Below are 144,179 nucleotides of genomic sequence, written 5' to 3' on the forward strand. Positions count from 1 at the left end.
GGAATTATAAGAATCTGACAACTTTGAGTTTAAGATTTCGAGCTAGTAAAAAATCTATACAATATTTTAACTTTACTCATTCAATCATTTACATTAAATAACTAAGATCTTGAAAGTCTACAAAAAATGAAACTTTCCACAAGACTGTTGATTCATTCTTCGGTGCTTTACTTTGCCAATCATGGCCAAAAGTTATCCTGGGTCTTTGTAAATGTCCTGATCAGTTTATGCCTTAGGCCTGACCTCATGATTGCTAGATCCAGAACTGTGTGAAAACAGAGACACTGTGGCGGCTCTGTAAGCTTTAAATCAAAAAACCTCCATGAAATTCCACTCAAATAAGATCTGAATTTCTAATTAATATTTATAATACATGAATGAAAATAAAGCCATGTTTGTTTTCAGAGATTGTAATTATGAGGAAATGTACACACTGAGCACTGTACGTTACATGATAAATTTATTAGGAGAAGGTAATAAGATGATGATTATGAGTAGGAGGATGACAAGGATGATGATGATGGATTTAATGGTGATGGAGAGTGGGGACTGTTTTGTTTCTAGTGTTGCACAAACAGTGTCTTAGGAAACAACTGAAAGACAATATACAGGCTTCTGGATTTTGTCCATTTATCTTCTCACTACCTTATGCATTTTTGCAATACCTGCCAGTAAAATGCAAGAAGGAGTGGAGATAGAGGTCTCCTATAAGATCCTAGGTGTGCAGCTTAACAACTGGACGGGTCAGACAATACTGAAGCCCTTTATAGGAAAGGACAGAGTGGGATGTTTTATTTAATGTGTGTACTTGGCTCTTACAGATGTTTTACCAGTCTGTACCAACCAGCGTTATCCTCTTTGCTATGCTGTTCCTGGGAGGTGGCTGGATGGCTGGATGTCCCTGTGGGTGAAGGTCCTCATTAAGCCACCTCATAATATCTGTGCTAAAATGAGGTGGCTTAATGAGGACCTTCACCCACAGGGACATCCAGCCATGTGCCTCAAGACATCTGATCCAGCCATCAGCTTCCACAGTACCCAGTAGCTCCTACTCTACTGACTAATTAACACAAACACACACTTAACAGTTACTTATCATTCCACAGACATATGCACATGTATATCAATACTATCTCCAAAGTATACATTATAGGTACTTCCACACAGATTTATTTATTGATTGCTCTATTGGTAAGGAAATACTTCTTGTACAAGCAAAGGTGCATCTCATCTCATTGTCTAATCTAAATATGATGGTAGGTTGTTGTTTTTACATAAAACATTGTTTAGCTGAAACACCTTAAAAGATTGCCGCTTAAAACATATTTGCTCTTTATACTGTAAATAATAAAGTTACTGCATCATATACGGTAAAAATGTTCTTCTATAATGATGCAACTTCTGCGTGTCATCTCTGATTTTTGATCCTTTACAATTAGAATTTCAGACTATAACTGTCATGAGGACTTGGACAATTCAGAGGGTGTTCCATTCATGAAATTATTATAGAGAGTTGCTCCTAGTGATGAATTTCTAAGCAAATTTATAGAAATGTGGGTGTTTCCCCCTTAAAATTTAAGAGAAAGTCCTAATAAATATAAAAATTCTTCACAAAGCATCATAACCCTTAAAAGAGCTCATAAGGTCAAAAAATCTCAGGATTAGAAAGGAGGACCTTTAAGAGGCTTAAGAGTTTCTTTAGCAGAGGAGAAAATGGCCGAAAGGTGAAGGAGAAGAAATCTATTGCATACTATATTTAATAATGATAGCGAGTTAATAAAATGCTCCAGATTAGATCATGGAGGGATTTTCTTTGTGACCAATCATATTAGACATAACATCTCATTGGCTGTGTCAGAGATGTTTACATTTACATTTATTACATTTGTCACATACAGATGTTAGCGCATCTCTAATATGATCGGTGCCAAACGTAATCCCTACACGATATAGCCTCAAATATCTTAGAGACAAAGTACATAGAGACAAAGGGAAGGCTTATAATACAGTAGACCCTATTTTAAAATCTCTCTCTTTTTTTTTACACAACCAATTAAAGACTTTAAAAAGAATGTGTCATACCTAGTAATGGGTTAAGCCCCGCCTCCTCTCTAAGATAAGTTATTGTATTTCCTTGCTCAGAGTTGATCTGAGATTGTTCCTGAATCACTCTTAAGCTAAGATTCATTGTTAAAAATGTTTAAGCTAAATTATGAGCTTTCTGAGATCATTCTTAGAATCCTATGAATATGGGAACTGATCCTTATGTTTAACTAATTACCTCCCCTAATTTGTCTTGCGTGTGTTTTTATGTTTTTGATTTTTTTTGAATTATTTTTTTGATTTTAGTTGTTCAGTGTTTCCTAGTATTTTCCTGTGTCCTTTGATGTTGTTGCTTTAATAAATATTAATAAAAATCCCCGTCTGTCTTTAGCTATCCCTGCATTTGGGCCTGGATTTTGCGCCTGTTGGAGGCAACCTGTTCCTAATAATAATCCTGTGTGCAGGGGTAAGGAAAGGACATTGTTAGAGGCTACAGTGATACAATGCTGAGAATTTGTGTATCGTGGCATCAGAAGATATTGGACACATACAATAAGCACTACAAAGTAGGTCCCTGCCGCAGGCTCCCACTCATCCACATCCAACATGTTAATGAACGCAAGCTGGCGCTCCAAGAATCCTCCCTCAAACTTTGGGAAAAAAAGACGACAAGCTCCGTTAATGCCATGTCTTATCAGGGTTAACAAAATGTTATGGGAAAACAAATTGAGATAAAATAGGCCATCTTCTGAAACACGATCAAGCATCACGGCTAATTCTTTTGTCTCAGGTGTTGAGCCGTTCATGAAATATCTACAGAGAAGCAGTTTATAAAGCACATCCATGAAGTAAGAAAAAGTTATAAAAAGTAATTAGCTTTACATATTGGAGTCCTGTTTACTATTTTATACAAATCCTTTATATTTAAGCATCTGTCATGTTACACAGACATTTATAACCTTACACAGGCCCTAAGGAGATCTGCTACAATTGATTCCTGATTAGAATGCATACTCAGGAACTGAATCAGAGCCTCGTAGGCCAGCTGCATCCAAACTGCATCCTGTTAACACAAAACAAACAAAAAAAATCTCACATAACTCACGTTGGCTATGGTTTTCAAGGTGTCTACTTAATTTATTCCCTAACCTGAAGCAGCAGTTCCAGTTCTCCAGTTCCAGGTCCAAACTTTGCTGTAATTGTTAGGAAATGATTCAAATTATACCCATAGTTCTCATTTCAACAATGCCTGATGCAGATACTACACTACAGATACTCAGAATTATTTTATGAGTAGTTTGACTGTTAAAGCAAGCGTTTTTTTGTGTTTTTTAGCTCCTTTATCATCGCCATAATCATCAACATAATTGTACATAATTTCGGTAAATACGATACTTTAATGATATGCAGCTTTAGCGATTTCATTTTAGTGTACCTAGCATTGTTAAAGTTTTTATAGCAGATAGGCTAATTTACTGAACAAACTTTCTATAAGAATGCTTTAGCTAAATATACTGTAATTTGTGAAATTATTAACAAATTACAGTATACTACCCCAATTATTATAGTATACAACCAGAATTATTACCCCATACTGATCACCGTTCTTTAACCCTCCTGGGTAGGCTAGGTCATGATGGGGTTACGATGGGATTATCAGAACGCATCTCCTTCGCAACTCAGAGACTAGCTGTATAACATTTTAAAAAACAGTAACTGAAAGTATTTTGCACAAAGATGAAATAGTCTTTCATCATTCTAAAGTCACCTGGTTGTTAAGTGCTGCCAGATGCACGACAATCTTCTTTCCCACAACGAACAAGAAGTTCTGGTTGTGGACGCTGGCAAGCAGAGTCTGAATATAAGACAGCACACAATATAAGTTAAAGCAGACTGGACTAAAGTAGACTTCCCCTGAGTGATAACAGCAGATGAACAAAGGTTTTACTCACGCTGAACACCACACGGAGAGCACGCAGCTTCATGCCGATGTCAGTCACCCCTCTGTCTCTAAGATGTTCACTAAGAAAAAAAGAGATGCAAATGTGTATAGGTTATTAAACATACACTACATTCTTACACCATTAAACCGTAAAGAGGATCGTACCTAATAAAGGGCACCTCCATCTCCTCTGGGGTGAAGCTCTCCTCACTCTCCTGCAAGACAAATTATCAATGAATCATTAAAACCCACACAGTAAATGTTTACAGCCTCCCATTGAGAGGAAAATCAGCATATGTAGATACACATCAGGTCTGAAACATAGAATTACCTCATAGTCCTGATGTCCCTCTGAGTCACTGTGGGGAGAGTGAACATGCTCCTGCTCCCAGGTGGAGGTGTTCACCTGACCATCTTCAGCCATATGCAGGTACGTGCAGACCACCTTTTTAAAGGTGTGATGTTAAATTTCAAAAATAAAAACAAACACAAATTAAAACTACAGACATAAATGTATAACGGACAACATTCCAAGAGTTACTATCTACAATATTGGCTTCATGACACTGCAATAAATTTACCATGTAATCCTTAAGTGGCTCGTTGGCTGACGTCTCCACATGGTTACAGGACATGAACTCTGTAACTGTCATGGTTGAAGCACCTGCCCCGTCCCCCGATCGCCACCTGAGTTTTAGCTTTTCCGGACTCCATTTCCCATAAGCCATGTACAGGGACTGATTACACTGCCACCTGCGGCCAATTACCCAGCGCCTATTTAAAGCGAACTTGACAGCAGGGCAAAGTCTTGATTTGCTATGGCTGTCACACTGAGCTGTTTGTTTGTGAGCTGTTTGTTTGTTTGTTTGTGAGCTGTTTGTTTGTTTGTTTGTTTGTTGTTTACAAGAGTGCTAAATAAAAGCAGCAAATGGATCCTCAGCCTTACAACTCGACTCCAAGCGATCCAGCAGCTATCACTCAGCTCGCATCGGAGCTGTCCGCCCAAGCCCAACAACTCTCTGGCCATCATCAACAGCTGACGCGGCTCACCTCGCTCACGGGAGAGCTCGTCACGGCGCTGCACAACATACGGGGGGGTCCCCGCTACACCTAACCCGACGCCGCCAGTGCTCCCGTCTGCAACCTTGTATGCAGCCACTGCGGTCACAAATCCTCGGCTCGCCTTCCCTGACAAGTTCAACGGCGAACCAGGGAAGTGTAAGGGCTTCCTCATGCAGTGCTCGCTTTTCATGACGCAACAGCCCTCTCTCTAGCCCACCGAGGCGAGCCGACTTGCATTCTTGCCGAATTGCAAGGCTGCTGCAGAGAAAGCTACTGTACCAATAAATGAAAGGTAAGAAGTTCGTTTTTGTATTTGTGTGTCTTTTTAATATTAACCAATTTGGACTTGCTGTATTGTACTTTCGGTTTGTGTTGTACATGTGTCTTAACCATACCGTACATTTCTCTACAAAATTCTGGAAAGGAGAACGAACCTTGCCAATCCTCAACAAAAAAAACTAGATTTTTTTTTTTTTTTGTTACTGTAACGAGTAATGGTATAGCCATCTCCATTTGATTAAGTTATTCATTTTTTGCTGGTTTACAGGCTGCACTGATCCATCGCCGAAGCCCTGCTGTCAGCATCTCAAAACAGCTTTCAGCCTTGACACGAAGGCTTGTGGATTTGGAGGCATATCCATCCGTCTGGTCATGGGGAATTTAGTTTAACCAATGGACATTTGGTCATTGACAGTTTCGGTTTCCCATCGGCCGTTTCTACACCGTGTATTGACCGCACTCGTCCTGCAGATATAACGGAGGACTCCGCTTACTTATACCACCAACTGTCAATGCTTGATTACAACTATTCACCTGTTCAAGAATCAGCTTCTATGTCCAACACAACTCAGCAATGTCGTCATTTTGTTTGAGGCTGCCTGAAACGTCAAGAAACGCTTCAAATTTTCAGTCGCATAATTCTGTTTGACGGTCTCTCATGGGAGTAATTCTACAAGATGTGACTTTAAATCACGTGTCCATGGAGGTCGAAACAACTTTGTGAATGCAGCAGGATCAGACGGTACACCTAGAGCAGATCGTTTTGCTGCTGGTTTGTTTAAAAGGTTAATTCCCCTTACCGTTTATCATGACTGGGTAGGTTCTGTGAACTATCCCAGTCAGCAAATTTCCTTTGGCCCAGATTTGGGCCAGATAAACAGCTGAGCTGTGGCCCAGATTAGTTTTTGTTGGCCCAGATATGGCCCACATCTCCTTTGCCAAAACTGAACCAAAGCAGTGGCATAAGTCCACCAAGCACAACACAACAAATGTAATTTATATGGCCCAAATATGGCACACCTATTCTTTGCCAAAACTGAACCAAAGCAGTGCCATAAGTCCACCAAGCATGAGCCAAATGTAATTTTATGTGGCCCAAATATGGCACACCTATTCTTTGAAAGAACTGAACCAAAGCAGTGCCATAACTCCACCAAACATGAGACAAATAATACAATTTAATGTGGCCCATATGTGAGCCTTATACAGTATGTAATTTTAGTATGGTTGAGTTCTGTTAAAATCTAACGGTGCATATGTGCCCCACATGCAGCTGACAGTATGCAAAAGTCTTATTAACTCAAACGTAAATGAAACACTCAACAACAAATGTACTCAAAACAATTTACTTCAAAATAAGTGTTTAAATAATTACAGCTTTAAGAGTAAACATAAGAATACATTTAAGAATGTATTCAACTCAGAGTAATAAAAATGACAGGAAAAAAAAACAAAAAAATCAGAGTAACTTGTACAGAGAACCTGAATTGAGAAATTGAGTTTTGATGTGCAGGGACGTTTTGATGTGGTTTTGATGTGCCCAATGAGGGTCGGCAGTGTTTTGTTGGGCCTCGTGTTTCTTCATTCGCTCCCTCCTACCCCCCTCTCGGTCTCCAGCGAGGTGCAACCATTTAATTACATTGATTTCAATGTCTTTGAGTCTTTTGCAGTAACGGGATTCTGCCTGACTGCACCTGCAATAAAGATGAATTTAAATAATGCTAGCAGCAATACAACCTGGAAGTTAGAGCTGGAGGATAATGGGGAAAGAAATCATTTAATATAAATTATTTCCTTTAATATTTTAATTGCAATAATTAACCACTTCTGATTGACCAAAAAAAAAAAAAAAAAAATTTCCAGTATATTTTCGAAAGGAATTGCAAATTGTATTTTTGCCATAATAATACCATAATTTCTTATGACAAATTATTTAGATTTTGTTTTTAGAATATATTTTATTTCTCCCAAGTTGACTGTTTTTGGTATTCGCTTTTCGGGTTTTGCACTTTGCAGACGGTCCCTTGGTTCGCACATAGAGACTTGTGTATTTTGTCCACCACGGAGGAAAGCTGATTTTGAGGAAAATTGGTTTGTAGCTGCCTCTCTACATTACTATGATAGAAAAGAGGTGTTATTTGTGTAGTAACAGCGTTTATCTCAGGAGTTATTGACTCGAGAAACTCGAACCTGTGAATATGCGGCCAACTTTACTTAAGTACTGTTGATTTATAGCCAAAAACATCGGAATTTAAAACGGCAAACAAGCAGACCCCTAGCGTACATTAAACTGTATTGTTAAACTGAGGAAAACATTAGCTAATTTGACCCCTTCCTCAATTAAACTAATAACTAAACGCTTAATAGCATGCAATATTAACACATAATGCTGCATATTTCAATTATATGACTGTAAAGTGCCAATCACTTACCTGAACATAGCCTACACAGTCATGAGGAAGCAGAAATGCCGCCCGCTGCCCGAGTCTCAGTCAAATTCGCGCCGTAATTTCACTCCACCAATAGGGAAGATGCATAGCAACCTGAGGTGTGGAACGGCGATGCAGCGATCCACAAGTCGGCGATCCACAAGTCGGTGTTTCTCACTGTGTGCCATAGCTCAACCACATATGGTTCTCATGTGTTCGTTGTTATCTGCACTCTAAAAAATGATGTGTTGGATTTACTTAAAATATGTATGCACCATTTTTGCATCACACTTTTTAAGTAAACCCAACTTGGAAAAAAATTACTTAAAATTAACAAGAAAACTGTTGTTATATGTACTTAAATTTTTGGGTACACTCAACATTGTTTACTTAAAAATATAAGTAACATGGTAGAATCTGCTAAGTAACTGCAAGTTAAGTTAACTTAAAATTTAAGCTCATTTATGTTAAAAAAAGATAATTAATTGAGTTGAACCAATGTAAAATTTTAAGTTATTTTAGATCATCAGCTATTGGTCTGCATACTGCACTGCTGCTTGAATGGGTTAAACGCAGAGCACAAATTCCTAGTATGGGTCACCATGTCACTTCACTAAAATAAATTACACATGCAAATCACACAAAATAAAGCATTTCACTTTATTTTTTGAAACAGGCTGCAATACAATGGTGAAGCCTAAAACCACACATCATGAATGTACAACAAATGTGTCAAATTAACAAATTTTGAACAAAAAAACAAACAGGACACTTCCTTGATGCTGCCCCCTTTGCAACACTCTCTTGCTCTGAGCTAGAAAGAGAAAAAAGTTTTATATTTAGTATGAATAGGCAAGACATTGCAGAGTCTTACTAGCATAGACCTTTTCAGTAAAAGATTGTATATACTAATGACGCATCACCTTTTTTTGGCAAAATACTCATATACTGGTAATTTATCAATACTGTTATTTAAAGATATTAATAGATCACGTTTTTGCATAATGTGCTATGCTGAGACCAGCGGATGTCGGAAGCGTGTCACGCCCTTCTGCTCAGCATTTACGCATACGTAGAAGTTTCTCATTATTATAAGAAAAGTTAAGTCTCAAGCCAAGGTGGTAATTGAACAAAGAACTGCAAAGCGTTACACGGAGCAGGGCGGGAACAGATTCGTCAGAATTCGCCCTTATCTTAATGCAAACATGCCAACGCGATGCATGGTCATATACCTCTGAAATAAACAAATTAACCACTAGAACATTCATTCGATGGAGGCACACTGCTTTTAGGCGGACAATCGCGTGCACACTCGTTCCTCCTTTCATACAATAACTTACTTGTACAAACTGGACTTTCATAAGTATTCAAGTAACACGTTTCTCAAGTAACACGTTGAAGCTAAATTCGTAGCAATTCAGAAATTCAATTTAAAAAAGTTTCTTTCTTGACCACAAACACAAACACAAATAAACGAATGTACGTTAAAACGACAAATCTTACCTCTTTTCAGCGTCTTCGTCTCTTTGCGTTTCAGAAAATATCTTCATCTAACACTACAAACAAGTGTTTATTAATTTCAAAACCTCAAAATCGAATATTTTGCTTAGTTTATTGAAAGTCACAAAATGGCTCCAGTTTTTTCCAGATTTGCATATCACGTGGCTCACAGTCAAACTTAAAATATTATGTTATAATTACTTAGTTTTGATGCAATTTTAATACTAGTTGACGTGACTTATGTTTTTTCATTATATTTATGCATACATTTAGGTTCACCTTGTAACTTATATATTTATGTTACAGACACTATATATGCTAAGTAGAGGTTGGAAAGTTAAAATTACTTTGTTATTTGTGTTTAGTTTATTTATTTTTAAAAGTAATGGTTGTTCAGCCAACGAATCGTTTTTTAGAGTGTGGGCCATATACCTTAAAATGAGTTGTGAACCAAGAGAGCATTTCCCGCCGATTTTAAAGTTATGGCAAAACAAATACGGCCACAATTTGGCCCATATCTGTATAGCCACGCCACATCTAGGCCATATGTGACAAATAATACCCACATGCGGCCCAAACGTAATTGCTATCTGGGATGATGGTTCAAAGGGAAAAAACGCTCTGCCATTGAATCTATGTCAAGCCATTTCCGATGCTGTTGCTAGGAAATTCCACCCAGCCTTGCGTGACTGGAAGCTTGTAAGAGACAGAATTAACGAGCTTCTCAGAAAGAAGCGATTAAGTTTTCCTCTTTTAAAATGCTGTAAATATCTTTTTTAACTTGTATGATACAACATTGAAACAAATGGTGAATGGTAAACAGTTGGAAAGGGTCAATAAAATAAATGTTTTGACATTGTAATTTGTGAATCATTCAGAAAAATGTAAACTAATTTTATGAAAATACTTATATTTAAAATTTTAAATGTAATTGATCGAGTTAAATAGACACATGCAAATAAATCATCTTTGTACCTTTTTTCCTTTTTTGGTAAATATTTTAAACAGTCAGTGATATAATCAGAACAGAGAAACAAAAATGAAAATAAGACAAATTAATACAACAGATACAAATATACTGTTTGTTTTTTGATCATAAACAGCTGTCATACTGTACAGTGGTTTTAAAATTTGGGTCGCAGGTGGAAAGCAGATACGTGTCTTTTCCCTTATGAGAAAAAATGAACACAAACTATATTACAGCTAAATATATATTTTTTGAATAATAATAACAAATTGAATAACATGGTTTAGGCTTGTTAAGTACAAATTTACAGAACATCGATCAATACAGAACACAGCAGTGTCTTAATGAAATTAAAATTAGCCAGTATTTGTGCACCTGTAAATGTACAAAACGAATGTAATACAGAAGGCAATGCATATTAATATAGGGCATTTTCAATAATATAAGTAGATAAATTAACGTAAGTATGAAAACAAATGAATCATGATCTAGTCTAAATTAAGCTGGAGAGATCATTCTTAGTCATTTAGATTTTTTTTCATTGCTACCCATAACAACTTACATTATATCGTGTGTGTTTTTTGGTCGAAAATATGTAGAAATATATGCGGGTAAAAAGTACAGAACAAAAACATTTAGCTCACGTGGAGTGAATGAAAAGCCGTTAATAAAGCAGACTCTGTAGAGGCCGTGATCATCACGTTTATAATGTTTCACGTGGATAATATTGATTTGCAGTTGTGTTAATTTCGTCAGACGAGACGAAATATGTTCAACAACCATTTTTTTTCATGACTAAGACGAGACGATGACAAGACTGCACCACTGTCCAAAAACGCTGACTAAGACTAAATTAACATGCATTATTGTTGACGAAAAAAGACGAGACGAAAAAATGTTTTGTATAAAATAAAAACTAAGATAAAATGTCTCTTCATTTTCATCTACAATTGTCTCTGCTCTTTCATCAGCTGTTACGCCTTTAAAATATTCAGCACGAGTTCGCGGCTTCGCGCTGTTGCTCAAGTTACAGGTCCGCGAAGCGGATCCCGCTTATTATATTGCTACCTACCAAATAAATCAATAATTTGACTCAAAATGATGATTTAAAAAGGAGTTTATTGATTTAAAAACAATTGTATTGTTTCCGCTAAAGAAAATAGTGCGCTCCGTCTCTACGGTTAGAATCCTGTGTGTCCATGGCAACGTTCTGTTTTTCATGGCAACGGTGTGTTATACTGTAGTTCGCAGCGGTCTGTTATCACGAAATAAAATAGTGTGTGTAGAAAGAATTCGTCAACACGCCGCTCAAATAAATAAATAAATAAATAAATAATCCTGAGCACAAGTCCACCCCTGGTCTAGGCAGCTTTTTGTGTTAAATTATATTTCCTGTCGCTGCGCATGCTCTTTTATTGTACATGACAGCTTATGTCCCGATGACCGGTCTTTGCATTACGATTAAAAGCAGTATTAATAAAGTAAAAAATGTGATGTGCGGTCAAGTTCGAGTGTATGCACCTTTAAACGAGTGTTCTCAACTTCTCACTGATACTTTTGTGATTCGCGGAGTTTTGACAAGTTTTATAGCCTTGATATTGTTTCTTATTCAAAAGTGGTGACAGAAAAAACTCAGCAACCCCAACCTGAAACCTCTTCCCACGCCTCTGTCACAATCACATCATAATCAAAATTAATAATTAGGCTTAAAAGCAAATGTATATGTAAGGGAATCAAGTTTAACAATTACATGTAATATTGCTCCAAATATCATCAATAATGGTGTGTGCAATACCATGTATAACTTGCATTAAGTCAGTATATATATATATATATATATATATATATATATATATATATACATATATATATATATATATATATGTGTATATATATATATATATATACACATATATATATATATATATGTGTATATATATATATATATATATATACATATATATATATATATATATATATATATATATATATATATATATATATATATATATATATGTGTGTGTGTGTGTATATATATATATATATATATATATATATATATATATATATATATATATATATATATATATATATATATACATATATATATATATATATATATATATATATATATATATATATATACATACACACACACACACACACACACCTACAGTTTTGATCTTAGACTTTTCATTAAGTTATTTATTTCCACTATAACACTTGTGTTCCCGATATTATTGCATTTAATGAGGCCTCGTTGTATTTATTCTTACAATAGATTCCAGATGTGGTCAAGCTACAATTTTTTGACTAAAACTAGACTAAAATTAAAAGACTTTTAGTCGACTAAAACTTGACTAAGATACCTTGAGTTTTCTTTTGACTAAAACTAGACTAAAATGACGAGACTTTTAGTCGACTAAAACTAGGACTAACAAAAAAGATATGTGAATGACTAAATATGACTAAAACTAACAAGGACATTTGGCACAAGACTAAGACTAAGACTAAATTAAAAATAGGTGACGAAATTAACACTAATTTGCAGCCGTAATTAAAAAAGTAAGATCATTATGTACCACTGTAAAAATGATATAAAATAAATATCTCTAAAATAAATGATTTTAGAGGTATTTTTATAAATATCTCTAAAATAAATGATTAAAGTAACTTAATAAAATCTCTTAATGTCACTTATGTTATGCCTAACTTGAACTGTGATTTCCTTTATATTTTACATTGCTATTATTTGAGTAAATGTTGGCAACATATAATAATAATAATAAGAACAAATGTTAATTTAAAAAATCCCATAGCCAACGGTGTTTCATATGTCTTTATAATTATATTTTATTGTGGATGTTTTCTCATAATTCTGATGTAATGTGAAGTAAAATAAAAAATCAAAAATTTTTAAATGTAAATTAATAATATAAACATATTATACAATCTTAAAAAACCTTTGAGTGTTTAAGAGAAACAGTGTCCTTATGCGCCACCTGGTGGATATTCTGTGAAGCGAAACACATTAAGGTGATTGCTAAGATCAGCCGCCCAGGCAGGTTGGGAGGAGAGACCCCTCAAGCTCCTGTACCGTAAGGGCTTGGACCCCGAGCCAAAGGCTGAGCTCGTATGCCGAGACGACGGGAGAAACTTATCAGAATTCATCGAATTATCCATTCAGATAGATAACCTGATGAGAACCCATCGAGCACCCGCACGCGATTTCCCGTCCAGGGCTTCTGCTCTGCCGCAGTGGTCCTCCTACTCGGCGCGGTTCGGCTCGGAGGAGAGCGAACCCATGCAGCTCGGCTACACTCATTTCACCCCCGAGGAGAGAGCGCGACGCATCCGCCGTCACCTGTGCCTGTACTGTGGGGAACCCGGACACATGCTGCCTACCTGCCCAACCAGACCACCCAATAGGCGCAGCTCTCTGGTGAGTCTGAACATTTTCACCTCTCGATCGCAAAACTGTGCCCAGTTTGAGGTACAGTTAGAAGTGCGGGGAAGATTTATTCACCTTATTGCGCTCATTGATTCTGGCGCGGCAGGAAATTTTATGTCAAAGGAGTTTGCTAGACTCAATAACGTTCCGTTAACAGAATGCCTTTCTCCCTTGGCAGTGGAGGCGATAGACGGTTGACCTCTCGGAGAGGGACAAATTAAGTTCGTCACTCGGGACATCAAGCGTGGGCACCCATCACCGTGAGATAATCCGCTTCCACATCATCCACTCTCCTCACCACGTGCTCATCTTGGGGCTACCATGGATGAAACTGCACAACCCTGTCATCCCATGGCCTGAACCACGGATTACTAGCTGGACTAGTACCTGCACCCAACACTCCCAGCCCACTAAGGTGTCAATCCAACTCAACTCCACGACTACCACACCTACCGCCACCAACATTCCTGGCCGCCAGGTGGACTATCTCGACCTAGCAGAAGCTTTCATCAAGGTCAAAGTCACCAAACTGCCACCGCATCGACCTCACGACTGCATTGAGCTCATGCCCAACACCACTCCACCTAAGGGGAGAATCTTCCCCCTCTCACAACTGGAGTCTGAAACCATGAATAAATATATTGAGGAGGAATTAAAAAAAGGGTTCATCCGACACTCTGTATCTCCTGCATCATTGGGGTTCTTCTTCGTGAAGAAAAAGGACGGAGGGCTCCGACCATGCATCGACTACCGAGCCCAGAATGAAATCACGGTGAAATTCCGTTATCCTCTTCCTCTTGTACTGTTGGCCTTGGAACAGCTACGTAACGCCAAATACTTTACCAAACTGGATCTACGCAACACCTATAATCTCATCCGCATCAGAGAGGGAGATGAATGGAAAACCGCCTTCTCGACCCAATCCGGTCACTATGAGTATTTGGTCATGCCGTTCGGCCTTTCTACTGTAACAGTCCGGCAGGGTTCCAGTCCTTCATAAACGACGTATTCCTTGACATGCTGGACCGTTGGGTGATTGTCTATATCGATGACATCTTGATCCACTCTGAGACACTAGAGGAGCACGTACAACATGTAAGGGCGGTACTGAAACGTCTGATCCAGCACCAACTTTATGCCAAGGCTGAAAAATACGAGTTCCACCAAACATCTACGTCCTTCTTAGGCTACGTCATCTCTGCCGTGGGGGTCGCCATGGATGAGTCGAAGGTACAGGCCGTATTAAATTGGCCGCGACCACAAACCATCAAGGAGCTGCAACGCTTCTTCGGGTTCGCTAATTTCTACTGCCGTTTCATCCGTGGGTTTAGTACTATCGCGGGGCCACTCAATGACAAGGAAGGCACAGTCCCGCCTCTCATGGTCATCTGAAGCTATCACAGCCTTTCGACGTCTGAAGGAGAGTTTCACCTCGGCCCCATCCTTCACCACCCTGACCCGACCCGACCATTCATCGTCGAGGTAGATGCATCCAACACAGGTATTGGAGCCGTTCTATACGAAAGCGGACACGCTGTCTCGGTTACACCGCAAGCCCTACCAGACCGCACCTGCTGAACCCATCCTTTCCAAAACCCAGATTCTTGCTCCCATCCAATGGGACATCATGACTGAAATTTCCCAGGCCAATGCACATACTCCGCCCCCTGGAAATTGTCCTCCCACGAAATCCTATGTGCCCAAGGACCTACGCACGACTCTCCTTGAACTACTACACCCAGCTCTGGTCATCCCGGCATCTCAGGGACCGTTCATCTTGCGCAGAACAAATTTTGGTGGCCGTCGCTGTCCGAAGACACACTAGACTTCGTCAAGAACTGTACCGTATGTAATACGTCAAAAGCCTCCCACCAACTCCCTGCCGACCTGTTACAGCCTCTACCTGTCCCACAACGACCCTGGTCCCATATAGCCATCAACTTTGTCACTGATCTACCCAAGTCCGACAACTACACAGTAATTCTCACCGTCATCGACCGCTTTTCGAAAGCATGCCACCTACCCCTACCGAAACTCCCCACTGCATTTGAAACCGCTGAAACTCTCTGCAACTTCGTGTTCTGGTTTTTCAGTCTACCTGAAGACATTGTCTCCGACCGAGGGTCCCAATTCACATCACGAGTCTGGTCTGTCTTTTTTAAACAACTGAACATTAATATCATTCTCACCTCGGGGTATCACCCACAAGCCAACGGGCAAACAGAGCACATGAATCAAGAACTCACTCTTTTCCTCCGCTCATACTGTCAAACCAACCAAACCGATTGGAGCAGGTACCTCATGTGGGCGGAGTATGCTCAGAACTCCCTCACCAAACCAGCCACCGGCATCACCCCATTCCAGTGCATACTCAGGTATCAACCGCCTCTATTCCCATGGTCTGGCGAACCCTCAGATCTGCCAGCTGTGGATAATTGATAATATATAATGATGATAATTCCGGAGGAGCGAGGAAACCTGGAACGAGGCACGTCACCAGCTACAAAGAGCCGTCAGGAGAAAGAAATTCCAGGCCGACATACACCGCAGACCGCACTCGGATTATCGTCAGTGGGACTGGCTCTCCACCTGAGACATCCGTCTCCGCCTTGCCTGCAAGAAACTCAGTCCTAGGTACGTGGGGACTTTCAAGATCATCAAACAGATAAATCCTGTGTCATATCGGTTGGCATTACCCCCTACTTATCGCAACTCTTCCACTTTTCACATCTCACTGCTAAAACTTGCGGATGGTCTGAGAGGGGAACAAGAGGAGGCTGCTGATCCAGCAGGTCCACCATCTCTGCTGGTCAGCGGCGAGGAGGCGTACCAGGTCCACAACCTATTGGATTCCAGACGCCGTGGTGGCAATCTCGAATATCTGTTCGAATGGGAGTGGTACGGCCCGGAGGAACGTTCTTGGGTAAGGGTGGGGGACATCCTCGACCCTTTTCTCACCGCCGAGTTCCATCAAAATCACCCAGACAAACCGGCCCCTCGACCTTGTGGAAGACCCAGGCATCGCATGCATCCTCGCTTGGGGAGCCGCTCACAGGGGGGGCTTTGTCATGGTTGAAGCACCTGCCCCGTCCCACGATCGCCACCAGAGGGAACCTTCCCCAGAGTTTTAGCTTTTCCGGACACCATTTCCCATAAGCCATGTACCGGGACTGATTACACTGCCACCTGCGGCCAATTACCCAGCGCCTATTTAAAGCGAACTTGAACTTGACACCAGTGCAAAGTCTTGATTTGCTACGGCTGTCACACTGAGCGTTTCTGATCTGTTTCTGTTTCCGGTTCTGTGTTTTGTTCCTGTATTTTGCCTTACGACTGTTTGCCGCTTGCCCTGACCTTCTGCCTGTTATTCTTACCACATCTTTGCCTTGCCTACTCTGTTGTGTTTGCCGTTATTGAAACCTGCCTGTTGTTTACGAGAGTGCTAAATAAAAGCTGCAAATGGATCCTCAGCCTTACGACTCGTCGTCACAGTAACCTTCTCAGATTCTCCCTTGAGAGGACAATTTATTGTGAACACAATTAGACACTGCACTGAGTGCATTCTATCATAACAGTCTCATAATAATACATGGAACATTCTCATTACTGTAAAAACAACCCTGTAAAATCCAGTGATCAGCTTTAGGAAATAAATTAAAGTTTGGTTACCAGAAGGACAGGTGAAGATTCCTGGTGATGTTCAGCAGGCAGCAGTTGAAATTTTGGCTCAACGTCCTTAAAACACACAAACACAATTATTCACTGCAATTAACACAATGTTGTGATGCCACAACACATAATCCATTACCTGAATGCCAGTGAAATTGTCCTCAGAGATGGTATAATATGGGAATCCCTGCAAATGACAATTATATAAAACTCTAAATCTACAACTGCATTTTATCAAAGTGCTCTTCTAAAAATGTCAAATGTTAATGTCAAATCTCTACATCAGACTAATAAATACTGTGATAACATTGAGAGTCGAGCTGGGAGTCTCTGCGGTTTCAAACCACTCTTCAGACCCCTTATCATAATGAGAATGTCTGATGTCCACTGGCTAGATATAAAGAAACAAAACTAAACATTACAACTTGAAAAAAAGGGTGTTTGTGTGTTTGTATCTCAGCTGCAGCACTGTAGAATACCTCAGACTGGGAGAGGGAAGAGTCTGCAGTTTGGAGCTGATTATTACGGCAGGCCCTATTCAGCTCACCAGCATTAACTGCTTCTTATCTTAGCAGTTTCATACTATCACATTGAACATTCATGATGGGTTTTTATTAAATAAATGAAAGTTTTGGTTACCTGACCAACAGCTGAAGGTACTTGGTGATGTTTGGTGGGTAGCAGCAGCAGGATTGGCTCAACCTACACACACACACAGAGTAATATTCTATCAAATATTACTGTTTTGCTAACACATACCTGAAGGACAGAGGGAGCCTTTGGTGACTCTCTCAGCACATCCACAGGCTCTAATTATTAATATTTTCTATCAAATATATAAACCAATTGTCAAGTTTATAAGTTAGGTTGCTAGGTAACATCTACAAGCAGTATAGTGCAATAACAAAGTACTTTCTATTATGTGAGATATGAGAGACACGAGAGAATGTCTTGGCAAATCTGAAGTATTTCCCTGATGTTTTATGGGCACCATACAGTGTGCACCATCAGGCTGAACAAGAGGCACTTTCACGTACATGTGTCAGTGTTAGTCATTCATAACCAAAAGTTCCTGCTTTTACAAAAACTATATTGAGCTTAATTGACCAATACTGAGAAAAACTTTCTACAAAAGTTTGAATTTTCATTACAAACTAAGGAACCTACGCATTCTCTGACTCAGGTGTGACAAAGAAGGGCAAACAAAGAGCAAGAAACTATGGCAGGCAACAATAGGATCTGGACTGTCTGATCAGGATAAAGTTAAGGTGAATTCATTTTTGAAGCTACACTAAACCCTTTCATCTAGAAGTGGACCTGAAGGGGAAACACCTGCCACTATCTGTGGAGTGAATGAACATTGTTGGCTGTGAAAGTTGAGCTGCAGTGGCGCTCAATAATTCAGCGTGTATAACAGACGGTGCATCAGCGGGGTGAAACAGCCGACTGATATTCCCTGCCAAAACAAAAAGAAAATATCGCAGGCATTGTTGTTGTTGTTGTAGTAATTAGACCTGCGGACCATCCGTAGTGGCAATCTGACTCTTGTTGAGCTCTGTGTTTTTTATTGTAACCTACTGGCATGTTAACACAACACAGGTTTCAGCTCTGTTGTCACTCTGTACACTATAACTACTATATAAAATAAGGTATGTGGACAAATACTGTATGTTGTCCACACTGCAATTATTTATAGCTGTGTTTACAAAGTAATGTGCATATTTTCTTATCTCATTACATTGGTTGTAAATAAATTACAGCCATAAACGAACATTAATTTGAAGGGACATTAAGGTTACGTGTAAAACAGCCATGGGTGGGCCACATAATTTTTTCAGGGACATGACTATCACACATGATATCACCCTTGTATTATGTAACCTTACAGCTGATACAGGAACAGTAATGACAAGTTACAGACATCATTAAAATGCTGCTTAATCATTTAATTCCTGCTTTTTCTTATGGCACTCTAATTTGGTTGTCAGCAGGTCATCATCAGACAAACAAAATCTTGTAAGATGGAAACAAAACAGAAAAACTAAGCTTTATATTTGCCTATTATTGTATATCTGTGTTGCTTATAGCATGTAGAATCTCATTTTTTTAATGAACATAAAATAAATTTATACCACAGTGCTGTTGATTTCTTGATTCTAATTGGAAGTTGATAAGAAGTTGAACAGAAGTTGTTGATAAATTTTGTATGACAGCAGCTCTGGCTGTAGCACCGGCTCTAACTCAAATCAAAGTATTCAATGAATATGCTCATTCTAATACGTTGTTGTTTCTATAGTAACACCTCAAATACATGGATGAATGTAACCTAAGCCTAATAATAAATGTTTCAAATGTGTTATTTAGCAAAGAAAAACTTGCTTTGCAACAGCGAGCATGTTTTCTGCCAAAGGAAAGACTTTTGGTTTCTTGGCAATATGAAAAGCTGGGTAATTATGTCTTATTCACTTCGAGAGAGTGAGAGAGAGAGTGTGTGTGTGTTAGAAGTTAGAAAAGCTGATAGGGGAGTGACAGTTTATAGCTGTTACAGCATAAGTGATAACAGGAACTAATTTGATGAGGAGGTCGTTCCTCCCGTATACCAATGCGGCACTTTAATTCCACTTGTGGGGGGAAAAATATCTATCTATCTATCTATCTATCTATCTATCTATCTATCTATCTATCTATCTATCTATCTATCTATCTATCTATCTAATTTGTCCCACAATATTATGTCCCACAATATTAAATATTATTATTATTATTATATTTAACTATAAACAGATAAAAAGTGTGAGGTGTCATCCGTCCATTTATTTTCTGTACCACTTATGCTATACAGGGACATAGGGAGCCTGGAGCCTATGCCAGGGGATAGGAGCACTCTCCAAAACCCATTCACACACAGAGTACGCTGAGGCATAGAGAGAACATGCAAACTCCATGCACACAGATTGTTGGTGAGAATCAAATCTCCAGATATGTTGTATCAGAATTATCCACTTTGGAGTGGCAATATACCAACCTGATTGCCACTGATCATTTTCCAATCATAACACGCCCTGTATTGTTTATTTCATTCCATGCTACACCATTTTATTGTTGTTTCTGGGCAGTTTACACAAATTGCAACTGACACATGAGCTAATCACTTCTTTTAAGTGGGACAGGATTTAATGCACAATAAGCATATGACCATGCCTCTCTTCTGTGTTTAATGAAAACACGAAAAAGCCAAATCCATTACTTCCTCCAGTTTCCAGGCACAGGATATTAAAACCTGCATGAAACACTGTTAGCTCTGAAAATTGGATTCTAATCTGCCAAGCTTATATTAAATTCCCAGAAATCTGTGGGTATACAGAGTGAGCAGATATATTGCAGCAACATGTAATATTTTCCCCTCCATTAAGCTATTTACAGCGTACGGTGTTTGAATATAGCTGTGTGGAGGTGACATAACATTGGGCGTTTTTAAGTACACTGCCCTCTGTCAATCATCTTACACTCTTCAGCTTATCAGTCCTTTATGACCTGTGCCCGTGGACTCTCATAAAACACTCAAGGAAATAGCACACACACTCTCTCTTTCTCACTCTGTCTGTCTCTCTCTCTGTCTCAGACACAAAAAAAGGCGTCTTCCATTACAAGCCTCCGAGGAACAGGCGGCGAGCGTGTAAGTAACTGAAACACAGTGAGAGGAATACAGAGAGAAGAAGAGCTGTAATAGAAAGCCAGCAAGAGAGGCTGTTGTTCAATGTGTAAGGAGCGATTCTGAGAGGTCCAAGCAAAGAGAGCAGGAGGAGACAGTGTGAGAGAGAGGGGGTGAGAGAAAGGGGGCGAGAGAGAGAGAGAGAGAGAAAGAGAGCGCGAGAGAGACAGAGAGAGAGAGACGGCTTGCTGATTGCTGTCCCTGGTTTGTGTGCAGCCGTGGCAGCCATGGCGTCGGAACCAGGCACCCAGTCAAGGGTGATGTTTCAGACCAAAGATGAGGAGCCCCCCCATCGCAAGCTGGGCAAACTAACAGTGAAATACAACCGTAAAGACCTCCAGAGGAGATTGGACATTGAGGAGTGGATCGACGGGCAGCTGCACCTGCTTTACGACTGTGAGGTAAGAGACAAGAGCGGTCAGAGGTAGTTCATGTTAGACTGCTCACTGTAGGTCTTACGATTGTTGTGTGTTTGTTTGGGTATAAAGTAGTTCTCTAAAGACATGGCTGCACAGCTTCAGTCTTTATGAATGATCAATTAACCAGTTTAGCTGCCACACCAAATTCTAAAATTACTACAGGAATAATTTTGCACTGTGGTACTGATCTGGATGTTGCAATGAAGAAGTGATAGGTGAGATCTGTTCTGCTGTCTCACACCACTACTTCAGATGGCTCGTTATGTATATCACTTCAGTGATGCTATCTGACTTTAGGTATTCTCATATGCCTCCCTGCTGAGGCAGAGTTCTGGCAAGAAATAATAACTCAACTTACAATTGCTTGTCTTTAAACTAAGCCATTTTATGGCCCAATTAACACAAGGCCTTTCCCTGCTAAATATCTACAAAGTTTTCCCTAGATTTGAAATGGGCTTAGACATACATTTAAAGTATGATCTCTTTAAAACATTACTGCTGGGTGATATTCTCATTTGCTCATCTGTCTAATGTTTTTTTTTTTAATCCAATGAGCACTTAACTAATATGAAAACATGTGAAGGTAATTGTGAGGGTTATAGGAAATGAACTCAGCTGTCTCTGGAGATACCATGGTGAGAAGGCTCTTGCTCTCATGTGCGATCGTCAAAACAGATGCTCAATGAGACACAATGAAACAAAGATGCAAAATAATTCAAATAATGCAAATATTGCAAATGCAAATATAATGAGTGCTAATACAAATGCTGATTATGATGAAGACAACAAGAGGACACAAACACAGTAAGACAGGAAACTGCAATTATGGCACTCAGTTCTAAACGGTATATGATGTTTGCTTTCCTTAATGGAAGCATTTGAATAGTTTTATAGTTTGAAATGATTTGGGTAACTCTAGGACCAAGACTGAAAAGTAAAAAGCTGACTCGTTTTTGAGTTGTAAATCTCAATTCCTGTCTCAGTTTCAGACTTCTGTTGATTGTCAGAATTCTCTTGACAGTGTGACAGTGTCAGGTGGTGTATGGCAGAAAAACCACACAACTCCTACCTATTGTAGACTGCCAGGATCCGTATGAGGTTCAGCTCACAGATGAACAGGAAAGACGAACACTTTTTGTGTTGATTAAGTTTAGTGTAGATTCACTTTGTAAAAGCTAGCTTGTATTTGTTGATCATTTGTGACTTGTAAGCATTTAATGAAATTAAAAGAAACTATAATATATTGAAATCTCTGGGCACCCTTTATTTGAATAGCCTGCGTTAGAAATTCCACACACAGTCAACAAGCCAACTACAGAATGTCATTAACTGATTCTCAACATTACTGTATGTTGCCAAGTCATACTATGGACTAGAGACAATCATGGACTAGAGACAATCTCATAAATTTTAATAACCATAAACAGACATATTTGTAGGAATCACTTGATAAGCTGGTAGAGAACCAGTACATGACAGGTTCAAAACAGTCTGCAGAAGGTCTGTTTACTGTACAGTGTCTAAATAGGACTAAACCAAACACATTCATTTAAAATCTAAATAATAATAAATGAACAAACAACCTTTTCATTACTTTTCATTACCGATAAACGTTTCATCAATTTTATATCTAACTAAATAATGTCAAATAGTTTTTAAACAAAAGACCTTCTACAGTAGCTGACCTGAAGTTACCTTTTTACAACGGAGGAAGTCTAGTGCTGTTACCATTCTGTTCAGTCTCCATCAAATTGATTCATGTTACTGTTTTATAAATCTTTATGGATAGCTGAAAGCTAATGAAAATCCTAACACGGTCTCACACATGCAAATATGAAACAATTGACATTCATTCATTTATCTTTGTTAACTGGTTTATCCTAGTCAGGCTTGTGGTGTATCTTAAACCTAGCCCAGAACAGTGGGGGTAAAGTGGGGACACGTCCATCATATGACACCAGTTCATTGCAGGGCCACATACTGTACACAAACATGTTAACTTGCTAATTCACACCTAGCTGCAATTTAGTGTAGCCAATCTATCTTGCTGGATGACAGGAGGACACTGAACAACCCAAAGGAAACCCTAATGGATATTGGAGGACAATAACAATAACAAAGACAATAACCTAAGCTTAAGACTGAAGTGGGAACCTGTGAGATGGCAATGCCTCTGAAGTTTGGGAATGTTTAAATACAAAGACACCCATTCAGACACATTTTATGGTGTTGTAGCCTGCATATAATATCTTACGGCATTATTATCAAAATGAATGCCAATTAAAATGCACTAATATGCAAATATTTATTAGGGTGTCTGTGGTATGCACCATGCTATTGCTCTGTGGGCTGTTCAATGACACACTTATCTTTGTAATGGTCTGTTTTTTTTAGACAGAATAGAAGAAGAAGCATTCATTTGTCACATATACATTACAGCACTGAGAAATTCTTTTTTCTCAGATATCAGCAATTGAAAAGGACAGACAGACAGCATGCCCCCCAGCACTGTCTGATTTTTTGTTCCTCTGCTTCACATGATTGGGACATATTTTTTCATCGGTCGTACTGTTGAATTGAGGCTGTTTAATTGTATCCATTCATATTATGTATATTCAAAAGCAGGCAGTATAAGTGCAGAACATGAAAGGTTTCCTGAGGCTTTCAGTCTCTATGGTGTTTTTAGGTGATGTATGCCGAGTGCTTTCCAAAAGATATTAAGCAGATTGTTGAGGCTGATGTCCTCCTGTGGTGCAGCTGATGTATACAATATTTCTTCTCCTTCCTTTAAGGCTTTTTAGAGGCCATGACCACTAAAGTGCTGATTCAGATGGTTGTAATGTTACTGAAGAGTTCATTGCTTTCTTTCTTTCAGTACATTAATAAAGAATCTCTCTGGAATGGCTAAATGTCCATACTATAATCTCACTAATATAGTAGCATGTATTTTTCTTTTCTTTTTTTAGAAGATGCCACACAAACAGCAAGTACTGTAATTGCCAGTTTCCTTTGTAATAGCAATTAGCTATTAAGCTGAAGAAAGCACTCAACAAGGTGCTAAGTCACAGTACATGAGTGGCAATGCATTTGTCCACACGGTCAATAAAGAGGCTGAATTTTGCATGGCTTGGCTGAAAGGTTACGCTCCGGGTATGCCGAGTCTTCATGTGGAAGCGTTTACCGTCGGTCCCCTGTGTCACCAAATTAATTATTCATGCTCATCTCTAATGCATTCAGCCACTGGTTGGATGCCACAGAAGCTCTGTGCATCTTTGACTGCATTTGATGACTACAGGATGACTTCCTCCTTCAAAGTTGTTTGAATAGAAGTTTAGGTGCATGCATGGAAGCGCAGCTAAAAAGCACTTCGGCTATAAGAAAGCTATCATAGGGCCATCAATTAAAAATGTGATAGCCCTGTGCTGAACAGAGAAATAGGAAAGGTTCAGTATTAGAAACAGGATTACTGTTTGTGTAATGAAGCCTCACTACAAAGATATTCTTTACAAAGATGCATTTATTGAACAGCCTCTGTTGTATGCTCCAAAGTTATCCATGATAATGATATCTGTATCTGGTATCTGGTCTGAAGGAACAATAAAGAGATATAATCACACACAATATTCTGTGAAGATGTGTGTTACGATTACATGACTTACATAGTTACATCAACAACATGTGCATAATACAATCAAAATATATTATCATGTCTATATTCTCAACATAAATATCAATATAGTCAACGCAAAGTGAAATCATGTAATAAACTAAGGAAACAAACATAAAATAAACACACTTGTAGTGTTTTGTAATAATACTCAATGACTTGAGCTTGAACTTTAATAACAAGCACAGGCTAATATTGGCAGTGCTGTCTTCCTGTCCACTAGACTAATATTGGGACGTACGGAAAACATCCTGAGTTTCTATGACAGGCTTCCTGACAGAGTGTTTAACTGTGCAACTGTGCACAAAATATTGTATCACAAAAAACCTCATATCAAAGATTTTTACATAGGATGTATCCTTTATATCTTCTGTTTCGTGACATGTTTTAAGTAGAAATGTCCTCTGAGTCTCGCAGGAAGTGGTGTAAGGATGAATACGTAATAGACATTAGCCTTGCAAGCACTGACTTTCAAACAAGAGTGATGTTAGGATTTGACACTAGAGCAGACTCTGCCCAAAATGGTAAGGCTTACCTTGAAATAAATTATTCAGCTGCTGGAGCTTCAACCACACAATAATTTTTGGCTCTAGTGTAGATAAATGATGATAGATGGAGAGAAGACTTCAAATCTTTAAATGCCCCCAGAGCCTTAAAAGGTCTATATCCACTACAATTGAGTATTATATTGCTTAAGAGTTAATAAGCAAAGGTCAATATAATACTTTCTTTTTATATGTTAAAAAAAGTGAGTTAGCATAGTTTTCATTGCAATTATTATGCTAATATTGTTGTCTCCCATAGCAGTGGTCATGGATTTGTATTTCCTTTTGAGCATTTTACTAAAGACAGTGTATTGTTTTTAGATTACAGTTTGGGGCCCACTGGGGAATTCATGGTCATAATCTTGCAATATATTTAAGTGTAAATATTAGTTACCGACCATTAGTTACTGACATTACAGGACTCAATGAAGCTGCTCAGTCTGTCTTCATTGGAGTAGAGAAGCTGCAGTGTCACAGTTAGACTGAGAGCTCATGACAAATACTGGGTGCAAATTACATTCATTAATTATATTGTATTATTCAAATAAATTTTTGTAAATAGTAACCTTTTTACTGTTATTTCAGAATCCATTTTGTGGAACTATTAGAAAATCTCATGAAACTGTCCATGAGACAAAATAAATAAAAAAACAAAAAAAACAAATAAACATAAAAGATGGAATAGCTACTTCTTTTGCATGTGGTATCCAATCATTACCTTTATAAAATCCCAGTTTAAAGGCTTGGCCATTTTTGTGGTAGAAAGTAAAATGAGATGTGGTATTGTATACTTTTAGTCTCTTCCTGCTTATCAGTGGAGGTGGTAAAGTGGTGCAGAGTGAAAAGCGTGATAAATATATTATCAATAGGTAATTAAAGGCAAGCCTTCCATTCATCCATTTTCTATGTAGGGCTGTGGAGAATCTGGAGCACAAGGTACTGATGAAAACAAGGCAGGGGACAACGTCCATTGGTGGCCCCAACTGATCACAGGGCACAATCGCACACATTCAAACATTGACAATTTAGAGATGGCAGTCAGCCTACAGCACATGTCTTTGGATGTTGGGGGAAAACTGGAGTACCCAGAGGAATCGCTATTCAATTTCCAATTTCACGAATCAACCCCTAATGTCAGCGAACGCGGGATAAAAATGGACCCAAATGCAGGACAGCTTAACAAAAACAGGGTTTAATAACTTAAAAAACAAACACGAAACAGGACACAGACAAAACCAGACATGAAGACAATAACAGGAGACAATAGGATTCCGCGCTGCACGAGGCAACGCGGCTCAATTAAATAATACAAATAATCATTAAACATATGGGACAGGTGTGCAGAGGCGGGGCGGAAAAGACAAGGGCGGGGCAGACACGTGAACATGAAACAAACAAAAGGCACATGGCCAAAGTCGAGGCAGAGACCTGACACCTAATCCCAGATGTGTGAGGCTAGCACAGTAAACATTAAGCCTTCGTGCTCCCCTAATTAAAGGCATACTCACTTCAATATCCAGTTAGATCAGTTCCTTTTAATGTGAAGTAAGTGTGAGCAGTACAACATAATAACAGACATTAGGTTATGTTTCACATCAAGTTTTAGAAGTAGAAATAACCAACTTACTGTTGGAACTTTCAGAAATATGTATTTTGTTTCCCTGATCACTATATTTACACAATTTCTTTTTCTTTTAAGACTCTTGCATCCCTTTTCTGTTAAGCCATTTTAGGCTCTCTATAATTGTATCTCTCTTCAAGATCAAACTTAGTTCAGAGTGAGTCATATATTTAACATTAACATCATATATTTAACATATTTCTACCTAAATTTGTCCTTTCTCTCTGTGTATAGTTAAACCCAATAATGGCAGTTGAAAAACATCTTTTTTTATGGAAAGCTGGTAGCAGGGTTACATATTAACAATAGCACCTATAATACCTATAATACCTATAATCACTGTACTTTTAAATCTTTTTATCAATTGTTTCAGCAATTTGGGATTTCGGTCTTGTTTTTGGAGATTTCTTCAATTGCAATTGATAAATGGGGATTTCTAGACCATGCCATGCTGATCCACAGACTTCACAATGTTGGATTTTAGATGTCTAAGAATTGTTCGAAACCTGGTGCTGATTGGATTCACACATATACTGTACTTTGATTGGGAGACAGGTAGTATGTCATTCTTTCATTCATTCATTCGTTTTCAGTAACCACTTTACCATGGTTGGTGTCACGGATCTGAAACCTATCCCAGTAGCACTGGTTCAAAGTATGAGAATTCACCCCAGATCGATGTGTATCAATCAGAGTTCTGTTCACACACACCCATAAACATACCTATTCACACCTATGGGCAATTTAGTGCAGCCTCTCTATCCATCAGCTTATATTTTAAAAGTAGGAGAAAACCAGGAGGTTCGGTCCAAGTGTTCCAGCTACCCAAGAGTGGCAGCTTGAGTATCTTACCGTATCTCTCCAGATAATTGGTAATGTCCTTCTTTTCAAACCAATCACATCCCACTACCTTTAAGACCATTGTGTCTCTGTATTATCTGAATTAAAATGAATCTGTCATTACAATTTAATTACAACTTAATTACAATTCAATCTGCAAAGAATTGCATTTAAAATGTTTCTGATGTGCTTGCAATCATAATAATAAGGGTACTGTTTATTTTCCAATGAATTCTAAAGTTATCATTTGCAGAAATTAAATATGGTTCCTGTATCAAAGCTTATCACTTCACATCTCACATCTCTCCCCAGGAGGAAGAAATTCCTGAGTTAGAGATTGACATTGATGAACTTCTGGAGCTCTCAGATGAAGAACAGAGAACCAGACTACATGTAAGTTCTACATTGTTCTTTATCATTTCATAATGCACCTCCATGCATAATTCTACTTACAACAGTATAACAGGGGACCATACTATAAGTCATATATTTTTGTACTGGCTAAGGAATTGTTTGATATGATGATGATGATGATGAGGAATTCTAACTGTGTTCTTAACATTGTTGAATAATTGCTCTATACTCAATTGTGCTCCTCTATTCGAACATACAGTATTATATCCAAACTCATATCAGTCCTGATTTACTATGTTTAATATTTAATCTTGTTTATTTTTATTCTATATTGTGATGTTGTTGAGAAAGAATCTCAGACAGGAAGCATTACACTTGCTTTTATTGGCACCAGCACAATTACAACCCACAACAGTAGGCTCGGTTAGCCACAGAACTAAATATGCCAAGAAAAAACACCACATAGGAAACCAAATCCACCAGACTTCCACTGGAAGTCATTACATTTTATGACATAATCTTTTAAACAGATTAATGTTTGTTCTCTTGAGACAACTATTACGGTGTGTGCTTCCTCACTATTTGTATTTTATCAACATCTATGATCTGTGATTGGTGAGTTTCAACATGAAGAATCCTAATACAAGATTAGATTAGATTAGATTAGACTCTACTTTATTGTCATTACACATGTACAAGTACAAGACACCGAAATGCAGTTTGGCATTTAACCAGAAGTGCAATAAGCAGCAAGTGCAAGATGTACATTATTTAAACTATGAGTACAGAATTTAAAGTATGAACAGGATAATATACAGATGAATATGCTATGGATAAGATATACTGGTTGGGTGCTATAGACATGATATACAGGGTGTTATATATTATATAGACAAATATACAGGTGCTATTGACATAATATACAGGGGTTGGTAGGCAGTGGTGTCGGGTGGGAGAGGCAGAGTTAAATAAGGAGACAGCCCTAGGGGAAAAAGCTGTTCCTCAGTCTACTGTTTTTTGGCGGAGGCGCCTATGGTAGGGGGACAAAAGTTCACCAGGATGGCTGAAGACAGGTGATGTGTCTTTAGTGTCCTCAAAAAAAACAGGCACTGGTGTACTTTCTTGACCAGGCTAGAGGTGTTAGTGGTCCAGGACAGGTCCTCTGAGATGTGGATCCCAGGAACTTGAAGCTGGAGACAAGTTCAACCGGCAACTCTTTGTTGAGCTCTTTTGTTTAGCTGGTATTAGGGAGCAGTTTGTTGTCGGCGCACCATGCGGCCATAAGTTGTACCTCTTCCCTGTTGGCTGCCTCATCCTTGTTGGTGATGAGGCCAATCACAGTGGTGTCATCAGCAAACTTGATCATAAAATTAGATCCATGCACAGTCCTGCAGTCTTGAGTGAAGAGGGAATAGAGGAACAGGCTCAGCACACAGCCCTGTGGTACTGTACACTTGTGTTAAAGGTGATGTTGGCATAGTGGATGTGGCCTGATCTGACATGCTGGGGTCTGTTGGTCAGAAAGTCCATATGACAATCCAGTGACAGAGGGAAGTGTCGATGCCTAGATCCCCAAATTTGGTGAACAGCTTAAAAGGGATGACAGTATTAAATGCTGAGCCAAATTCCACTAACAGCATTCTTGCATATGTTTTATTATTGGATGCCATCTGGTCCGATAGCCTTGCATGAGTTGATCCTGCCCAGTGCAGCATAGACATCGGAATAGGTCATTCAGCTCGTTCAGGAATGAGACATCTGTAGTGGATGCCCTGCCACATGCGTCTGTGGTCAGAGTTGGAGAAGTGTTCCTCTAACTTTAGCTTATAGCAGTGCTTGGCCTTTATTGGTTACAGTGTTACAGGCCTGCAGCGGGAGCCAAAACTCCTTGTTCATCCATGGCTTCTGAAGACAAGACAAGAGTCTTAGATATAAGTTGACTTTAGTAATCAACCAAGCATTCATTAGTCCTTTTTTATATGTATGCAAATGTTTTTAAGTTGGCTACAGACATTAAATAAACCACTAAGATGTCATCAGAAAAATAGAAATAGGAAGCCCTGCTTACAGTGTATTTGAAAAAAAAATCACCCTCACAGTGAATTTACTGCAACGACTGCTTTCAGTTGTCACATATATGCCTCTATGAAATTTTGATTTTGGCATTTTCTTGCAATGCTCAACAAACATCAACCAACTCTGCTGAAACTGATGAAGAACATACTGTAAGTTGACAGTAATTTTCAGGTCATGCCACAGATGTTCGATTGGATTTAAGTCTAGAATTGATGTCTTTGTTGTTTTTGCTCTGTGCTTTGGGTCATTGTCCTGTTGGGATGTATATTTCCTCACTAGACACAGACAGAGTTTTCCTGAAGAAATTGCTTGTATTTCCAATTCATCCAGCACATGATGCTATCATCATTGCCCTTGATGCTGATAATGGTGTTACCTTGGTAGTGGGCTATATTTTGGGCTGTGCCAACCATATTAGCATTTTAGACCATCCGTTTTCTGTACTGCTCGGGAGGAAGTCATAGTATCTGGAGGAGTTCCATGAACCACATAGAGAACATGCACAAGCCACACACAGACAATGGAGCCATGAATCACAACTCCACCCCAGAGGTGTGAAGCAAACCTGCTAACCACTAATGCAACTGTGCTACCAGCATTTAGACCAAATGGCTGAAAATACTTTTTCAAAATTTCTCAGAGCTTCTCACAGCAAACTCCAGGCATGACTTTATGTTAACCTTTCTTAGATGTGACTTCCTTCTGTCCACACTTCCATACTGTAGGTGCCATAGGTATCTATGAGGCTTGCACAACTTCACTTATTTCAGCTAGTGAGCTCTATTACTCCTATTCTCCTGCTTTCAATTCAGTTCAAAATTTTTTTTTATCTGTACAGTATTTTAACAATGGACAATTTTTACAAAGAAAAAAAAACAGGAATATAAAAAAATGTAATATAAATGATAACTTTTTTATTTAAATGTATCCCTAAAGAGCAATCCAGGGGCAACACAAAACTGTCATGACATGAGGAAGAAACCTTGAGAGGAACCATATTCAAAAGGGAACCCATCCTCATCTGGGTGACATCAATTTGCAATTATAAAATAATTCCCTTCTACACTAAATAATCAAGTGCAAAAGGCCTAACTAATCACAAAAGGCTTGACTAAACAAATATGTTTTCGGTCCTGAACACCAAATGCACAGCTGTTCCATAACTCCAGGGCTTTGTAAGAAAAAACCTTGTAAGCGTAAAGGTAAAGGTGCTTCTTGCTCAGTTTTTTTTTCAGAAAGGATGGACTGATTGTCAGTGTCTGGATTGTGCTATATTTCTTCCAATTTGTAATAATGGATTTCACAGTGCTCCTAGGAAGGTTCAATGCTTCACCTTCTCCATTTTTTTCCTCCTTCATTTTGAAGCTTTAAGGACAGTTAATTGAACCTCATGATGGCAGGACTGAATGTATCTTTTGAAACCTCCCGAAGTAAAAGATATTTATTGTTTAACCATAAAATTGGTCATATGTTGATTTAAAAACACTAGTCACAATTTAATTTGTTAAAAGAAAGGGGGTGAATACTTTCATGACTTTATCAATCATCCAGTGTTTGCTTGATTTTTTTGTAGGTAAATGAGTAAAAAGAGAAATAATCACTAGTGGGTGTACAGCTTCTGGAGACACTGTATGCATGTATAGCAGGGAGAAAATATGATGTCATCATATGAACTGTAGGGTCTCAAAAGAGAATAAGAGGAAAAACCTACTAAAAATGTGACTGTAATCTACAGTAGCAGAATAAATACTTTGGGCAGTGGTGGCTCAACTGGTTATGGCTCTGGGTTGTTGATCGGAGGATCGGGGTTCAAGGCCCAGCACAGCCAAGCTGCCACTGCTGGGCCCTTGAGCAAGGCCCTTAACCCTCCTTGCTCCAGGGGTGCTGTATCATACAGTTGCTGCCCCTGCACTCTGACCCCAACCTCCTCAGTTGGGGTATGTGAAGAAAAGAATTCCACTATGCTGTAATGTATATGTGGTGATAATAAAGGCTTCTATGCCCCGGCTTCTGTTCTGTTCTTCTGTCATATAGCATGTTCAAACGCTCATACCATATCAATAGATAATCTTTTACTTCCAGTCTGAAAAACCCCCAAACATACTGATGAACTGATTGGGACCAAACGTACAATCAGACCAAATCAGTACCCTGGCCAGGATCCCACCATGATTTATTTTACCCTGATAATTTTACTACAAAACATTAGTGGAAATATGTATTTATTCATACAAATATGTATAATATATATCTGTGTGACAAATCTCTTATATTTATTGAGTCATTGGTTTTTAATCCAAGTTAAAGCAGATGATTTAATAATAATAATAAGAATACCGTATTTTCCGCACTATAAAGCGTACCGAATTATAAGGCGCAGTCTCAATTACGGGGTCTATTTCTGTACTTAACCCATACATAAGGCGCACCGTATTATAAGGCGCATGCTAAAACATACGGTCTACAAAAAAAGGTAACAGAAGCAAAACAGTGAGTTTAGTTCAACTTTATTCTACTATTTAACAATCCACACTCATTATTTTTTAATCAATCTTCTCCCACAAATCCATCAAAGTCCTCATCTACTGTGTCTTCTTAACTTGGCGCAGTTCATTTTCTTGCTTCCTCCACTTCCGAACCATAGATTCATTGATGCTGAATTCTTTCGCAGCTGCTCTATTCCCATTTACAACCGCGTAACTGATAGCCTGTAGTTTGAATTGTGCCTCGTAAGCATGTCTCTTCACTGGTGCCATTTTCGGGGGTCCTTAGACAAACAGATGTTGTCTTCTTCTTCTTCTTCTTCTTCTGATTTTTATTGGTGGATGGCAAACTAACTTAAGGTGCATTTACCGCCACCTACTAGACTGGAGTGTGGAGCGCATAATGGTTAGGAAGAAACAAATGTTCTTTTGCATCATACCGGTAGTATACCTACCGGAGGCGTGGCGGAGGTAAGCGTACGTACTGTACATATTACGTAAAGTTCTCTGATTGGTTTATCGCTGCCAGCGTATGTAGTGTATGTATTACGTCCCTGTGTCAGTGGGAAATGATCCGACAGTCAATCAAGCGGAGTGCTTACCAAAGTCGCACAACAACATTTTTACAGATTTTTGGAACTCAGTGCACACATAAGGCGCACCGGATTATTAGGCGCACGGCCGATTTTTCTGTTTCATATATTTATTGGTTTGCACACAAAAAAACCGTGAAGACACTTGGATAACAATAACCAACATATTTGTATACAACATTTTCCTTTTTAAAAATAAATAAATAAATAAATAAATATATGTATATATTATATATACATGTATATTATATATACATGTATATATATATAAAAAAAACAAAAAAAACAAAGAATGTATGTTGGAGTCAGGCCTAGCTAGCTTGGAAAAATTGCATAAATGGTTGCCACTTGTTGTAAAATTTGGCGAGATTACCTTTTTTAGAATATCTTATTTTTTCCAGTTTTAAAAAAAAACATGACCTCAGTGATCCAAAGTGTACTGGATGGGGCATTTGTTGCTTTCCAATTAAGGAGGAGATGGCGTCTCACTACCAAGGAAGTGAAAGCCAGGGCCTCTAACTGCACCGATGAAAAGAGGTGGTATTCTTGAGGAGTACCGAAAATGGCTACATGCGGAGAAATATTAATGGTTTTGAGGAGCACTTTAGACATGGTGTCAAAATAAGTTTAAAGTTAAAAGAAATATTAAGATTAATGTTAAAAGAATAAGTTAAAAGAAAAATATTAATATTAAAAGAATAAGTTAAAAGAAAAATAATTTTCTTAAAAGAAAAAAATATGTGCAAGAGTACAGGGCGAACCAGAGCATCTGTCACAGACATCAACTGTATTAGGGAAAATTTGAGATAGTTTGCTTTTAGAATAGTGACATCTGAACACTACTTTAAAGCACGGCCGATTTTTGAGAAAATTTAAGGCTCTTAGGTGTGCCTTATAGTGCAGAAAATACGGTAATAATAATAATAATAATAATAATAATAATAATAATAATAATAATAATAATCCCAATTTCTCTCTTGTTCTGTGTATGTAGCTATGTAAATACGTTTTTCAGCAATGAATTCATAGTCGTTATTTTAAAACACCAAAACTAACACTAGACTAAACTGACACTGTGGGCACACTGTTTCAGTATTGAAATGAAAATGAATATGGTGTTGTTTGCAAGCATTCAAGAGTTATGCAGGGCATCCACTAAGAGCCAGTGAAGGTGCAGGTTTCATTCCAATCAAGCAGAAGCCACACCTGATTCCACCTGATTAATAAGATGATCTTGGCTTTCAGTAGACTCAGGTGTGGCTTCTGCTGGGTTGGGATGAAAACTTGTACCCACACCGAAAGATAAGAATTGACACCCTTATCTAAGTACATATTGAAAAAACTTAAAGATCTGTTTAATCCCTCCTAGCTACCAAGGACAAGGTGAATCACCTGGATATCCTCTCATTCAACTTTGTTCTTTGTGTAATGTATGTTCTGCCGTCACATACTTATAGCCAAACAAAACAACCTACATTTTATCTCTATTTTTTGAACATAACTGAGCAATTATATTAGAGTTAAGGGCCTGCTCAAGGACCCAGTAGTGGCAGCTTAGTGATACTGGGATTTGAACTTACAACCTTCCAGTAGTAGTATAATATCTTACCCACTGAGCTTCTATTTCTGTCTTTTCCATCATAATCAGTTGGCATATTTAAATTCAGAATTGAATCTGATTTAAGCCCTGTTGCTCAGCAGCTCAATTTTTGCAAATATCTATGACTAATGTTATCTGCTAAACATAAAAAGAACCCAAGAAAACAGTTAATGACTTGGCAGCAGACATGGTTCAGAACTCTTTGATTCAGGAGCCAAGACAGTCATGCAACACAGAGACACTTCTCTGTTGTGTCACCTTGGTGGTAAAATGATCTTCCCCTAGATATCGAAACAATTGAGTCACTGGCTGAATTTAAACAATGTCTAAATACCAGTCTGTGAAGCTCAAATAAAAATTGTGTTGTCTGTGTGCCTCACTCTCACTCACTCACGTTCTACTGCTTATCCAAACTACCTCGGGTCACGGGGAGCCTGTGCCCATCTCAGGCATCATCGGACATCAAGGCAGGATACACCCTGGACGGAGTGCCAACCCATCGCAGGGCACACACACACATTCACTCACGCAATCACACACTACAGACAATTTTCCAGAGATGCCAATCAACCTACCATGCATGTCTTTGGACCAGAGGAGGAAACCGGAGTACCCGGAGGAAACCCCCGAGGCACGGGGAGAACATGTAAACTCCACACACACAAGGCGGAGGCGGGAATCGAACCCCCAACCCTGGAGGTGTGAAGCGAACGTGCTAACCACTAAGCCAACGTGCCCCCCGTCTGTGTGCCTTTCTTGCTATATTACCTTTCAACAAAGTTTTAGACTGATGGTATTCTCAGTCCATTAACTAGTGAACCAGCAACAGAATGTATTCGTTGATTAAGATTGAAAGGACTTTGCTCTGTACGTTGCTCTGAAGGGCATCTACTGAATTTCATAAATGGAAATGGAAATTTAGGGTGACTTTCCACAACCAGGTTTATGCCTGGCATCAGATGTGGTTAGCACTAATTGCTCTGCCATACATATGCAAATAAACTTTAGGTAATCTACCTTGTGTACTTGGGTTACACTTTGGTCCTGTTGCCAAAGAATCCCTGGACAGAAGAGCGACAGTTTCTGAATCATTTCCATTTGGCAGACGCCTTTATACGGAGTGACATCCAGAAGTCTCTATTAATAAATAAATCCTGATTCTGGTTCACCAGGTAATGGAGTAAGAGTACTGTCAGTCTTATAAACCTTGTTTGCGAGGTATTATAGTATGAATATAGAATAGTATGACATCCTGGTATACTGTAGTAAGATACAGTATAGTATTGTAGTGTAGTGTAATATAACACACATAGTATAAAAAACATACAAGACTGTCAGGGTCATGCTTGGACATTCCCTGCCAGAACATTAGGAGGTGTTCCTGCTCGTTCTCACATGACCCTAATTACCCTGCCTATTTATTCCCTCCACGTTGCATGTGGTTTGCGTTGTCCTCATCGCTGGTCCGTCTATGTTTCGTCTTTTTAGTGTCTTCAGTGTTTGTGTTCTATTTTTTGCAATGTTGTGTACCAGGTTTCCCAAGTTTTTTCCTGTAGATGTTTTATGTAATTTTGCACTTTGGTCTGGTTTTTTATCCACTCCGTGGCAACTGCCATCACACATGACAATGCGAGATAAAAAAAAAAACAATCATAGTTTTACTGTAGGAAGGAAAACCCACAAAGTTGTTCTTGCTCTTTTTGGTATACCAGACAACAGCCATCCAAGACCAATGATCAACTGTTCATCTGTCTTGGAGGAAATTTTGAGGTTGTCTAAACACCATAACATTCTACTATAAGGAATAGCTCCTCCAATTAAAGGTGTGTTACTCCCGACAGAGAAGTCAATACTTCTTCCAGCTGGGTGTCACCATGTTTATGAGTAATGTAGTCATCTCTGATCACCTTTCTAGATAGTCCTAAGGTGATTTCCATATAGTCAGACATTTCTGGACTAGGTTATCCATGTGAGGACGTGAACTAGAACACTAGTTAGGTATATAAACGATGGCTTCATGAACCCTGGATAACTGCCATGTTTCCTTGTAATTCAGAACCGCTTTTGACCTGCAGAGAACTAGACGAGAATACACCAGGGAAAGATGGCTGTGTGACAACTGTGTTTATTGCAAATACTGCATCATATGTCACTCTGTGACTGTTGAAATGTTTCTGCATAACCAAAAGTTATTCAGATGATTTTCATTGTACATAGTGGATAACCGTCTTTTTATGGAAATTAAATTTGCATTAAAGGGGCTAATGTATTCAGAAACATTAGTTTTTATAATAGGACTAAAATCATTGTTATTTTAAATCAACAGCAGAAATCACACCCAAAAATGCAGCAAAGTTGTGTTATATAGCTATATACAGGAATATGTATATAGCTATACAGTATGTAGGAAGGAAATCATAAAATCTTCTTGTGTAAACTGAGCTAATGGCTCATTAACTGGGCTAAACTGGTTGTACAACTTAATGATGTTTGAATAATTTTCTATTTTCTTCCTCACCAGGAGCTTTTGCAAGAATGTGGAAAGCCAAAGGAGGTACAGTGCATATCTTCATCCTCTTACTGTTTTGAAGGGAAGTTATGAAGGGAACATGAGAAATCATTACTGTATGTTTCTACGTCCTCACAGGAGTTTATCAACGGGTTACTTTATCGGATGAAGGGGCTGCGCAAGATGTCAGGGCCTCTCAAGAAATAGTCCAAGGTCAAAATCCACAAGCAAGATAATGTGGAAAAAAAAAAATCCATATTCACTTGTATAGAGTTCGATATCTGACAATGGAATTATGTAAAAACACCACATTTTCTTTGACAAGTTGGTCAACATGGGAACTGTCCATAAATATCATTTTTAAAATATATACTGTATTATCTTGTATGTACATTTCTGACATTTCTTCTAGCAGACATAGGATTGCATTACATCATACTGTAGATCTAAGTGTACTCTCTATTACTCCATTTTTTTGTGACTTGTAAATTTTTGGTTGCCTATTTATATGTTTATTGTTCTGGAAAGCAATGTATGTGATCATAAAGAAGACCCCTTTTCAAATGTAGACTGTTGGTACTCTTTGACTACCTTGTGAAATGTTTTCCTCTTGGTTTACTAATTAACTGTTAAATGCCACAGTTGAAGGAAATGAATCATTCATGCAACACTAAACCAAGGCAGCAAGGATGCAGTTTTATTTACGTAAAGTAAGCTAGTTGTTCATTTAAAACATCCAACCAAACATTTTGCATCAACGTGGATAGAAAGTGAGTCAAAGGTTCAATTGCACAAAACTTGTACAAGAAAATCCCTGGATGATGCAGCAATGAAAAACAAAGTACACCCTACTTCAATTTCAGCTTCTCACCAACTTCAACAACCAAGAAACCAAGAGTGAAAAAACCTTCACGCTATAATTAGGTAAAATTTAGAGAATAGCATTTTTTAGAGCAGTTTTACAAACCCAAGTCATACTGCTATATTATATTTGGAAAAAAGGAGCTTCAACCCAGCCAGACTTCCATAAAAGCCGTACTTTTTCAGTGTATATCTGCTTCTGCTGTCGTGACCATAAACATTTAATGTGCTTACACAGTGCTGTAGGTCACATGATGGATCTCTTGTTTTTTCTTTTTTATATATTATAAACAGTCTGACCTTGGACTGTATTTGCTGGGCCACACTCTTAGAAAGATTAGCAACTGTCTTGAAAGCTACCCATTAATAAACTATACTGTAGAAAGGTGAATTTTATATAGTTTGGAAAAGGCCTTATAACCCTTCCCAAATTTCTAAGCAGCAACAGTTGCTTCTCTGAGTTGGTGACTGATGTCTTTTATTCTTGTCATGATGTAGACACACAACTGTGTGATCCAGAACACCAAACAGCCATACATTTGATTTTTATAGCGGTAGTCACACTTCTTCATGACTTACTTGTTAATCATGTGTATTTCATTTGTAACACATGGCTTATAATTATATAAATATATTAATGATTGTGGAAGTAGGATCGGTGTACTTTTTCCCCCATCTGGTTTATGAATGTTTCCTGATTTGGGGTAGATTAAGTACATATTGAAATCTGTTGTGGTTGTTGTTGTGACATGAGGTTAACGCCTTGACAATGGTATATCAATTCACTTAGAAAATTGGTTTGGAAAACTGAAATTTGCTCCAGAATGCATGTTTGTGTTGTGCTTCCTGTCAGTCATTTTACGGTCCAGCGTAGATCCTGAGTGCAGAGCTTCAAGAAGATGGGTGGAAAACATTCAAATGTTAACCACCTTATCTTGAAAAATCACTAATCTTACATAACAAAATTTACATTTTTGTAAGTGTAATATTCTTCACAAGATATTTGTTGCTTTTAAAGATAAACAGAACACATTCCTTCATATATACAGTATTCCTTTTGTAACTTCACATCCAGTTTCCCATGAACACGTGAGAAGCTCACAAAGTAAACTAAAAACCATTGCCATTTCATATATGACGCTGTGCCACAGCAGTCATTATGCCATGAATGAAACATACTATTGTAAGCTCATGAATAGATAATTGTGTTTAGAATGTCACAGAATGACAGCATCAACACAGACGTCAAGCCGATTCACTGTGGTCAGTGTGTGGCTGTCTGAAGACATTTGTCTGCGTGTGTATGTGTCTTGTTCCTGTCTGACACACTGGTTGCTTTTGTATGAGCAATTTCAGGGCATAACAGGTAAAGCCTCTGTTTACAAACTAGATTTCTAGAAATATCTTTTTCCTGTCCCCTTGTGTTTAAATACAGCTCAATATTGTCAGTACATTCATAAGTTCTCTGAGTGAAATAAGACATAGCATTTTCAGATAAGACATTACTAATGCTTCAGTTATATATGGGGTGGCTGGTATTAAAGGGCTAGCAAGGCTAAGCTAACCTTTCTTTCAAAGAAAAACTAATGCATCAATATGAGGTTTCATTATTGGCATCCATATAAGACTACTTAGTGTTACCCAAATGTTAGGGCAAATGCAAATGCACCGTAAGTGGACGTTAAAAAAAAAAATCCCTGACAGATATGAAGAAGCAGGGCTGTAGATACATTCAGTATTTAAGGTGTTCCACTGTCAGATGATCACAATGCAAAAAAATTGCCAAAGGAAACACAGCACAAACCAAGTAGGGTACCACAGACACAAAATGCTTACAAGAAATGAAAATGACTATTTGCCTTTAAGTGTGGTTGTGTACTACTGTAGTTTGTTCCACATCATGTTTATTGTGCCATTGCCAAGGCCTGATGATATAATGCACTGATTAATTGTAATGGCTTCATTGCCAAGCTATTAGAATTAGATTTTATCCCTCTCATTTAATAATCGCATCTAGCCATCTACCACAGAATTTATTGTACATTTTGATTGGCCTTTGTTGTCTCTCAGCTACGAACAATTAAGCGAGGATGAACTGGTAGTCAACAGAATGACTATATGATCATATACAGTGCCTTGCAAAAGTATTCACACCCACTGAACTTTTTCACATTTTGACATGTTATAAGTACAAAGAAAAATGTATATTATTGGGATTTTATGAAATAGATAGAAAGAAAGTGGCACATAATTGTGAAGTGGAATGAAAATTATAAATGGTGTCCAAATTTCTATTAACAAATAAATATCTGAAAAGTGTGGTGTGCATTTGTATTCAGCCCCCTTTACTCTGATACCCCTAACTAAAGTCCAGTGAAACCAACTGCCTTCAGAAGTCACCTAATTAGTAAACAGACTGCACCTGTGTGTCATTTAATCTCAGTATAAATACAGCTGTTCTGTGAAGCCCTCAGAAGTGTGTTAGAGAACATTAGTGAACAAACAGCATCATGAAGACCAAAGAATACACCAGACAGGTCAGGGATAAAGTTGTGGAGAAGTTTAAAGCAGGGTTAGGTTTTAAATTAATATCCCAAGTCTTGAACATCTCACGGAGCGCTGTACAATCCATCATCCAGAAATGGAAAGAGAATGGCACAACTGCAAGCCTACCAAGACATGGCCGTCCACCTAAACTGACAAGCCGTGCAAAGAGAGCATTAATCAGAGAAGCAGCCAAGAGGCCCATGGTAACTCTGGAGGAGCTGCAGAGATCCACAGCTCAGGTGGGAGAATCTGTATACAGGACATCTATTAATCGTGCACTCCACAAATCTGGTCTTTATGGAAGAGTGGAAGAAGAAGAAAGCCATTGTTGAAAGAAAGCCATAGGAAATCCTGTTTGCAGTTTGCGACAAGCCATGTGGGGGACACAGCAAGCATGTGGAAGAAGGTGCTTGGGTCAGATGAGACCAAAATGTAACTTTTTGTCCAAAATTCAAAACGGTATGTGTGGCGGAAACCTAACACTGCGCATCACCCTGAACACACCATCCCCACCGTGAAACATGGTGGTGGCAGCGTCATGTTGCGGGGATGCTTTTCTTCAGCAGGGACAGGCAAGCTGGTCAGAGTTGATGGGAAGATGGATGGAGCCAAATACAGGGCAATCTTAGATGAAAACCTGTTAGAGTCTGCAAAAGACTTGAGACTGGGGTGGAGGTTCACCTTCCAGCAAGACAATGACCATAAACATACAGCCAGAGCTACAATGGAGTGGTTTAGATCAAAGCATATCCATGTGTTAGAATGGCCCAGTCAAAGTCCAGACCTAAATCCAACTGAGAATCTGTGGTGAGACTTTAAAATTGCTGTTCACAGACGCTCGCCATCCAATCTGACTGAGCTAGAGCTATTTTGCAAAGGAGAATGGCCAAAATTTTCACTCTCTAGATGTGCAAAGCTGGTAGAGACATACCCCAAAAGACTTGCAGCTGTAATTGCAGCGAAAGGTGGTTCTACAAAGTATTGACTCAGTGGGGCTGAATACAAATGCATGCCACACTTTTCAGATATTTATTTGTAAAAAAAATTGGACACCATTTATCATTTTCCTTCCACTTCACAATTATGTGCCACTTTGTTTGGTCTATCACATAAAATCCTAATAAAATACATTTTTGTTTGTGGTTGTAACGTGTCAAAATGTGAAAAAGTTCAGTGGGTATGAATACTTTTGCAAGGCACTGTATAATCATATATAATGGCAGTCATAAAAATGCAGTAGTCGCTACACACTCTGTGCTCCATTTCTCAATATATTCAATGATTTTCTTGCAAATGTATATAACAACAAAACAAAATACTTCTTTCTTCAGCTCAGTTAAAAAAAAAAGGTTAAACTTGTGATGAAACGCAACATTTCAATTCCAACTTGTGTTTAAGGACAGAAAGGCAGACAAAGGAAGTACTCATCATTTTGTAAAAGTACTATATGGACAAGATATGTTTTGTGGAATTATTGCATGTCTGATTGGAAATGTTGAAGAAGAACTGATGTTTTAATAATCACCAATTTGCACAGAAGAAATTTCCAGATATATTATGAGAATTTTCTTTCATGAGGCACACATTTTCATCACACCAAGTGCTCCATTCTTACTATGTGCACTATGCACAAAACATTTCTCTTGAAGTCAATGCTTTTACCTTTATTATAATCAGCCTGTTGTAGAATTGGGGGTCATGGTGGCTGAGTTGCGGCTTTTGATTTCTCTGTCTTTTGTGCATATCGTTTGCATGTTCTCTGGGTAGTACAGTATGCTCTCCCAGGCCAAAGAGATGCACTGTAGGCCAATTGGCATCTGTAATTTGGTCTCTAATTTGTGCGTGGTAGCTCAGAGGTTAAGGCACTGCTAACCTCAGGCTACACAGGTTAAGACTGCTAATCAGAAGGTCGTGAGTTCAAATCCCACGTCCACCAAGCTGCTGCTCCTGGGCCCTTGAGCAAGGCCCTTAACCCTCAGTTTCTCTGCAGTATATATGAGATAAATGTAAGTTGGTCTTCATAACGGTGCTTAACGAAATGACAAAAAATATAAATTTTGTCCTTATAACTCTGTGGCAACAATTTGGAGAATAATCAAATGTTGGTGCAATGATCAGGAGTCAATTCATTTGTCATCTAGCATACAATCATTTGGTGGATGAAAGAAAATACCTTTGAGATTCGTAACAAACATTCTCACTCACTCACTCACTCACTCATCTTCTACCGCTTATCCGAACTACCTCGGGTCACGGGGAGCCTGTGCCTTTCTCAGGCGTCATCGGGCATCAAGGCAGGATACACCCTGGACGGAGTGCCAACCCATCACAGGGCACACACACACACACTCTCATTCACTCACGCAATCACACACTATGGACAAATTTCCAGAGATGCCAATCAACCTACCATGCATGTCTTTGGACCGGGGGAGGAAACCGGAGTACCCGGAGGAAACCCCGAGGCACGGGGAGAACATGCAAACTCCACACACACAAGGCGGAGGCAGGAATCGAACCCCGACCCTGGAGGTGTGAGGCGAACGTGCTAACCACTAAGCCACCGTGCCCCCTGTAACAAACACTCTGAAGATATTAATGAAATGTAAAGAGTAAAAGATGTAATCAAGTAAAATTACAATGATAGAAATACAATCTGAAATATAGCTGCAAGCAGCAATGAAGTGGCCAAGCTCCTCAGGGCCATGAGGTAGACAACCACAGGCCTCAAGGTGAGCATGTGCACTGACAAATATGCCAGTGAACAAAAGCATTACAAAGAGGTAAAACACAAAATCTCATTGTGACATAACTCATTCATTCGTTCACTCATTTTCTACCGCTTATCCGAACTACCTCGGGTCACGGGGAGCCTGTGCCTATCTCAGGCGTCATCGGGCATCAAGGCATGATACACCCTGGACGGAGTGCCAACCCATCGCAGGGCACACACACACACTCATTCACTCACGCAATCACACACTACGGACAATTTTCCAAAGATGCCAATCAACCTACCATGCATGTCTTTGGACCGGGGAGGAAACCGGAGTACCCGGAGGAAACCCCCGAGGCACAGGGAGAACATGCAAACTCCACACACACAAGGCGGAGGCGGGAATCAAACCCCCAACCCTGGAGGTGTGAGGTGAACGTGCTAACCACTAAGCCACCGTGCCCCCGTGACATAACTTCAGGAGGAAATTTATAAATAGATTTTGGCAAAATAAAAAGGTGAATGAAACAAAAAATTATGTACAAAATGGCTGATCTGTGGATTTTGTAAGTTTCAAGAGAGGATCCTTAACTCTGATGAAGCATAGAAATGTAGCTTTGCTGCTAGAATAATGAGAATTTTTAAGGTATAGTGCCACCCTGTGGCCAAATCTTATGAAACTTGGTGAATACCCAATATTAGTAATAGCAACAAAGTGTGCCAAATCTGGCAACATTCCAACAAAGCAATCCAGAGATACGACTCACTTCATGATCAATTTAATAGTATTAGGATTAACGGTATAGGATTAATTTGCAAAAGTATATTTTTCAAAAAATATTCTCCCTCTTAATAAAGTATACCAAATTAGGCATCACTCCTACCTAGGCCTAGCTCACACAGTTTATTATTATTATTATTATTTTTTATTTATTAAAAATGACAAAAATCCAACATGGCAGAAATTAAGCCAACGGGTACATTTGAATTATCATGAGTCAAGGACTCAGAAGAGAAAAGCTCCTTGAAGTCTGGTGCTACATTGATAGATGGATTGTACTCTTTGTACTCTGGATTACCTCTATCTGCCATCTCTCGTCTTCAAATGGTCCAAAATGCGGCAGCCCGTCTACTCACAGGTAGCCGCAAACGAGACCATATTACACCAATCTTACGTTCTTTGCACTGGCTGCCAGTCCGATACTGTATCGACTACAAGATTCTGTTATTGGTCTCAATACAAAGCTCTCAATAATCTAGCTCCCAAATATTTATCTGATTTGATTGTTATGTACAATCCTTCGAGATCACTTGGATCCCAAAATGGTCATCTTTTGCTGGGACCACGATCTCATCAGCAACGCAGGGGAGACCGAGCTTTCCCAGTAGCGGGCTCTAAGCTGTGGAATAGCTTGCCACCACCAGTCAGAACTGCTTCTACGTTTGCTGGATTTAAATCCGTGTTAAAAACACACCTCTTTTCCTGTGCTTTTAATCGTTGGTAAACTGTACGTGTTCTTTTATATTTATGCTCTTTTTCCCCCTTTTCTTTTATCTCTATGTACAGCACTTTGGCCAGCTCAGACTGATTTTAAATGTGCTTTATAAATAAATTTGAATTTAATTGAATTGGACTGAGACCAAATTGCAGACATTGATGATTTGGATTATCCTCTATCAATATGCCAAATTTCATAAAAATCCACCAAAGGGTTCTATGGGCTGCCATTACTCCTTGAGGGAGAAAGTATAATAATAATAATAATAATAATAATAATAGGGACAAATTCTAACAATTACAATAGATGCATTACACATTTGGCACTTGGCCCTAAAAATCTTAAGAAAAAAATATATATACATATACATTATACATATACATTATATATATATATATATATATATATATATATATATATATATATATATATATATATATATATATATATATATACACACACACACACACACAGTGTATACACACTAAAACAATACTTAAATACAGTAAGTACTGATTAAAGTACAATCACTCAAGAATTTTCCAGCAAATCTAAGAAAAAAACCCTGATCTCAACATAGCATTCCCTAAATATTGAGAAACAGCAACTTTGTTCCATAAAAGAGAGCTGTATGAGACATGTACGTAACAGGCACTCTTACATGAATGGAGCTTTTTAAACAAGCAATTTTAGGCTTGAAATGATTTCTCAGACAGTGTGACAATAAGCTCTATTCTCCTCTTTTAGCAAAAATAGATAAATAAATAAATAAAATTTAAAAAGTGGATGATTTGTGTCCTAATGGATCACTCTCTATAGTTAAGCCCCATAATGCTGGAGCGCTTGCTAATGCTAAGGCACTTCCTCACCACTCATCTCCCCCTTTCACATTCATTCTTCCTCTCAATGATGGACCAGCCAACGATTAGAAGTCCCAAGAGCTGGTCTGTAATGCCTGCACTCATCTCCCCCTCTTGCATTTATTCTGCATCTGTAATGGCCATTCTACTCATAACAGCTCACTATAAATTCACTTAAATTCCTGCCAGTACAATCACAGTACAATATAATTAAGCACCCAAAAAAGTATAAGAACAATATGACACGATGTTGGATAACAATTCAGAATTAGATTGTAGAAGTATTGAGAGAGAGAGAGAGAGAGAGAGAGAGAGAGAGAGAGAGAGAAGGGGGATAAGTGGGTTGAATGGTGTACTGTAGTGACTCATGTCTCTGTTAAATGTAACCGCAAGCATCACACAGGCCAGCAGCCAGACACGGCTAAAACTCAGTAACTTTGGCATTGCTAACATGAAAGACTAACATCTGAGCCTGAATTTAATCCTTCAAACAAGTGCCATAGTCCTTTATTGACTGACACAGGGCAGAACATGAGACAAGACCTTCTACACCTACATCTACAATGTCCAGCTGCCATTATTTACTGTTGAACTTCTATATTTTACTTCAATGGAAATCCTTCCCTTAATTTAAACACGTTGATCCATGATTTATTTAGACTACGGATATATATTGCTTCCAGCATTTAAATGTACTGTTTATTTTATATACACCACAATACATTATTGAGCGGTGTAACACCTTTTTTGTGAAAGAGGATTTTTTTTTGTTTGTTTTCCATTAAATTCATTTGATTAAAATAAAATTCTTTGGAGTTATCTGGTATGAAAAAGTCTTTAAACCCTAAACCTACATGTAGTTGTATATTTAAACATTACTATGGCAGCATGGTGGTGCAGAGTGGACTGTTGTTGCCTCATAGCTCCAGGGTCCCTGGTTCGATCCTGAGCTTATGATACATGTGAAAGATTCTAGTAGGTGGATTGTCTATGTTAATGTGCGACGGACGGCCTTGTGCTTGAATCAGTGCTTCCTGGACAGGCGATCACATTGTGTCACTGAGCAGGAGAACGCGGTTGCTGAATATCAATGAATGAAGGAATAACAACATTACAACGAGCCACTTTCTTTTAATTAAAACCATAACAGAGATTAAAGCTTGATGAAAACTACATTAAATATCAGAAAAAAAAATAATGTTTTGATGTTAAAGTGCATTTCAAAATACCTAGGCTGCTATCAACAACCATGTGTGGATTTGTTAATGATGAACAATATTTACTTGATCTGTTCGGACACATTCAGGTTGCTAGGGACAAACTTTAACTGCATTTTGAAGATTTGGTCTTCTTGTTTTTCTTAGGGGCTGTGTAACTGGATGTGTGGTGTTCTTTTCGATCATATTCATCATGGCCTTCTCTGTAGGGGGAAAAGTAGAAATAGAATTAGACTATAATCAAGAGAAGAGGCTTATCAGTTATTATTTAGGAGTAGATGCAAATAATAATGAATAAAAATTATATTTCATATGTTAGTTCTTCCCAAAAAGAACATGTCTAAGGAGTTGTAGTCCATAGTCTTAATTTATTCAGGGTTCAATTGCACATAAATGGTGATGCCCAAAGTGCAATCTTACAAGTAATGTCTATTTGCATGCAGTGAAATGACTCTGCAGATTGCCAGAACATCCATAGGATCCACAAAGCTTATATCAAGTAAAGCAGTGATACCAAGAACGAGGATTTCAGCGAGGATTTCATATAAATGCTACAATCACAAACCATTTGTTCTTGAGATGTTGTGCCAACACGAATCTTAGAAAGACAGAAAACATACTGGCAGAGGCATGAATGACTACAGAAAAATTACAGGTAAAAATTCCACTTAAAGGAATATTTGATCAGAAGATGCTCTCTATAGTAACAAATGCAGCTATTCTAACTTTCTACAAACAACCTTGAGTTGCTAAATGGTCCATTTCTGCTTTTCTTAAGGCCAGATAGATAAATATTGCCACGTCCATTATATTTAACTTTTTTCTCACAGCATGCACAGGATAAAATAAATGCTGAGTATGAATGCCTCACATTCATAACTATAGGAAATGAGGTATTCTAATTCACAGTTATAGGAAACGAGGTAAAGCATTCACATTCATAACTATGGGAAATGAGGTACTATTATTCACAACTACAGCAAATGATGTAAAGTATTCACATTCATAACTATGGGAAATTATGTACTATTATTTACAAATGATAGTAAATGAGGTATTTACATTCACAATTATAGAAAAGTAGGCATTCACATTCATAAATGTAGGAAATTAGATTCTTATTCACAGCTATAGAAAATGAGGTAAAGTATTCTCATTTACAAATGTAGGACATGAGGTAAAGTCTTCACATTCACAACAAGCAAATGAGGTACTGGCATTCATACCTATAGGAAATGAGGTAAAGTCTCCTTGTTCGCAAATACAGGAAATGAGGCAAGTATTCACTAAACGAAACCAGATAATGGAAATTGTTTATTTTGTTAAGTTGTTTAGTTTACCTAAAACAGCGGTTGCAATACAAGTCCTGGTCACATGTGTGGCAACGAATGGTGGCATCCTGATTACAGATACAGCACCAGGGCAGCTCAGCTTCATCATCATCATCCTCATCACATGTGGTACCCGAGTTCACAGAAACAGCAGCAGGCTTTGTTTTCGATGCCTGAAATTGAATATAATACATAGTAAGAATGTAGAAAATACATTTCAGGCAAGTGTTAATGAAGCGTGCTAGTTGAAGTTGAAGTGCCCCCCTATGTCTAAAAGGTGAATTACACCCAATCTAAAGCTGAAAACTACTTATGTTTGCTTGTGTGTGTGGAATTCTACAACCCCCCAACACACACAAAAAAAGTCATTTTTAGGTAAGTGGAAGCAGGGATACTGAAAATCAGATAGAAAAGTGGTAAGCAATATACAGCTTTGCAATCATCTGCTACCCCGATGGGACGTACTTAGCAGGAAACGTATGCTGTATGAAGAAAAATGTGCACATGCCCTGATTTGCTGTGAGATAGAAACTAGAAAGGGTGTAAGGATTTTGTTACCTGCTTCTTACTGGAATTAGGTTTTTCTTTATTTCCTGGGCCACTGTGTTCTAGAGGGATATTATAACCACTGGCCTCATCTAAAGCAGTCTCCTCTGACAGCTAGAAGCCAAAAACATTCACAGTAGTTGTGTTTTATTAACAGTAATAGACAATAATGGAAATATTATAAACATTTTCTGGCAAGAACAAGTCTACTTTAGGACCTGGCAATATGACCATGGTTGCAACATGATGGCCATTATCTGTATGTGGACAACCTTTAAAAACTTCTGCTGGTTAAAATACATATTATGACCTGGAGAAATGTCTCCAAGTATCATGATATAATTTAGTTATATTGTGCATCCCTAGTCATCATCAGTTTAGGCAGTTAATAATGACAATACACAATAAACAGCAACAATAACATTTAACACAGACTTGAACAATATTTTTTGGATAGTTATATATTAGGGCTGCACGATTTAGGGAAAATGTCATATTGCGATTATTGAGGTCAATATTGCGATTGCGATATAATAAACAAATGGTATCATGAGTCAACTTGCTTGGTTCTCAAGGAAAATGCACACACAGATTACTGATAATGCTGAAATTTGTATTTCTCAACTCAAATTAGCAACAACAACAAACAAATGCAAAACGTTTTCAAATTAAAATATTTTTACAAAATAACATCTTTGCATTACTGCAAACAAACTTGTTATTGTCTCAATAGTACAGCTAAATATATTAAATAGAACAAAGTAATTTCTATGTTCATGAAAATAAGATATTTTGAACATTCTGTCCAAACAGGGATATTTTACCTGGACGTAACCTTTTTGTATTAACGTTCAAAAAGGAATTTGGATATAAATGTGTGGTTCAAACTACTAAAACTGTTGTTGGTCATTTACAAAAAAAACAAAGCAACAAACTGGTATTTCCAAATCCTCTTTCTAAAAAGCTCTACTTATCACTTGAGAGGTTCTTTGTCAAAAAAAACAAGCATATCCACCTTGTCTGGTTTCAGACAGGAGCGATGATTCAATACAACATTACCACTAGTGCTAAAAGCTCTCTCTGATGCAGAGCTTGTTGCTTGTATGCACAGATACTGCATTTCTGTGAAGACCTTTCATTTGGCGCAACACTCTCAAACACATCTGTAATTGTGTTTGTTTTTTTTTTTGTCTTACAGATTGTTCTTTTTGTTCAGTTGTTTCTTTACTAATCTGGGCTTTTACCTTCATGCATTCATCATAATTTTCTCTGTGCTGTTTCAGGTGCTGATATAAGTTTGTCGTGTTGCCACGTGATGTGCAACTTTATTTATACAAATTCTGCACAGTACCTCTCTGTCTGCTCAGTGTCGGATATCTTATAGCCAAAATATCGCCATATAACAGCGGTAGCATATTTTCTGGCCACCAGTTCAGTGTCCGTCTGCTCGGCATCCATCTTCACCCGTTCCGCGCTGCACACCGGAAAAAGTCACGACATGACCATACGCGCTTCACGTGCCACTGCCTAAACTGAATCTCACTGGTCTAACAGTAAAAATAAATAAATAAATAAATAAATAAATAAATAAATGGGTCGGTAGGTAGGTCTATATTTTTTTTTCAAGTTTCAATGTAAAAAAAAAAAAAAAGTACAATTTTGGTGATGTGATTACGTAGGTATGACTTTAAACAAATTAGCATATCGTGACGTCAATGACTGGGTCTTCAACACGTGCCTTCGGGCGCATCATTGCAAACCTTATTTTGATGCTTATTTTAGATGTGTTATGGTGCCCAAACCCGTTAATATTTTTAATTGCTTTTGTATTAGTTGTTTGAAGAGTAAAAAAAGAAAAAAGATCGGTCTTAACGCAAATTCACAACCGGCAAGTCGGTCGGACTTAAAGCAAAAAAAATAATAAAAATTGAGTCGGTCCTAAATTGACAGGGTCGGTCGGGTTACGGCAAACAAAAATATTTTTAAGGATGGCCTTAGTGGATAGCGGTGTAGTGTATGAAATAGGCAAACAGCTTTCAGAGAGAATGGGTTGTCATGGCCACACATGCATTTATTTATTATTTATTTATTTCATAAAATCGCAGCATTTTTTGCGTCATATAATCGCACAGGCTTGATATCGCGATTGCGATATGATTAATCGTGCAGCACTAATTTATATTGTTATTACATTTACAGCATTTAGCAGACACCGTTATCCAGAGCGACTTACATTTTATCTCATTTTTATACAACTGAGCAATTGAGGGTTAAGGGCTTTGCTCAGGGGCCCAGCAGTGGCAGCTTGGTGGACGTAGGAATCGAACTCACAACCTTCTGATTGGTAGCCCAACACCTTAACCATTAGGCTACCACATCACATTACTACTCTACATGTTATATACGCACCCTTTTTAGGATCCTGGCAATTGCTTCCTCCTCAGTCTCGTCATCACTGTCCGGCATCTGGAAGTCTGCCATAGTGACTGAACCACACAAACACAGTCATACAACTTTAAAAACACTCAAACTCCAGAACCAGTGAATGAAATGTACATTTGTAATTGAATTGTAATTGAAACTATAGCTACAATAAGAATTATACTATCCTGAACAGGGTCATGGTGGATTTGGTGCCTTTTTCCAAAACACACACAGAAAGGCTTTCCAGAGAACTTGGATGAAATCCACTTGAACATAAGTAATATGCACAGAAACTCCTCATGGTCTTGACTGAGGTTCTGAGCTGTGATGTTAACGACCTGCTGCACTACTGCTCCAGCTACATCGGTTTTGAGCTACATCATTATGCCATAATCCTACAACATAATCTGCTTTCTAGGAGATATTCTGTCTGTTAAACTTGTTTCTGCATTTAGAATTTGCCTTTTTTATAAACACAGTTAAATTAACACATTTACACGATTTACTGATGTGATATCGATCTAAACTGATATTTTTGTTCTGATCCACTTAACATTGGACTAAATGTAATGCGGCCTTTTATACGATGTACCAAAAAAATGAAAGAAAAGTCTATAGAAAATATATCATTACAGTACTGGTAATGAATTTCCATTGGCTTGTGCTTTTAATGTATTTGTGGATCTGAGATCTGTTGAAGGAATGCGTTCGCACTACACCTTATGCAACATAAAGCCTTTGTCAACATGAAGGAAAAACAGAACTACCTTTGTCTGGATCTCGCCCCTGCAGCACAGCCAGTCTCTTGGCTACATAGACAAGCTGGCTCTGACAGATTTCTTCTCGTTTCAGCTCCTCCATGGCCTCGGCAAGCAAGCGGCTCTTTTCCTCCTCTATCTGCTTGAATGACAGCTGCTTGTCATCCAAATTCTCATCACTTGCTTGCTTGTTGAGATCGTTTAAGGGTATGACTGGATGCTCTGATTGATCAGCTATTATATATATATATAACAGAATGGGCAAGATATTTGTACGTTTAAAACTATATGCAAAAAAATAAATAAATAAACAGACAGGAAATTAAACTGCAATAAACAGGACAGATGTTTTACATGCTGATCAAAACAAGACTGTAATAAATACCATCTGGGCACTGTTGGCTGTCAATGGCAACTTCCTCTGTCATCTGCGTGATCAAATCATTTGCCTGTTCAGTTTGAGTCCTGCTATCAGGCGGCTGATGAACCTGAATACAGTAAAGCAATGTTGATTGTACTGAAAAACTGAGACTACATTCATGGAGGTGGTTTGAGTTTGGGTTGCACTGGAACTGTGCTGCGATTCCTATTAATATGAACTTGTACTGGAATCTGCGCTTGAACAGGAAGTGAAACAACCTGTGACATCATTAGTTTTTTCAACTAACACCTACAGTAGCATATTACAGTACATATGGGGCCTGTTATGCCGTTTGTCATGATCTAAAAACACAAATGCCCCTGGGATTTGTTTAATAATAGAAAAAATACAAACAAACAAACAAACAAACAAACAAAAAAAACAGAATCAATGCTACGAAGGACCCAGAAACAATCGTGCTCGGATTCGGATCATAGCAAACACGTCCTGTGTGAAAACCACTTACAGCAGTATCAGAAAATTTTAAATAGCTATGCTAATAAACTTACACTGTGATGAATGTCCACCTGCATCACGAGCTTGAAATATTCTACAAGAAATGTACAGCAATGCAACCATCTTTTAATACAATCTACCAAAAGATTATTTTGTTCCTTTTGTTTCTTTTCCTTCAATAAACTTCCTTATTATAAATGAAGGTGACTTCACGCCAGGTTTAAATCCTGTGGTTGTGTAGTCCAGAACCTGAACACTTATTCTCTCCTCAGGAAAGGACCTGAACACTTATTCTCTCCTCAGGAAAGGACCTAAACACGGATTCTCTCCTCAGGAAAGGACCTGAACACGGATTCTCTCCTCAGGATAGGACCTGAACACTTATTCTCTCCTCAGGAAAGGACCTAAACACGGATTCTCTCCTCAGGAAAGGACCTGAACACGGATACTCTCCTCAGGAAAGGACATGAACATAGATATTTGCCTCTGGATAGGACCTGAACATGGATAATTCCTGCAGGAAAGGACGAGAACACAGATTCTCTCCTCAGGAAAGGACCTGAACACGGATTCTCTCCTCAGGAAAGGACCTGAACACTTATTCTCTCCTCAGGAAAGGACCTGAACACGGATTCTCTCCTCAGGAAAGGACCTGAACACTTATTCTCTCCTCAGGAAAGGACCTGAACACGGATTCTCTCCTCAGGAAAGGACCTGAACACGGATTCTCTCCTCAGGAAAGGACCTGAACACTTATTCTCTCCTCAGGAAAGGACCTGAACACGGATTCTCTCCTCAGGAAAGGACCTGAACACGGATACTCTCCTCAGGAAAGGACATGAACATAGATATTTGCCTCTGGATAGGACCTGAACATGGATAATTCCTGCAGGAAAGGACGAGAACACAGATTCTCTCCTCAGGAAAGGACCTGAACACGGATTCTCTCCTCAGGAAAGGACCTGAACACTTATTCTCTCCTCAGGAAAGGACCTGAACACGGATTCTCTCCTCAGGAAAGGACCTGAACATAGATACTCTCCTCAGGAAAGGACCTGAACATGGACAATTCCTGCAGGAAAGGACGAGAACACAGATTCTCTCCTCAGGAAAGGACCTGAACAAAGATCCTCTTCTCAGGAAAGGACATGAACATAGATATTTCCCTCAGGAAAGGACATGAACACGGATCCTCTTCTCAGGAAAGGACATGAACATAGATATTTCCCTCAGGAAAGGACCTGAACATAGATATTTCCCTCAGGAAAGGACCTGAACATGGATACTCTCCTCAGGAAAGGACGAGAACACAGATATACATGGATGATCTATCTATCAGATAGTATGATGACAAATCATTTCTTTAACTGTGTACTAAAATGGGCAAAAAGTGCAATTGTGTAATAAGGAAATTTATTCTGGGTTTTTTTTTTTTTTTTTGCTGATAGAGACTTGATTGTAAACCTGTTTGTATCGATTGAAGTCCAAAATCCATATTTATAGTTTCTAAGTGAAACCTTTCAACAATGTAAATAACCCATAAAAAACATTTTGTATATCATCTGATTTTGTGAATTATACTTACTGATGGAGGACCTTGAGAAGGAGGTGGTCTTCCTTTTAAAGCCGCCAAACGGTCTTCCATCTCTCGAGCTGAAGGAACCGGCTGATCTGGAGCTTTTAGGGCAGCAAGACGAGCCTCTATCTCCTTCTCAGATGGTAAGGACTCTGTATATGAAGAAGTTGAAGATGTTTGTCTGATGAATTGTACAATATTGTGTTAACGAATGTGGACGACTCTTACTTGGTTTTGTTTCCTCTTTCAGCTTCTGAAGTCTTTGTGCAATCGCTTGGTCCTCCTTAGAAAGACCCTTGGTTGAATGAAGAGCTGGTGCATTGCTTGTTCTACTAGCATGTCTTAGAGGCTGATGAGATTGAGACTGTTTGGCTTCGAGGGCAGCTATCCGCCTACAACCCAAGACATCCTTAACATTATCAAATAACCTGGAAAGACACATAGATGATTTTGACACACAAAAAGCTTCTCAGCTCTTACTTTTTGTAGTTTTCAGGTGGTGACCATCTTGCAGCATCGTTCTGTTTTCCACTACTGCATGTACAAAAGAGCATTTAGACATTGTTTATTCAGTTCCTCCACAGAGCACATTATAATACACTGTGTGTTCAAAAGCAAACCTTGTGAGATCACCATGGCACTGCTTGCAGACTTTTTGCTGAGTGTTACCGTAGCGTGGCACCAACGCACTAAATGTCAGACATCCAGAACAAAATGAGCGTCCACAGTTTTTGCAGCCCAACTGTAATGAAATTGAATGTTCATTGGTTTATGGCAAACCTGGATAAGATCGTTAAAAATCTACACATCATCTACTTTATTAGTAACACCTCTATATTCATGCAGATTCAGTTACTGTTCACATAATCTTTGTGATTTTAACTGTGGCCTGGTTATTGGTACCACATAGGCTATTTTGAGTATTTCACAAACTAGTGATCTGGGATTTTCTACACACAACAACCTTTAGAGTTCACACAGAATGGTGCACAAAACTGCTTAATTTGGATAAGTCAGAGGGAAATGGTCAAAAATAATCACTCTACAACTGTAATCAGCAGAAAGTCATCTCAGCGTTCGCAACCCAACAAGTATTGAGAAGGACGAGCTAAAACAGCAGAAGACTAAATCAGGGTCCACTCCTGTCAGCCAAGAACAAGAATCTATAAACTCAGAAATAAAACATTTCCCCAGATGTTTGACATGACTATAGTGAAATTAATTGAAGCTTTTGACCTGGATCTGATTTACTGCACCGTGCTGCTGCCACATGTGATTGGCTGATTAGATATCTGCATAAAGGGCACCTCTGTAAAATCTGTAATTATCCAAAAATATTTTCATGAAATGTAGTCCACTGAATATGCTCTATATAGAGAAACAATGCACATACAGAATAAAATGTAACAACACTCTCGATTCATGTCATTGCGAATATAATACATAGTATTAGTTAAAATTATTTAGGAGTAGATGCAAATAATTATTAATAAAAAATTATATTTCATATGTTAGTTCTGCCCAAAAAGAACATGTCTAAGGAGTTGTAGTCCATAATGGTCCCTAAATCAACCATTTATTCAGGGTTCAATTGCACATAAATGGTGATGCCCAAAGTGCAATCTTACAAGTAATGTCTATTTGCATGCAGTGAAATGACTCTGCAGATTGCCAGAACATCCATAGGATCCACAAAGCTTATATCAAGTAAAAGCAGTGATACCAAGAACGAGGATTTCAGCGAGGATTTCATATAAATGCTACAATCACAAAGCATTTGTTCTTGAGATGTTGTGCCAACACGAATCTTGGACAGACACGCAGATGGATGAACAGACAGAAAACCTACTGGCAGAGTCATGAATGACTACAGAAAAATTACAGGTAAAAAAATTCCACTTGAAGGAATATTTGATCAGAAGATGCTCTCTATAGTAACAAATGCAGCTATTCTAACGTTCTACAAACAACCTTGAGTTGCTAAATGGTCCATTTCTGCTTTTGCTTAAGGCTTAACATAACATCCATTAGGATCCACAAAGCTTATATCAAGTAAAGCAGTGATACCAAGAACAAGGATTTCAAATACTAATAGAATAGAGTATAATACCATGATATAGAATATATAATAGTATTATACAATAGAATACTATTATAGAATAGTTGAATTTTCTAGTGTAAGTAATATTACATCAATGTGTCCCTTACAGAAGACACTATAATTTATATAAATTAGTTATGTTAACATTTTTATTACTCTTCCTACAAACAAACAAACAAACAAACAAACCTCCTTTTTGAAGAGACTGAACTTTGAAGCACAACCATAACATCTCTTATCCATAGTTGGCCTTTTCCACTGGGAATCTTCAGTTATAGTCAATACACAAGACAATATCCAAGACAACACGACTGAATCACCTTCTATAGCATTATATATTCCACTTTATATTGGAAACGTCATTTATATTGGAAACCGTCAATGGTGATGCACATACACCTAATTCAACCTCACTCCCATTTGGCAAAGAGGATAAACACAGGAAACGAAAACGGAATTGTCAGCTCACGGGAAATGTAGTTCAATAAACATGTTAACAGACAAAATGTCTGAAACTATCGTTTTAATTTCCTTTGTAGAAAATAGGATTTTTTTTTTTGTATTTACGCAAATATAGACGAGTCTGTTATTTCTCAATAACGCAAAACGTAACAGGAAAATGATCAATCAAACAAATTTATAAACTACATTACCCAGAATGCTTCACATCAACCTACGTTCGTTGTTAAGTCGCAGGTGCACAACGATATATAAATCACTGGGAAAAATCTAATAATTTCCAAAAAAAAATATCGGCATTTAACAATATATAATATTAATCTGTAAAAAAATCTGTAATTAAGAGTATTTTTTTTAAGCCCACGCCGGAAGCTTGGGGTTGAATCACGTGAATAGAGTTTATCCAATCAGCGAGCTGTCAGTCGTTCAAATCTACACAGACAGATAAAGACGTTGAGACGAGCTACAACGGTAAATACATACAGATATAAATACATATGTATGTTTGTTATGTGCTTATTTATTAATAAGGGAACGTTATGCACTGGGGCAAGAAAATGAACTACTCTGACTTATTCTTTGCAGTAAGACGAGTCTTCTTTTAGCATCAAGCTAACACAGGAGCATCTGTTGCCTTCTGGGTCATTACACTTTAACCTGCTTATGTGGTTTCAGCTTGATTAGTATGTGGATATCAGGCAGAGTATTTGTATTACTGTCTAAATCCTATTTACATAGTAGAACCATTTACTTGTACTTTTCAACAATGCCCACACATCTATCTATCTATGCACTGCTATAGCTTTTATATTTATTCACTATTTACATGTAAACATATACACACACACACACACACATACATATATAATGTATGTATGTATGTATGTATGTATGTATGTATGTGTGTGTGTGTGTGTGTGTGTGTGTGTGTGTGTGTGTGTGTGTATGTGTGTATGTATATATATGTATGTATATGTGTATATATATAACATGCTGTACATATGCTACATATTTATCTGCACTTGTCTATTTGCAAACTTGCTTCTCTTTGCACTTTGGGTAGGTGCCAAACTGCATTTTGTTGCTGTTTCAGGTCCATGCGATGACAATATGAATGAAACCTTGTGTCCTGGCATTTATGTGGATGTCACTTTGACATCCACCTGCATCAACATTGTTGTAGACCAAGTACATCCCTTCAGTGTAACAGTATTCCCTTACAGCAATCTAATACTCTGTCATGTTACAAAAAACGTTCAGGAATGAGTTGAGGAACATGAGTTCAAGGTGTCCTCCAAATTTACCAGATCTCAATCTGATCAATCAAGCATCTGTGGTACTGTATGTGATGGACACACAAGTCAGATCCAGCTCCACCTTACAACTTACAGGACATTTTGGTGCAAGATACCACATTTAATGGTGTCCAGGCCTTGAGAATTTCAGAACATTAGGGAGTCAGATTATCTGAAGTAGTGAATGTGTGTTGATTGCAAAAGGGCTAAAATATGAAGCCATGTTCCACATGTCTTCAAGTCACAAGTGTGTGTGTGTGACTTGAATGTTTTAACAATTTAAAATGAAGGATGCATATCATATTATTTACATTTTTAGTTTTGCTTTAAAAAAAATATGCGTATCTTGTCAGAAAAACTTGTTTTCTTTGTTATACTTTAGATTAATATTGTGCTTTTTAATGTGCTCTGAAAATGAGTCTTTCAGAAGTTGGTGTTCTTGTACGTGTCTCGTAGTGTTCTGGACATCATTATGATGATGTTTTTGTCAAGAAGTGCAAAAAAAAGTTTTGGAGATATTATCCATTACTATTGGATGCTTTTCGATTCACAGTGTCATGTATGTCCCGTATGTGAATTTTGATCTGCAGGATTAGCTCTTTAGCAGGAAACATGGTTCATTGGTGTGTTTTTGGCTGTGTGTCTGATCATTCACTGATCTCTTCCAACTACTCCTTGGTTAGAGGGGAAAAATAATTAGAATTTATTGATTCAGAAGACGGAGGAATGAGTATGATGTAACAGCCACTTCTTAGGGGACTGTTTTACTAACTTGGGGTTGCTCATTGCTGAAATCTTTTGCTTCCTGTGACCGATGGAGATTTCTTTTAGCTTTCCCATCAGTAAGAGTAAGTAAAAGGCTTGTGTAAAGCTACTATGGTTTCCAATCAGTTTCCCAAACTCTACTGGCTATAGTCACTCATTGACTGTCACTTCCTGTTTTAGAAGGACCTATGGAATCCGACTAGAGCACTGAAGCCATTTTCTGGGGAATTGAATGATTGCACAAATGAAAACAGTTTTTCACAGATACCCTGTTAATGAACTCTATCACGGAAACTCAAATACATGCCAAATATCAAATGTATGAAATAGTGCATGTTTAACAGACTTGACTTTGAAGCACATGCCTGGGATGTGTTTTTGTCTGCGTTCCGACCATCTTTCTCGCAACTGAGAATGAAACCGCATGCGTTTATCGCATGTTCTATGTAGTCACTATGTAGTTTCATGCTATTGTCCCAGTGCTGATTGAGTTGAATGACTGACTGGCTTTGGATTCTGCAGTCCCTCCAAGATTTCATGATTTTGCCATCACAGAAATGAATACAAACTCAAGCAAACTCCACAATCTTCTGAGAAGCTTGCAGCATTTCTATTCAGAGAATAGCTATCGTAGAAGGACATTACATATGTGTCTTCACTGGAAAAGAAGAGTTTAAAAGAAGTATCCTGTCCTTGCCATTCAGGTAGTTTTCCCCAAAAAGAAAATGCATGAAAAGCTCATCAAAGTTGGATATTTGGGAAACAAATGAGAGAAGAATTTTTGGCCATAACAATCACAAAAAACTACACAAAGACTTAAAGAGACTGATTCCTGCCATTTTATTAGTTCTCTCACTGATTTGAGATAAGCAGTGTAATATGTCTTTTCTAGTCTGTCGGCTATCAGCTAACGATGGCAGAAGGAGAGGTGGAGTGGGAGTTATGCAAAGAGAACATCCAACCGCTGAGACGTGGCCGAGCCATCTCCGCCCTGCACCAAGCACTCAGCCAGCAACAAGAGGGCACCTCTAGTGCCATCAACCAACAAAAACAGTAAGCACTTCTTTTCTAGTCTGTTCTAGATGTCATGATTTTACTCCACGAAGCCTCGTGTTGTTGTAACAACTTTAACAGTAAGGGTTTATTTTTACCTTTGGAAATTTCTAGAGCATACGAGTTAGAGCTCCGGATGTACGATGGAGATGACCCTCTGGATGTCTGGGATCGGTAAGATTGTCTTCACCCTTATTCTTGGGTGGTGTTTACACTGGGGAGGTTGGTTTGGTTTCAGATTCACTTGATTCTAACGAACTCCTTCTACATAGTTTCCCTGCCATTCACGGTATACATGACGTCGTAGAAACTAATGATGGTGCCACATGCGCTGGTTAATTTATTCCTGAACAAGTGCACATCCGATTTCAAGTCGCTGGAATCACAGAACACTTCCAGTGCAATCGAACTCACACCACCTTCTACAGCTGTTTCCGTCTTGCGTTTCGGTACCGCAGCGCACTTCCTGCTCCACGTGATGGCTTTCACATTACCAATGTTTCATATGAACCGTGCTCTGTTTCAGACTACACTGCCCGTGTGAAAGCCCCTTTTAATACCCATTTGCAACATGACCAAGGAAAGCTAACAGCCTTTGCTTTTTCAGGTACATAAAGTGGACAGAGCAGACGTACCCACAAGGTGGTAAAGAGAGCGGGTTGTCTATTCTTCTAGAAAGAGCAGTTATGAAGTTTACAGAAGAAAAAAAGTATCACAACGATCCTCGTTATGTGGACCTTTGGATCAAATTTGTAAGTACTCTACAAGACAAGCACTGTGTACAGGACAAGTACAAAACACTACACCTCAACTTTTTAAATATATACACACACACAATATGCTCTGTTGTTCTGACCTGTAGACGGAAAGCTGTACTGATCCACTGGATATCTACCGGTACATGCAAGCTCAGGGAATAGGGACAATGCAGGCATCTTTTTACATCGCATGGTCTGAAGAGTATGAGAAAAGAGGAAATCCACGGATGGCTGACAGCATATTCCAGGAAGGTTTAAAGTGTAGGGCTGAACCTCTAGACCGACTACAGCAATTTCACAAGTATGGAGTCTTGTATATTTTCATTTGTTATATGAATTGATCTACATTATTAAACGTGATTCACAGGTCATGAGCAAATCCTGATCATTCTCCCCTCAGGGCTTTACAGGCCCGTGTGTGTAGGCAGATGATGACATCAACGGTCGATGAAGAATCCGACGATGAGCTTCTCGAGCCTCAGAGGGCTTCACTCGCAGAGTTGAAAGCCAAAGGAAAGAAAAAAGCTGTTGCTCCTGTCAATAGGGTTGCTGGAACTATTGGCTGTGAGGAACTGATTTACTAACATAAAAACAAACATAAAAAAGATGGATGAGACGCAAAATTCTATGCAACATTGATGGCTTATTGATTTTTTTTTTCTTTGCCCAGTTTCCCGGGGGCTGCAGTTTAAACAACCACTCGGACCAGGTCAGAACAGTCGACTCATGATATTTGATGAGAATAAGGAGCACCCTGAGCCCCAGGAACTCAAAGAAAGTTGGGCAGCTCCTCCAACTGCTAAGGCCAAGGAGAATGAACAGAAACCTGATAAATGGAGTAATGCTAAGGTACATTTTATTTTATTTATTTATTAAATTTTTAATTCTGGAAAAAAAAGTAGATTCATTTAAAGACACACCCCCACCCCCCCAACCAAAGTTAATGACCAGTCCTCAAAATACGTGTGAGAGCCTGTATGTGTGTAAGACTGTGCGCACTGTGAGTGTCTCTCTCACTCTCTGTGCATGTGCGGGTGTCTGTTTGTCTGTGTGTGTCAGTCCTAATATTATTTTCATCTACATCTTAACATTTAAAACTGATATTTTCTCTCTTGTTGCCAGTTGCCACCGAAGTCCCGATTCGGCCATAGTGTCGTTGCTCCGCCGCCCAAGCCAAATTTCCAGCCCTTTGTGGAAGAGAGTAATCAGCCTCCTGTTGTGTGAGTGCTCTATAAGTTACTGCTATCTGCTTGCCTTATCATACTACTGCATGCCAATTAGGCCTTGAGCCATTGTTTTTTTTAGCGTACATGCTAATGATCTCCTCCATTGCTTTATTAAACACTGAGGATCTTTGGATTTAGAGCCATGTTCAAATAGGCTTTGAGTCTCTAATAGCTCCCTCGGATAGATAATGCACTACATATGATGAGGTTCAACAGCCTTTTGGATTGAGAATGTTAATGTGACCTGATTCTGGTGTTGCAGACAATATCATCAAAATATCAATTCAATTCAAATTTATTTGTATAGCGCTTTTTACTACTGACGTTGTCTCAAAGCAGCTTTACAGAACATAAACATAAAACAAAGGGTTTGTGTTTATCCCCAATGAGCAAGTCTGAGGTGACTCACGTGGCTGTGAAAGAAAAACTCCCTTGAATGGTAAAGGATAAAACCTTGAGAGGAACCAGACTCAAAGAGGAACCCATTCTCATACGGGTGACACATATCTAAGATTATAAAAGAATTCTTAGGTTGTGAGTTGAGAGCTCTTAGTCGGTCCCGAGTGGTACAGCCGCTACACCTTGTTGTTGGGAGGCGTTATTTATAATCCTCAAGTCAACAGGGTTTGCACAAGATGCAAAAGTACTTCAAAATAGCCAGTTTTTTTTTTTTTTTTTTTCTTCAAAAATCGTTTAATAACTTCTTTTCCGTTAGAATACAAATACAATCCTTTCACTCAGAAAATTATGCACTGCTCCGGCTCTTCTCAATTCATCTGTTTATATACATAGCTCAAGTAGCACACAAATGAAAGCAATGCCTATTTAAAATTACCATCTTGACAGTGCATCTTTGTTTAATGCATTTTTTATATATATATATATATATATATATATATATATATATATATATTATTTATTTTTTTTTTTTTTAATTAATTAATTCTTTTCTATAGACCTTGGGGAAAAAATAGTGCTTGAAAAGATTTTGAAAACCTGCCTAAGGTGGGGTGTGTGTATGTGTGACATGAAATGCAACCAATCGGTTTTTATTCAGGGTCATGTTAAGGGGCTTGAAAATGTAAAGACGTAGTTCATCCATTTAAGAAAGTTGTGCAAATTAATGAGTCTGTATCGTGAGCTTCACATCATTTGAAAAGTCCAGCTTTTAGCTGATCCTCATAAGCAAAAAGCCTGCGTCCTTCTTCCATGAGGAAAGTAGAGCATCATCACGGAAGTACAGTATGTTAAAAATGCAAAATGCGTTTCCCAGAAATCTTCTAGAATCCAGTCAATGAGATGACGACTTCAAAATTCCTAAGGTGTTTCCAATTTTGTGTGCCATATGCGTAGCACTGCACAATCAGCTATATAGAGACTACACAGAACTACACCAGACCACACAGGACTACATAAAGGGAAAGTCTGCTGTACAATACTTACCAGAACAGGACAATAATCACAGTAAGAGAGTTGGCTGTAGTGTGCATAAAGTATCACATATAGCTGGTAGTGCAAATAAATCAAACAATATAATAACAGGTGGCTGTAATTGTAACATACTATGACATAGTGTTCAGCAGATAAGCTTGTAACATAAACAGATGAGGCATAACATTAAAACATGCCTAATATCGTGTAGCTCCCTCTTCTGCCCTGATCCCTGAAGGCCTGGCGTGCTGTGGTATCTGGCACCAAGACTTGAACAGCAGATCCTTTAAGTCCTGTAAGTTGTAAGGGGAAGCCTCTATGGACCTGACTTGCTTTTCCTGTGCAGCCCACAGATGCTCGATCAAATTGATAACTGGGGAATTTGGAAGCCAAATTAACACCTTTTAACTATGTGTCCTGTCCGTCAAACCATTTCTAAACCATTCTTGCAGTGAGGCCAGTTTCAGCTTCTGTTATAGAGTTCCTCTGACCCAGGAGTCTAACCATCACAATCTTGAGCCCTTGAGAATCACAATCTTGACCTTGAGAACGGTGTCCTCTGTCTCCCCACTCAATCATAGCACCATTATACAATCAACTGTTTGCTACAAAAATCATTCATCACCAATAGGAGGATGGCAAAGGATTTAGGGACTGTGACATGATGATTTAGGGTAGTCTACTTTTAAGAATATTTTCTTTATGAACCTAGCTAATTTTCTATAAGTACATTAGATGATATTTAATATAATCTCAACATGTGTATATAACAGCCAAGCTTTTATTAGAGTCAGTGTGACAAGTAAAAAAAAAAAAAAAAAAGGCTGCTGAAGTTGTACAGTAATATCTCTGCTTTTACATGTGCCAGGGTGTTATATTCCCTAAATTCATTTTGGAATGTATTTTATAAGCAATTTATAATAGATTCGAATGGATTTGCAACTGTAAAAGGAACACAACCTCTTTACTGTATGACCTTGTGTAGAACATAATGGGATCATTCATGATTTAAAAAAAAAGTCCTGGTTTTAAATACGGAAAATGGCAAGAATCCTGTATAAGCAAGAAAGAAAATGTGTTTATTAAAGGTTTATTTATTTATTTATTTATTTTTTGATTTTTTGCCCACTTGGGTTTTAAATTGATTATACTCTCCTTCCTCCAGAACTCCATGTAAGATCAACCCAGCAGTGAACACTGTACTATCCGCCAGGAAGCCGCGTTGTGACGAGCAAACACCACTGAAGAGGCTACAAGAGCGGCAGCAGCACATGCAGCTACATCAGGAAGACGAGGACAAAAGTGGAGAGAAGAGCATGTACTGCAAGGAGCTGCTGTTCAGCGGGGTCACCGAGTTTTCCTTCGAAGAACTGCGCGCTGAGCGATTCCGCCAGAAATGCAGCCAGAAAACGGACGCTGAAAGAAGCAACCAAGAAGAGCCTCATACTAGTCAAAAGGACTGAACAGAGCAAATAGTCATATTAGTGATCGTAGAGACTCCGAGTCTAAGTCAGTGTTGTTTTTTTATGTTAGTCCTGTTGTTGTACAGTAGTTAAAGAAGTAGAATCTGAAGTCTTGCAAAAAGTCATGAGTTGCTGTGCTGCGATTGTTGGTATTGTTTAAGTACCCGAGACCTTCTCGTTCAAATATACTGATGCTCGACTGATGACTATTCCAGGTTTTTATTTCTATAGTTATACTTATTAAAGTGCTTTTGTACATATTCTTTTATATATAAAACCACTCTCTCTAACTTGCCTTTTTTATGTTGTATTAGCAATTATGCTGCTGTCCAGTGTAAACCTTTTGGTACAACATTCTATTGCAGCTTGATACTGTATGGCCTACATCTTGGAAACGCTTCACAAGAACCACGTTTTAATAAACACAAGCAGATTTTTCAACAGATTTTTAAACAGTGATTTTTTTTTTTCTCAAAAGTGGATATGAAGCTTGTGACAGAAATCTGAGGAAGATGTAGCACTGAAAAATATCGTTCTATTAAACATTTATACTCTCAGAGTAATTGCTTAGTCATTAGGAAAGAAAAAGAGGACAGAAAATATAGTGACAGACCGAGAAGTGCACAGCAGGAAACTGTGTAACCTTAAATTGACTGGTAAAGGGGAAAGACACTTTTCTGTGTCTCTATGATGGGAAAAGATATCTTTTTGTATTACTTTGCACGTTATGAAGAGTGATTAGATGAATTGCAAAGTCCGTTTTTGTAATGAAATTGAACTTAATCCCAAAAAAAAAACCTTTCCACTGCATTTCAGCCTTAACATATTAGGACCAGCTGACATCATATCAGTAATTCTCTCATTAACACAGGTGAGCGGGTTGATGAAGACAAGGCTGGAGATCACTCTGTCATGCTGATTAAGTTAGAATAACCGACTGAAAGGTTTAAAGGTTGGGTGGTGCTTAAAATCATTGTTTTTCCTCTGTTAATCATGGTTACCTGCAAGGAAACACCTGCAATCATCATTGTTTTACAAAAAAATTCACATGCAAGGATATTGCTGCTAGTAAGATTGCACCTAAATCAACCGTTTATCGGATCATCAAGAACTTCAAGGAGAGAGGTTCAATTGTTCAAGGCTCCAGGACCAGGACCGTCTCCTAAAGTCTATTCAGCTGCGGGATCAGGGCATGAATATCCCAGAGCTTGCCCAAGAATGGCAGCAGGCAGGTGATGAACAATGCCTTTTCCAGCATGATGGAGCACCTTGCCCTAAGGCAAAAGTGATAACTAAGTGGCTCGGGGAACAAAACTTTAGAATTTTGTGTCCATAACCAGGAAACTCGGCATAACTTACTCCCCTTGAGAACTTGTGGTCAATCCCACAAATTCTGACAAACTCCAAGCACTGATTATGCAAGAATGGACAGCCATTAATCTGGATGTGGCCCAGACGTTGATTGACAGCATGCCATGGTGAATTGTATAGGTCTTGAAAAAGAAGGGTGAACACTGCAAATACTGACTCTTTGCATAAACTTATTGTAATTGTCAATAAAAGCCACTTATAAATTCTTGTAATTATACTTCAGTATACCATAGGAACATGTGACACAAAGACAGTTGTTCCATCTAAAAACACTGAAGCGGCAGACTTTGTGAAAATTGATATTTGTGTCATTCGCAAAACCATTGGCCACGGCTATACACTATATGATGACACCTGACCTTCACATCCATATGTGGTTCTTTTCAAAGAGGTTGAAGACACGTTAGCCATTAACTGAAACGCCGACTCTGAAATATGGGGGTGATTATATATGTGTGTGCACAGGGGAACAAACAGGTGTCTTAACAGTGCTGATGTAATGGACAGAAACTCACTGGCCAAGTGTTTTGTACAGTCCAGAGACTGTAATGTGTGAAAATCCCATGAAATCAGCCTGTTTCTGAAATACTCAAACCTACCCATCTGGTACCAACAAAGACACCATGAGTCATTAGGATCACATTTTCCACATTCTGATGTTTGATTAAATGAATGTTATGAATGAACATTAACTGAAGCTTATAATCTATTTTCCAGATGTTACACATTGGGCTACTGTGATTGTTGGATAAAATAATGACATGAATTAACAGGTTTACCTAATAAAGTGGCCAGTGTGTTTATATGTGTATATATACTTTTTTATTTTGTGCTCCTTCATTTGCAATATGTTCGAAAGTTGTTTCCTATTTTTGTCCACATGGGTCACCTAGAACTAACATTTGCTGCTGATGAACAATGATGAATAAATATATAGAATTGTGCTTATATACTGTACATACTGTATGTCCCTGCAGACTGTATATACTGTACATACTATACATACTGTACGTACTCGCACACTGCATATACTGTACATACTATACATACTGTAAATACTGTATGTCCCTGCAGACTGTACATACTGTATATACTATACATACTATACATACTGTACGTACTCACACACTGCATATACTGTACTGTACATACTATACATACTGTACGTACTTGCACACTGTATATACTGTACATACTATACATACTGTAAATACTGTATGTTCCTGCAGACTGTACATACTGTATATACTATACATACTATACATACTGTACGTACTCGCACACTGCATATACTGTATATACTATACATACTGTACGTACTTGCACACTGTATAAACTGTACATACTATACATACTGTACATACTGTATGTCCCTGCAGACTGTACATACTGTATATACTATACATACTGTACGTACTCGCACACTGCATATACTGTACATACTATACATACTGTATGTACTTGCACACTGTATATACTGTACATACTATACATACTGTATGTCCCTGCAGACTGTACATACTGTATATACTGTACATACTATACATACTGTACTTACTCACACACTGCATATACTGTACTGTACATACTATACATACTGTATGTACTCACACACTGCATATACTGTACATACTATACATACTGTAAATACTGTATGTCCCTGCAGACTGTACATACTGTATATACTGTACATACTATACATACTGTATGTACTCGCACACTGTATATACTGTACATACTATACATACTGTACGTACTCGTACACTGTATATACTGTACATACCTGCACACTGCACACACTGTATATACTGTACATACTATACATACTGTACATACTGTATATACTGTACATACTATACATACTGTACGTACTCGCACACTGTATATACTGTACATACTATACATACTGTACATACCCGTACACTGTATACACTGTATATACTGTACATACTATACATACTGTACGTACTCACACACTGTATATACTGTACATACTATACATACTGTACATACCCGTACACTGTATACACTGTATATACTGTACATACTATACATACTGTACGTACTCACACACTGTATATACTGTACATACTATACATACTGTACGTACTCACACACTGTATATACTGTACATACTATACATACTGTACGTACTCACACACTGTATATACTGTACATACTATACATACTGTACGTACTCACACACTGTATATACTGTACATACCCGCACACTGTACACACTGTATATATTGTACATACTATACATACTGTACATACTGTACGTACTCGCACACTGTATATACTGTACATATTATACATACTGTACATACCCACACACTTGCATACATACTGGAGGGTCCAAGTGTTTGAGCCCACTAGTGAAAATAGTTGTATTTTGCATTCATTTTATTTTATTTTATTTTTTTATTTTTATTTTCATTCAATCCAACAAACTTCATTACAAAATATATGTTCCTGACAACAAAATGAGTGATAAGTTTCAGGGTTGCTTAGTGTGTACGTTTTGCTTACATTTAAAGAGGGTGTGTGTTGTGTAATTTTGAATGCTCTGGTGTTGCTGATCTTTTGTAGCGTTTAATTTATAATCCATCATTATATTATTCCGGTATCGATTTATTGTTTTATTATATGCCTAGTCTTCAGTAAATGTGCCTAGTCTTCAGACAAATAAACATTTGATCATTCACTTAGGCTTATACGTAACCGTTGGCTAATAAAAATGGTGTGAAAAAAGCTATCTAATATTTAACCTTTGATATGGTCAAATCTTATCCTCTCTCGTAAGATGTATATTTTATATCAAGCTGCATTTTTAGGCAATTTTAACAACGCTATTTACAGTGAATTAAAATGTATGAGATGTAGAAATTTTGAAGCACTTGTGTAAAATTGTTGTGGGGCTTGTGCCAAAAAGTTACATTTTCAAGGCTGATACAAACTACATGTAATGTTACTATCCTGAAAATACTTGATACAGAAGAGCTAAATCTTGAGGATTGGCCCACCAGATGTCTTACAGATCTGTTTTTTTACAATGTTCATAAATCACTCAAGGGCACCACTGGGAATTTAGGTCCCCTGACTCAGGCAATATCCTTGTCTACCCTTGGAATTGTCCCTGGTGGCCCAATTTATGGCACTTCATTGACACTTTGGTCAAAATCCTAAAATTTCCTTATGCTACCCCTCTCTTGGGTCTAACTAGTGTCAGCAACATGGCAAAGTGCAAACATAAAAAATGGTCAAACCACCTCGCAAATTACAAGCTATCACCAAATCTGTTGATGATCTAGATGTCAAAAATTATTAGCCTTTCTAATTCTAAACATTTAACCAGTTATGCTGTGTTTCCAGAAAGCCATTTATCTTTTCAACTGAAATCAGGTACTTTTGTTTTTAAACAGTCTGCTGAATTTAGGATTAGATACAGTATGGTCTAATATATCTTTAAAACAGAAATGTGTCCTGTGATGTACTGCCGTCACATCCAGGGTGGATTCCTGCTTCAGTTGTAGTGTTCCCTAAAAAAGGTTTCATATACACAGCAACTCTGACATGGAAAAAGCAATTAATATGCAATATTTATGGTCCACGTCAAGTGCCTCTCCATACAGTAAAGTACAAAGACCAAAAAGGTGTCACTAATTAAATCATTTTGCTGTTTTAGAAGAAAAGAAAGATGGCCATACTTATTAAAATCCCCAAAGGTTGTAAAAGGTTTTGTGTTACTCCATGCTTTCAGCCACTAATTGCCCAGAGTCTATTTTAATGCTCTTTTCCTCACCTCTGTCTCCTACTTTTGTGGCCTAATCCTGAATCACAATAGGCTTAACAAGCAGAGGGGAAATGCACAGAGCTTGAGCAGCAAGTCACTTGTTACCAGGTCAAAGGTAACCGTGCAAAAGTACTTGAAAGTCTCGAAAAAAAAAAGATCAAAACAGAATGCATCATATGCCAAATGTAGGCTGTTCTTGTCGACTAAAGGTTAGATGCGTGCAACATCCTCTGGAGGTTTAGCAATAAGAGCTGTAATTACAATAAGATAAGGGTGTTATTGTGGAAGTGGTCCTCAATGGAAAGAAAGGAGTCATTAGGATGCTAATGTAAAGCGGTCTTTCCCCACTGTGAATAAATCACTGATTTAATGGCCTTTTTTATGCTTAATTTGTCTAAAGTGTCAAGAGGGTCAACACTGCATATGTTGTAGTTGGTTAAGGAAGACAAAATATCCCAGTCCTGTATTATAGTATGTCTAATATGCCTTATTTGTTTCATGATATGATTTCAGGGGTGCACGGTGGCTTAGTGGTTAGCACGTTCGCCTCACACCTCCAGGGTTGGGGGTTTGATTCCCACCTCCACCTTGTGTGTGTGGAGTTTGCATGTTATCCCCGTGCCTCGGGGGTTTCCTCCGGGTGCTCCGGTTTCCTCCCCCGGTCCAAAGACATGCATGTTAGGTTGATTGGCATCTCTGGAAAATTGTCCGTAGTGTGTGAGTGAATGAGAGTGTGTGTGTGCCCTGCGATGTTTTGGCACTCCGTCCAGGGTGTATCCTGCCTTGATGCCCGATGATGCCTGAGATAGGCACAGGCTCCCCGTGACCCGAGGTAGTTTGGATAAGCGTTAGAAAATGAGTGAGTGAGAGATATGATTTCAGAACAAATAGATTAGCAATACTAATATTATTAATCATTATAAAAATTGTAATACTAATTTTAATAATAATGTATACTAATATTACGAATAATAGTAATACAGTATACACTAATACTAATCCAAAGAAAACCCTTTTGGGAACTAACCTCCTGCGCTCAGGATTGAACCCTGAGACTGGGCCTGTGAGGTGGCAGTGCTTTCAGCTGCTCTGCTGTGTCATCCTTTTTAATGTATCACACCTTTATATTAGGTCATTATTAATTATGATTTATTTGTAATTGTGCCTATTACATTTATGACTGCATATAGTGCCCTTATACAGCCTCTTTTATTTTATGCTGCATGCATCAACAGCCTCCTGTGACCCCTAATCATCGCATAGATTAAGACCTAACTAGATCAATGGCATGCGTAGTCCGAAGGGCATGAACCTGAAGTCTCAGCTTGCTTGCTCATGGGGAGAAGTACAGTAGTGTCTTGTGGCTGAGCCATCTCACAGACAACAGATCTGTTCACCTCTATTTCTGTGAACTAGTTAAAGCAGATGCACATGCTACAAATGTTGAAAAGAGAGAGCAGGAGGAGGGAGGGAAGGAGGAGAGAGAGAGAGAGAGAGCGAGAGAGAGAGAACAAGGGAGGGGGTGAGCACACAAGTGAAGAGGAAAGAGAAAGGAAGGAAAGCGCGGAGCCATCTCTATAAGGTGGATGAGTCCTCCAGTCGTGGACGGTGATTCTTTTCCTCACCGTGGCCGTGGCTTCAGTACTGCACTCCCAATGCTGTGCTTGGAGCAGGAGCTGATGGAGGAGGGAGTATATCATCTCCAACAAAGAGGCTCTGAGATGGCCGTTTGCGCCTGGAGGGAGAAACGCATCAGGCTTTCGCTGGCAAGCAGCAGCCTGCAGTACGAGGCTGCTTAAGAGCTGGCCCTCCTTGGTGTGTGTGTGTGTGTGTGTGTGTGTGTGTGTGTGTGTACACAGTTGTGCGCTCACAAATCCTCCTCCTGGTGGAGAGGCTCCTCACCTCTCATCACAACAAGGTAAGCAGACCTGCTTTTTTACTCAGTCTTTTATTCACTCCAGACGGTCCCCTTTTTTTTTTTACCGTTTGCTCCACTGCTTTCATGGAGATGAAAGCAAAACTCACAGAGGTTTATTGACAAGAAATGGAGTAGTGTGCCATGTCTATACGCAACACATAGATGAGAGAGGTGCAGGATTTTATAGTCAGAATATTACCAACAAACCCAATTAGGGATAGGAGGAATAAAAACAACAAAATAAGCCCTGAAGGACTGCAACGCTGTGGAAGCGCTTTCACCTTCCCCTCACCCAATCCCACCTCCCCCTCTCTCTCCGTTCTCTTTCTTCATCTCTCTCACATCCTTTCTCTCCATTCTGTAGTGCTTCATAGCAGCCACCCCATGGTGAGGCTCCTGCATTTGTACTCTGAGACGAATTGTCCTCGTATCTTCCCTGTGCAGTGTGGAAAACAGCAAATGGAGGTCTGCAGGGGAAAAGCTGAGAGAACTGGGCCAGTTGTTGCTGTCGTACCGCGTTTGTCATTGGCCGCAGGCAGCGAGTTTAGGTGAACGGATCTCATCAGACTGCACACAAACCCTAAAAATGTTCCAGATGCTTCATGCAGTCTTAAATCTGCAGGCTGCTCTGAAATGAGGTTGATCAGGTTTGTATTCCTGAATGAACATAAAACTGCAACTTCGCTTGTGTTGTGAGTAAAAAAAAAGTGTAATGCAGGCCACCTTGCGTCCTCTTCCATCTTCCCTGCTCTTGTGTTTGCTCAAGTTTGGTCTGATCAAACAGACGTGGAGGTGTGGAGAGTTGTTTGCTTAGTAGAGGTGCCGAACGGTTATTTGTGAAAGTAGCATTTATTTGAGTTTCCTGCTGTGAAATCAGCTGTCTGTCACATGCTTGAATAAACCTGAGCAAAACAGCAAGGCAAGATTTAAAGGCATACATAAAGCAAGAGATGATTTTTTTCAATTATAATATTTAGCAGGGGAAATGCCACAGTAGTGTGTGGTCTGTTTCATGTGACAGGCCTGATAATCAGTCTCTAGAGAGAATTGTGTAAATCCAAATGAACTGTGAAGGACAATGGAGAGTTGGTACTTCTTTATCAGCTTTGTAATTGTTTTTTCTTCACTTTTCTAATGTATTTCTAGGTCACATAAGAGCTCTTTTTAAACATGTGAATACATTTCCATGCTGATGTGGCGTTACCTTTGCATCTAGCGTTACTCGACTTTGATTTCTGCCCAAAAATTGTTCAAACCAGAGATCATAGCAATGCAGTCTTTTTTTTTTAAAGAATGTGAGAATTATAAGTGTCCTGTATTGTGTGTTTTTACATTTATATTCATCTTATATGGCTGATGATTTTACACTGCAAACACACACACACACACACACACATATATATAGCAAGTAGATAATCTGGAATACAAGTAATTTCAACTGCTTCACTTTATTAAATTTCATTTAAATAAATGTGACACAACTAGGGGGGGCACGGTGGCTTAGTGGTTAGCACGTTCGCCTCACACCTCCAGTGTTGGGGGTTCGATTCCCGCCTCCGCCTTGTGCGTGTGGAGTTTGCATGTTCTCCCCGTGCCTCGGGGGTTTCCTCCGGGTACTCCGGTTTCCTCCCCCGGTCCAAAGATATGCATGGTAGGTTGATTGGCATCTCTGGAAAATTGTCCGTAGTGTGTGATTGCGTGAGTGAATGAGGGTGTGTGTGTGTGTGTGCCCTGCGATGGGTTGGCACTCTGTCCAGGGTGTATCCTGCCTTGATGCCCAATGACGCCTGAGATAGGCACAGGCTTCCGTGACATGAGGTAGTTCAGATAAGCGGTAGAAGATGAATGAATGAATGAATGACACAACTAGAAGAAGCCTAGTTTATTTTTATTTTTAGAAAGATTTACTAATAAACGTAGTAAAAATTATGGTCATGGTTGTAGATTTATTATTTATAGCTATTATAAATAAATCTAAAAACATACTGTATTTGTTGGAATAATCTTATAATAAAAAATGTCTTATTTATGGATTCTTTAGTTGCTATGATATAGTGTTTTGCATTATATCTAAAGCAACTTATAACTACAGTAACGTGGAGGTGCTGAGATTTGAACTGCGAGCCATTAAGCTTAATGTTTTCACCACTGCACCATCACTTACCTGCATGCTTATGAATTTTTTTTCATTATTACTCTGGCATTAGTTGTTGCTAAGGATCTCCTGAGTTGTAGCATTGGTAGAATATGATGCGAGTTTTGCCTAGAGCTGTTCTGCTCCTGCGTGGCTGCATGACACTGTCAGACTTCAGTCTGCTGGAGATTCACGACTGTTCCAGAGAGTTTTTACTACAAAGAAGCTGGTCCTTGTGTGAACACTGCTAAAGCCCTTTAATTCTTTGTCACAGCCTTCACATTGTGACAAGGCTTAACTAATTGTCAATAATTCCCGGGCTTAGGTCAATCACTGTCTAACCTGTCTTTCATGAAGGAGAAAAGCCAGGAGAAATAGGAGGAGAGAAAAAAATAAGAGTGACAGTGAAGGATGAGTAGGAGAGCTAAGGACTACAGATGTGGCTTAGCCATGAATGCCCTTAAAATGAACTTTCAATACACATTAAGGGTTTTTTGTCAGAACTGATCTCTTCTTGGCCCCCAGAGTGTCTGCAGTCATGCTTCATGGTAACGTGGCATCAGTGGACCGTGACTGTCCGCACTTTAGAGTACGACCTGATCCAGTTTCTGCAAAGTCTAGCAGGAACAGCTGACTGTCAAAGGGACTATTCTCTATGCTTTTCTGCAGAAAAGAGCCCTTCTTCTTGCAGTCCCTGTACACCCACTTAAGCCCGGCTTTGGAAAATATTGCACTGTCAGTAGGATTTCATCGAAAATCCATTTTAGATCAGGACTCAACTTAACCCTTTAAACTCCCCGACCAATCTGCACTTACAATCCTGACCTATATTCCTTTCACTGTGCTTGCTGAATAAATCAAAGTATTAAGTGAATAACATGTTTAGTAACTTAAAATAACATTTAAGCAATAAAACCTTATGCAAAACAAAAACCGTTTCAATGTAAAATACACGACATTCACGTTGATCACTGAACACACACTGTTTCCCCATTAAAGCTAATGAGCAGGATTATTATATTAAATGATGAACCTTTATTTCTCTCAGTGCTAATAAGTGCAGACATTAAATAAGCAGATGTTAAAAAATGATTTCTGTAGCGAGGCGGATCATGTCATTTAGCTGGGAACATCCTACAGTAGTAGATGCTGGATTTGGTCTGTCTTTTGTCAGCAGTCTGATCAGTAATCGATGTTAGTAGATGTTCTATCAATAAATTAGTTAATTGAACACTGAAATGGAGAACTGAAATGGAGCGTTTTACTTGGCCAGTGTGATTATACGTCTTTTTTTTTGTGATGATATGTGGAGAATTGATTAAGGGCCAGATGGAAATCATGGCGAATATCCAAACTATGAAGGTGTCGGTACTTCTTTATCAGCTGTCTACTTGTCTTTGTTTTCACCTTTCTGCATTGGTTTAGAAGTCAAATAAAAGTCACATTTAGAAAGGATTCAATTCCATCATTTGCCGGTGCTAAATATGCCCGGTATCTTGACTGGGTTCATCTAGATCATCTATTTTACTCTACAGGTCTATACAAGTCTGATGCTGTCTAATTATTTGATTTAGTCACCTTGTATACATATTTATTTCTTTCAACTGATGCACAAATATTACTTTGGAGGAGAACATTCTTAAGCAGCGTTCAGTGTGTGATCCTAAAGCCTGATTAAAGGGACTATTAAAAATCAGCTACCAGCAACCTTTAATATTCCCCTTGTGCAACAATATCAAATAACATTTAGTTTCCTAGAAGTTAATAAATCAGCAGTTGTATCAGTATCAGTTGTGTTCCTTAGATATCTAATGTTTGATGCTTCCAATATTCCAGTGTTTTTTTCACTGACGAGACAAACAAAATACATAATCAATGAAACCAATTCTATCAGGATATAAATCTATCAAGTCCTCATGTTAAAATTAGAATGAATTTCCCGGTTATATAATTGCACATTTTGACCATAGCTATCTAGTATGACCTAGATGAGGATCCTCTTGAGTCTGGTTCCTCATAAGGTTTCTTAGTATTATTGTACCTATGTATTGCTCATAAGGAATAAATTATTGTACTTATAAATCTAAAATTGATAGATTTCTTTAAAGCTGCTTTGTGACAATGTTCATTTTTATAAAATGTTATAGAAATAAAATGAAATTGAAGATTTGTAGAAATGTAAGTCTGAATCATAGAAAATGGTTTCGTTGTGAAGGTCTCAAAACTAGGCTTGTTTGTGGCATCACTTTTCTACTTATCCTGTCTTGTGGGGCCTGGAGTCTATCCCATGAGACACAAGGCACTAGACAGGGTAGAGCCTGTATGGGGTGCCAACCCATCACAGAGCACAATGTCCCTCTCTCTCTCTCTCTCTCTCTCTCTCTCTCTCTCTCTCTCTCTCTCTCTCTCATACTCACAACGCACACACAACAGACAATTCAGGTGATGTCAATCACTGGGGGTAAAAATCCCTGAAGCACATGCAAACATGTGAACTACACACACATAGCCATAATGTATAAATCAAACCCCCTACCCTGAAGGTGTGAGGCTAGGGTACTAACCACTAATCTTCGGCTTATATCCCAAAATTGGTTTAACAATATCAACATAATCTGATCACAATAGAGAGGACGGTCCCCTCAAGTTTCTGTTCATGAGGTAAGAAAATTCTTCTAAAATAAAAAATCAAGAACAATGTCTTATAGATACAGTATGTGTTAGTAAATAAAGGGTCCTAACCTATTTCTAGGGTACTCGCATTAGTTTGACACAAAATAAAAAATCACAAAATCCCTCTTTCAAATGACATAAGTCAAGTTAAGTCAAGAAGCTTTTATTGTTATTTCAACCATGTCTTTACTTCTGCCGCAGTACAGAAACAACGTTTCTCTAGTACCATGGTGTTAAATAAAACAGCACAGAGGTAAGGACCTTAAACTAGTGAAGAAACTAGTGAAGTTACTGCATATCACTGTCTGAGCCTAAGCTTTGCTTCATTTTGAGTAAGATCCATTTTCCATCGTGAATGTTGACTACTCTGTAATCCCTGTACAGAAAAAGAGCTTGATGTGTCAATCGAATTCCATGTGTTATAAAAACAACCATGTATACCTGGCATATCTTTGGTTTTCTTTTTCTCCTGTCTCTTATAACTAACTAACTGTCTCAGAATGCTTTAGTACCAGTTAAGATTGTTTATTTATAGTGATAAATAGTGATTTAGAGTTTTACCTCAGAGACTATGAATGCTTCCACTATTTAAAGACATCATTCTATTAGACCAAAATATAGCACAATATGCTTCATGTAACATACTGGGATGTGGTAGTCTAGTGGTTAAGATGTTGCACTACTGAATGACTCCTGAGTTTTGAATAGGTTTGAATCCCAGGTCCACCAAGCTGCCATTGCTGGGCCCCTGAGCAAGGCCCTTAACCCTCAATTGCTCAGTTGTATAAATTGAAATAAATTGTAAGTTTATTTATTTCATTTTTTATTCAGTTCAGAAAATAGGTTGATTAGAAATAGAATATTAACATTCAGCTTTTGAATTATCTTTGACCTTTTTTAAAAATCAATATTACCTTTAAACAGCTCTGACCAATGAGATTTGAGAACTCAACAACATTGTGGTATACAACCAAATAATGTTTTTGGTTTGTTTTTTTTACCACAAGATGTCTTCCACATTAAAAAAAAAAAGGTAGCATAGTTGGACAGCTACACAGTTTTTATTTTTATAATAGTTATGTTAAAAATATATGCGGTAAGGAAAAATCTATATATATCAACAACATAATATCACATATTTTAGATATATTTAGTCAGAACACGGGGGCACGGTGGCTTAGTGGTTAGCACGTTCGCCTCACACCTCCAGTGTTGGGGGTTCGATTCCCGCCTCCGCCTTGTGTGTGTGGAGTTTGCATGTTCTCCCCGTGCCTCGGGGGTTTCCTCCGGGTACTCCGGTTTCCTCCCCCGGTCCAAAGACATGCATGGTAGGTTGATTGGCATCTCTGGAAAATTGTCCGTAGTGTGTGAGTGTGTGAGTGAATGAGAGTGTGTGTGTGTGCCCTGCGATGGTTTGGCACTCCATCCAGGGTGTATCCTGCCTTGATGCCCGATGACGCCTGAGATAGGCACAGGCTCCCCGTGACCCGAGGTAGTTCGGATAAGCGGTAGAAAATGAGTGAGTGAGTAGTCAGAACACAGTGTGTAGTCATAATAAGTCAAAGAGTACAAGTCAAGCTCTACTAAGCTCTGCTAACATGCTAATGAGATACTAACGTGAAAGTGATGGTAGTTAGCATAATACACAGGATAAGCTTGAGAATGCAGAACTGCTTTAAAGATTTATTATATATATCCTGTAGCTTCATTTCAGTTAACATTCCAGGCCAGTGGAGCGCGTACAGTGTGCAGAGTGCATTGTGCAGTGCATGATTTAAGCAGAGCAGACTGGTGAGAAAAGAAATAGTTTAAACAGAGGTCATTATGTAAACTGTGTGTGTCTGTGTGTATGAATACGTGTTTGACCATGAGGGAAGCTCTTATACACAAACATACACAAACTCTGCAGTCTCATTTTACTCAAAGGGCAGAACGGTCACAATAATGAACATGATGAAGGCGTCCTCCTGCTGTCTCACTCCTCTGCAGAGCAGCACACAGCAGCCAGCTCTTGACTGTATAGACGCTACCAAGCAAATCTCACTGTGGAATTCAGATGCTTATTTTTGCCTCGACCATCAAACAGAGAGGATAATCTGGAATCCCGCACTCATACCTCACAATCTGACAAAATCCTTTTATAAATGAATCGATGGTAGGCCCAAAATTGGTCAGTGATGAGGCATGTTTCCTGCTATTCCCACTACTGTTACTGCACCTGCTCACAGTGTAGGTAGCAATGTTACTGCACATCTACGAAAAATACAAATATTTACACCTTTCCCGAGTTGGGCTTAAAGGACTGTTGTAAAATGGCTTCTTTCTCACATGGGTTGATTTGTGTGTTTTTCTTGAACTATTTTTAATATTGCAAAATATTATAGACGTTGCATCATTCTCTTTGCATCACCGCTTGATCCCTGCAAGCTATAGATATTAATGTATCATTGTCATCTCACAGCTCCAGGGTCCACAGTATGATTATGATTATGTATGAGTATGATTATATTGTTATCTTGTTTATTCCTTTTTTGTATGGATATCCTCTGGGTTTTCTGGTTTCCTCCGTCTATCTATAAATATTCCAGTGGGTGGAACAGCTACACTAGGTGTGGATGTGTGTGCACAGTGACCTGCAGTGAATTCTCTCACCTTCTCTAAGTGTTTCTGGGATGGGGTTCGTATCCAGCACAACCCTGACCATCATACAGTGCATACAGATTTCAAACAGTGGAGCACAGGACTCCAGACTGTTTCTTGTACTCTATAAACTGTCTCCTAGTCAAACGAGAATGGCTAATTTGGGTCATTTTACAGACCTTGTAGGAGTCTGTTATCGTCAATAGTGTCAGAGCCTGAGGTCCGATAGAGTAGCCGCTGGTCATTTCAGCTCATTTGTACCTTTCATTAGCGAGATTCCTCTTTCTGCCTGCTGTTACTGCACCTAAGAATCCCGATAGGCTTTTTCGCCAGTACGTATTCAGTACTTTTTTTTTTAAAGTATTAAGAAATGTTTAGCTAAAACATTATAAACAGAGTTAATTTGATTCTTGACACCTTGGTGGACTGGATTTAAGGCAGTGTGGAGTTTAATGCAGCATGAAAAAAAACAACAATAATGCAGATATTTTTTATGTGTTGAGTCAAATCAAAGATTTGAAAGCTCTGTGTGGCTGAGAACAATTTATGAGTAAATAAAATTGCATTAGTTGGCTATTTTTGCACTATTCACTATCAGATTATAACACTAAGTTGTTTGGTTAGTTATTGCGAAGACCAACACAACACAAACATCAGTATTTATGAATTCTTGTGAGGGTGAAGGTGCTAGATGTGCTAGATGCTGGCTGAGTAATCTGGGAAATCATTTTGAAAAGTTAAATAATTCCCTGAGACTATTTAAATGGCAATTCGACCTAAATACTGTACATCAAGCTTCTGCAAACACAAACCCGAAGATTCGATCATGTGTTAACTTGATTGTCTGAACACACACTGTGGAATTGTTAAATGGGCGACATGCTGTAAATCGTGAAGCTGAACACTTTACTCTGACCTGCACAGAGGAAAGGAAGGAGACACGCAAAGCATGAGTTGGTCATTCTTGGACAAATCATGGGTGTTCATGCTTTAAAAAAATCAATAGCAGTAACAGTGACACCGCAATGCTTTTGGAGAACACAGATCCTGTTTGTTGTCATTTGGTTTAGAGGCTGTTATCATCTGGCAGCCAGAGAGCAAACTAACTTAGATTTCATCCTCCAGTCAATACACATTGATCTGTTTGTACAGGTAGAACAACCTAAGTATAAATATTTGATCTGACAGCATGTTGTACATAAAATGTTCATCGATGTGTCACTGTGTTGTTAGCTGGAATGAATGTTATCTGGGAGCAGCATGGATCATTTGGAGGATGCAACAGAGATGTGTTGGATGAATTTATTTCTTTGGGTTACTTACATACCTGAAAATATTAATCGTTGATATTAGATGATTAGATTAGATGTTTTATTTTTAATAGCCAAAATATTTGCTACATGCTTGTGTACTGTTCATAAACAGTCAGGAGAGTGACATTTCATGCTTAGTGAATTTGATAGGGCTAAAAATATGTTAACTTATTATAAATTTAAAGAGCTTGAGGCAAAAACTATGTCTAAAAAAAGATCCATGGCAGGAAAAAAAAGCATTTTCATGAGTGGGAGTAGGCAAAAAAAGGCATGACTGGGATCTCAGCCCCCCTCTTACTCACGTAAATAATCTCATGCTGAGTCCCTGTCAGATTAATTTTTTTCTCTGTCATATCATGTGCATACAGAGAAATGTGATATGGTTGTGCAATCATTATGAATGTCCCTGACTGAATTGTGTGTGTGTGTGTGTGTGTGTGTGTGTGTGTGTGTGTGTGTGTGTGTGTGTGTGTGTGTGTGTGAAAACCTGAAACTGTTTTGTCGTGACAGGACGAAAGATCTCATGATGGTAAGATTAAAGGTTTATTTAGCGAAACCTTATTCCATGATGTAAAGGCAGCCTCCATTTACAGCTAAGAAGCATTTTCAGATGCATATCTTTTACTCATTAGTGACAGCAGGAACATCCATGTCCATCCACTTTGTCATCCTGATCATTACTTTTAGGGTTATTAATGCTGACTGTGCACTACACACTATAGCTCTCTGCCTGAACAGGCTAGATATAGAAGAAAGAATTAGTAAGTGATGTAGTTGACTCAGTTTTCAACACTTCAGCTTTTTTTTAGGTATGTAATCACAAGTGTTCTGCCAAATATGCTCTTTTAAATCAAAGACTTGCTTAGTCCTGTTACAGCTTGTAGTTTGCTGCTCGGTAAAACACTGGGGGTAAAATCTCTTCTTCAAGTTTACAAAATGCTGAATGCTTTAGATCCAGAGATGTTAGAAGTTTTGTACAAAAAAAAAGAGAGCTAAAGGGCCAGTCGTTACAACGCTCAAGAAAGAAAGAAAGAAAGAAAGAAAGAAAGAAAGAAAGAAAGAAAGAAAGAGCGGAAGGAAGGAAGTGGGGGAGGGAGGAAGGGAGGGAGGGAAGAAGGAAGAAAGGGAGGGAGGAAGAGAGGAAGGAATGAATGAATGAATGAAGGAAGGAAGGAAGGAAGGAAGGAAGGAAGGGTTTGAGGGAGGTAGGAATCAAGGAAGGAAGGAAGGAAGGGTTTGAGGGAGGTAGGAATCAAGGAAGGAAGGAAGGAAGGAAGGAAGGAAGGAAGGAGTGGCTCTCGATACAAAATAATTGCTGTCCTGGTCACAGATGCTCTAGCTAGACACATACTGTACCAACAATTTGTCCTTTTTTGAACTCTTATGTTTCCCATTATTTTGTGTGGATTGCAATATTATATGCACAGCTGTTCTGTTGCTCTGCTAACTCAACCTTCACACTCTTAATTACGGAATGTGAAATCAGTGAAGATTTGCCACCAGGCCACCCTTATATAGGTGTGAATCCTCAAACAATACAGTATATCGGACAGTGTTTTAGTTTCATTGTCCAACCCCTGTATATGTAAATATTGAATTTAAGTTCAGAACAGTGCAGTCCAGGACTCCAGGCTTTCCACACCATTGTCAAATGAGAGTAAAGCTATGGATAAATTCTCACTCTCATTCACTCACACACTACGGACAATTTTCCAGAGATGCCATTCAACCTACCATGCATGTCTTTGGGCCGGGGGACGAAACCGGAGTACCCAGAGGAAACACCCGAGGCACACATGCAAACTCCACACACACAAGGCAAAAGCGGGAATCGAACCCCTAACCTTGGAGGTGTGAGGCGAACGTGCTAACCACTAAGCCACCGTGCCCCCCATAATAAAGTTCATAATAATATAAACACAATCCAAATACAAACACATTTAAATATAAGTCTAATATTAATCTTTAACTTTTGTATAATATTAATCTTTGTATAATATAAAACTTTTTGTACTATATTTCTTATGTTCTGTAAAGCTGCTTTGAGACAATGTCCATTGTTAAAAGTGTTCTGTAAATATAATTGAATTGAATTTAATTGGTTGTTTTTGCAAAAAGAAAGAAAGTCAGGTTTAGTCGAGTGCGTCCACTGCTTGGCATTCAGGATGTAGGAAGGTTGACTACTTGAGCATTTTCATCCTACTAATGCACTCTAAACCCTGAGGCAGGAGGACTTTTTGTGTATTCTATGCCCATGTCTATCAGAAAAGCCTGATATTAATGGGCTAGTACTCTTTCAAAGATAAAAAGATTTAAAAAAAAAAGAAAAGACATCAATATAACATTTTATTTTTAGCATCCATATCACATTGCAGTTAATAAATGCTTGTGTTATTTTTGTACTGTTCAGGTCAAATGGACCCAGGACATAACTGGGGTTTCAATAGCACTACAGAAATGTAAAAATATTCACATTGCCTTGATGGCAATAAACATAAAAGAAAATAAATGCTTCTATTAAATGTTTATCATTTTGAACTGATTTATGAAATAAAGGTGATGAACAGCCATAGAAGTACAGGAAACAATAATATATTGCAAAAATGCATCTTAAAATGCAGATGATTTATCACAGATGCAAAAAATAAAAAATTGACCCAAACACCCCACAAGGCAGCACTACTAATGGTTAGAGGATGAAAAATACAAAGAATGCTAGGGAAGAAGGCTGGGTCTGATTTATTTCTAGCTCAAACCATACATTACATACAAATACCTTTAGAGTAGACAAATAGACAAACTAAGCATATGTTGTGGAGCTTGATATTGCTAGCTCATAGACTTTTAGACCACATGTTAAATATCATGACCAGCTATCACTGAAATTGTGGGTGCAATTAGAAAATCTTATTCAAGCAGCTATCCTTTAAATTCACATAGTAGCACAAATGTCAGAGACTGGGACTACATCCTGTTTGAGCACTGTTGTTATTGTCATGTGGTTATATCTTGTATAACTTACCTGTTTCTCATTACTCCTAATGTAATGTGGTTGGTTATTTATATCCTTCGCGTTTGTGGATTGTTTGTCGAGTCCATGTTCATAACGTGCTAGATTTGCTGTTGTGTGCTGTCGCGTTTGTTTTGTTTCCATGTTCTAAGCAACCTTGTTTTTGTCTTAGTAATGTCATGTAAATGTTCTTGTTGATGATTATATCATGTTCATTCAAGTTATCTTTTGTTATGTTTTTGTCTAATAAACCGTAGACCGTCTTTCGGGTCTAGACCTGCATTCGGGTCTGTTAATTCTATCCTATCGCCAACGTGACAGTATCTCACGTCCAACCAATAGCAGCCCACTCAAACATGGAATAAAATGGGAAAATAAAATTATTACATCCAGATGGCATAAACTAAAAATACTAAAAATGTAGTATTCAGATGTATTCGGAGGCATTTCCTTTTCAGGATAAAAAGGCCTGCATTACTGGGGGATTGAATTTGTTTAGAAAAAGGAGACATGGCATCCATTTTTCATAGTGAATTGCTTCTTGGCCTGCTGCAGTTCATTGGTTAAATTCCAAATTTCACAAGGCCCTGCAATTTACAAGGGCAAACCGGTGATCTGGAAATCTGCAATGAAGGTTTACTTAAAAACACATTCAAACATTCTCCTATCTGTATTAGGGCAGACAATGACTGAAACTTGCCTTACTATATTTTTAGCAAGGAGTCAGATTTAGTCTTTATGGAATCTAAATCCCATATATTATACCCTTATACCTATTACACATTCATGAAGAAATGAATTCTTGTAGTTTCTCTCTAATTTTTTACACAAAGCTATCTTTTTTGGACAGGTCGGCAAACTAGGACCCAATAATGTTCCGTAAAAAGAAGAAGAAGAGGCCGGAAATTTCTGCACCAAAGAACTTTGAACACAGAGTCCATACCTCTTTCGACAACAAGCTCGGGATCTTTGTGGGTCTACCAACACAATGGCAAAGTCTTATAGAGAACCTGCGAAGACCCAAACCCATGGTGGACCCGTCCAGAATAACACCAGTGGAATTAAAACCAAAGAAGGTAATTATCATGAGAAAAACACAGAATTCAAACAGAACTGGAAGAAAACAAAAAGTGCCTATAAACTAAGATTTGGCATAGATTCTTTAAGATTGTTTTAGATTCTGCTTAATGTTAGTCTTGTTCTTCAAAGCCAGGTTATAGCTAAGTACTGAGCAGCATAAAGTCATTTTCACTTCTTATTTGTTATGGGTTTGTGCTTGCAATCCTGCTATGTACACTGACTAAATGGCAGGAATCCTTGGATTACCCCAAAGATTTATTACCCCATGCTGGCAATTAATACTGATCCATGTTGTGTAGCACTAGCATCAGAGTCAGGGATAAAAACTGCAGTGCCAAGCAAAGAGAAAGCTACAGAGCATTAGAGCATGACCATGGCAGATTTCCCCTTTGCCATAGTGTAATAAATTTTCAGTAATACTTTACGTACCATGACACAACATGACAGAAATTAAATAGCAGTTTTCCCTTATCCGCATCTTTAGCTTTTAACAGGATAAGATAATTGGATAAGAAAAATTACATTACATGAATCTATGCCCTGTATAGATCATGTTGTGCCTCATAGTGCTAGTGCATAGTGCTACCTTAAATAACTGAATGATGTCACAGTTGTACTTTTTTGGCTTCTACCCTAGCCTAATTCACTGCAAGTTGTAAGCTCAGGGCACTGAGCTTTCTTCTAACAGGATAACCAAGTATTCCTGAGCTGCTGCATGAGTGAGTAATGACTACTTTAGGGTAAATTTATTCCTCCCGTCAAGGGTAGTGAGTGAAGCACATGGCAGCTGACATAAATTGTCCTTTGCGGCCAAACACCCCTGCCAACTGGCTCTGAAATCGAGGTCGACATCAGCTTTAAGAGAAAAATATCTGCGAGAAACCAATAGGTGCAAGGAAAATAGCGTACAGTCTTTTTGTTTGCCGAAAGAAACATTCAAACACAATTATATTAAATTACTCGAAACAAGTAGGTAGATCTGTACACTGTATCCCAAAATAGCTTTGGTTTAAGGAGGCATAAGCCCCAATCGAATTCTCAGCACTCTACTCACATTAATCATAATGTCATGCTTCATCTCTCAGACGATCGTGCGTGGGACCATCGTCGGCCATGGAGACTACATCTCAGCCATGCTGTCGGATATGAGCCGCCTGTCAGTGACCAGCTCCAACTCCCTGCGCAAGAGCAGCCCTTCGACCCGCAAGAGAGCTCAATCTCTGGGTCGTCTTGGAGAGGTGATGGAAGGTGATGGCTACCAGTATGAGGACCTGGAGCGCACTGATCTCGAACCAGATTCCCAGAACCACTGGAGAGACCAGATACGAAATATCCACAGTGAGAGTGGGACCCCATTTATGGGTATGAAAAAGAGCATCACCCTGGAACCCAATGGCATCCTGCCTAAAGCTAAATCTACTTACGAGGTTAATGTTAACTCACTGGATGGACGTCCTCCACTGCCTCCGGTCTTACCCATGCCTCCACCACCCCCAATCCCTGTGCCACCCAGGCCAGTTTATGTGGGTGGAGATATAGGTAGCCCTAATGAAAGACTGATGATGAGAAGGGAGTTTCCTATAGTGCTGTCTCATAACCCAAGGCCTATCACCTGCTTTTATAGTCCAAGTATTCCCATGCACCAAGCACCAGGAGAGAGCGGAGGGTTTAACCCAGATATAAGGACTGCTGACAGACTGCTGGTTCATCCGCAAAACAGTCCTGGGAGACCGTATTCTTCTTATGACCTGAAGGTAAACAACTTTTCAAATCTTAAGCTTGTTTCATTCTGCAGGCACACAAAAAAAAAAAACAACACCAACAGCCAACATACCTCGTCTATATATTTAATGTTTTGCAATTAACTGAATTCTAGTTGAGCAGATTAGCTCTCAAGTCACTTTGATGGTAAATAGTTGAGACTTTTAAACACACATAATAGAGACAATCCTACTTCAACCTGTCTCCGAGGATGGAGGCAAGTTTGATTCGTTGTCTCTTTAGTTGTTTGCATGAATGTTGTGATGAATAGACTTGCACAATTATGTCTTGAGGCAGCATGTCAAATAAGTACACCACAGGTTCCTGACTCCTGTACCCAGTGTCCTCTAAATTTTATTGTCTCCCTTTTCATGGGTAAATTTGACAACACTAAAACATGAGCCTGTATAATTAGCCACATAACTAGCTCATGATGATGGCATATGGCTAATGTTACCACATCATTTTTCAGAGAATTTCTTCCCCCAGAAAAAAAAAAAATCAATAGAAATTGTTTCCAGGATTCAAGAGTTTATCGTCATATGTACAGGAAACACTGTACATATCACAATACACAATGAAATTCTTACTCTGCCATTACTCTGCCATTTAAACAGGATATATGAAAGGCACACAAAAAACATAAATTAAATATAGGGCAAAAAGGAAGGAGGTGGAAACAAAACAAAAAATTAAGACATTATATAACTTTAAAATTTTCATTTTTTCAAATAATATTTTTTTTTTTAATTATTTTACTTTCATTTTAAAATTTTATATATTTAAAATTTGACACTTTAGAATTTCTATGACTCTGTAAAGCTGCTTCGAAACAACGCCAATCGTCAAACTCGCTATACAAATAAAGTGAATTGAATTGAATTGAAAATATTTGCAAAAACAAGTGTGTGTACTGTAAACAACAAAAAGTGTATATACACTGTACGTGGTACAATTGCCTTCTTTTAAAATGAACTAAGCTCTGAAAAAAGTCAAACTGTTCAAAAATACTAAAGGCATTTATGTGTTTTTCAAGTACTATGAAGTCAACTGTGTCTGTCTGTGTTTGACTATTGAGTTGAACTGAGTTTTTGTATACAGAAGTTTTGCCCTAGTTGTGTGTAATTCTATGTTTTTCTCTGCACAACTTCTGTTTCCTGATTCTTTAGAGGTTTGAGGACAGTCGAAAATAGCAAATGTTAAAGTATTATAACGGATTGCACAAGGAATTTAGAAATGTTGGCAACCTGACTGATGCACAACTTTTGCATTACACTTGTGTATCTCGGTATCCTGAAATTAATCACTTGAGAGCTTAAGTATTGCATTAACAGGAAGCTACACCAGCATTGTGCCTCTATATGTTATCAGCTTTTAGAGTGTACATGTAAATGTGATGCTAGGGAATGTATAGAAATGTGTCAGCAATAGCCTAAGGATAAACACAGCCACATGACTGTTATACATATAATAAAAAGAGAGCAGAAAACCCAAAGTAACCTGATACCACACCTTCCGTAATGCTACATTTAGGTTTTTATTTTTACTCAGAATGTGCTGCTAGACTGCATACATCCAAGTGCCTATAGAAATGCTGTATATAGCTTGAAAGTGATGCTGCAGCACTGAGTGTCTTTCGCACATTATTCTGCCCTGCAAATCGCTTCCATTTTTACACTGCATCAAGAACAATCTATTATCAGAGACTTATCAAAGACTTGTTTTCACAAAACACACAAAATCATAATCATGTATATAGAAACCTATTAATAACTGCTAATGACAGAGCCTTTGTAAAAGGGTTCATCTGAGGCCACTGTAATATATTACCTATCGCTTTGTTTACCGTATTATTTATTCCTTTGTTAATTTCACAAAATACAAACCCGATTCCAAAAAAATTGGGACACTGTACAAATTGTGAATAAAAACAGAATGCAATGATGTGGAAGTTTCAAATTTCAATATTTTATTCCGAATACAACATAGAAGACATATCAGATGTTTAAACTGAGAAAGTGTATCATTTTAAGGGAAAAAATAAGTTGATTTTAAATTTCATGGCATCAACACATCTCAAAAAAGTTGGGACAAGGTTCTTTTTATAAGGTTCTACTCTTCTTTTTATAACATCCTGCAAACGTCTGGGGACTGAGGAGACAAGTTGCTCAAGTTTAGGAATAGGAATGTTGTCCCATTCTTGTCTAATACAGGCTTCTAGTTGCTCAACTGCCTTAGGTCTTCTTTGTCGCATCTTCCTCTTTATGATGCGGCAAATGTTTTCTATGGGTGAAAGATCTGGACTGCAGGCTGGCCATTTCAGTACCCAGATCCTTCTTCTACGCAGCCATGATGTTGTAATTGATGCAGTAAGTGGTCTGGCACTGTCATGTTGCAAAATGCAAGGTCTTCCCTGAAAGAAACGACATCTGGACGGGAGCATATGTTGTTCTAGAACTTGGATATATACCTTTCAGCATTGATGGTGCCTTTCCAGATGTGTAAGCTGCCCATGCCACACGCACTCCTGCAACCCCATACCATCAGAGATGCAGGCTTCTGAACTGATAACATCTTGGGTTGCCCTGGTCCTCTTTAGTCCGGATGACATGGCGTCTCAGTTTTCCAAAAAGAACTTCAAATTTTGATTTTTCTGACCACAGAACAGTTTTCCACTTTGCCACAGTCCATTTTAAATGAGCCTTGGCTCAGAGAAAACGCCTGCGCTTCTGGATCATGTTTAGATATGGCTTCTTTTTTGACCTATAGAGTTTTAGCCGGCAATGGCGAATGGCATGGTGGATTGTGTTCACCGACAATGTTTTCTGGAAGTATTCCTGAGCCCATGCTGTGATTTCCATTACAGTAACATTCCTGTATGTGATGCATTGCCGTCTAAGGGCCCGAGGATCACGGGCATCCAGTATGGTTTTCCGGCCTTGACCCTTACGCACAGAGATTGTTCCAGATTCTCTGAATCTTTGGATGATATTAAGCACTGTATATGATGATAACTTTAAACTCTTTGCAATTTTTCCTCTGAGAAACTCCTTTCTGATATTGGTCCACTTTTTTTCGCCGTAGCATTGGGGGAATTGGTGGTCCTCTGCCCATCTTGACGTCTGAGAGACACTGCCACACTGAGAGGCTCTTTTTATATCATGTTGCCAATTGACCTAATAATTTTCAAATTGGTCCTCCAGTTGTTCCTTATACAGTATGTACATTTAACTTTTCCGGCCTCTTATTGCTACCTGTCCCAACTTTTTTGGAATGTGTAGTTCTCAAAATGAAATCCAAAATGAGCCAATATTTGGCAAGACATTTCAAAATGTCTCACTTTCAACATTTGATATGTTATCTATTAGGGATGAGCCGGATACTCGGCTGAAACGAGTATCCGGTACAGATAAAGCACTTCTGCCGAGTACGAGTATTATACGAGTAATACGAGTCAATATCTGTGCTCGGATTGAATGAAAATCATCATTGGGTATCTGATTGTGTCAGCGTTCTGTGATAGGCTATTCACAGCGCCCCTCCCCTACAGTGATAGGCTAGTCACAGCGCCCCTCCCCTACAGTGATAGGCTAGTCACAGCGCCCCTCCCCTACAGTGATAGGCTAGTCACAGCGCCCCTCCCCTACAGTGATAGGCTAGTCACAGCGCCCCTCCCCTATACACATACAGATGTATTGTGTTGCTGTGTCTCGCTCTGCTCACTCACAGTCACACACAGAACAGCTCTCTGTCTCTCCCTCAGTCACTCGGGTTCGCGGGTCTTTTCCGTTAACGTTTAGGGTTTCTTCAGCTTTTTACTTCGGGTTGTAACGTTAATAATACGTACTTACTAACCAGTAGAGTTCTGGTAAACGTGGGTTCGTTCAGACGTGGTGCTTGCTTGGTAGAATGCGACTCACATTGCGTCTCTGCCTGTCGGAGATTTTTTTTCTTTTTTAAACCTTCAGCTGTCTCTAACCAGTAACCAGACACTGAGTGTCTGACACGTTTTTGCTGTATTTCATAAAAACATAAAGGTAGTAAGCTAGTGTTATAAATATTACAAATGAATTATTACTGGTTAAAGCCCCGCCCATTTAAAGGCAAGTCCCGCCCCATTCACGCCGAGTACAGATACAGATACGGAAAATTCATATGGTTAACAGATACAGATACAGATAATGCTGTACTCGCTCATCCCTATTATCTATATTCTATTGTGAATAAAATATAATTTTATGAGATTTGTAAATTAATGCATTACTTTTTTTTCACAATCTGAACAGTGTCCCAACTTTTTTTGGAATCGGGTTTGTACCTTCAAATGAATTAAATGAAGTCATAAAATGGCATGGTATTACAGGGTAGCTGACTAAATGAAATACAGCTGTAAGGTTCCACCGAAGGACTCCGACGATACTCCTTAATCCGAGGTGGTAAAATATGTGCAAGCATACCTTCAAAATCTTCACTCAACTTTTAAATGTGTTAAAAATAACAGGACAAGAAAGGGGTGATGAGAGAAAAAGAAAGGTGAACAAATCCCACACTGATTTTATTTACAGATAGTAGCTTTGTTTACCATGTTATAAACATGGTAAAACATTAGCTAAGGCTATCAACTAACTAACAGCTTTATTCCTAATCTCTTAGAATGTTAGCTAGCAGCTAGCATGATAATAACACTGACGATACAACCACATTTAACACTTCTAACTAGATCAATAAACACAAAGTTTATGTAGCAAGAGATTCTAGTGACAGGTTTTAAGCCTCTTTGTTCTTGTTACTTCCACTAAAGTTTAGTTTTGTTAGATTTCTTTCTAGTGGAAATTGATACTATTGTCTTTTTCTGTAAAACAGTACATATACAGTAAGTATATACAAAGGAGATTTGGTGTAAAATTGTTTGAAATTGTACTAAGAGCCTTGTGCTAAGTAATAAGTATTAGATAAGAAAAAACCTAATTAAATGCATATATATAGTATAGTGTTGTATTTATAACCTAACACCCATCTCATCTACATTAGTCAGTGTCCTGTATTGAAATGCTGACTAATGAATATAATGTGCAGCCACAACTTTCTATGGTATGGGATCAAGATGATTAACTTGTTGAAACAAGATAATTAAGTCAAGATCACAATTTAGTAATGCAATGGAATGAGATTATTAACTGAGGCCACAGAAAGTATAAATGAATTATCTTATATGAATTAGTTGGCATATATAAATAACCAAATGCATGGGGAAAATCTTCCACTTGTCTGTTTTAGTTAAGATGTAGACAGAAAATTTCAATTGCACATATTCTTATTATTTATAATACATATTAGATACATAGAATATATACCTAACTTTTTTTTAGGATTATTTTTGTGTTATTTTTGATTAAACAATTATTTTTTGTCTGTAAAAAAATTATAAAATACATTTACTCATTCAGTTCAAGTAGTTGTGTATCAAATCAGCCAATCATGTGGCAGCAGCACATTCATGCAGATACAGGTAAAGATATTGTTCACATTAAAGATCAAAATGTCAGAGACATGATCAGACTGGGCTGAGCTGACAGGAAATCTATATAAATTTAAATAATCACCAGTACAATCTTGGTGATCAGTATATCATTTCAGCATGCACAATCAACCTTGAGAACCCTGATAGGCAGAAGAACACACCAGGTTCTACTCCTTTTACCTAAGAACAGGACACTGGAAAATGAATGTGAAGAATTCTGAAGAATCTGAAGACTGGAAAATGACCAGGTGATTTTATTCCTACTCTTCATTTGTGATTGCCTCAGAGGCTTGTTCTTGGCTCACAGGAGAGTAACCTGATGTGGTCTTCTACTATTGAAGCTCAACCACCGGAGGTTGATGTTTTGTCCATGATGAGAAGCTTTTCTGCTCACCACGGTTATAAAAAGTGATTTCATGAGGTACTATGTACTTCTAGGCAGCTTTAAATGATCTGTCCATTTTGCTTGTTTCAGCACACAGATCTGTCGGTTATTTAATATGTTTCGGTTGTTGCACCAATGAATGTGCATCTGTAGGAGACAGTGTGTGATAATCCAAGGATATCAGCATTTTTTGAAATACTCAACCAGCCCTTCTGGCAACACCACCAATGCCTTTCTTGCAGTATTCTTCCCCATTCTGAAGTTGATATACTTGCATTGTGCTGCTGCCACATGATGTATGCTTTTGGATGTATCGTAGCCTTCCTAGACTTGCTTCCAGAGATCTAACCTCCTGTACTGATTAGTTCAAATACATAATATTCTAATGACCCCGATGACTGCGTAGATGTTAGATTGTGCATGACATCTGAACTGTACTGTACTGAACTTGAACTGACTTGTAGTAATAATATTAGTAGTATAATATTAGTAGTATAAGTATAAGGTATGTTATTGCTAATTTCATGCATAACTGCTTAATGCTTCTAATTTGAAAGCAATTAAAATATGCATGCCCTTAAAGAATTTTATCATTCAGAGCCACAGTGTGATTGTAATCCATGTTTTAGATTATTTTATGTCTTAGACTTTTATTTCTGCCTGCAGTGTTTTGCTGGTGTCTCTGAAGATTAAGGACGCTGGCACACTTCCCAATATGTGAAGCTTGTTCAATGAATTTTGATGATTTCTCAAGGTGATAAAAAAAAGTGATGTACAGCACTTACAGCTGCAATCTTCCTGGCGTAGTGGGATGCTATTTTTGGAAGTGCTCATGCTCCTGGGAGTAAATGTTCTAAGTGCGGCACACACTTAACAGAAAACGTAGGATGGCATGAATGAGATGATGGCAGTTCTGCAGTAGCAGGGGATGGCAACTAATGAAAGGATGTCAGGTTTTAATTAGCATTAGAGCACTTTGGCCCTGGGACATCAGCCAATATGTATCTTTTTGTTATTCCCAAAGTTACAGGCAGATACTCTCCTGAGACCTCAGGGAGGCTTCTTCCACAGTGGAGCTAGCAGTCCCCTGGTGAACACCACAAGGCCTCACAGGACGGTGCGCTCATCCTCCAGCTACACAATCGGACTCTCTCCCAACATCAGTTTCCGGCCCTCAGGCCCTGATCCCTTCCTGAGGCACTCTGGATGCCCCAATCCAGGACTCTACCCCAGACAGGACAGTCCATCCCAACCCCGGCCTTCACCCACTGGCTCTCTGGCCACCAGTCCAGCTGGAACTTGTTCTCCAGCCTTCAGACCACAGCAGCACCCTTCCCCCCGTCCTCCGCCTGACCCACCCAAAGTCACCCACGAGCAGTTCAAGGCAGCTCTGCAGATGGTAGTCGACAAGGGTGACCCACGCTCCTACCTAGAGAACTTTGTCAAGATTGGCGAAGGTTCCACTGGGGTGGTGTGCATTGCAAGAGAAAAGCACAGTGGCCGTCTGGTGGCAGTGAAGATGATGGACCTGAGGAGGCAGCAAAGACGGGAGCTGCTGTTCAACGAGGTTAGATATACTTCCTAAAATTTTTCATTTTGGTAGAATGGTTGCACAGTGGCTTAAGTACCCATGAAACTGGTTCAAAACCTGTGGTATGATTATGTATGTTTTTAAAATTGGAAGTCAGGAAGAGTGTCAAAATGGCTTGACAATACAGCAAATTATGTTTGAGATGCCAAAAATCTTGCAATCAAAATAAACTCCAGAGAAGTAGCCTAGAAACAGCATATTTAAAGACAGCTGTACAGAAGTTTGTTTATACAGGTGGTACATACTCATTGGACAGAGCATCTGATTTGATATAAATAGGAAGAAAACATTATTTCCTGCATATGAATGAATAAGAATATCCCTGAAACACATTTTGATATGTACACACCAAAAGATGCATATAAGGAGCTCTAAAACATCATAGGGGCTTGCAATAATAATAACAATAAGTTATTACAATAAGTTAAGTACATTAAATTCAGTTATCTCTGTCTTAGGTAAAGAAGTAAATTTTAGGCTGTTTCACACTCTTGCACCGTTTTGTCTGTATTTCTGAATAAAAATACATCTATTTTATTTATTTTGTTATAACACACACATTCATAACTATTACATAATTAATAAATGTACTATGTGCAGCTTGAGATAGAATTAATCATCATGTTCATTTTTTGCACACGTAGGTAGTGATCATGCGGGACTACCAGCACAGGAATGTGGTGGAGATGTTTAAGAGTGCACTGGTGGAGGAAGAGCTCTGGGTTATTATGGAGTATCTCCAGGGAGGAGCTCTCACTAACATAGTGTCTGAAACCAGGTAAGTCATTAAAGTGTCTGAAAGAGCAGATCGATCTATCTATCTATCTATCTATCTATCTATCTATCTATCTATCTATCTATCTATCTATCTATCTATCTATCTATCATATCTATCATATCTATCATATCTATCATATCTATCATATCTGTGAGTCTGAATCCCAGGTCCACCAAGCTGGCACTGCTGGGCCCTTGAGCAAGGCCCTTAAATACTGAGTTGTATTAAAGAATTAAGATAAAATGTAAGTTGCTCTGGATAAGGGCATCTGCTAAAAGCCATAAATGTAAATGTTGTAATAGAGTTACTTGTTTTTAATACTGGATTAAACCCATTCAATTCTAATGACCAATCAACTGGCTAATAACTATAATAACTATAAAAATACAATAATAATAGTTTTGAACACAGTAGGTTGTGAGTTCTACCACTGCAACATAATATTAGTCAAACAAACAAATAAATAAGCAGCCTACCACTTGGTTATTATTATTATTATTATTATTATTATTATTATTATTATTATTATTATTATTATTATTATTATTATTATTTTCACAAATACAGAAATTATTCCATTCCAATATAAAGTTCCACTGTAATCGTTTATTAATATGCTCAATAATTATCTAATTAACTCAATAATAATGTAGAACTCAATAATAAACAAGTTATTAATATTAATATATATATTTTTTAACTTCAGCAACAATCCCATAAGAGTGTAAGAACTGGTGCTCTGACTATATGAAGGTAAAACTCCTGGTTTGGTGCAGTGCTTTGTTTGTGATATTGTATTGCAGGGTTTGCTGAAGCTGCCCCAGCATTCTGCAGTCAGGTTCTCGTGTTGTAGCAGGTTATTTGTACCACAGGGAGGCAGTAGACTGTCAACTCAGCTTTCAATCAGACTGTGTACCTCAAGCTAAAACACACTAAATCTGCATCATACACCCATAGGATCTATGGTTTAGCTGCATAACTCTATTTGTTAGTGATGTAATGACAGTGAATTGTTTTTTTCTAATATAAATGTCCCATTAGTGCATGAGCCACGTGTTTTTCCCAAACTGCTGTATATCACCTCATCACCTATTTATGTCTAAGTAACGCTCAACAGCATAGAGCGAGAAATATAAAATAAAAAGATGTTGAGATGCAGATCTGCCTGTGTTAAGTGTCATTCAGGTGCTGTACTGTTATTATAGAAAGCTTTATAGTCAGGTTAAATGTGAGTGAATATACTGTGTGAATGTGAATATTAATGTGAATAGATGAGCATAAATAGTCTGCCTGTTAATCTAGTACTAAGAGTTCATCATTTGGTCTTATTGTTTATCTGAGTAAGACATGGGATCCTTGGATAAGTTTGGACTATGGCTTGCTGTGCACTTGTACAGGTTGAGTGAGGAGCAGATTGCTACTGTGTGTGAGGCTGTCCTGCAGGCACTGGCTTATCTCCACTCGCAAGGCGTCATTCACCGCGACATTAAAAGTGACTCCATCCTGCTGTCCTTGGATGGGAGGGTAACATCCACCTTGTAGTCCTCTTCTTTCCCCGTATCTCTTTCTTCAAATTTTGCTATATGCTATGAATGCTTAATTTAGCCAGATGATGGACCTCGTTATGGATTAATTGTGAATTTCCCACTGGCATGAATAAAGTATCTGTCTATCATGAAAGGATTTTACCATGTCGCTGGCATCAACCACAATGTTGTTCTTTTCATTTCAGATTAAACTGTCAGACTTTGGCTTTTGTGCTCAGATCAGCAAAGATATTCCTAAAAGGAAATCACTGGTAGGGACACCATATTGGATGGCCCCAGAAGTTATCTCAAAGTCACCATATGGCACTGAGGTAAACAATGCCACATGAATACATATCACCCTACAGCAGTTAAATTAATATAACCTTAACATATGTCTGTTTCACTATTTTATTACTTGTGATAATGAGGGTATACAAACTTTTGTGCTCAATTTTGTGCTCAAGTATTTTTTTCTTATTTTCCTGAACAAATGAACGCCAATAGTCACAGGTAAATGTCACAAACCAAATCTTAAAGGTCTCATACATAATCATATAAGGTACAACGTATAGTGAAATTAGTTTTACAACTGCCTATTAAAAAAAAATATATATATATATAAAAAAAATAGAATAGGGTGTTAGTGGTTAGCACATTTGCCTCTTACCTCCAGTGTTGTGGGTTCAGTCCCACCTCCACCCTGTACTCTCCTTGTGCATCAGGGATTTAATCCGTTTTCTTCCCCAGTCCAAAGATATGCATTGTAAACAGATGTGTGAATGTACTCTGGGACTGGTTGACATCCTTGCCAGGGTGTCCCCCAATTGTCCTGGCATAGGCTCCAGGTTTACCCTGAGCAGTATATGTAGAAATCTATACATTGAATTTTCTTGTTTTATTAGATCTTTTAGTCTCTCTCATACATAAAAAAAACTATTATTACTATATATATAATTGAAACTGTTTAAAACAATTTCTCAGTAAAACCTATACATGGATAGTATAACATACTTGTTTTGGGGCCTGTTTTAAATGATCCCAGGTGGATGTGTGGTCTATGGGCATAATGGTGGTGGAGATGGTGGACGGAGAGCCTCCCTACTTCAGCGAAACCCCAGTGGTGGCCATGAAGAGGCTGAGAGATGAGCCCCCACCTACCATAAGAAACATTCAGCAGGTACGAACAACTCAGCTTTCCGGCCATTTTTAACAGCCTGTACTGTTAGCACGTACTCATCCTGATCTTGATGCTTCCCTTCACAGGTGTCTCCTATGTTAAAAGACTTCTTGGACCGTATGCTGACCCGAGACCCTGTGGAACGTGCTAGCGCCACAGACCTCCTTGAGCACCCGTTCCTCCTGCAGAGCAGCTCTTCACAGTGCCTCGTGCCCCTCGTCGAGCAGTACCGCAAGCGCATGTCTCGCTGCTGAGTTCTTTATTCTTCCTGTCTTTCTGCTCTAAACTACAAACCATTGTAGGCTCTTAGCTAGAGGCTCACAGGGCTACAGGTCTGGACGTCCCATATATGAACGTCCTGAGTGGAAAGAAGTTCCTGTCCTATTGAACAAGTGAGCCGATTGAACAGTGATACACAATATAGCTTCAGTCGACTCACACAAAAGAGCACTTGTTATCCTCATGCAAGCAGGATGACCATGGCTAATATAGATGGAGTGTTAACCAACAGCACCGTAGGTCAATGACAACTTTTCTTTGTCCTGAGGACCTTACACATGGGACAAACGGTGCTTAATTGGCAGCCGAAACACTAAGACTGTGTTTATGCTTTTAACATGTTACTCAAGAGAGTTACTCACGTTTAAGCAGAGAATGTTTCATGTTATCATGATGCTTGATGGCCAAATTAGGTCAGTAATTTTGCCAGTATTCTTAGCACAGGAGACTACTGCACCTTGTCCAGGATTTGCATGCCAGTGGCATTTGTAGGCCAATAAGCTAGAAATGACTTTAAACAGAGCTTAGAACATTGTTGTTGACTGTTGTTCAGCTTCTGTGTGGGCGACTGTTTTAACGAGCCATTGGAACCAACTGTATATCCTACTGATTTCTCTATTTATTACGTTTGTTTCTTTAAAACTGTTAAAATGGATTAAACCATCTGCTTTTCAGAAGGGGGTTCTGAATCATTTGGAAACACTGTAAATATCGCTCCTGACCTCCACAGGTTGTTTTTTTAAAAGACTAAGTGAAATAGAAATAAGGTGTACATACAATCACGTCAATACTGTATTTGCATTCTGATCATTATTACTGAGTGAAAGACGGTACGTATGAAATAAGTCATCTGGTTTTGGTGTGTTTGTTTACAGTGTGTGTGTGTGTGTGTGTGTGTGTGTGTGTGTGTGTGTGTGTGTGAGTGAGAGAGTGTATGTTTACACTTAGGATGTGATGTTCATGTTGGCATTTTCGCATCCAACCTGTTCTACTGTGACTCATTTTCTTAACAGTTCATGGATTTTTCAGTGGGAGTGGGTGAATGTACAGGTATGTGTGCTACTAAGGATTTTGGAAGACTGTGGTTATGTTTGTAGATGCAAAGCACACTGGATGGTAAATGCTGAATGGTTTCTCACCAGCTGTGTACATTCTGTACATAATCTCTAAATTTCATTGTGATTTTATTTACATGTCAGTTGTTCATTATGAGAGAAATGAAACCTAATTTAATTTTTTTTTTTCTAAACAAATAAAAGATGCATACTGAATATGCAGGGATGGTGTATTTTCACACACACACACACTTTTCAGTTACTGTACATTAATTGACATTCACAATATACATAGTAAAATGACCCCAGACCACAGCTATGATGCTCAAATCAGGATGAGTTTATTTTGATATATAATAATTCTCTTATCGATACACAAACTGAATATATTCCATAATTGTATAGTATACACACATTATACACAGACCTATAGGATCTGAGATGTCAGTGTCAACAGATTTTGTACATGTTTTTAACTGTCTAAAGCTTGTGGATGTATATTAGAGAAAACATAGAGGAATATATTAAACGTACTAATGATGAAGAGCAGTCAGAATACATTTTTTTTTTTTTACAAAAACCTGAAACCCTGCCTGACTCCTGAAGTGCAAATGACTCATGAACATAATCGTAGACAGCACATTTATGTATTATGTAGCACATTTACTTGCTTTATAATAGAATTTTAAGCAATATCTGTTTATGTATAGTATAGTAGCTTCTCTATAAGAAAGGTTTCAGCATGAAATTTGTAATAGTTCTGAGAGAAATGAAACTGGTGTTGATCCAAATTTGCTAGCAACAAGAAAACTAGCAACAAACAATTAAGTTGTTATTCTCCAATCATTTGAAAAAGCAGCTTGAAACAAGTGACAGCCTGCATGTGCAACCTGTGTAATGAAGTTTTCATTTCCAAAATTCGACAACTAAAATAGCACTAACGACTTTGGTGAAGTAAATCTAAGACTGGGAATCGACTCGCTGGAAACTGAGATTCGACTCCGAATCTTAGGAGTCAAGTCGACACAATGAAATTAATTCGGCATTCAAAGTTCATTCAAAGACGTGAAAAGAAAGTAAAAAGAAAAGAAGAAGAAAAAAAAATCATTGCTTGACAAATTCAATTAATTAGTATTGCACTCATTTATTTCACAATATCTGCAGTTTAGTTCCTGGGAAGATGATTGTGATGATTCGACTCTATCAATTCCCGACTCCAGAAATCGTAACAATGATGATAATAATAAATATGCATTAAGCTCGACTGATTGGAGGACTGCCTTCAAATTCGCACCTGACACCGCTTATGCTGTCAACGCTGGGGTGACTATTGACCAGTTTATGAGTGTGTGAAAGCGGAAATGTCTCTGATCGAGCAATCTTGCCTTTGTTTACCCTCGCGCCGGACGGACCGTCTCTACCCAGCCCCATAAACTCAGGAGCCGTGAAGCGCCGTAGTAACCTGGTCCCGATCCCGCTGAACCCCGGAGGACGGATTCTGATCCTTTCCCGTTGCAACTCGTCCCTAATAAAGAGCAGTTTGTTTGGTCTGTCGTTCTTGACAGCGCTGCCGCGTTTGATCGAGCTTTTCTTCTTTTCAACGCTGTTGCTATTCCTCTGATCAGCACTAACCCGAAACGCTCCATTCGGTTGTAAACACGCGTCGCTTTTCCTCGCGGAAGTGTTGCCATGGCAGTAAAATTTCGGGATGAGAGGTCTCTCGTCTGGAAGAGAAGCTCTTTTTGATTGGCTGACAGACGGTGTGACGTCACGCGCCTCGCCCTGGTACGACTGTTTTCGTCCCGTTTGTAGCTCCAGGTTGAATGACTTTGCTTTTCCCCACTGGGGAGGATTTTCACCCATCTCACGTTGGTCCATTTTCTTGCAGCGCTCTGACACCAAGTTGTTTTTTCTCCCAAATCCAGCTTCCCTAGAGTTTTGAAACTGTTTCGAGCTGAACATGACTTGTTGCTCCTTCTCAGTAAAGCGCCTCTCTGGAAACCTGGTTAAACTTTGGTAGCCATTTGAGTTGGTTGTGTCAGGGGAAGTTTGCTGACTGAATTGTCTCTTTGGGTCTTTGCTGTCACCGATCCACATCTGTTTCTGAAACAAAGACGGCAATGCCTCCTCGTTCTTGCTGTGAACCTGCTTTGAGAATTTTTCTAGAATTTGCTGCGGGATTCGATTAGGCCACAGAACAGCTTCTTTGGATCCGGCTTGGATTTCGTGAGGTTGTTCAGCGCTGCTTACTACCTTCCTTCCTGCAGTGATGAGAACCTGAACACAATGGCCATGTCCCAAATATTCAGCTACTTGGATGGGAGTGTGGCCTGCGTGATTAGTGTGGTCCAGCCTCAATCCTAGCCTCTTGAAAGCCCGAATGAGAAAATCCAGCACCTGGCTGTGTCCCCCGTAGGCAGCGTACGTCAGGGCACCATTGCCCCAGGTGTCTGTGAGCTCAGGGTTGGCGTTGAACTGCACCAGGAGCTTGACAGCATCCAGGTGGCCGAGCTCACAGGCCAAACTGAGCGCAGTGCGCCCGTTCTCGTCCCGGCTGTTCACATCGGCACCTTTCTCCAAGAGCAGCTGTGTGAACTTGGACCTGGTGTTGGGCTCCTGCAGGCACACTGCACACATAAGTGGTGTGCGGCTGCTCTCGTTCTTTGAGTTGATGATACGGCAGTCCAGTGCATCAAGAACAAAGCGGGCCAAGTGCACCTTGCCACTATTCATAGCCTCCAAGAAGGTTTTGGTGCCAGAGCCCTGGCACAGGTCCTTTGGCCTCAGCATGGTGGAGCGCCTCTTCTCTAGGATAAGTCTTACAGGTGCTGGAGCGTGAGTGTGTGTATGTGTGGCTCAGCACTGTCTCAGTTCTCTAGATGGCTTCAGAGTTTCTGTGTCTCAGTCAGGGACTGTCAGCCGTTTTATACGTCCCTCACTCTGTGTGCCCGCCCCACGTTGCTACGGCAACTGCCATTTGAGTCCAAGCGCTGTTATAGCATCCATTCAGAATCTCATCCTCCCTCTCAGGCAGAAGAGGCGAAAGATACACTGTTTTGAAAGGCGTAATTACTTAGGGGAAAAAATATCTATCACTACCCTGTGCTGTAAACTTGTGAGTTGCATCAAGTAGTAATAAAAGACGCCTCCTAATTTTTGAAGATGAAAAATAAGTACAACACAATTTTGTCATTGAACTTGAAACCACTTATGGTTTAAGGACAAGGAGCTAAAAACATGAGTCATGGTTCTCAAGGACCAAGACATATCAAATAAATGAGCAAAATGAATATCACATGCTTGCAATCCAAGCTCATCTCTCATTCATCCCCACTTTATACTTCACCCCCCCCATATTTCCTGTTGAGAAATACCAGCAGGTTTTGTGTGATGACAAAAAAATATCTCTTTGTATTAAACTAACTGATTCTATTTGTTTGCTAGTAACTCCTGCTCATTACACTGCTGTTTTTTGACACATTAAGGCAATATTAAGCTACATGATTTAATGAGCTCTTAGTCATTTCAGTGTTCAGTTTTTGAGCAAAAGCCAAACATGGATGTGTTTCAGCTTTTTCAACACTCTTCACACTAGCTAGTCGAGCTGGCAATCTGAGTGGGTAAAGGTCATGTTTGTGTGAGTGCTGTAGCTGATATTTGTTGATTGTATTTTTTTTAGGTTTGACTGAGGCACATGTTATTCCTGTTGTTATATAAATGTAGAATTTGTAGTTGATCAAGCCACAATATTTTACATATATTATTAATAACCATGCATCTGAAGACATGAAAAGACACCAACTGCACCAATACTGTTCTCCCTGCCTTTCAAGATTTATTTATTTATTTATTTATTTATTTAGTTAGTTATTATTAAATAATTCTTGTTGAAAGGTGGATGGCTCAGGCTGACTTCTTTGTAGCTATTCATTAGATTCATGAACCCGTGTGTCACTTAGGTGGTGAAACATTAGACACGAAACAGTTGTTTGTGTAAACTTGAACATTTCAATTCAATTCAATTTTATTTACATAACACTTTTAACAATGGACATTGTCTTAAAGCAGCTTTAAAGAACTTTAAAGAAATTTGAACTTAGGGGGGCATGGTGGCTTAGTGGTTAGCACGTTCGCCTCACACCTCCAGGGTCGGGGTTCGATTCCCACTTCCACCTTGTGTGTGTGGAGTTTGCATGTTCTCCCCGTGCCTCGGAGGTTTCCCCCAGGTACTCCGGTTTCCTCCTCCGGTCCAAAGACATGCATGGTAGGTTGATTGGCATCTCTGGAAAATTGTCCGTAGTGTGTGATTGCATGAGTGAATGAGAGTGTGTGTGCCCTGCGATGGGTTGGCACTCCGTCCAGGGTGTATCCTGCCTTGATGCCCGATGACGCCTGAGATAGGCACAGGCTCCCCGTGACCCGAGGTAGTTCGGATAAGCGGTAGAAAATGAATGAATATATATGTGTGTGTGTGTGTGTGTTTAAAATCATGAATGTAGTTGCCTGTCTGAATTTATGTGTGTGTGTGTGTCATCATTCTAATAATGGCATCAGTGAGACTTACAGTAACACTAACAGTAATTTTACAGATTGCTCAGATGTAATAGTTTCATTAATGAGCTAAAAAAGATATTAGATTTTAATAATGTCTTATGCTATGAAACTGAAAGGATCAGTAAATACTGCAGTAATAGTCTAGTTTAAATAAAGCAAAAACCTTGAGTTTTTTGAGGATTGTCAATGTCATGCAGGGACAAGCAGGTTCATCTCATACAGAAGTGTTTTTTACATAACATGGAGTCGTAACATTGGATTTCTTTATTTTGACATTAGCCACAATTAGCCATTAAGCAGAAATATTAAATTCTTATTGTTAGCTAATCAGCTAATAGCTAGCTATTTTTTGTAGCTTGTTAGCAAAATGGTGCTCACATGTGTGCATGTGTTTACAGAGATCAGGATAAACACATCTACATCTATGGTATATCTTTTTATGAATGCAGGCTAGTATTTTGATGCTCTAATAACATCACTGGGTCAAACCCAGCCACTACATTGCAATACCATTACAGCTGTAAGAGAAAAATGATGATCACCAGAAAGAAAAAGAAAAAAAATCAGTTCCTAGCAAGTTCTTCATAATGTTCATTTCTTATCCCTGTTATCACTTTTTAATTAAGGAATTATATTCCACTATTAAACATTACAGTGTTAATGTCTTATTAGTTGCTTACTGTATGGTTGAGCAGGAAATTTGGCTTCCTGTACATTTAATACAAAACACACCATGTAAGAAGTGAGGTGTGTGGAGCCGAAGTGAGAAAACACCTTTCATTTGGTTTTGCTTGACCATATGCTCACTGTTATTAAAAATGGTCAAGAAGCCATGGCATATTCTGTATATATCAGCTATAACATTAAAACCACCTGCCTAATATCATGATGGCTTACTTTGCACCAACAAAACAGCACTGATCCGTCAAGGCCTGGACTCCACAAGAGCTCTAAAGGTGTGATGCTCTATCCTGCACCAAGATGTTATCAGATCTGACCCAGTCATCTAGCCATCACATTTTGGCTCTTGTTAAAGTGGTTCAGATCCTTACACTGGCCCATTTTTCCTGCTTCCATCACATTAACCTCAAAACTTACTCTTTCACTTGCTGACTAATATATCCCACCATTTGACAGGAGATAATCACTTCAATTAATGATATGGCTGATTGGTGTTTTATAAACATATTATATAAATATAAAATAAAACATCTCTCTCCATATATCATGGACCAAAATGTGATCCGGCTAAAAAGTATTACTGATTATATCTTTATCATCCCATGTGGATTGTGTTGAGATTAAGAAACGAAATAATGTCACACAATCCTAAATGACTAAATTATTAATTCCCAGAGCTTTCATTTAATCAGAATAATCGCCATTATGTTCCAAGTGCTATCTGACTCACGAGGGATCTTCTAAACGCTGCTACTTAATCTTTTGCCCCACAAGAAGAGACACCAAAGTCACTTGTGTTTTCCTAATGTCCCAATTTTAGATTCTTTTTTTTTTAGACTGTACTGCTCACGTTCACTCAGCATTTATACTGTGATAAGATATCGTAAATTCATGGGGTTGTGAATGAGGACTTCTCCTACTACTATTTATGACAGTGAGCTCACTGTACACGGTGCAGTTTAAAAGTAAGACATGTTAGCCATAATAACGGTGCGGTTCTATTTTTGATTTATTTCTTGCGTCTTAGTACTTGGAAGTTATTTTTGCTCTCTGCTGGTCAATAAATAGAATCCTAAATCATTGCAGTCAGGCTTTGAGCTTGCAGTGAGTTATTGTGCTAGGTCAATTGCTTTCAGTAGGAGATTTGTGCTTTCAAGATGCGTCTGCTTCTATTTTGGGTCACAGGAGTCTAACAGGAACGTACATAGCTCTTTCCTAGAAGCAGTAATATGATCAACACACATTTCACTGAACCCTATAAATGAGTCATTAATATTCACCTGCCATCCACACAGGGCAGGATACAAAATAAGGCCTGATTTAGTACATGATGCTGACATGCCTTTAATTTATCCACCATTTCTGCAATTCATGTTGAAGGGAGAGTGTGGTAATCAGGTTTTAAAAATATCGTCTATGTTATGCAAACTCGCTGCACGAATGGCCAATGGGGAAATCAGGGACGGGGAAATTGGGCAGACGTGTGTCGAAATGAGAGATGTCACCATAAATACGGAATCTCCCATTTGCCCGTCAGCCCGCGTCTAAAGCCAGCCTTGTAGAATAGCTAATTAGAAATTAAAGCTCATTTCAAGTTAATGTGTCATCCTTCTTAGAGTGTGTGTGTGTGTGTTTTAGTCACTGGGAAAGTTCTGCTTACCAAGTTGGATGTTTGCATTTTTTTATGTTTGAAAATACATTATAAAAAGCCATTTAGAAAGCCATACAAATGATTCTAGCTTGGGTGCCTTCAACTATTTGTAAGTTTCAACCAAACTGAATTAATAGTGATTATGAATTAACTGGTTATGAATTAATAGTGATTTGAATTAACTCGAGGTTCGACTATTCTTTTTTCTTTCTTTCTTTTTTTAAACCCGGATTCAAAAACACACATATAAATGTGACAAGCAAAAATCCACACCTGTCATTGTGCTTGGTTGGAATTTTATTGTAAGAAACATACTTGCTTTAAAATCATCCCATAAAAATACTTCATAAAGCACACCTACAGACATTAAAAGTCACCTGAATAAAAATAATTGTGCAAGGATTTTTTTAACAGAGTAATCTTCTGCTAAGGACCAGTCGATTTAATAAGTTTCTTGTTTGTTTAATGTGAGTCCAAAGACAGAAATGAGCTTACTTATTTTCAGTAACTTTTATTCAGATGTTTACGGCGGTTCCAGGGTTTATGAGTGAAAATGTCTCCAGAGCCTCACATGCACAGAAGCCACTTGAGCTCACCCATATACTGTAAATGGCAGGTTTTTGTAATGTAATCATGTCAGCAGTATTTTCACTCTTAATGTGAATTAATGAAAATGTATCCGAATGATAGAGCTATTCCATCCAAATGGAGCGATCCGTTGTGCCAGCACAAACCCTGCAAAATTTGGGAACATAAATACGACAAAAATCCATACATCATATGACATATGCATCATATACAATGGATATGAAAGTCTACACACCTCTGTTAATGTGGCAGGCTTTTGCGACATAAAAAAATGCTTCAGCAGTCAGCATTCATGATTCATGAGATTGAACAGGATTTGTTTGTTTTGTTTACAACCACAGCCCCGATTATTACTATTATCATTTGGATACAGTTTCACAATTTTTTATATGTGAGGTATATAGTGTATACAGTGAGGGTGAAAAAACTTCTGGCTTGATTATATCACAAAAAACTTCCATTTCATAGACATAATATATCCATATGGTATAAAACCCCTTAGGTTTTATCGTAACTTTTTATTTGCTTTGGATTGTGTGAAACTTTACAAATCTGCAGTCATGCGCAGAGAAGATATGACACACACACACACACACACACACACACACACACACACACACACACACACACACACCGACATTCATTCATTCATTCATTCATTTTCTACCGCTTATCCAAACTACCTCGGGTCACGGGGAGCCTGTGCCTATCTCAGGCGTCATCGGGCATCATCAGGCATCAGGGCAGGATACACCCTGGACGGAGTGCCAACCCATCACAGGGCACACTCTCATTCACTCACGCAATCACACACTATTTTCACACAAATAGTGGTTAGCATGTTCGCCTCACACCTCCAGGGTTGGGAGGCGAACATGCTAACCACTAAGCCACCGTGCCCCCCCACACACTCTACAATATCATTTAATTAGTCTAAACCCATGTTGCAACACAACAGGTCTCAGATTTAATATGAATGAAACAAGGTCAATTTTAAGTGCCATTTTCTTATTAATTGAGGTGGAAAAAGAAATACAGTTCTCAGCCTTTAAGCTATACTTGTCTTTGTGATTCCCTCGGCCCGTTTCCTAGAACAAAATAATATGGGGAAAACCCCCAAAGGAGATGTGGATAATTAATTAAAAGTCTTGTGAGTTTTAATTAAGCACATGTTTACACTTGAAGCAGGTAAGACGGAAAGGCCACATGTTACAGACAATGTGCACTTTATTAGCTGCATTAAGAATGAGCTTTTATTTCTTGTTAGTGAATTGAGTCGAAATGCTAAATTTGGTTTCTCCACATGCTTTCATGCCCTGTGATTGAGATGAAGATAGTTGCCAGCAGGGGTTCAGCAGAAGTTTTGCACTGTGTCTTCTGAATCAGGAAGAGACAGCAGGACATCGCTACAGTGCCAGTCAATGTGTCCTCACACTACACACAGACTATTAGAATAACAACAAAAATGGCACGTGTGTGTGATTATTGCGACTTTTTTATGTATACATTAATAATTAAATGACTTTCAACTAAAAAAAAAAATCAGTTTTCACCTCTGCCAAACATGGTTGGATCTGCATTAAAGTTGGTCTTCTAAATGTTTTCTCAAACTGTATTTTGAATAATCAGTATTCTTACGCTAATCCCTCTCCACTGCTTCTCTTTTTCTATTCATCCCGAGGCATCTAGAGACTGTACCAGCTCCAGTTGTATTCTGTGTCATGAATATTTCAAACCTTCAAAGAGGAGATGACAACTACATGTGGTCTTTGAGGACAACAACCTCCTCTTCAATACACAATTGTCTGACTGTATATTTACAATCACACCCTCCAGTGTCACCCAAATGAGGATGGGTTCCCCTATGAGTCTGGTTCCTCTCAAGGTTTCTTCCTTTGCCATTTCAAGTGAGTTTTTTCTTGCCACAGTCACCTCTGTCACCTCAGGCTTGCTCATTGGGGATAAATACAAACAGATTTCAATATAAATTTAACATTAATTTTTGTATAATATTACATTTTTTACATGTTACATGTTCTGTAAAGTTGATTTGAAACAATGTCAATTGTTAAAAGCTCTACACAAATCAATTTGAATTGAATTGAATTGAACTTTTCCCAAATTCATGATCATTTATAGTTGCAAATTTAATAAGTATAATTTGAACTTAGGGGGACACGGTGGCTTAGTGGTTAGCACGTTCGCCTCACACCTCCAGGGTTGGGGGTTCGATTCCCGCCTCCTCCTTGTGTGTGTGGAGTTTGCACGTTCTCCCTGTGCCTGGGGGTTTCCTCCGGGTACTCCGGTTTCCTCCCCCGGTCCAAAGACATGCATGGTAGGTTGATTGGCATCTCTGGAAAATTGCCCCTAGTGTGTGAGTGTGTGAGTGAATGAGAGTGTGTGTGCCCTGCGATGGGTTGGCACGTCCAGGGTGTATATCCTGCCTTGATGCCCGATGACGCCTGAGATAGGCACAGGCTCCCCGTGACCCGAGGTAGTTCGGATAAGTGGTAGAAAATGAATGAATTTGAATTATTCTACTGTGACGTCACAACTCAAGGACCTGGGGGCCCAGAGAAAGAGGCTCCCTAGAGAGAAGAATTATGTATATATAATTCTGAGTGAGGAGAATGTAGATTATGTAAACTGACCTGGGTTCACAAGGTGTTCTGCTCACATGAATGTAAGGAGTTGCGAGGCCACTTGATAGTTTGGAAAGTTTAGCCTTTAGGGAACAAATAAAGATATTTCCAGGTACTTGCATTTGGCTCACTGTAATTGCACAGCTGACTTTTGATGTAGAATTGGTTTTGGATTATTTTTTTTTAAAAAAGAAAAAATATAGCCTGAAATCGTAAAACGTTTAGTATCAGAAGCATTAAAGCTGCTATTACTCAGCACTACTGTAACTCACATGACTCAGGCACACCATGAAAAACTCAGAAGAGAAACCTCTATAGCCAGCTGACACTGGGGCACAAAAATAATGCTTTAAAGATCAGCTATAGAATTTTCTCAAGGATTTCTCAAGGACACATTGCAAGCCGCAGCTTCTGATTGAATCGAATGGCTTTAGATTATACCATGAAAGGATGTGGGAGCACAGAAAAAAAGACCTGGTTAGGAAACAGAGGCAACTTTAGAGGCACCACATCATGCCTTTGTGCTCATGTGAATCAGACATGAAGCAGTATCAGCAAGGGACAAAGGGGCTGAAGGGATGTGGTAGCCTAGTGGTTAAGGTGTTGTATTACTGAGTGGAAGGTTGTGAGTTCAAATACCACGTCCACAAAGATGCCACTGTTGGGCCCCTGAACAAGGCCCTTTAAGCCTCAATTTCTAAGTTATATAAATTGAGAAGTCACACAGGATAAGTGTGTCTGGTAAATGTAAGGACAAATTATTGGTAAGAACACCTGACATCTTTTATCTTGTATGTATCTTGAACCTTTGGTTCATTGGGGAAAAATACCTTTTTATAGAATTTTTTTTTTTTAAAAAAAAAGAAAGAAAGAAAGAAAGAAAGACAAAATGTTTCTTTTTCATTAGAGAAGTTAAAGTTAGAGTTAGATTCATTTGTAGGTGTTGCATTAATTATCTGTATAACAATAATAAGTGTGTTATTAGGTGTAATTGTATGATGATTAATTCCTTATTAACAATTCCTTTTCTGGAAAATCTGTGTCCGGGAAACAATCCTCCAGGGGAAAAAAAAGCCATATCTTTAGTGAATGTTTACATGAAAACAACGGCCTGACACATTTCTATTATTAGAAATAAGGTAAAAAGTTTTGCTTCAGACTTTTGGGCTCATGGGGTCAAACAGGAATACATAAATACTGCACAAAACAAACAGTGAATGAATGTAGGCATGTCCATGTTGGATGTAATAAAAGAATAAGTAATCAAAGAATGTTAAACGAAGTTACAACTCTGTAGCACAATGTTGGTTAAATTGCAAATTTTGTTGATATTCGGCTTTGTGATATAAATGCGGTGATTTTGTCCACTTATTGTAGTGTTACAACCTGGAATAATAGTTTTTTTAATTTACACAATATGTATACCATCATTTTTATTGTTACACAATGGTTAATTTAAAAAAAAAGTAGATTATTTTGGTTGCAAAAGTATTCAACCACGTGGGTCGAATGACCTTTTGCTGCAAATAAATCTGCAAATCTTCACTGAACCTCTATTGTTTAACTCTTGGTTCTGAAGGTAGGATTAGGTTCCTGCTGGATGGTGGACATAATTTAAGTTTCTTCCAATTTGGAACTTCTAGGATAATCTTGCTTTTGTCTTCATCCCAGTCCACACTGATAAAAACGATCCACACTGTATACTACTGTACCACCGTGATACTACCACCATCGTGCTTCACTGTGGGGGTGGTGTTCTCAGGGTAATGAATAGTGTTGTACAAAGGTTATTTCATATTTTACAGCCACAATGGATTTTCAAACTAGCAGACCTGTAGGCATGTGTATGGGAGGAGTGTCACTGTGTATTTGTGGCTATTGAATTTGGGTCACTGGTTGAGAGCCTCTGGAAGATGTGAAATTTAACGTATGCGATTGTGGACATGGCCATCTGGGGCCATGTCACTAACCACTGCACCAGGTAGATGACCTGATTGAAATTTCTCTGCCCATTACAGAGCACACAACTGTGCCAACTGACAGCTCAATACACGGGACGCAAACAGCAAATGGATTTTTCACAGGCTTTATTGGACTGAGGCCTGCTTATTTTTTTCCACAGAAGTTCTACTAACAGCCCGAAATATATTGTTGATATGCATAAGATGCTACAGACATGGGTAAAGGATTTTCAACAGACTTTAGCTGATATAGAATAAAACAATAGATTTGAGGACTAAATTCCATGAGAATTTAGCCTGTACATAACTTCATTATTCAGTATTCATGCTTCTAAAGCCTCAGATTCCAGGGACACTTATTTGGCTTTACAAATTCCTTTTTGTGCCAATATTGAAACACCAAGGTTATCTCTTCGGACCTGAAGCTGAACAGTAAGAAATATAAACATCGGAGGTTAGCCTTGAAGCCATAAATAGACTTTGAGTGATTGACATGTCCCCAAAGCTTCATCTACACTGCTCACATTTTTGCACACGGCTCCAAATGTTGTGGATCTTGTGAATGTGCCACTTATAGGTGCAGGTGTAGGATATCATTACACATTAAACTATCCTAGTGTTGTTGTGCTCAGCTTGTTTTGTTCTCATTACCCAAGAGATCACTGGGTTGTTTTTAAGGAAAATTCAAGGGGGGTGATGTAACTGGAAAGTAGCACATAGGGATCAAGCAAGATAACGATCATCAGGTGGATTTAAATGTTTATAAAGTAATATAGTACAGACCATTAAAGTAGAACATATAGTACAGCTAAGTGTGTACATTACATTTGCAATGCAAATACAGTGGCCATTATTATTCACTATTACCATTTCAAGTAATAATTTCAATAACTCTGCATTAATAAATATTAGGATTTAGCTTTAATAAACCAAGCAAATGATGGCTGCAATCTTACCACATACAGTACAATATGCCATGTTGTTGTACTCTCATTAAAAATGAATAAGATGCATTATCTATCAGCATTGATTACCTCGGCTGGTAACTCAACGTAACACTTTGATCATTGGCAATGGTATTGTCATGGAGTGAGATATTAACCTCCTATTGGGAATATTTTTGCTTAGATATTTTTGGACATGGCTCAATTCTGTGGCAACCTCTCGAGAGACTCATCAAGTCTGTAAGTTTTCCTTAACACTCAATTGAAACCAAACAATTTGCTTACATTTATGATAGAAATCCATTATAAATTGTACAGTGATGTTAGAGTGCTTGAGTAATAAATTGAGTTTTATGATGCAATACAAATATTAAATAAAGGTTTTTTTTAATTATTTATTTATATGTTTATTTAAGTTATTTAAGTTGAATCATGGTAAGAAGTATAAAAAAGCCTGTTTGTTTTTCTGGTATAGTACTACAGTGCACTTTATTAGATTGAAAGTTTGATACACATTTGTTAAATAGGATCTCATGGATATATCGAGAAATTAATTATAGTAAAATACATCATCATGGGGGCACGGTGGCTTAGTGGTTAGCACGTTCGCCTCACACCTCCAGGGTTGGGGGTTCGATTCCTTGTGTGTTTGGAGTTTGCATGTTCTCCCCGTGCCTCGGGGGTTTCCTCCGGGTACTCCGGTTTCCTCCCCCGGTCCAAAGACATGCATGGTAGGTTGATTGGCATCTCTGGAAAATTGTCCGTAGTGTGTGATTGTGTGAGTGAATGAGAGTGTGTGTGTGCCCTGCGATGGGTTGGCACTCCGTCCAGGGTGTATCCTGCCTTGATGCCCGATGACGCCTGAGGCTCCCCGTTTCGGATAAGTAGTAGAAAATGAATGAAAGAATGAATGAACATCATCATTGTAGACCTGTCATTGATATGCTGAAATCAGCACTTGACTACATTACCCATCAGCCCTGCACATCACATGTCTCACTGAGCACTCACACCTGTTCTGCGTTTCCTCTAATCAGTGCTCCAGTTTAAGTTCTGGGTCTCTGTCCACTATTGTCATGCTTCTTTCGATAATGTGTGTTGTTTGTTGCTCTTCTTTCATAGCCTTTCTTGTCGTTTATGCTCTACACTCTGTTGTTTTATTTGCACCTTGTCATAAAAGTCTACACTTGCATCTGCTGCCTCTATAAATCACTGACAAGACCATGAATACTGTTTGGAAGTAGTGTTATAGCGCAATATATAAAATGTACATTTATTCCAGCTCTCGCAAAAAAGCATAACATTTCCAAGATTGATGGCATGTATATATATAAATTTTATCTCCACATCCTGCATTAAAGTATTTAAGGGTCAGAAAACAACACATCTACAGTAAATGTCAGGTTTTCCAAAATGACTTAGGGATAAATGACATATAGCAGAAAGGGATTTCACAAAGAATGTGAATAATGTCCTATAGAAATATTTAAGCTCAACTTCTCAGTCAGACTAACATCATCCTTCTGCCATGCCATGACTGATCCGGATTATTAATTATTCTGGTCATCACTACGCACCCCCTTATCCAGATGGCCCAGGGGCGGTGAGAGAGGGTAGCTCTAATGGACTGGGCAGTCCTGACAACCTACGCTATGATGACTGCTCGGCCTGGCACCTAGCATGTGAATCAACACACAGCAGGGAGAAAAGCGGGGATTTCTGAGGTGGAGGTGGAGGACGGAATGGAGAAAAAATGAGGGGGTTGGAGATATAGCATAGAACCAAGCCAGGAAAGCTTTTGTACCATCAGGAACACCAGATTGTACATGTTTACCAGAGAAACTTGGGGAACTGTTGAGTCAGTACATAGCTTTGCTGACCAAAATAGAAGTCATTATACAAAGAACAGCAGTGAACATACAATTCTAATCAGCTCCAACCTAGATAAAGACTGATTTTTTTTTACTTACATCTACTTATTTTGGGCATGTGGGTACATTTTAAAATATTCAGTTATCAATATTTAGAAAGCATTATTCCAGTCTAAAAATTACTAGCCAGTGATCTCCAGTTTCTCAGATTATTGCTACTCTATGAGCCATAAAGCTACCTGAAAACACATAATCTACATTTAACATCTGATATAGATGCAGCACACAGAGACACAATTTCATTGACAGCTAACTAAGCAATAACACAGCAAGGCAAATAAGATATGAGGCAGTATAGCAATAATTCCAAATGATAACTCAGATGGATTAATCCTATGGTGTTTGTGTGGTCTAATACTTTTTAACATCCACAAAAAGTAACAAAAACTGTGGTTTCGTTGTATCCTGTTATATACAACATCTGATGAAATGTATATAGAGACATTATGATGCCTGGAAAGAATGAGCAGAGATTATACAAATCTATTGTACATATCCAGAGCATCCTGAGCTGGTAAATTAAACTAAATTTAATTGTGTGGATCTTAGCAATATCATCTACACACTATCAGCTACTGGAATGTTTACCTGTTCTTAATGATGTGATGTTTACAGCTGAAACGTCAACCTCTGAACATTTGTATACTCCTCTTCTACCACCCTGCTCTTAGCAACGTGCGTTCAGCTCTTCGTGTTGCCTGAATACTAACAACTGCCATCTGTTTCCCAGCACAATCAAGGAGTCTTTATAAGCACTCACAACCTTTTAGGTACTGCACAACATTCCACCTTAAATGTTCTAGCACTTTTTCATTACTGCATCTTGCTTGTATTATTTCTTTAAGGTAAATATAATATCTTTGATATCTTCCTAAAATAAAAGTACAGAAATGTTTCTGGTTTCTTTCTGGTTTAATGGTCCCCAGTAGTTTACATATATGTTCATTTGGCAATTAAAAATAGCTAAATAATAGCTTTAATCATATATCATTTGATTAAAAGTGTTATTGTGTATTTTAAAAAAGTTATTATTATTATTATTATTATTATTATTATTATTATTATTATTATTATTAATTAATTAATTTATTTATTTATTTATTTATTTATTTATTTGCTTATTTATTTAATAATTTATTTATTATTAACAGGATTTTAAGTATTTTAGGAAAATAAAAGGTGTTTTTTGTAATCTATAAAATATGTACATTTATTATATAGTATATATTATATTATATATATATAGTACTTTTATAATAATATATTAACGTTTATTTTAATTAAAATGTAAGCATAATAGATTTATCCCTTTGTTGTTTTTTTAAGGAAAACCCTTAAAAGGGACCTTTCCCTATCAGGATGTCAAGAACAACATATTTACAATTATTTATAAAGTATAATACCTTTTTAGCACACAAAGCATCAATAAACTTTTTAAGTGTTTTGGTCATGAATATTTTCTCTCTAACTACTTTCGCTTCATCACACTCAAACACGCAGATAAGAACAGGACAGTGAGAGTCAATTACCACCAGCATGGTAAGATAGTGAGATGTCCATGGGTTTCTGGGAGATGACGATTTGGTAAGACTGAAAAATGACTCACAGTGCCTGACTCATGCCCTAACACCATCACGCTGTGTAAGAACATAGCAATCACACATTGGCCAGCCTGAAGAAAAGTGGGCACCAAGGACTAAAGAGGAATGTAAGAAAAGTGTGCTGGATAGAAAGGGCTCCCAGTAACATGCATTTAGGCAGGCACTTAGCGTCAGGTTCAGTGCAGTGCTAAAACAGAAAAGCTTTGATTATAGCTGAGAAAATACATATTTTTACGAGTTATTTTAGGTATTTTGAGCAGAGTTGTATAAATAAATAATAACATTTCAACACAATATCCCATCAAGCATACATGTATCGTACTTGCTGAAAGGAAACCAGAAAAAATGCAGTAAAGTGATGTCTTCACTGTTGTTGATGCCGTATACTGCTTACTTTAATTTGCCTCAGTAGTAAAGCTCAAGAAAAGGGGAGGGAATGAGAAAAGAATGTGACATAAATGTGACTAAACAAATGAACTTCAAAAGCACATGAATATTAAAGCATGATGCGTTGTATTGTTTCATATTTCACAAATTCTATTCATAACTGTGTTTCTTTAAATGTCTGATAAACAGCCAAGGGAAGTGAATTTCACCTGGATACACTCTTGTGCAAAGACACACTCAGGGCCCTTCAGGGGCAGGGACCTTCAGAAAAGTCACAAAGTCAAGTCAAGAAGCTTTTATGGTCATTTCAACCATATATAGTTGCAGTACACAGTGAAATATGATAACATTTCTCCAGGACCATGGTGCTATATAAAATGAAATAAAGCTACATAAAACAACACAGAGCTAAGGAGTTAAGTCCTAGCCAAATAAAGTGCAACGTGTGCAACCAAGTGCAACAGTGCAAGACAAAAGACAGAGCAAGCAGACAATACAAAATACTACATGACAAAATACTCAAAATAAACGAAATAGAGCTCAACAGTGTGCATACTTTATGTTATAAAGTATAGTTTTCAACCAGAGCAATTGTAAACATATATATATATGTGTGTGTGTGTGTGTGTGTGTGTGTGTGTGTGTATGTATATGTTTACAATTAAATATGTATATAACAAGTATTTATGTAGTAGCAGCAGTTTGCTGAGGTATTGAAAATGTAAAGAACACACCACACTGCAAAACAGCAATGTGAAAATCCCTAGTGAAATCCCCAGGTCCTAATAACACGATACATAAGGATTGACTGAAAAGGTGTTTGGAGAGGACTACCACACTCATGCCATTAGTATCACCTTGCAGAAATTGCACAGTCATGCCCAAGTAGCAGAATCACAGATTTCCTCAAGTGGGTCTTCTTTAGGTAACACCCAAAGGCATGTCACAGATGAATAGATGTGATGATCACAACCCTTATGGTTCAGGAGGTATTCAGGAGGTTATTAGAAGGTTTCTCTTCATGAAATGCTTTAAGGTCAGTTGATTGCTGAAGAAAAGTAAATGATTCGACCAGAAACCTCAGTTTCATCTAGACCAGGGGTGTCAAATTCAAATTCACAGTGGGCCAAAATATAAAACTGAGATAAAGTCACGGGCCAAGCTGAATATTTATTGAAAAGTTAACTGCAACTGATATGTAATGTTCAACCTTTTTCATATGGAAACAACCTTTAGTTTTGCTTGAACACCAGATTTGGAACAACCAGAGCTTGATATTACAAACACATAAGAAATTAAATTTGAAATAAAAGACACATCAGTGGTGTTCATTTCTTATTTAAATAAATTAAATAAATGATGCCTCTCACTGGATCATTTTAAGTTCCTATTTGAAGTGGATCTTTTTCAAAACCAACAAAACAACCAAAAATAATAATTTCATTCAATGAAAGTCCAACTTTTCGACTATTAACAGTTCATGCCTTGGAGTAGAAAAAGTGCATAAAGAAAACATATTCAAACTCAGTTTGCTACACTCTGATTTACTCTGCACATTGATCTGCACATTGATCTGCACATTGATTCTTGCCTTTTATCTGGGCACACGATGTCACAAACTTTGACCATACACTTTTTGACAAACTCTCCCTCATTAAAGGGTGCAAACTGTCATGGCAGCCCATCTCTCTTTGTGGTACTAGGGGTTTAGACTATTTATATATTAGAAATCCTAGCATTCTAGACTGGGACACCTGCATAAATCTTAAGACTACTCTAGAAAGAAGTGCTGGGGAGAGCTGAAGCAGGGTAGGATTTCTAATTACCTGTCCTTGGAAAAAAACAGTGTGTGGGGACCTAAAAAGGGACAGATAATGGACATAAAAATATGCATTGCAACGATCCACTGGTGTGAGCCAGTCTTGTGGCTGCACAGCATGACTTACATCTGATCCAGGCAACCTAATATAAATAATTGTGACTCTGTAAGTCAAGTTCTGGCTTAGCAGCAATTTCAATCAATTATATGCAATGGGGCATGTGGAGGGGGACCCCTATCAAGTCTCAGTGCAGCAAGTTCAATATGTTGAGGGATGGCCACTTGACTATGTTAGCCATGATTAGTCACAGGCCAATCAGATGGATGCATCGCTTAGTGTACAGAATGTTGGAAGGGATAGAGGGAAACCCAAATTATGACTCGATGTATGTTTGTGGAGTCCTAACTTTGCAGGTATGGGGATATCAGGTATTGCTGTTGCATTTTTGAAAATGCAAGAGAACTTATAGATAACTAAGGAACAGCACATGAGTTTTAGATCATGTGTACTGTACCAAACTCATGAGGGAACCTGACTCGAGTTAGACAGCCATGAACACATGCACTCACGGAGATCATGTTCCAGTTTTGGTGAACAGGTTACCTAAAGCTCTAACTGATGTCAAAAGCTGTTATGCTCTAAAGTGTACAAGATGTACGACAATGTATCAAGATCCCAACCAGTTTGGCTTTAAAGCAGCTCATTCCACAGGGACAGCTCTTTTGGATGTAGAAACTACATGCTGCTAGATCAGCCAAACTGTCATCCGTCCTTATCCTCCTTGACCTTTCAGCAGTGTTTGATGTGGTCAACCACAAGACTCTCTTGTCCACCCTCAGGAGTCTTGGGATTTGCGGATCAGCTTGAGAATGGTTCGCTTCCTACCTGGAAGGAGGCTCATGGAGGATCAGGTAACATGGAAGGGAGTGACTTCTGCTCCATGCAGACTCTCCACTGGTGTCCCACAGGGCTCAGTACTTGGTCCTCTTCTTTTCTCCTTGTATACTCACTCTCTTGGTGAAGTTATAAATAAAAATTGAAGCTTTTTCATTGTAACTTTGAACAATGTTTTAAACTCATGGTATCTTAAGTATGTAACCAGCATTAATGTATCAAATGATAGAGATTTAAGCACTTCTGTACGTCGCTCTGGATAAGGGCATCTGCCAAATGCTGTAAATGTAAATGTAAAGTCCGAGGTGAAGTGCAGAAAGGGAAACAATGAATATATTACAGCAATATTTCTATATATTTGTTGATGTTTCTGTTTTTAAATTACTGGCTGTATTGGAAAATAATTAGATTTTTTTGGAGAAAAAAGTAAATAACCTTTGTTTTGTATTGTTTCCACTAATAATAGCATGTACCTTGTTATTAGGATAAAATCAAGGTTTACCAAGTAGCAAACTATTAAGTATTATCTGCTATTTACACAGCAAAATGTGATTAATTAAGTATTCCTATAGATGTATTTTTTTACCACTCTTGAATATATGCACCATTGCCTTCTATCAAATTTATGTCCCCAAACATTTGCTACAAAGTTTAAAGCAACTGTAAGTATAGGATGAATCTTTTTTAATGCCGAATTACAATTACGCTACACTGAAATTAAGCATGTTCACATAAGCATCTTCCAATATAATGCCCTTGTGCACTAAGCAAGATCAATGAATATGTTAATTGGCAAAATCACTGTGGAAGACTTCAAGTGTCCTGCACAGAGCCCTGACCTCATCCTCATCCTCACACCTTTGGGATGAACTGGAATGCTGACCATGTCACAGAAAGCACATTTATCAATGAATGAATACAAATCCTTATAACCATGTCCTAAAATCTAATGGGAGAAGAATAGAGGTTGTACTGATATTGCTAGGTTTTTTTTAAACTTGTAAGTTAATTTATTCACTTCAGACTTTCAGAACGATGTGTATGCTCTGTATACATATCCAAGCTGTTCACTCACCTGGGTTATTTAAAGAGAGTGAGTCATTTTAGGATTTAGGATGAATTATGAAAAATTGGAGCTGAATCTGTCATTTTGACTAAAATTGCTTCATACAGCAATGCCTCAGTATGTGTTTGTGTGTTCAATAAGGCTCTCAGCCACTCTTCCTTTCAAAACAGGAGGACGAGATTGCATTCAAACTGCACGGTTACAGGCCACGTGACAGAGACCAGTAGCCCAGCCACATGCCACATATTTCTGAAGCCTCAAAACAAAATCCAGGCGGATGATTTTCTGCCTAGTTAATAAAAGCTGCTGCTGTCTAGACAAAGGGTAATTGTATTTTATGTTTCTAAAAGAGGCATGAAGATAAAAGTTAGTTTAGCTGTATGTCCAGATTTATTTTGAAATAAAGACATCATGCTACATATTTTATAACATTAGATATTATAAATAATGACATTATAAATTTACATTCTATACAAAATGGTAATAATTTATATTAAGCTTCCCTTAACTAAGAATTGTACTTTAGCATTATTAATACAGCAAAAACTACATTATTAAAATAATTAACATTTTTATTCACAGATTTAAAATAATAATAATAATAATAATAATAATAATAATAATAATAATAATAATAATAATAATAATAATAATAATCAAGCCAAATAATCACCCTGTATTGAACAATGCTTATGCATCAGTGAGTCCAAGATGAACAACTTTATAGTACCTTATAATACCTTATAATAATGGTCGTTCTCAACTGGAAAATATTCTTAACCTAAGCTGCAGCAAGCTGGAGACCAGAAAGCAGTAAGTTATCAGTATTTCAGTTCATTCATTCATTCATTCATTCATTCATTCATCTGCAGTAACTGCTTTGTCCTGTTTAAAGCAGATTCATTGAACCCCAGATGGGATGCCATTCCATTACAATTTACACTCACACAAACTTATTCACACCTTAAGGCAATTCAGCATACCTAATCCTCCTAACTGCAGGTTTCTGGACAGTATCAGGAAACCAGTGAAGCTGGAACATGCAAAGCTCCACAAACACGGTAACCTGCGTGAGAAGGAAATGCTACCGCATCATGCACCATGCTACCTATGTACTATCTACTCTAGCATTTTAAATTCATGGGATTTATACAAACTTATATTTAGTCATGGATTAATGAACGTCAATCAATACGTGTATGTTTTGTTAAGATTGTTGTCAGCAAATGTTAATTTAATTTATTAATGCTTTAGAGTTCATTATTTGTAAATTGTAACTTAACGATGTTACTTATTGAACATTAATGTAAAGAGGTACCTTTAATATGTACATGTATGTCTAAAAATGTTTAGCTTTTAAACACATGAACATTCCCTAATCACTTTTGTCAGCTAATTATGTTATTTGTTAATATATCCTACAGTATATATAAATAGAGTATGAATACAAACTTAGATAGATAGATAGATAGATAGATAGATAGATAGATAGATAGATAGATAGATAGATAGATAGATAGATAGATAGATAGATAGATAGATAGATAGATTCAGGAAACACTTCAACTAGCACTTATTTCCTTATCTTTCGCATTTTAAAAAAAAAAAAAAAAAAAAAAAAAACACCTTTGACACTTACAATTTCATTGTAACTTTGAACAAATGTTTTAAACTCATGGTATCTTAAGTATGTAACCTAGTGAGCCAGGATTAATGTATTCAATGTTAGAGATTTAAGCACTTATGTAAGTCGCTCTGGATAAGGGCGTCTGCCAAATGCTGTAAATGTAAATGTAAATAGATAGATAGATAGATAGATAGATAGATAGATAGATAGATAGATAGATAGATAGATAGACCTAGTCAGCCTTAGGGCTTATATTATTCAAGCTAGTATGTATTATGTATGACATAGTTTCATTAAAGTGGCTTGCTAATTGAGTGGTTGAATGACAGAGACAGAACGATGAGTGTGTAGGTGGGAAGTGTTTTCAAAAAGCACGTTCACTGTGATGAACTAACACAGTGACTGCATTCAGTAAATGCAATGCAGAAACACAGACTTTTCCCTCATAGTCTGTTACTCATATGGGTTGGTGCCATTTGTTGAGTGAAATTTGTGGAGTCTTAATAATCACACTATTAATCTGTGGTTTCCGAGAATGTTTTTCATCATTCGACTGCATTTGGCCTTCTCTCAGAACTTTACTAACCTTAAAACGTTGTCACATCACTGTCAACTTATAATATGAAAAGATGACATACATAGCAACCCTGTCATAAATCTGACATTTATTAAATTTTCAATATTATTAAAGAGAAATATTATTAAATAACAGCATTACATTCTGATATTATTTAAGCCTAAGAGAGATATTTAATTAAGTTTATTACATTGATTATTAAGGTCTGCTAAATGAAGACGGTAAAGCAATTTCCTTTGTCATAACTATTCAATACATCCTAAAACACAACTAACACATTGCTGTGACATCACAGTTCTGCAGGTGATTGTCTTTCACTCTTACGTATCTTTAAACCATGGTGCTAGTGGCTTTACTACAAATGTCAAAGGAGAAAATCTGGCACGTTGCACCCACTTCATGCATGTGGATTGATGAGCATGAGCATTGTCAAGCCCTTACAACTTTCAGCTACACCTGCAGAAGTGCTAATGAGAACTAAGGAAGTTGAATAGTCATCAGCCCCGGTAAACTTGGCCGTATTGGCCATCCTGCTCAGGCTTGCTGTCTTCAGTCTTATCTGCATGCTCAGGGAAGTGACCACCCACACAGGCATTAACTGCTTCCTTAAGATCACCTGGTAGAGACCACATCTTCTTAGCATGCTCTGATACAGCCTGCTGGTTCAGCTGAAGGTGTGCGGAATTGAAAATATTATATTATTATAATACTCATTTAAACTGTATATTCAGATCTAAGCATTATAGACATTTCCTTGTTTATTGCAAAAACAAAATTTAAATAATTAATATTTCTTATTTTGGCATGTTAAATATATATAAGAACATTTTGCTCTTTCTAGATAGAAATGTGGAAATTAGTACAAATGCCTAAAAAGAGGTTTAATCGTATAATTTGGTTGTAAACTAATTGTAAACTAATTTGTTGTAATAGGAAATACAAAACAATTCGGACTATATTCAAGGTATTTTCATTTGGTAAGAGTTTTTTTTTTTACAGATTTTATAGCTAGATATTATATAGCACATAGTGCCAAACTTGTATCATCTAATGAAGTGGCTAAAAATCATGGTGAGGTGGATTCATATATATGTAAAGACTCTGAAGAGGAAAGAGAAACGTATTCTTCCAGCTTCCTAAAGGTCTTATAACATTTGAATTGTATTCTATTGGATGTGGATGATGCTAGCCAAAGCAGTAACAAATTTATACTCTTACATAAGTATCCACAAAATATACTAGCATTGAGAAACGTGGCTCAGAAGATATTTTTCTGTGTTTCCTATTTTCTACTAAAATAATAATGAAAACTTAAACACTATGAAATATCACACATGGAACTGTACAGTGAAGAAGAGACAAAGCTACGCTATTCCTGGCTCAGATCTGATATATTTAGAATTATTCAATTAACTTCCAGATTTATTAGAATATTAATTATTACAATTAATAGAATTCCAGATTATATTAAAGAACTTTGCGCTCTTTCCAGCGGTACACTTCCGGTTCACTTTTGGATTCTGGACTGTTTGCCAAGTCTTTACTTTCTCTATAACCATCATGATTTCTGTCTATGACCCTGTTTGCCTGTTTTGCATTCTTATTTTGCCTTTTTTTTTTACTGTCTTCTTTAGATTACTGAACTTTGTGCATGTTTTTTGACCCTGAACCTTTGTCACATTTTGGATTATTCTGCCGTGATTGTCATTACGTCTGTGTTAGTCAGCATGTGGATCCTTGCTATCAATCATTACACAGCTTTTAAATGCATTCACTTACACCTACAGTATACATCGTCTAATTTACCGTCTCTCCGTTCTTGAGCCTTTCTGTTAAAGGAGGTTGGTAGGAGATGGACATGAACATTACCTGACTGTTCAAGACTCTGATGTCAGCCAGAGTTTCAGCCTGTTTCTTCTTGAGTTTCTGCTCCTGCTCCTGTGATGAATTTCCATCGCTAGATGCAGGCTAAAGACAGAAGGCCCAGTCATGATGTACAAGACTCACACTGTGCACATATTCCTCACACTTACATTTATGTAACTAAATGCATGCACATACATTCTCTCAACATCCATGCCTGCATTTGTAAGTATATAATAGTGTAAGTATGTTCCATTTTAAATTTTAGTACTTTCCCAACATTACACAAAGGAAAACACAAGACTGGGTGTGCTATTGAAGGAAAATAATCAACAGCCATGTGGAAGAGTTTCATTCTTATCTCACAGCAATTTGCCAATAATGCTATTACTGTATATGTAACGAACATATATAATTTTAAAATCTTTTTTGTAAGAACATTTAACGTTCTGTAACATCTGTGATACTGTACATGTTATTCCTCTTATCACTTAAATAAATACAGAAAACAGCTATAAATTAATATTTTCTTCTGATTCTGTTGCCTAAAGTCTAGGATGCATCTACCACCAAGATGTCTGGTCTTTCTTGTTACTAACTTTATGTCTTTTAAAATTTACAACAAACAGCAACTGTGGCAGACATTTGACCTTGCTATGACCTTGACCAAAAATGATATAAATCCTACAAACATTCACCGCTAACAGGGAATCTTGAACAGATGCACACATGGATGCACAGATGGACAACCTGGAAACTCAATGCTTAAAAATACATACACAATAGAACTTGTCGTGTCATCACATGAAAACACTTTTGTCCTTTTTAATGTTATATCTTTACCTCTGACTGTTTCAGTACACTGATGCTGGAGAATAAAACTTTTATGTTGTTACATATGATTAATCAAGACTTTCTGATCGAGGGAGAGAGAGAGCGAGAGAGAGAGAGAGAGAGAGAGAGAGAGAGAGAGAGAGAGAGAGAGAGAGAGAGAGAGAGAGAGCACATACACCTAGGTGTATGAGAGGTTGTTTAGGCCATAACACATACTTTCTCACGCACATTCTGTAATAACCTAGCACACATACAACACTACTCTCTCTCTCCCCCCCTCTCTCTCTCTCTCTCACTCACACACACACACACACACACACAAACACACACACACACAAAGTATGTGTTATGACCTAAACAGCCTCTCATGCAGGTGACTATTTTGCTTAGTGCCTTGTGGAGAAAATGTCAAATGTCCTTTCAAATATTTGATTTAAAAAAGCAAATAAATTAAAATAAACTGACAGCAGGTATTGTTACAAAACTACCACAAAGCTAAACACAGAATCTAACTGCAGATAAATAAATGGTTGAAGTTCCTAACTTTGCTGTGACACTCCGTATTTCCAGAATGATTTGGTGCTGCAAAACCACTGAATGAATTTTGATGAGCAAGTATGTGAAAGAGAATTAGTCAGATCCCACATGCTCACAGCAAACTGCTCTTTAGTCAGGGTGCCCTGATTTCAGTGTGTGTGTGTGTGTGTGTGTGTGTGTGTGTGTGTATGTGTGTGTAAGAGCAAATCGCTCTTTTTGTCTACAATCTCGCTACAGTAGCCATGGTTACTGGTTTGGACACATTTTCTTGAACGCTTTCTCTCCTCTCTGTCATTTTCTTTCATGGATGACCTCTCATTCTTATCTGTCCTCCATCAATCACTAATTATTTCACACTGCACTGACAACATTAATTACCTGTGCTTCGTCATTATCGTCAAGCTGTTCCTTACTCTTGCTCTTCTTCAAGCTGTAACACATTAGCAGGGTGTTACATGCTGCACAATCAAACACATAATCAAACCATTGAGTGACTCAGTGACTGATAAGAGCAGGAGCTAACAAAGGTGTTTAAATCACACGTACAGCTTTTCCAAGTGGATAATTTATCAAGATAAAAAAAAATCAGGAGGAAAAAATAAATTCTTATTGTTTAAAATAAGAACAGCATAATGATTATGGACACCTGACCATCACACCAGTATGAGCTCATCTGAACATCCCATTAAAACTGTGGTTCCCATTTGCTCTCATACAGTAATAGCCTCCACTTCTCAGTAAATGCTTTCCACTAGATTTTGCAGCATGGTTGTTGACAAGAGGCCAAGTGGGCATTTGTGAGGTCAGACACTAATGTTGGGTGAGATGGCCTGAGGTTGAGGTCTCGGCTTCATACAGGATTTCTACTTCAACCTTGGTCTTTGGAGCTCACCATTGTAGCTTACTTTGTGCACAAGGGCACTGTCATCCTTCAACATTGTTTGGACTATTAGTTATAAGTTATAAGTTACCATGGTGGATGCCATAGTAAGGTGTTTGGACATATGGTGTAGTCCTGGCATATATACCACATTCATGATGATTAGTGCTAGACTGAATTTTGAGAATTCTGAATCATAATGAATTAAGCATTAGACTAATTATCTGTATATTATAATCCTAAATCAAAATAAAATTTTGTAACAGCTGTTAAAGTTAAGATTTAGATTGCTTTAGTTAAACTAATTGATGATGTTACATGCTGAATATTACTCATAGCAAATATTGGCAAGGAGCTCAAAAGCAGGTTGCTATTAGACACCAAGATGATAATAGCGTTTTGTGTGTGTGTGTGTGTGTGTGTGTTTGTGTATACATGTTTGCTGTACAATGTGATTCCTCACCTGCTTTTCTCGGAACCTGAGCCCTTTGCTTCCTTTTTCTTCCCTCCTTTACTGTCACTGAAAAGAGAAAACAGTATGACACTGATACAGAGCTGTATCCCCTGGAATCTAATTTAACCTCTCTCTCTCTCTCTCTCTCTCTCTCTCTCTCTCTCTCTCTCTCTCTCATACACAAAGGCACACACATTTCAGTTTGGCTACTAACACGATTCAGCATTTGTAAGCATGTTCTTTCACACAACTAAACCACAAGAGCCAAAGAAAAAAGTTCACTTTACACAACAGACACTTGATTCTCTTGATCACAACAGAACTTAGATAAAAATTCTGAAAGCCACTGAAGATACAATATAGATTGTATGGGTACATAAAATCACAGAGAATAGCATCATAATCAAAACACATCCAGCACAAAGGGTAATAATAAACACACACATGCGCGCACACACACACACACACACACACACACACACACACACACACACAATGCACTCCAATCCATTAGCAGAATGAGAAAGCTAGATAGCTTGCAACACAAGGTGACTCATCACTCATTTGTGTGTTTTTCTCTGTTGTAAAAGGTCAAGGGTATTCACACACACACACACACACACATACACACACACAAACACACACACACACACAAACACACACACACACACAGACACACACGCACACACTTATACAAACCTGTTCAGTGCCTTCAGTTCATTGGCGTGTCTCTCTGTAGCCATCTCCAGCAGCTTGGTCAAACACTTTAACACAGAACACAGAAAGAACACAGGAAGTTACACTTACTGTACACCCACAAGACACCCACCAGCTTTCCCATCTGGCCACTGTCACTCTGCCATATATTAATTACCCCGTTACGTCCTTACAGCTTCGATAGTAAATGTGTGTTTCAACAATTTTTGAAAATCTACTCGGGTCATGTATTCATGTCAGAGTTTGTAATAAAAATGGCTCAGTACCTAAGCAAGTAGTACACATACTGTACATGTCTACTTCACTTTATGATAACATCAGATTTTTTGAATAATAGAGCACAGAGAAATGCTTAGCAGCTGTTTTTCTGCTGTGGGCATGTAGGTTGATGAGGTAAAAGGAGCAGTACTGGTGTGAAACCAGATGTGAAGCCTTGCTGACTTCTCTGATCCATGCAGATCATCTAATTAAAGGGGACATCCTCAGAAAGACCTGCACTTACAGCAGATTAATGAGGACATGTGATCTTGGAATGGTGCCAATGAATCGAGAGAACAGACATAATAATCCAGCATGCCACTTTGGGATACTGGTGATGCATCAGTAATATCCACATGATGGCAATTTTCCAGATTGTCCACATTGACCAAAACTTCTGCAATAATGCTGATACACTGGGAAGCTCAGAGTATATGTGTATTTTATATTCTGCTTCAGAAACTTGCTTCTTGTACTCTGACACCAACATTCATTCATTCATTTTCTACCGTTTATCCGAACTACCCCGGGTCACGGGGAGCCTGTGCCTATCTCAGGAGTCATTGGGCATCAAGGCAGGATACACCCTGGACGGAGTGCCATCCCATCGCAGGGCACACACACGCAATCACACACTATGGACAATTTTCCAGAGATGCCAATCAACCTACCATGCATGTCTTTGGACCGGGGGAGGAAACCGGAGTACCCGGAGGAGACCTCGGAGGAACGGGGAGAACATGCAAACTCCACACACACAAGGCGGAGGCGGGAATCGAACCCCCAACCCTGGAGGTGTGATGCGAACGTGCTAACCACTAAGCCACCGCTGACACCAACATAACATCATTACAAAACCAAATGAGCAAGTTTGACAAAGATAATTCTAATTTGACAAAATTCATTGTTTATTTTACAAACATTCAACTAATCATTTTTAGATATAATACTAATGAGATTCTCAGATCTCAGACAGACACAAAGACAGACCTAGAAATGAGCTTTGAGTTACTGAATTTGACGTGTAACGTCTTTGTATCACAAACAATAAGTAAGTGATTTAAGAAAAAAATGAATCATATATACATTTACATTGAAATTGCTGTGATCTTGATCCTGTTTGGATCAATTACAAAATCTAACATCTTTAAATTACTAAACATTTAGCAATACAAATTCTTGAGTCAATTCTATCTACTTTAAAATTTTAAAATTATATTCCACTTAAATGATATATATATATATATATATATATATATATATATATATATATATATATATATATATATATATATATATATATATATATAAATGCTGTAAACAAAGAATGCTTTCAAAAATGGAAGTGTTAGACATTTATTTTCATAAGTCAACAAAAGGCAGTGAATGAACAAAAGAGAAATCTAAATCAAATCAATATTTGACAAAAACCACCCTTTGCCTTCAAAACAGCAGCAATTCTTCTAGGTACACTTGCACACAGTTTTTGGAGGAACTCGGCTGGTAGGTTGTTCCAAACATCTTGGAGAACTAACCACGGATCTTCTGTGGATGTAGGCTTTCTCACATCCTTCTGTCTCTTCATGTAATCCCAGACACACTTGATGATGTTGAGATCAGGGCTCTGTGGGGGCCGTGCCATCACTTCATGCTGCTTTGAAGGCAAAACGTAGTAACACCAAATATTGATTTGATTTAGATTTTTCTTTTGTTTGCTCACTTTGTATTTTGTAAATTGACAGAAATAAACACTCATTATTTATATTTCTGAAAGCATTCTTTGTTTAGAGCATTTTTTTTACACCTGCCTGAAACTTTTGCACAGTACTGTATATATATATATATATATATATATATATATATATATATATATATATATATATATATATATATACATATATATATATATATATATATATATATATATATATTTTTTTTTTTTTTTTCAACTACTGATTTCAATTCATATATATTAATTTTTCTATATACTTAAATTGTATTTTATTTAATTTCTTTTCTTCATATATTTTTATTCTTATTGATTACATTTTTATTACAAAGTCTTAAAGCACATCACTGGACACTGTATATATATACAGTATAGAAGATCTGTGTGATTTATATCAGACTTTTCCATTGATTTCAATTAGTCAGATTTGTAATATTAAAAAATAAATTATTATGTGTGATTTAATTTAGTGATATAAAACACTAGCCTGAAGTCTAATAATAAAAAAACAGCCTTGTGAATTGCACTGGCAGGAGGACAATGATCTGCCTCAAGGCATGGTGGGGACAAAAATCATGTAATTCATTGTTGCTTGAAGGTATCTTTATCATAATAACTTCAGCGCAGTATTCAGGATGTATATTTGCCTATATTCACATTATTGCCTAGACTCTCTGTGAATGTTTCCCATCCAGCTGCATTCTACTACTCACTCACTCACTCACTCATTTTCTACCGCTTATCCGAACTACCTCTAGGCCTGTGCCTATCTCAGGTGTCATCGGGCATCAAGGCAGGATACACCCTGGACAGAGTGCCAACCCATCGCAGGGAACACACACACACACTCATTCCCTCACGCAGAAAAGCTCAGAAAAGCATGTCAGAAAAGACATCAAACCTTGAAGTGGATGAGCTACAACAGCAGAACATGCCAGAAGATGCTACACTGTACACAGACTCACTAAATCGATCGAATAATGCTATCTAGACCCACATGACCTTACATTTATTATTAACCAATATTAGAATAAAGTATCTGTGTCTAACACTACCTAGAGGCTCTGTATGGAATTAAGATATGATTGGTACCTCAGAGGCATGCTGCTCTTTCTTCTTCTTCACCTGGTCGTATTTCTCCACCCACAATGATCGGAGCTCCGTCCGCAGCTTCGTTTTCAACTCATTGATTTGCTCTGCATTTGGCCCCTCGGCTCCGGCTCTGAACAGCAAAGAAATGAGTCAATCAGCACAATCTCCTCTGGAACCAAGCCATTTCAATTGGTATTTCAATAAAGATAATGCTGAAGAAAACAGACTTACAGGCCAACAAGTGATCAGATGCATTGACCAGCTTTATCTCTTATATTTATTGATAATAGTCAAAAAATAGTGAATGAATGGATTAAACCATGCCTAGTAGTAGATGCCTGCTTTATAAACAGAAGTCCGGGTGATCAGTTAAATTGGGTTTCAGTTACTCTACATTCAGTGTAGTCCATCCTTGGTTGTATGCCTGACAATTCTTTTTTATATTATGATATACATACATACATGTATTGTGTGTATTGGGTTTACTCTAGGCATGATTATCAAGTAATTTAGTCATGCAGTTGATTTAACCCCTTAAACTCACAGATTTTTCTTGCTTACGTAAAGTGTACTATTCAGTAACTACTAAGACCTGTTCACTGACTACGTTATAGCTAATAGGTGTGTTCCAAAGGTGAGAAATGTATGCCTGAGTCTAATTTGTCATCAATGACATTTAAGGGGTTAAACAAGGATTCAGACAAAGAACGTTTTCACAAAGAAACCAAACTCACAGCACAGCACATCACAACAGCATGACACAAAGACACAGAGAAATATCTACGCCCTGAAGATTGCCAATTCAAAGAAATAGATATTCTCAACATGACTGAATAAATAAAAGCAGTGGTAGGTCTCTGTTTACTCATTCTTCTTCTGCGAGGTCTTCTTCTTGAGGGATTTGCAGAGATCACTGTATTTCTGAGTTAGCTCCTCGCCCTTCTTCTGGAACTTCTTTTCCAGCTCTTTCAGCTCTTTCTCCTGCTTCTTGGTGACCTTCAGGTAGTTCTTGTGCTGCTGCAGTTCATCGCAGGTCACAGAGGCCAGCTCTGTGTGTGTGCATGATTGTGAGTGAGGTTGTGGGTGTGAATGTTTTTGTGTGAGAGACAGCAGAGAGACAAAGACGGTGAGTGAGACAGTGGGATTTTTAATTGTTTTTAGGTAATTTCAAACATTACAAGTTCAAGCATGCAGTAAAGTACAACTTTCTTTTAAATCATTTTTTATACATATATTTAACAGAAAATATACATGTATAGTGTGTTTTGTTTTAGACATCTACTGGTGTGTGCAATGTTAAGCCATTACCATTGAAATAGAACTCATTATGCTCTGGCTTACATCTTACACAGCCTACCCAGAGCTCCACAGAGCCCTGAACCCTCAGGTGCTGCACCAGCAGCATCTGCTGCCTTGGAGGTTTCTGCACTTTGACCAGCAGCAGCAACCTCCGCAGGTGCTGCAGAGTCAACTACAGGAGCATCCTGCTCCGCACTGGAAGCTGGGTTAGAGTCTGGAGCTGCATTAACTTGTGGTTCTGGCTCCACATTTGCAGTGGGCTCACCATTTTCATCAGCAGGCTTCTCGGCCTCAGGGGTTTCAGATGGAGCAGGAGCTTCTTGGGGAGTCTCTTCTGAAGGTGGAGGGTCCTCAGTGGATGGAGCCTCTTCTGTGGGTGCAGGCGCCTCGGTGGGTGGAGCCTCTTCTGCAGGTGGAGGTGCCTCGGTGGGTGGAGCCTCTTCTGCAGGTTGAGGTGCCTCGGTGGGAGGAGCCTCTTCTGAAGGTGGAGGTGCCTCGGTGGGAGGAGCCTCTTCTGAAGGTGGAGGTGCCTCAGCAGGAGGAGCCTCTTCAGCAGGTGGAGGCTCTTCTGTAGGTGGAGGTGCTTCGGATGGAGGAGCCTCTTCTGATGTCACAGGTGCCTCAGTTTCAGAAGCTTTTGGCTCTTGATCTGCTGGTGGATTTTCACCTTCAGCAGACTCAGGTGTTTCTGTAGGTTTATCATCGCCCTCTGCTGCGGCCTCATTACCCTCAGGCACTGTTAATATATTTTTTTACAGAAAAAAGGTCTATAATTATAAAAAGTGAAAGCCTATACATGAATATACAAACATTCTATTTATAGTCTACAGATGAATTAAGAAGCTGAACTGATTGATAAAACATATTGGTGTACAGTATATTTCTTACCTGCAGCAGGAACAGCTGCAGCACCAGCCATCTCATATTTGCTTACAAAGTTAGCGCTCTATAAGCAGATTAAATACTATTTAGATAAATGACTCCAACAACAAGAACATTTAGTCAACCGTTTCCTAACCATTTTTTTTAACCATTTTATAAAACATTCTGAGGCATTACATAAAATATACATGAAACATTTTGTGTGTTCTTCAAAGCTAAATGTCAGTTTTGTGTGTAACTGTGTGCAGCATCGAAAACTTACCTCCTGTTTTGCAGGTTTGGTAGTCTTTACTGGATTGAAGAGAGCATCTGTGAAATCTGAGAACCCAAACATGCAGATAGAGTTACCACACTGGTCAAAACTCCATATAATTATTATTAGAGTAATAATAATTCGAGAATAATTTCATTTTTTAATTCTGCGCATTACCAGCAAAAGCAGCAGGGATGTAATCCTTCACCTCAATGTAGACAAAGAGGGAAGGAAGCATCAGAGGCATGTTACTCTCACTACGCAGACAAATATGATGGAATCCTGGAGACACACACATGCACATCATTTTACAGTATACATGTACAGTATATTATAGCAGAGCAGAAGGAATTTGTAAATCCACAGGTGTTAAACATGGGACTCTAACCTCCTTTCGCTTACCTGATTGGATGGCATCTATGGGAATAATTCTATGCCCAATGAATTTCCCTCCTTCCTCATAAGCCACTATCCGGACCGAAGCCAGTTCTGTCAGAAGAATCTGTTTGCAAATAGACACGGATCATAAAATCAAGAACAAAAAACTCAAACATGCAAATTAATGTTCTGGGATTTTGTGAAAAAGTCATTTTTGATGTTTTAGCATAAGTTATCATAAAATTACATAGTGAAGTATCATATATAATTAAATGACTGCATGTAGGACATTTAAAATATATCTACAGACCTTCTCAAACACAAAGGGCTCTTCATTCCATACAGGGTTGATGGCATTTGGTGTGGCGGTGTTTTTGGTGCGGAATTTGCGTTTGGGGTCTCCGGGCAAACCAATGATCTCCACCTCCACTGCTGTTTTCACATTCTTATCAGATAGAAACTGGCCTGAGTAGATCTGTAAACACATAGGTAATGGGATAGAGTGGAGATCACAATGTGCATCAAAAACCTATTAAAAAAATCAAGACACAATAGAGAATTTGGATATTTTTATATGTGAAGACACGGTAACATGGACTCATCAATAGTCACTGCATTTATCCAATGACAAGTCAACATACTATACACATTAATTATATATTACACAGAAATGTAGCACATCAATGTACAACACTCAAGCTCACACTTAATTAATGAACACTGTTCACTAGTGTCTTGCTCAGTTAGACATTTACATCAGAACACAGAACCAGGAACTATCTATGTACATTTTTTACAGATTAGACCCTCACAGACTGCTGGATACGTTCTTTAAACTGAGCTGGCTTACCTTGATAGAGAGCGTGTTGGGCACGTTGGTGTCAATCTTGTCAGTAAAGGGGTCAAACGTCTTGTCGTTCCTCCGCATCACGTCATTCTTTAAGAGGTACCCAGTCCTTCCGTTATACTCGAACAGCGCCATGTTCAGTTGCATGGGGAAATCTACATATCAAAGCATATCCAGTTAGGCTTATAAGTCCATTTAACTGTGTCATTGGGCCTCAGTTATTAAACTGGTTATTATTTGCAGGAGAATTTGCACACAAAATGTGTTAACCTTGAAAATGCAGCTCGTAATCCAGAAAGGAAAAACCTTCATATCGTACAAGAGTTACTGAGTTTATGCAAATTACATCTAAGGAGTTAGACGTATTGAAGCGAACCTTCATTTAAATTATTTATTTATTTCAACTGAACTTACAAAATTTACAAACCCTCACTCACTCACTCTCACTCATTTTCTACCGCTTATCCGAACTACCTCAGGCGTCATCGGGCATCAAGGCAGGATACACCCTGGACGGAGTGCCAACCCATCGCAGGGCACACACACACACTCATTCACTCACTACGGACAATTTTCCAGAGATGCCAATCAACCTACCATTCATGTCTTTGGACCGGGGGAGGAAACCGGAGGAAACCCCCGAGGCACGGGGAGAACATGCAAACTCCACACACACAAGGCGGAGGCGGGAATCGAACCCCCAACCCTGGAGGTGTGAGGCGAACGCGCTAACCACTAAGCCACCGTGCCCCCTAATTTTACAAACCAATTTCTTAAATTAAAAAAAGATTTTTTTTAACCAAAGTAAGAAATGGCAGCAACCACAATTATGAAGAAAATCACTGTAATTGTTACAGTATATGCACTTGGTCTATGAAAACATTTACACACCGCTTGATAAATCAGGTCTTTATGAGAATACTGTCATCTTGTGGACATTTTCAGACAGTATGACATGATACCATACAAAACTGATTAACAAATCCAAATATTTATCTATTTTAGCGACTCATACAGTGCTTCATATGCCCAGAGTCAACTTCTGACCTGACACACAATGTATTCATTTACTCCAATTATTATTTGAATAAAGAAATTTCCAGTTATCACTTACATAATAGTGCTTATAAAAAGGAATATCCTCCCCTCACCTCTTTTTTAAATAAGCCAGATTGTTTTAATAATTAAGTACATCTGGGGATTCACTTTTAGTCATGCATATCACTGACTGATGTCTTTGCCAGGACATGTCTTTAGGTGAGGTCACCCTCGTCACCCTCTTCGTCACTTCTTGCATCCAGATTATTTCCTTCCTCCAGTTTCTACCCTATTTGAAAAGGAACTGCTTCCAAATGCATAAAAAACGCTATGGATGTGCTATGAATTCTGTATAGTGAGAATGGATTGGATAGGGAGACTGGATTGATTATATTAAAATGTGTATTAACACATATCTTAGCATCAATTTTTGGAATATTAAGTAAGCTTGCTTTAAGCCAGACATTTTCTGCTCTGTACATGACTATGTTTAGTGCTGCCATCCAGTGTAGTGAAGGTAGAGCTTATAATGAACATTATCTGTAAGAATAAACGCTATTCTGTATCATTTCCACGGGGGCATGGTGGCTTAGTGGTTAGCACGTTCGCCTCACACCTCCAGGGTTGGGGTTCGATTCCTTGTGTGTGGAGTTTGCATGTTCTCCCCGTGCCTCGGGGGTTTCCTCCAGGTACTCCGGTTTCCTCCCCCGGTCCAAAGACATGCATGGTAGGTTGATTGGCATCTCTGGAAAATTGTCCGTAGTGTGTGATTGCGTGAGTGAACGAGAGTGTGTGTGTGTGTGTGTGTGTGCCCTGTGATGGGTTGGCACTCCGTCCAGGGTGTATCCTGCCTTGATGCCCAATGACTCCTGAGATAGGCACAGGCTCCCTGTGACCCGAGGTAGTTCGGATAAGCGGTAGAAAATGAGTGAGTGAGTGTATCATTTCTGCTGCATTTGTGCTGCAGATCTCAGTCCTTGTTGCTTTATCTTTTATAAAAACTTGTTCAGTTTTCAGGAGTAACCTCCTCGCATTGGAATGTCAGACAAAAGAGGATTTACTTAGCCTGTTTTGATCATATGAACATGTCTGGCCTCTGAGTTGTTTGGACAGCCTTTTCCCCAGGTCCACTGACATGTCCCATGAGTGAGTCATTTGTAGTAGGTTGTTCTTTGCACATTTTATGGTTGGTGGATGTTTTTTTCTCCTTGCTCACAATTTTGACAGTTACCGTTTGTCTCACAGGGATGATTCTTGCATCTTTTGTGCTTTAGTGTGACGAGTGACATTTTATCATGCCTACGCCAGTATCTTCCTTGGGTGACGCAACTTAAGACCCTGCCAGGATCTCCCAGCAAAGCTTACTGACTTGAACATGTAGTTAGAAGTGTGTCATAAACTGAACACAACAGAAATAAGATGAGTAACTGTTCCAGTACCCATAATTCTGCCCATACGGGCCAGACCGAATTATTTAAATTTCTGTTTGGGAGGTCCAATTTTGTCTAGAGTCTGTGCGGTTTGAAGCTTCACTTCTCTTGATCTTCATTCTTTTTCCTGCAGGTTTTCCTGCACTCTCCTCATTTAGTCTTCTTTTCCCTACTGTTGGAAATGAGTAGGTCTAATTTCTATTGATGGTGAAGATTGTCAGTATGCATTCTGCTTATGTAAATGATACAGCCACTGCTTTGCTAATGTTGTGAGACTGGCTTTTCTAATGTGATCATCCACAGAGTCTTTGTACATTATTATGCGACATTGACCTCTTTCCTCACTGATAAAAGTGGACACTGTATCTGACCAACCTTATTTAGAGTCTCACGGATCATTAAGTTAGTGGGATTCCTAGCCACCTTCAGAGCTTCTTGATAATTCTCCCTAATTCCTGCACGGTTGTCATGTTACTGGCAATTATAAACTCCTCTGTATTGAAGACTTCTATAACAGATAATGTAGTGACTGTTACAAAACTCTGCCACCCGTAAACGTTAAACAAACATCTCCTTACACTTTTATATTTATGTGAATGCATATTTAAGGCTTGACTAGTCACAGTTTAACTGTAAACTGTCTTTGTAAGTTAAGACCTATTAAATATAATTTACATTATTTATTACACTGATCATATCAAGAAGACATTACCCATGGTCTGGTAGTTCAGTGCCACCATCTGACAGCCTACGTTCCAGAAAGGCTGAGGGTTGTAGTTAGAAGAGTCCATTCGTGTTCCTTTGGGGTAGATTCGACTCATCTGTCTCTTGTTATATCTGAAGGATGCAGTAAAGGTATTTTACAGTAAACTAATTCACAGACATTTTTACTGACATAAAAGTTTGCATTCACTTAAGCTAAAGACATTCAGACATATTTATTCACACATTTCATGTTTCTATCCATTTTGTGTCTTTAATCAATTAGGGCATCTAGAGATTCAGGTCAGGACCTTATGATGGCCACTACTATAGTTTCATTTGATGTCTTTAAGTCATTTGTTACACTTTGCAGGTATGCTTATGATCATTGCATCAGTTAAGACCAAGGTTTAACTTTTTGAAGGGCACCAGTACCTTGATGCTGCCATCCCCATGCTTTACAGTTGGGACCATTTTCTTTGGATAAAAATCCTCACCCATTTCTCATTCTATAAAGTGCTGATCATTCATTCATTCATTCATTCATTCATTCATTCATTCATCTTCTACCGCTTATCCGCACTACCTCGGGTCACGGGGAGCCTGTGCCTATCTCAGGCGTCATTGGGCATCAAGGCAGGATACACCCTGGACGGAGTGCCAACCCATCACAGGGCAGTGCTGATCATTTATGTTCTAACAGTCCAACACTAGGGTTTAACATGGGCTTTCCATTAGACCTTCTTAATATTGAATGTACATATTAGGTACAGTACAGGATACCTCCAACGCCTTCACAAGTAGTTAAACGTTTTGAATTAAAGCTCATTTATCTCTGCAAGCTCATTTGTGCCTCTATCCTTCATGATGCAGTGTTTGCAGTGTGGTTTCAAGATTTGTATATTTTTATACAATAGTTTCTACAAATGATTGTGGTACTTGTTTAAAAATTGTTGGAGTTGTGAAGGTCCACCTTTTTTTCTGAAATCTTGGCTTAGTTGCTTGACATTTTTCATCGAATTAAGGGCCAAAAAACACGGTCAGTAAAGATATGCGTTATTAAATTTATAAAGTATTTCAATGCAAATGAAATGCAAAGGATACTCGACAAACTCCACAGCACTCTTGGCGATCATCTGCTCTCCTTTGGTTTCCACAAAAGAGGAGATGGCATAGCTCTTGTTCTTTTCTGCGCTTGGAAAAAACATACAACATTATAAATGACAAGTTTGGATAATTGACATTACAACTATAAAAGGAATACAACCAAACACAGAAATCTCAAATAATCTTAAACAAGTCACTAATATAGAAATACATATGTAAAATTGGTGCATACTGCATGTATGAATATTTAACAAAAAAAAAAAAACAAAGGCTACACATGACTCACTCCGAGACTGCTCAAAGGAGACGAACTTGTGTGGCTGAATATAGTTGACTATTGAAGACATTGCCTCAAAAGCTTTTACTTCCTGCCCAGCTGTACCCTAACAAAATGGATGCACACAGTAAACATATTCAAATCCTTTTTTGTTTCAATTAATAACTGAACATGGTGGAATGTTACAAATGAATTGCAGCAACAATCACAATTTAGGGTTCATCATTATAAATGATATGATGTAGGTCCATATTCATAAGCCCTTAATGACAACTGGAATAAATTTACATAAACATTTATAAACGTTTATTCTAACCAGGAAGACAATTTTCACACAACACCCGAGTCAAGTGACAGAATTTGTTGACATTTTGTATGTAGAGCTAGAGGAAAACCTTCTGTTACGGTTACATGAAGAAATATTTTAATAATTACAGTGTAAAGACTATGATGGCGAGGCCTGTATAAACACCTTTATGTGACAATGTTCCACTCCTCCCGCTACTACAGGACAGGTGCTGAAAGAACAGCGCCGTCACCAGCACCCCATTGTTGTGCTGGCAGGATGGGGCTTCCTCGGCATGGGAAACCTCTGGCTGTGGGAAAACTCTGGCTGCCTGACACCACTGCGCCTTGCCAACATCCTGGGTCTCACCTCGTCGTTGCCTCCTGTGCTGCCTGATCTGCTGCCTCCTGGCACCGTTAAGGTCAATGAGGCTTGTCCAACTAACTTTGATCTCTTTACTGCAAGTGACTTTTGCTATCTCTGGTGTCTGTGTTCTGCCCTCACAGCTTGGGTCTTAATAGTAAGAATTACTTAACACAGTATTGTTTTATTGTGTGGACAAAGCTATGCAATAAATAAAAAACATGTACATTTGAGCCTTGTGTGAGTTTTATTTTAATATTTAGAATTTTTTATATTTTTATAACACCTATGGCAGAGGTCTATGGCAGAGGTCTATGGAAGCAAAGAGCAACTGATTTTACAGATGGAATCAGGTTGAATCAGACTCCAACACTGGCCCTTTGCAGATAAGACTGGATGTCTCCCATCAGCCCTCCCAGAATATACTGTAGCACATCACATGAACCCACTCATTCTCATCTACTTGGGTTTTTCTCTTTCAGTAAGTTCTGGGATTTCTTTGTTAAGCTTCTGTTGTGTATAAAGTGCTTCATTTGCATTTAATATTCTATTATGGCCACCTTATGTCAACAAAAATCTGTCAACTGACTCAGGTATTATGTATTATGTATGAATGCTACTCTTTCATAAACTGTTACTGAAACTTTTAAAGTGACTGGAGATCCAGAGCACATTTTATCCTAAAATTGCAAAAAAAAAAAAAAAAAAAAAGGATAGAAAGCGATTGTCAGAATCATAAAAATTTCATTACTTCATCAGAGTTCTTCATCTTTTCCTCATCTTGTTCCTCATCCTCATGGTGTTCATCGTGGTGGTCATCGTGGTGGTCATCATGGTGTTCATGGTGTTCATCGTGTTCAGCATTCTGGTTCTCAGGGTTTTCAGGATGCTCTCCTTTTGGAAGACACGTCCCAGTACCATATGACTGTTAAGGGACTGTTTAGTCAACCTGACTGCTTATATGAAACAGTCTAAAATTCTCACCTCCGTTCTCAGCAGGACTTTCTTCTTGTGTTTTCTTTGTTGGAGGTTTGGCCGGCCCTGAGGGACCTTTTTTGTTTTTGATCAGAATTTTTCCCATCAGCTCAGAAGGACTCGGGATCTGATGGCCTGGCTTTAACTGTAAGCGACACCCAATGCAAATCATTACAGCCGTTATGAATCAGATCGCAATAAACTTCTAAACAGGAAGCAATGCATACTTTTATAACTGGATTTAAACTTTGACCTAAACATGTGGAAGTCACATACCGGATACTTCTCCAGGGGATCACTGAGTAGAGCATCTCCAAATATGGTCCTACAGTAGTTAGCCATCTTCTCCTGCTGTTTGACTCTAAATAAACAAATCAGTGAAATTCAGACACATATTCTACCAACAGCAGCAGCACCAATATGTGAAATGTAGAGAATGAAGTCATGGTGCAGAAACGGTGTCTTACGTATCCACGTGGTTCTCAAAGGAGAGAATGACTGGATATTTTGATGTTTTGAATGCACTCTCTGCAATAGCCTCAATCACATCCTACCACAGAGAAAAGATTGAATAATTATTCATTGTGTTAATTAAAGTATATGTTAAATAAACTAAAGTGTGTTTAGCTGTTAGATCAAGCTCACATCTGAGTTAAACCAAAAGCTAAGGCATTTTTTTTTTTAATTTCTGTTAAGTATATACATTACTGTGTTAATCAGTAAAGTATATAGATGAAAACATTTCCGAATTTATATAGTGTGATGATTGCAGCAGCTATGATTTCGGAAACCTCACTTTAAAAAGGATCTCAGTGGTCATGGTAAAGCCGTGAGTAATGATAGGGTCTTCATCTGGAGGTTTGCCCTTCCAGCAATCCAGCTCCAAACAACGACATCCAGCAAGCAGACACTGACGATACATCTCTGGAGAGGAGGTGCCTGAGAACTGACCCGCTGTGGACACACACACAGAGAGAGAGAGAGAGAGAGAGAGAGAGAGAGAGAGAGAGAGAGAGAGAGAGAGAGAGAGAGAGAGAGAGAGAGAGAGAGAGAGAATGAGAGAGAGAGAGACATACAGACAGACATCAGACAGACAAAGATTGTTATATAAAACATTATGAAATAGCAAAAACCAAACAAATATTTGCAATTACAATCTTTGGTGTGGAAATAAGTGCAGAGTAACTGAGCATTGTGTAGAAACCTTACTCAAGTAAAAGTAAACACTAATGTTTGATAAACTTGATAAGTGAATGTTGAGGTAGCATTTGCAAACAAAATGTATCTAGCTAGCATGTACTATTGGTAACATCCAATGTAATTATTGGATGTCTTTAAAAGTAATAAACAAACAAACAAACAAATAAATAAATAAATACAAGAATGACCGTGATAATAATATTAAATACATTCTATTTGATAATAATTTCATACACAATACATTCAAATTCCTAGATAATTCCTAAAGTTTAGTCTGATAGATGGATATGAATCATTGGTTCTCTAAGTCATCTGAAGTTGTGTTACCAGTCAGATAGGTGTTGTGGGAGGATTTGATGTAGTAGTGAGGGATGGGCTGGGTCATGTCGTGGCACTGGGCAATTTTGTCCATCATCACAGGTGTTGTCTCAGGCCCCATTAGGAAGAAGAGAAGACCCTCTGGTGTAATCTGATCTGAAAAAGGCCAGGATCAATCCATTCTTTAAGCTTGTTAGAAGACGTATTTGACACAGACGTATTTGTACCATTCCATATCTTTTCATTCAGTCTTATTATGGATGATTGTGTTGACTTACTGCGGTTACAATTAGAGGACGAGGGCTCGTACTTGTCGATGAGGGCCTTCACCTGATCAGGTCTCAGTGGCGGGTAAAGCTCTTCATTAAGCCTTGAGTCTCTCTGCTTCTCATACAGGAACTTGCTAAAGACCTCCTTGGTCATGTAGGGTTTGTTAGAACTAAGCATAATGATTAAGGGTTTATTAAAAGCATGCGCAAAAGTAAATCAATTTATTCATTCAGGAATCACAAGGGTGATAATAGTGTGACTTTCTAGTCATTTAATGCTAAACTGGGCTCCAAATTTAAGATGCTTTTTAAAAAAACTAGAAATAAAGAATATTATATACTACAGTATTATACAGTACATAGTACATACAGTACAGCAGCAGAGGTTGACTTACTAGCTGCTGAAGATTTCATAGATCTCTGGTCTGGGACAAAGGTTCATCAGAAAAGTTTTGAATGCAGCTTCAGTGAACACATCAAGCTTGATGGAGTCAAACTAAAAAAACACAACAAAAATTACAGAAACAGAAAGTGTTTTTTTCCTGAAAGCAGCTCAGGCTGTAGTTTCAGCTTGAATTCATATGAGAGCTTTACATAAATGCACTCATTTCAATATATTATCATTTCCATTGTTACAGTTCATTCACATTAACTGTCACTATAAATGGTTGAAAATCATCTTTACATTGCAGACATTCAGCAGACGCCTTTATCCAGAGTGACTTACATTTTATATACCTGAGCAATTTAGGGTTAAGGGCCTTGCTCAGGGGCCCAACAGTGGTAGCTTAGTGGACCTGAGACTTGAACTCATGACCTTCTGATCAGGAGTCCAACACCTTAACCACTAGGCTACCACATCCCCCACATCCAATCATAGTGTTGTTCATCAATAAACTGCAGTTTTTGGCACATCATTGAAATATATACGATAATAAAACAGCTCAGGACTCATTGTAATAGAAAAAAAATAATCCACTTCTTTGATAATCCCAAAAAAGTATATGGATTACTTATGTAAATGCGTAACTACCATGTTTGTAAATTATTTTTATGAGCTAATATCACAAAATAAAAATTATACAGCAATCCCCTTAGAACAAAAATGTAAAATAAATAAATAAACAAACAAACAAATAAATAAATAAAAATCTAGGAGCGTAATCAATAATAACGTGATTCCACGTGATTCCAAGCAAAAACCAATACACGTACACAATTCACTTGATGAGTTCTCTCACCTTTCCCTTAGGAAGCTTTGCAGTTGATAGCGCACTCTCAACCCTTTTCTTATCAGCTGGAAACATCTTATAGATACTGTGGCATAGAAGTAAGGGTTAGATCCAAGGAACAGTCATTTATTATCATGAACAAGCTACTTATTATCATTAAAAAAAAACTTACTATTTAACAGGAATCTTGCCATCCTTGTTGGTTTGCAGTGTGAGGCGAACATACCTGTAACAGAAGAGAATAGAGATTAAACAGAATCTCTAAGATTATTATTCCTTGTTGCGTTCAGGTGTGAATATTAGGCCTACTGTATGCCGGCAGTCAAGTTGACGGTCCCTGACAAATAATTCAACATTTATTTTTAAATATTTGTTATTATCATGGATTTAACCCCAGTGATGATTGAACTACACCTGTGGGACACATAAACGACATATGTTTTTAAACGCAGTATCAAATAATGTTTTTTTTATTTTTTATTTGGTTTCTTACAACTTAT

The 144,179-nt window shown here is 38.3% G+C and overlaps 6 protein-coding genes across 7 annotated transcripts in view; 3 read left to right on the top strand and 3 right to left on the bottom strand.

The window, feature by feature from the left end:
- Positions 1 to 20,919: 20,919 nt before the first annotated feature.
- Positions 20,920 to 38,329, top strand: ppp1r14d (protein phosphatase 1 regulatory inhibitor subunit 14D). The gene is made up of 5 exons (XM_060880256.1): positions 20,920 to 21,018; positions 21,271 to 21,455; positions 28,459 to 28,539; positions 37,774 to 37,806; positions 37,900 to 38,329. The coding sequence occupies exons 2-5, from the start codon at positions 21,282 to 21,284 to the stop codon at positions 37,966 to 37,968; spliced, it is 357 nt and encodes a 118-aa protein (XP_060736239.1). The 5' UTR covers positions 20,920 to 21,018; positions 21,271 to 21,281; the 3' UTR covers positions 37,969 to 38,329.
- Positions 38,330 to 47,359: 9,030 nt separating this feature from the next.
- zfyve19 (zinc finger, FYVE domain containing 19) lies at positions 47,360 to 57,489 on the bottom strand. The gene is made up of 11 exons (XM_060880189.1): positions 57,264 to 57,489; positions 55,594 to 55,715; positions 55,454 to 55,507; positions 55,202 to 55,365; positions 54,983 to 55,125; positions 52,906 to 53,008; positions 52,530 to 52,754; positions 51,748 to 51,824; positions 49,351 to 49,452; positions 48,802 to 48,965; positions 47,360 to 47,664 (listed from the first exon to the last, which is right to left on the bottom strand). The coding sequence occupies exons 1-11, from the start codon at positions 57,315 to 57,317 to the stop codon at positions 47,568 to 47,570; spliced, it is 1,305 nt and encodes a 434-aa protein (XP_060736172.1). The 5' UTR covers positions 57,318 to 57,489; the 3' UTR covers positions 47,360 to 47,567.
- A 456-nt stretch (positions 57,490 to 57,945) lies between these two features.
- Positions 57,946 to 65,969, top strand: bub1bb (BUB1 mitotic checkpoint serine/threonine kinase Bb). Its single transcript, XM_060880190.1, has 9 exons — positions 57,946 to 58,004; positions 60,486 to 60,646; positions 60,761 to 60,820; positions 61,254 to 61,398; positions 61,509 to 61,705; positions 61,805 to 61,968; positions 62,075 to 62,253; positions 62,527 to 62,624; positions 65,227 to 65,969. Exons 2-9 carry the CDS (start codon positions 60,507 to 60,509, stop codon positions 65,522 to 65,524), a joined length of 1,281 nt encoding a protein of 426 aa, XP_060736173.1. The 5' UTR covers positions 57,946 to 58,004; positions 60,486 to 60,506; the 3' UTR covers positions 65,525 to 65,969.
- A 6,318-nt stretch (positions 65,970 to 72,287) lies between these two features.
- Positions 72,288 to 99,737, top strand: LOC132852082 (serine/threonine-protein kinase PAK 6). 2 transcript variants are annotated; one of them, XM_060879109.1, is made up of 10 exons: positions 72,288 to 72,609; positions 73,054 to 73,256; positions 85,230 to 85,455; positions 86,545 to 87,213; positions 94,151 to 94,693; positions 95,362 to 95,495; positions 96,893 to 97,019; positions 97,228 to 97,353; positions 98,067 to 98,201; positions 98,288 to 99,737. In XM_060879109.1, the coding sequence occupies exons 3-10, from the start codon at positions 85,252 to 85,254 to the stop codon at positions 98,453 to 98,455; spliced, it is 2,106 nt and encodes a 701-aa protein (XP_060735092.1). In that variant the 5' UTR covers positions 72,288 to 72,609; positions 73,054 to 73,256; positions 85,230 to 85,251; the 3' UTR covers positions 98,456 to 99,737. The 2 variants fall into 2 exon arrangements, with proteins under 2 accessions (XP_060735092.1, XP_060735093.1); XM_060879110.1 differs by lacking the exon at positions 73,054 to 73,256.
- A 310-nt stretch (positions 99,738 to 100,047) lies between these two features.
- Positions 100,048 to 102,400, bottom strand: LOC132852315 (ankyrin repeat domain-containing protein 27). Its single transcript, XM_060879436.1, has one exon. It carries the CDS (start codon positions 102,323 to 102,325, stop codon positions 100,790 to 100,792), a length of 1,536 nt encoding a protein of 511 aa, XP_060735419.1. The 5' UTR covers positions 102,326 to 102,400; the 3' UTR covers positions 100,048 to 100,789.
- Positions 102,401 to 122,632: 20,232 nt separating this feature from the next.
- The window catches only part of plcb2 (phospholipase C, beta 2), a 26,063-nt gene continuing 4,516 nt past the window's right edge, over positions 122,633 to 144,179 (bottom strand). Inside the window, exons 5-32 of the mRNA XM_060879097.1 lie at positions 144,173 to 144,179; positions 143,852 to 143,905; positions 143,689 to 143,764; positions 142,843 to 142,943; positions 142,457 to 142,617; positions 142,188 to 142,334; positions 141,457 to 141,614; positions 141,128 to 141,210; positions 140,937 to 141,021; positions 140,670 to 140,805; positions 140,437 to 140,579; positions 139,046 to 139,142; positions 138,757 to 138,841; positions 137,663 to 137,787; positions 134,486 to 134,637; positions 133,946 to 134,110; positions 133,660 to 133,759; positions 133,435 to 133,539; positions 133,267 to 133,322; positions 133,011 to 133,068; positions 132,388 to 132,858; positions 131,689 to 131,872; positions 130,824 to 130,953; positions 127,727 to 127,791; positions 127,037 to 127,093; positions 126,072 to 126,123; positions 124,329 to 124,427; positions 122,633 to 123,127 (exon numbers count right to left, since the gene is read on the bottom strand). The exon at positions 144,173 to 144,179 is cut by the window's right edge and continues 73 nt beyond it. Of these exons, the coding sequence (XP_060735080.1) occupies positions 122,957 to 123,127; positions 124,329 to 124,427; positions 126,072 to 126,123; positions 127,037 to 127,093; positions 127,727 to 127,791; positions 130,824 to 130,953; positions 131,689 to 131,872; positions 132,388 to 132,858; positions 133,011 to 133,068; positions 133,267 to 133,322; positions 133,435 to 133,539; positions 133,660 to 133,759; positions 133,946 to 134,110; positions 134,486 to 134,637; positions 137,663 to 137,787; positions 138,757 to 138,841; positions 139,046 to 139,142; positions 140,437 to 140,579; positions 140,670 to 140,805; positions 140,937 to 141,021; positions 141,128 to 141,210; positions 141,457 to 141,614; positions 142,188 to 142,334; positions 142,457 to 142,617; positions 142,843 to 142,943; positions 143,689 to 143,764; positions 143,852 to 143,905; positions 144,173 to 144,179 (3,323 nt within the window). The 3' untranslated portion in view covers positions 122,633 to 122,956. The remainder of the gene's footprint in view (positions 123,128 to 124,328; positions 124,428 to 126,071; positions 126,124 to 127,036; positions 127,094 to 127,726; positions 127,792 to 130,823; positions 130,954 to 131,688; positions 131,873 to 132,387; positions 132,859 to 133,010; positions 133,069 to 133,266; positions 133,323 to 133,434; positions 133,540 to 133,659; positions 133,760 to 133,945; positions 134,111 to 134,485; positions 134,638 to 137,662; positions 137,788 to 138,756; positions 138,842 to 139,045; positions 139,143 to 140,436; positions 140,580 to 140,669; positions 140,806 to 140,936; positions 141,022 to 141,127; positions 141,211 to 141,456; positions 141,615 to 142,187; positions 142,335 to 142,456; positions 142,618 to 142,842; positions 142,944 to 143,688; positions 143,765 to 143,851; positions 143,906 to 144,172) is intronic.

This window comes from Tachysurus vachellii, chromosome 10 (genome assembly GCF_030014155.1).
Source record: "Tachysurus vachellii isolate PV-2020 chromosome 10, HZAU_Pvac_v1, whole genome shotgun sequence".
NCBI classification, from domain to species: domain Eukaryota; kingdom Metazoa; phylum Chordata; class Actinopteri; order Siluriformes; family Bagridae; genus Tachysurus; species Tachysurus vachellii.

Coding starts and splice junctions, on each gene's coding strand:
- ppp1r14d (XM_060880256.1), top strand. CDS start 21,282: ATGGCGTCGGAACCAGGCACCCAGTCAAGGGTGATGTTTCAGACCAAA. Junction 21,456..28,458: donor ACCTGCTTTACGACTGTGAG/GTAAGAGACAAG, acceptor ATCTCTCCCCAG/GAGGAAGAAATTCCTGAGTT. Junction 37,807..37,899: donor AATGTGGAAAGCCAAAGGAG/GTACAGTGCATA, acceptor ACGTCCTCACAG/GAGTTTATCAACGGGTTACT.
- zfyve19 (XM_060880189.1), bottom strand. CDS start 57,317: ATGGATAAGAGATGTTATGGTTGTGCTTCAAAGTTCAGTCTCTTCAAA. Junction 53,009..54,982: donor CTTCTCAAGGTCCTCCATCA/GTAAGTATAATT, acceptor TACTGTATTCAG/GTTCATCAGCCGCCTGATAG. Junction 48,966..49,350: donor CTAATTCCAGTAAGAAGCAG/GTAACAAAATCC, acceptor ATTCAATTTCAG/GCATCGAAAACAAAGCCTGC.
- bub1bb (XM_060880190.1), top strand. CDS start 60,507: ATGGCAGAAGGAGAGGTGGAGTGGGAGTTATGCAAAGAGAACATCCAA. Junction 61,706..61,804: donor CGACTACAGCAATTTCACAA/GTATGGAGTCTT, acceptor TTCTCCCCTCAG/GGCTTTACAGGCCCGTGTGT. Junction 62,625..65,226: donor AGTAATCAGCCTCCTGTTGT/GTGAGTGCTCTA, acceptor TCCTTCCTCCAG/AACTCCATGTAAGATCAACC.
- LOC132852082 (XM_060879109.1), top strand. CDS start 85,252: ATGTTCCGTAAAAAGAAGAAGAAGAGGCCGGAAATTTCTGCACCAAAG. Junction 95,496..96,892: donor AACATAGTGTCTGAAACCAG/GTAAGTCATTAA, acceptor GCACTTGTACAG/GTTGAGTGAGGAGCAGATTG. Junction 98,202..98,287: donor CCATAAGAAACATTCAGCAG/GTACGAACAACT, acceptor TTCCCTTCACAG/GTGTCTCCTATGTTAAAAGA.
- LOC132852315 (XM_060879436.1), bottom strand. CDS start 102,325: ATGCTGAGGCCAAAGGACCTGTGCCAGGGCTCTGGCACCAAAACCTTC.